The sequence below is a fragment of the Labrus bergylta genome, chromosome 5 (genome assembly GCF_963930695.1).
Source record: "Labrus bergylta chromosome 5, fLabBer1.1, whole genome shotgun sequence".
NCBI lineage: Eukaryota > Metazoa > Chordata > Actinopteri > Labriformes > Labridae > Labrus > Labrus bergylta.
This window is the reverse complement of record NC_089199.1, coordinates 17,250,306-17,362,252: the sequence shown is the minus strand read 5'-3', so window position 1 is coordinate 17,362,252 and position 111,947 is coordinate 17,250,306. Positions and strand designations below refer to the sequence as shown.

General features: G+C 40.4%; 6 protein-coding genes across 17 annotated transcripts in view; 1 reads left to right on the top strand and 5 right to left on the bottom strand.

The window, feature by feature from the left end:
• Positions 1–1,826: 1,826 nt before the first annotated feature.
• LOC109983915 (paxillin) lies at positions 1,827–34,595 on the bottom strand. Of its 3 annotated transcripts, XM_065955035.1 has the most exons (14): positions 34,362–34,595; positions 14,581–14,753; positions 14,372–14,457; positions 13,932–14,071; positions 13,553–13,748; positions 13,320–13,467; positions 10,886–12,247; positions 9,694–9,963; positions 9,083–9,412; positions 7,335–7,493; positions 5,928–6,101; positions 4,552–4,633; positions 4,328–4,476; positions 1,827–4,239 (listed from the first exon to the last, which is right to left on the bottom strand). In XM_065955035.1, exons 1-14 carry the CDS (start codon positions 34,372–34,374, stop codon positions 3,973–3,975), a joined length of 3,549 nt encoding a protein of 1,182 aa, XP_065811107.1. In that variant the 5' UTR covers positions 34,375–34,595; the 3' UTR covers positions 1,827–3,972. The 3 variants fall into 3 exon arrangements, with proteins under 3 accessions (XP_065811107.1, XP_065811106.1, XP_065811108.1); XM_065955034.1 differs by lacking the exon at positions 34,362–34,595 and having other exon boundaries at positions 14,581–14,784; XM_065955036.1 differs by lacking the exons at positions 9,083–9,412; positions 9,694–9,963; positions 10,886–12,247; positions 34,362–34,595 and having other exon boundaries at positions 14,581–14,784.
• A 4,219-nt stretch (positions 34,596–38,814) lies between these two features.
• Positions 38,815–41,417, bottom strand: myl2a (myosin, light chain 2a, regulatory, cardiac, slow). The gene is made up of 7 exons (XM_020633852.3): positions 41,352–41,417; positions 40,740–40,832; positions 40,099–40,174; positions 39,831–39,935; positions 39,668–39,746; positions 39,397–39,445; positions 38,815–39,145 (listed from the first exon to the last, which is right to left on the bottom strand). The coding sequence occupies exons 1-7, from the start codon at positions 41,352–41,354 to the stop codon at positions 39,041–39,043; spliced, it is 510 nt and encodes a 169-aa protein (XP_020489508.1). The 5' UTR covers positions 41,355–41,417; the 3' UTR covers positions 38,815–39,040.
• Positions 41,418–43,874: 2,457 nt separating this feature from the next.
• cita (citron rho-interacting serine/threonine kinase a) lies at positions 43,875–80,134 on the bottom strand. 10 transcript variants are annotated; one of them, XM_065955027.1, is made up of 50 exons: positions 80,018–80,134; positions 79,637–79,759; positions 79,374–79,515; positions 78,468–78,643; positions 77,208–77,309; positions 75,008–75,150; positions 74,522–74,615; positions 74,237–74,443; positions 73,860–74,013; positions 72,340–72,529; positions 68,530–68,635; positions 67,882–68,025; positions 67,569–67,688; positions 66,142–66,312; positions 65,762–65,815; positions 65,624–65,677; positions 65,172–65,312; positions 64,914–65,042; positions 64,280–64,375; positions 63,570–63,686; positions 62,781–62,890; positions 61,445–61,619; positions 59,535–59,732; positions 59,249–59,302; positions 58,561–58,758; positions 58,088–58,281; positions 57,835–57,970; positions 57,608–57,712; positions 57,262–57,402; positions 56,944–57,051; positions 56,644–56,839; positions 55,983–56,144; positions 55,191–55,214; positions 54,586–54,723; positions 53,861–54,041; positions 53,658–53,749; positions 53,434–53,538; positions 53,034–53,203; positions 52,609–52,653; positions 50,959–51,039; positions 50,731–50,866; positions 50,351–50,490; positions 50,094–50,186; positions 49,878–49,986; positions 49,547–49,675; positions 49,373–49,453; positions 49,195–49,273; positions 48,733–48,915; positions 46,284–46,671; positions 43,875–45,911 (listed from the first exon to the last, which is right to left on the bottom strand). In XM_065955027.1, exons 2-50 carry the CDS (start codon positions 79,736–79,738, stop codon positions 45,888–45,890), a joined length of 6,417 nt encoding a protein of 2,138 aa, XP_065811099.1. In that variant the 5' UTR covers positions 79,739–79,759; positions 80,018–80,134; the 3' UTR covers positions 43,875–45,887. The 10 variants fall into 10 exon arrangements, with proteins under 10 accessions (XP_065811099.1, XP_065811100.1, XP_029133158.1 ...); XM_065955028.1 differs by having other exon boundaries at positions 56,644–56,836; XM_029277325.2 differs by having other exon boundaries at positions 64,914–65,039.
• A 1,185-nt stretch (positions 80,135–81,319) lies between these two features.
• Positions 81,320–83,506, bottom strand: LOC109983939 (beta-crystallin B3). Its single transcript, XM_020633891.3, has 6 exons — positions 83,092–83,506; positions 82,654–82,735; positions 82,417–82,532; positions 82,195–82,327; positions 81,972–82,114; positions 81,320–81,800 (listed from the first exon to the last, which is right to left on the bottom strand). The coding sequence occupies exons 1-6, from the start codon at positions 83,370–83,372 to the stop codon at positions 81,494–81,496; spliced, it is 1,062 nt and encodes a 353-aa protein (XP_020489547.2). The 5' UTR covers positions 83,373–83,506; the 3' UTR covers positions 81,320–81,493.
• A 111-nt stretch (positions 83,507–83,617) lies between these two features.
• Positions 83,618–102,924, bottom strand: tnks1bp1 (tankyrase 1 binding protein 1). The gene is made up of 10 exons (XM_065955026.1): positions 102,747–102,924; positions 99,755–100,687; positions 95,391–97,719; positions 87,541–87,653; positions 86,572–86,692; positions 86,309–86,453; positions 86,029–86,159; positions 85,722–85,924; positions 85,541–85,626; positions 83,618–84,525 (listed from the first exon to the last, which is right to left on the bottom strand). Exons 2-9 carry the CDS (start codon positions 100,675–100,677, stop codon positions 85,551–85,553), a joined length of 4,041 nt encoding a protein of 1,346 aa, XP_065811098.1. The 5' UTR covers positions 100,678–100,687; positions 102,747–102,924; the 3' UTR covers positions 83,618–84,525; positions 85,541–85,550.
• Positions 102,925–108,173: 5,249 nt separating this feature from the next.
• The window catches only part of LOC109983902 (protein transport protein Sec61 subunit alpha-like 1), a 7,910-nt gene continuing 4,136 nt past the window's right edge, over positions 108,174–111,947 (top strand). Inside the window, exons 1-9 of the mRNA XM_020633843.3 lie at positions 108,174–108,330; positions 109,107–109,174; positions 109,280–109,345; positions 109,446–109,524; positions 110,315–110,446; positions 110,601–110,710; positions 111,143–111,296; positions 111,396–111,556; positions 111,666–111,863. Coding sequence (XP_020489499.1) covers positions 108,324–108,330; positions 109,107–109,174; positions 109,280–109,345; positions 109,446–109,524; positions 110,315–110,446; positions 110,601–110,710; positions 111,143–111,296; positions 111,396–111,556; positions 111,666–111,863 — 975 coding nt within the window. The 5' untranslated portion in view covers positions 108,174–108,323. The remainder of the gene's footprint in view (positions 108,331–109,106; positions 109,175–109,279; positions 109,346–109,445; positions 109,525–110,314; positions 110,447–110,600; positions 110,711–111,142; positions 111,297–111,395; positions 111,557–111,665; positions 111,864–111,947) is intronic.

Below are 111,947 nucleotides of genomic sequence, written 5' to 3'. Positions count from 1 at the left end.
ATCATTCATTTTCGTGAATGGTTGGATGCGTGACTCGCTTTGAATGTTGCAGCCGAAAGGAATTGTGGGGCGTCATATCTCATCTCCTTTGGTAAAGGATGGTCCAGTGTATCTTATGCTAAAGGAGGTTATAAAGGAATGGCTGGGCAACCTTGACAAGCTGGCAACCATGTCGATGGCCCTCCTGTTGAGGAGTTTGTCTCCTCCATTCCAGCTTCTTTGTCTCACACTGAATATAGTGGGATTCTCATCAGAAGACCTGGCAGCTGTAAAAATGCAAATCTCCTCCACCTTCACATAGAATCTCACTTGCATTGCACAGTTCACAAAATCTTTCTCCAAAGCTCAGAAGTCTTCAACTTTACCTTGACCACCATGAACAAGAGTTTTTTTAAGCCTTCACTTGCTGCAGGACCTGGAATACTTGGAAATTCTGGAAAGTGCAGTTGATGACTTATAACGACAACTTATAAGATGGTTTCTATACTGATTAGAGCTCTCAAGAACTGCCCTCAATGTTGTGCTTTGCCTCTGGTCACTTCCTGTCAGCACCTGTGTGTCCAATCGGACTCAAAGCTGATTGTTTGCTCTTACTGACATTGTTCTCTTTTTTCTAGATCCTTGCTTGTGTTGTACTTACTCTCTGATGTACGTCACTTTGGATAAAAGCATCTGCTAAGTGAATTGTAGAATCGTAGCTACCCCATAATCCCCCTGAACTCTGTGACAGACTGCGAGCACTCTCAAGACTACAGGTCATAACCTCTCCCCACCAGAAAGATGATTTCTTGTAACTGTCTTTGTGGCTTGTATTCAGATTGCTTTCTTTTAGCAGACACATATGAGGGACAACAAATGACTAAAGTATAAATAAATAAATGTTGGGAGAAATGCATACAATAATGTATAAATAAATAAATGCATCAATAAATATATAAATAAATATATAGATATAAATAAATGCAACAATTCATATAAAAATTAATACATAAATAAATATATTCATATATTTATTTATGTATTTCTGTGTCCATGTTGTATATACTTTTCCTCTTACGACCTGGACACAGAAATAAATAGATGTGTAAATGTAAAAATACGGAAATAAATTAATAACCTAATTAATAGCCTTTTTCATTTATTGTTTATTTAAGTGTATTTATTATTTATTCATTGATGTATTGTTTTCAGCATTTATATATGTATTTATACATTTATTGATGAATTCAATTATTTATACATTATTGTATGCATTTCCCCCCAACATTTTATTCATTTATACAAATTTTTTGTCCCTCATAGACACAGAGTTCTTTCTATATATATATATATATATACATACATATATGTGTGTTCGTGCGTGTCTTTAAATACACACAAATTGTAAATTATCAAATGTATGACCTAGCAGCGCACACCAAGCTAAATCTTAGTCTGTTTTGATCTGATTTTGATTTGAGCATTCTTCTGATTAACACATGTAAACATTTGTGTCAGGTTTGTCTTTAATCAGCTTTTTTCTCTACTTGTCTTTGTTGTAAAAATGTCAACATTTGTTTCACACAGTGGTGCAACTTAATGGCTACTTTTGTACTTTTAAAAACATGGACTCTCTTCAGATTTTGTTCTCCTTTCTGAAAAGAGACAGCTAATACCCTAACCATTTTCTATAATTCTATGAATAATAAGTCGCTGATTCCTTCCACCCAGTATTGTGAAATATTTGAGTGCCAAATATCTAACTAAATGGCAAAAAAAAAAAAAAAAAAAAAAAAAAAAAAGGTACTGGAGAAAAGAGAAACAAAATCACTTTTTGGACCAAACAATGCCAGAATTAAAGTTCTCGTTTATTTGCTGCAGATATCAGTCAGAAATCAGGACAGACACAGTCTTACACCCCAACCACACAGGGAGCCCGGTGAAAATTCAGATGGTAAAAGATCTCCATGTGCAGAGCAAAGTTCACAGTTCTAATGTCATGAACAGAAAAGACGTTTATTTATTTTCACGATTTCTCTGACAAAAGTGACATTTATAAGGCGATATTATGTAAGTGGATAAATATATATATGGCAAATTAACCCAGAACGTTTGTTAATTTCCCGCTGCTACTTCCTGTAAATCTGAATCAGCTACAAGTGAACACTATACTGTCTGCTGAATGACTCTGTATAGATGATTTTTTTTTTAATCTTTGCTCTTCTTATTACAGTGTAAACCTTTGGGTGAAACCACAGCAGACAAAGCCTCCCCCAGACTTAAGCACAGAAAGAGTCAAATCACAGGAAAGATTTACAACTCCACAGTGTATAAGACCTTATTGCATTGACACATTTGGCACAAAAGCAAACATCTTCTCAAAGTAAAACAATCTGGATGTGTATTCACTCGTTGCACACTTAGTGATCCAAATGAAAGACAAACACATTGTTAGAATAAGCACATCGTCTCATGTTGAAATAAGGCTGCAAGTAAAATCAAGTTGAAAAGACTGTTTACATAGATTTTAAAAGCTTGGCCCTGGCTCATTGTCTCATTCGGATTCCTGACCAGCTGTCAATCAGATGGGCTGTGTTTCTTTTAAAAGTCTGACACTGGAATCAAAGCTGGTTTTTGTTTAACAACACGGTCAACTAATGTTGGCCTAAATGCCAATAGAGCCAGCTCTCTGCATATCAGTGTGAGCCCAAACAGCTCAAAAATATATATTTATTTTCATAAAAACAGCGACAAAACACAGTTCTGTCACAAAGTTGAGCACACTGCAGCTGTATAAATGCTAGAGTCTGATTGTAACAGCGGCCGGCAGCGAGTGCTGATAAAACTCCACATAAAAGAAAGCATGCTTGAAATCCAAATGCACAACAAATTAAACCCTGAACCAGCCATATTGATAGATTTCATACAGTGATCAATTCACAATAGTAGCAATAATAAAAGAAGGGAAAATGATTGGACTGAAACATTCAAACATTATTCTGACATGATTTTCTTAACTTTAAAGAAATCCAACTATGATTTGGCAGATTTGATTGCACTATAATTCTTATACTAATAACCATTCTGCCTCCTCATATTATCATAGAGCCACTTTTTTGTCATCATGAATTGCACCTATTCAGATAAATGGGTGCGAAAACAAAAAGGTCTTAATGGCTACAAGGATGTTACTGATGTTCGATTTCACTTTCAGTGTTAGATGATGAATTTACAAGAGCACAAATGTGAATGTCATATAGGCTGATCTTTTTCATTGTAAAATAGTAGAAAAATAATAATCTTGTTGACACCTGCAAAATGCACCTTAAGACGGTCTCATCAAGAGATCTGTGGTTGGAGTGTGCAAAGAGTTTGAACCGCAGCTTTAGAGAAATGAAGACGAAAGAGTTCAGTGTATGTGTGTGTGCATGTAGATATGGAGTATTTCAATGGCACCTCAATCATTTCCAAAGCTAGAAAAATACATCTTTTACACAGATTATTCCAACACTCAGTGGCCAAGAAGTAGATATTAAACACTCAAAGGATTTTGAAACTGCCAACGTTGACCCCCTGGTCCATGCATAAAACCTCCACATGGTGCAGGGTCTGGCCCTGTGAGGGGGGAATAAAATCATTTACAAATAAGGTCTTACTTTCGCCTGTGTATGCTAGTGAATGTACACACATACAAGGACAAATACACTTACTTTCTTTGTTGCACAGAAGAATAAAAGTTGAAATAAAAATCTCTTTGGGCTCTGTTAAAAATGTCTTTAGCAAAAGTGTGAAATGCCGAGCCTGAGAGGTCGGACAGACGGGGTGAAAAGTCAGAAACAACATTTATCCCCTTTATGATATAATCCACACCCTCAGACTCTGTAATCACTTCACCCACTCAGACATGCTAGACATGTGACACACACCCACACATGCACTCAGTCATGTCAATAAACGTGTAGACTTGTGCACACACATTGATACACACATGGCCTAGCTGAAGAGTTTAACAAAGCAGCCCTGGCAGTACGGCTTGTCGTTCTGCTCCTTGAAGGTGCCTTTGTTGAGCTGCTTGAGGCAGAAAGCACACACAAAGTGCTCAGGGTGGAACTTCTTGCCCATGGCCGTGATGCAGCGGCCGGTGATTGGCTTCTGGCAGCCGGAGCACAGTGAGCCGCGCCGCTCGTGGTAGTGAGCCTCGCAGTATGGCTGTCCCTCGTGGTCGAAGAAGCTGCCATTTATGAACGGCGTGAAGCACTCCTAGGAAAAAAAAAAAGAAGATATGAAGTTAGAATTTATGACAGCAAGTTGACAGAGAGATTGGTTACAGATATGTCAAATAAGTCACCCTGCAGACGAAGCATTCTGGGTGCCAGAGTGAGTTCAGAGCAGAGATGTAGTTCTCCAGGATAGCACGGACACAGCCGCCACATTTAGGGGCAAACATGTCAAAGTAATCTTTCCTGCAGAACGCCTTTCCATCCTTCTCATGGAAACCTAGAGGGCAGCAATGACACAAAGTTTTTCTACACAGGTCGAGTACTGTGTTATTAAGAAAGGAGCATTAATTACCTTCTGGTCCAAAGAAGGCTCCACACTGGGCACAAAAGAAATGCTCCGGATGCCAAGTCTTGTCCAAAGCAGTCACTACTTTCTGTAAAGCAAAGGAAAACCACAATAACAGGTTTATGAACTTAATACATAATTCTATCAACTGTTATGTTGTGGTTTATGTTATTGAATGTTGCATTTCTTTATGCACCGCTTACCCCAAAGGTCCAACTAGGGACAAGAGTTGGATATCAGCAATAGCTATAAACTTTGTGCAGAACACACGTTTCATGTTTTGTAGTGAAACTATGAAAAATTCCATTGTACCTAGTAAATATTAACCAATCCAATTCAATGAACAGTTATGACATTTCTGCTGATAGGTGTGACACACAGTCAGAGAAATGGTGGCTCCCCATGTTGTTCTAAGCATCATAAAGGTGTTTAAGAGACATAGCAGGAGAAGCTCACACTTCAGAGGCCAGGAGAGGGCACCAAAGTCCACAGAGGCAGACTGGGAGGTGCTGCGATCTCATGACTGTTACCTCATGTTTTCCAAGCATGATATAATTTCTATACAGCTTCAGTGACAAGCACACTTACAGTATATTTAACACAATCATTTAAACATCTTATACTCTCTCTTTCAGCAGCAGGGCAAGATTTTCTTCACTGCAAATTGACATCATCATAAAAAGACAGGTGATACTTAATTTTACCACCAGGGTGTGCAGTGTTCAAAGAGAGAGAGGTTAAATCAGGGGAGGCTATCTTAACAATCATCATCCTAACAGAAAAAAACGCCTCGAACATAAGTGTAAAAAAAAAAAGCTGCATGAAAATGAGCCTAAATAAAATACTACATTAAGTTTAAAAATGGTTAATACAAATGGATAAACAGATTATAAGGGAGACAGAAGAAGAAGGGATTTAGGAAACCTTGACAGTGACTCATGTTGGCTTTCCCCGAGATTAATGTCCACCGTTCACTTCCCTTCCAGTACCTCTGGCAGAGTGTGTGTCAGTGCGTTTGTGTTAATACCAACAACTGAAAATCCCTGATGGGAGTGTGTCGCTGTGCGGATAAGACCGAGTGCTGACAAGTGAGAGAGGAGAGAGGCATGCAGTGAGTGTGACATCTGGCAATCTGCATGCACAATGCAACTGGAAGTAGCTTCACTTCTACTGTCTCTAGGACAAGTGTGTATGTGTGTGTATGTGTGTGTGTGTGTGTGTGCGCGCCTTGGTCTGATCAACCACCAATGTCTGCTTGAGAAATAAAGCTATATCCGACATGTAGTGATTTCCCATTGTGTGTGTGTGTGTGTGTGTGTGTGTGTGTGTGTGTGTGTGTGTGTGTGTGTGTGTGTGTGTGTGTGTGTGTGTCTATTACTTACATCCAGAATGGGTCCGTTGCAGTAGTGGCATCTCGGCGAGAACAGGCTGTGGTAATCTTTCTCACAGTAAGGCTGCCCCTCACGCTCAAAGAAGTTTCTGGATCCAATCTCCTCCTGGCAGTGGGTGCACACAAAGTGCTCAGGGTGCCATGTTCTGCCCATGGCTGTCACCACCTGGTGCAGGGAGACACAGTGCGTTAAATAAAAATGAGGTTCTGAGGGCTAAGACCAGGCTCAGCAGTGGAAATCCCTGCAGTTCTGCATGGCAGAAGAAGAAGAGGCATTGCCAACAGCAGCAGATGCAGGTTTCATAACTGTATGCTAGAAAGAAATGCAGATAAAATTGTGTTTGTGCCAGTTCACAGAGGTATCAGAATTATTGTAAATGTAATTAAACACAGAATTAAATTGTTTTCAGTTTCTCCACTTACTGCATGCCAATTAATAAAAGCTGAATTATTGACTGGCTTGGGCCTTAAGCATCAACAAAGCCTGAGATATGAGGAACATGAGCCAACACTGCACAACCCCTCCAACTTGGGATACAACTTGTGCAGTTGATTCTTAATCCCAACAAAAATGTATCTCAACAAAAGAGCTATGATGATTAAGATTAAGATTAATTCCTGCAAGGGGAAATTTATGTTTTTACACTCTGTAAGTCATGCTGAAATATACACACATGCACAAACAGAATCCTATGGACATGCACTAATGGAGAGATGTCAGAGTGACGGAGCTGCCGACAGCGGGCGCTCCTGAGCTGATGGTGGGGAGGGGGTTTGGTGCCTTGCTCAAGGGCACCTCGGCAGTGCTCAGGAGGTGATCTGGCACCTCTCCAGCTACCAGACCAACTTCCGTATTTGGTCCGCACCGGGACTTGAGCCGGCGACTCTCCGGTTCAAGTCCCTACAGACTGAGCTACTGCCGCCCTCTAAGCTTATCTATGATGATATTTTTGAAGCCATTTTTGGTATTATGGTTTATGTTTCACTTGCAGCTATATGTCCAATGTGTCCTTGGGCAAGACACTTAACCCGAAGTTGCTCCCGCTGCTTCCTCTGTGGCGTGTGTATGTGTACGAATGGGATTAGTTACTTCTGATGGTCACTTTAAATATCAGCCTCTGCTATCAGTGTGTGAATGGGTAGGTTTGACCTGCGGTGTAAAAGCGCTTTGAGTAGTAGAGTAGAACAGCGCTAAACAAGCTTAAGTCTATTTTCCATTTACTGCAGTGTCAAGCCCTGAGGGATCGAACCCTGAACCTTCCAGTTGAGATAACTGACTCTACCAGTGAGCCACAGCCCTCCCCCCACATTCAGTTTTTATTTCAGCATCTGCACCAAATAATGTATGTTGTTTTAGTACTGAAATGTTTATGATTCGGTGTTATTTTGTTATCATCACCTGTCCAACAATGGGTTTCTTGCAGGCTCCACAGACACCTTTAGCCACCGTCTGGACTCCGAGTCGGTTGAGATCAGACTGCAGGCTTCCCAGCATGTTGTCCAGCTTGTTGGCAGGTTTGGGGGGACCCGTGGGAGAAGTCTTTCCTTGTGACTGGATCTGACAGAAATGGGAGACCAAAGTTGACAAATAAGTTGTATGAAGGGCGAGCAGAAAGACCTTTTGATAAATACCACTGTGGTTAACACTTCAGATAAGTTCAGCGCATGGAGTCAGAGGTTCTAAATCAGAAGTGGGGGTTTTGTATCATTGTCTATATGTCTCTCATATACCATGTCCCTCTTAAATACATCAATGTTCATGTGGTTTGAAAATGTTCTTTTTATTTGGATTGTAGTTTTTCTTATTTTACGGAAGCCCTTAGTGGACATCTACTACATCCATACATCTTATGTACTCCATTTTCCCGTGATAAAGAGTAAATTCTAGTTATTTTCTCGAGATCTGATTTTATTTATCTCATTATCTAAGAATAACAACGCTGGTTTTCTCACAATAACGTGCTCATTTTCTGCAATCTAGAAACCAATACAAAACAATATGCTGCACACTGTGATAGGCCAGACCACGACATGTCCACACCAAAGAGGTAAGTTAAGCCTATTTCTGTTTCTTACTATGAAAAAAACAAAAACAAATAGTAAACAGATCTGTGGTTGTATGTCAGCTAAGAGCCTCGGTAGTACTAAACGTATTGTTGTATTACATACATTTGAAATACAACATTTGTAAAGTTGCCTGAACTGCTGGGAGCTAAAAAAAAAATGTCTTGTCTAAATATATATCTATATAAGCCATTTAAAAATATCCAGGACAAAATGTGTTCTATCAACTCTAACCTATATGTGGAAACTTTCATGATAACTTTTAGAATATCAACATTGTGTGTGTAAATGTCTTTGGCTCCTGAAAAGTAAGCAAGCACAGACCCATCTCAGATGGTGTGGTTATTGGAGCTTTATGACTCTTACATTCCTGTGAGAGAGAAAATAGCATCTCTGCTACATGTATTCACTCACTCTCACAACACACAAATAAAAACAGCCACTGGCCATGACCTACAGTAGGTGCAAATTATACTTTAACTAGCATATTAATAAATAACCTCTTGCTCTTTACCAAACCTACTTTAATAAAGACTTCTGATTGACGGGATGTTATTTTACATTCAATCTCAACATTCTGGTATGTAACCCAGTGGGACCAGATGACGGAAGTCCCGTAGGAGATGTTATAACTATGCTGGTAACTGTGCTGTCATGTGGAAGATTAGGTTTCAGTTGCACTGTGAGCATACCATTCCTGCTCATGGCAGGAAAGTTAGTGTAACTGGAAGATGGGGGTTACACTCTTCTTCCTCTAAGCTCTTAAACTCTTACTGGGCACTGAACACACAGCCACTGGTGCCGTCAGAAGTCAGAATTAGAAAAGGGTCTCATTCTTTCTAGCTTGGACGTCAGCATCACTCACAACCTGAACTGACTGGATTTCGAACCAAGCTTTAAAGAAGCTAACTGGTACCATCTACCATGAGTGGAAAACAGAGTATTTTCATGGTAAGAGTTGCAACTGCTGAATGAGTAAAATTCTCAAATAAGGCAGCCAAAAGCAAAAATGATCGTGGTTGATAGACAATAGAGAAAGTGTGAGGCAAGACAAATAGAGATATGCAGAGAGGCGATCCGTGCCTGCATCGGTGGAAAGATGGGGTCGTACTCAGTCTGACAACCCACTGATACATAGACCTTGGGAGGTGGAGGAGGAGTGACGGGCTTGGGAGGGGGGCTAGGCGATGGAGAAGGCTGGACAGGGGGAGGTGTGGGCTCCCTGGGGGGAGGAGTAGGCTCCTTGGGGGGAGGAGGGGTTGGTTCTCGAGGAGGGGGAGGGGTTGGAGGGGGGGGAGGTAGTGGTGGAGGAGTCTGCTTGACTGGGGGTGGCTTTTTGGGGGCTGGAGGAGATTGCGGAGGGGGGAGAACTTTTCTCTGTGGGACAGGTGATTCTGGAGGGATGATGATTTTCTGAGGGAAGGAAGGAAAAGGGAAACAGCAGAGACATAAGAGCAAACAGATAACAGGGATAAACAGGTGCCAGAATGGAAAAGAGGAAAGGATTCAACAGAAAAGATTGGCCCAACAAACTGCAAAAGACAAATAAATTGTCTCTTCTATCAAATATTCACCAATTAATCTATTTCATGTTTAAGCCTTAGCTCAGCAATCCGGGGAACATTTCATTTCCAACTCTTAGTCTAATGTTGTCCAGGGATATTTAAATAGCAAATCCTGCTTAGTGCCTCTACCTTATCCACAGCAGGCTTGGCCCCTTCTTCCCGTGTTCGCAGTGGGTTGGACATTACGATGACTCCCTCTGTCAGCCAATCATCTGAGTGCTGCTTACGCCTGCGCTCTACTCGCCCAATTCCCAGCTTACCCTGCAACTCCTCAATAAGTCTGTCTTGAGAGTTGCTCTTATTCACAATGACTGGTCCCATTTTACGTCGCAACATTCCGTCCTTGTACATTGGATGCACATTGGAGGTCTCTTTGGTGCGGTGGATAACCGACTTGAGCTGGAGAGTACATAGTGCATAAGCATGTGTAATTGCCCAGAAAGTCCACGTTGAGTTGCAAACACACGCAAGCCAGGCGAAGAGTGTCTCATTCAGGTTGGAAATCCACTCAAGCACTGGCTCAAGAAAACTATTTTGTCACCATGCTCCGGAGGTTTTTCAGGCACTTGTCTACCCAATCAAACTTGCCCACAAAAGCTGAGCACCGCCATCCACTGCATCTAAATTCATTCTCTACTTCTACTCAAAACTATGCAGGAAAATCTGACACGGCATGCCGGAAAGTGAAGTCAAACCAACACAGGCCTCTCATAACTTCTTGAATATACTGCAAGTCTGCAAGTGCGAAGCAGGGCCAACAACTTAGAAGCAAAGTTCATGTTGGTTCTTTAAACAACATATGCCGATTTTGCTACGTAAATGACACCATCAGTGGTTAAAAACACATTTTTTGCATCATCCTGGGGTTGCATCAACATTACAGGCCAATCCCTGTGACTAACACAGTGATGTCTACTGAAGCAAGTAGGGGCGTGCAAAAACATCCTTTCAGCAAAGCTTTCAACATCAGCCACAAATAGTCTCGACAGGGAGATTTTGTCCCTCAAGGCATTTTGGAATTGCTATGCAATGACACCACATGCATCACACCACAAAGATGGAGTAAATTCTCTCAACACAGTGTTTTTGTAGGATTTCACAGCTCCTTGAATTAGGAGCTGCTCTCCCAAAACAAGCTTATTAAGGCAACTAGAGCCACACTGCCAGAAAAATCTGACTGAGCGGTTCTGCCCTTATTGTCAGAGATAATTAATGTCTTAGGCCACATGGCCAAATAATAGACAGACCCCATGGGGTAATAAAGCCTCTTTAGCTGTATGCCAGCAGCTTATTTTGGGAGAGTCAAGTTGATGTGTCCTACTTGGCCAGAAGCAGATAGTCGCTCAACAGCAGAGAGCTGCTGCATGGGCAGGTCCAGCGTTGCATCTGGTGTCCCGGGGCAGGAGGAGGGGGTCAAACACTCATCTATCCAGCTGGACTCAGTCATGGGTGTCAGAGTTCCCTCTCGGCTGAGTTCAGGGTAAATTCCGTCTTCTTCCTCCCAGGATCTGTCTTCAACTCCAGGCATAACATTGGCAGATGGCTGGTTGTCACTCAGTTGGGTAGAGTCAGAGGCTAAAAGTTTGTCTAAAGCATCGTCCAATAAAGGCTCCCGGCATGGCCAAGTTAAATCCATTATTTCACCCCTTTGCTTTTCTGTTAGAGGGGGACACAGGCTTCTTGAAGGAACAGCAACTGACAAAGCACTGGGACTGCTTGTAGATGGTACAGTATAATTGTTTCTGATGACTGACGCAGGACTCTTAGGAGCTGCGGTTTCAGTATTTATGACTGGTACTGGACTCGAAAGCCTTGAGAGAATTACTGGGCATGTGCTCTTTGACAATGTTTCAGGACTAGACGTTTTGGGTAAACTACTTGCAGTCTTTGGAACTGGACTTGAAAGTCTTGGAATTGACACAGGACTAGCACTCTTGGGAACTGTTTCAGGACTAGTACTCTTTGGGATGGTTACAGGACTAGAGATAATAGGGACTGTCACAGGACTTGCACTTTGTGGAACTGGACTAGCTGTCTTAGTGGGTGATTCTGGACTATTACTGATACGGATTGGACTAAAGCTTTTAGGGACTGGGCTTGGACTCTTGGGGCATTTCAGATCAGGGGGGCTAGGACTTTTGGCTCTAAGAATGGGACTGGGTTTTGATGACACAGTAACAGGACTAGGGCTGTTTGAAACAACTGATGGACTGGAGCACTGGGTGGTGGTTACTGGACTGGAACGCTTTCCAACATTAACTGGACTTAAGCTCTTTCCAGGTGGACTTGAGAATTTACCATCAGAAACTTCAGAGACTTCAGATGGACTAGGAGGCTTTCTGGTACCAGAGATACTAATGGTCTCCACTGTTGAGATCTTAGAAGTTACACTGACACTATCGTCTGTCTGTTGAATCTGGGAGTACTGAAGGCTCTTGGATGATGACATCACTACAGCGGACCCAGCTGAGGACGTGGGGGCAGAACAACCATCCTCATCTATATGCAGCTCCAGAGGAAGAGGGGTAGAGGAGGGAGTATCGTAACTTAAAGGCAGAGGAGTGTCAACTAAATCAATGTTAGGATATATAGATGGGGTGGTTACTGCTGGGACAACTGGTGAACCAGAAAGACACAAAGGGTCTCCAACTGGTTCTTGATTCACTGACAACTGAGAACCAGACTAAATCAGGTGGATAGAGGTAACGGTTGCAATGTTTAAAGACAGGACACACAGGAGAAAAGAAAAGAGAAAGACAGCAGGAAAAACACATTGAGAATGAAAAGAATGAAAAGAAAGTTGTCTCAAAGAGAAAGTAAAGAATGGGTCGAGTTTACTCAAATTATTCTCATTTCTAAAATACAACAAAAAAACTACAACAAAGTTTCATGTGTATTAGCCCATGCAGGGAATAGCTACACATTTTATATATTGAACCCATTTTCTACAAGGTCTCTACAAAATGTATTTCTTTGTTTGACTGGACTTGAATATATCCAGCTGTATGCCAGCAACCGTAAACCATTAAAGGAGCTATATGTACCTATATGCAGTAAAATACTGCGTTTGTAGTGACACTGCAGGCCGTTAGGCGAACTGCACCAGTAACCTGTTGCTCGCTCTCCCTCGCGTGCTCGTCATATGTGCTCCTACGTACAGAAACGAGCATCATCATTGGCCGTGAAACACTGGATATTTACCCTCATAATGTTTACAGAGGAGGTAAGAGGTCATACACGTGAAAGTCTGTGAAGGAGTCTGTGTTGTGCTAGAGGCCGGTCGTTTATTTGTACTAACAGATTCCATGTTAGATTCATTCTCCATCCTACCAACGACAGTCTCGACAGGCACTGGCTGAGAGCAGGAGTGTGTGATGAGTTTGTACTGTTGATCTCTGTAAGCGGAGTGAGCAGGACGTTGAAAACGCCAATAAAATGTCACTTTCTGGAGCTTTCGCGGAAAATATGACCTGTGGAAACTTTTTATACAGGCAACACAGATAGACAGTGAACATCTACTTTTTCACATCAGTTAACAGTTCGCTTATTAATGGGCGATAAAAAAATGATTTATACATGTAAAAAGTTACATATAGCCCCTTTAAACATCACAAAAGCTAAAATAGGGAAAAGTCAGTGAATAGAATTAGTCCTATTTTATTCATTTTTTCTAACAAACCAGTTTCCAAAACAGAGCCCTTTTCCATTAGGTGTGAAAATGAAAAGAAATCTACCCACTTGTGAAAACTACTCACATTGCTTTGGACCTTGAAGTCAGACAGGGAGGCCATTAGCTCGTCCAGCTCTCGTGTGGCAGAGGAGGCAGACATCCTGGCTTGCTGTTGTGAAGGTGTTTCTTCTTGTCCATCTGTTTGTTCGTCTGACACAACCAATGGTGTGGGACTTCAGACAAAAAGGACATCATTTATGGACATCCACACTTAATAAAACTCACTTGCAATTCACTTTTCTCCAATTTGTCACTTACACAGGTGAGGGAACAGAACTTTCCAGCTCATCTAGAAGACTCTCTACACTCGGTCGTACATCCTCTATTCCTCGAGCTGCTACACCGCGTTTAGGCTTCAGTAACACAGGTGGAGCCACTTTGCCATCATTAGAGATTCCATTCTCCTGGATATGGTGGATGATGCTACATGCAGGCAGTGGTGGTGCTGTTTCTTCTATTAAAGAAAATAATTACACAATTAATTTCCCCTCATATCCATAGTGCATAGTTTTAATAATTGTAAACACCGAAAATAGAGCCAGGTGTCAAAGAAACAGATATGTCAAATATAGACTGTGATATCTGAGTTCATGCAGAAAAATATTAAATTGTAAAATAATCTCCTGGACTGGTATACCTTCTGTGGGGAAGGCAGGGGTGCTCTGCTGGACAGCATTGAGCTCCAACAGCAGGCGGTCAAGCTCAGACAGGTTGCTCCCCAAGGACGAGTTCATGGCAACAGCTGATGAGTCACTATTCTTCTGCTTATTAGGGAAGCTGAACAGAGCAGAGAGAAAAAAAATCATCATCAACAGACCTGGACATAGATAAAAATGCTGCTATATCCTGAGACAGATACTATTTAGATGGGTTTTTTGGCTCTTCGCAAAGACAAGCATTAAAGACTCCTTCCTTAAGGTTATGGTTTCCTATAGTTGGAACAATAAAGTGGTTGTTTTTTCTATTGTTACATGTAAACTAATGTCAATTCCTTAAGAGTTCCTGTGCATTAAGGGGGTGAAAGTTATTGTAAAACTTTTTATAAACTCTTGATACTACAATGTTCCAAAGTCTTGCCTGTAAACGTGGTCCTCTTCACCAGTGGGTTGCGTTGGACTGCTGCTTTCTCTAGACCAGGGACTTCTCTGAGCTGAGCTGAAGGACTGAAGAGAGGAAGTAATGTCACTACATTTTTTAGATGCCATTTCACAAATAAAGCAACTAACTTTGGGCTTTGATAATTCTTTATATCATTCACAACAGCATGAATGTACGTGTTTCTTTACCTCTGTTTCATCTAGTCCGTTTAGCTCAGAGGTTGATGGGACTTGGGGTGGGGAGCAGATGTCTTGCTGGATCTGACCCCCAACAGGGATGGAGTAGGCAGTGTCGTCAGACAGGAAGAGTGGGCGCTTGGAAATGTGGGATGTTGTGGACTCAAGGTCCGCCAACAAAGCATCTATGGAAATAGAAAAAATAAATTTTCTCATCACAGGTTTGAAGCTAATTATATTTACAGATAGCGCTGGGAGGAAGAACTCAATATTTTGCCATATTGTTTTATGTATTTTGTTGTATCAAGCCAATGTGGACAGTAATGCAAATCTGTAAGCAGATATTTAAAGCAATATTAGATAACAAGTATTTAGCCCAAAGGGTTAAAGTACCATAGTTTTTTAATGTTTTAATTCCCCAAATTAGCATAAATCAGACAATCCCATCAAGTTATTTGATCAATATAGGAAGAAAATACCATAAGATAGGATACCATACAATATGCTGTACATTAAACTTGTACTTCTCCTTAAGGTAAATTGTCTTACACTCGATGCTAGTTCTAATAAATTAAAAACACATTAAACATTAAAAGCGGAGTAACACACTTAAATAAATATTTCATATTATACACATTGCACATCATCCACTTAATAAGTAATTAAACGTGATAACATATCAACATGTACTAATGTAAATGTATCACATTGTAATATTAAAATAATACAGGTCCACTGCTTATTACATTTGACTTTACTTTCTGAGTATTAACATTGCAAATGCCAAGCAACTCATGACAAGTTCCATAAACACAAGATGAAACAAATCAGCTTGTTTGGCAATCAAAACTCCATGTGCAGTGACATCAGGTGAGGCGGAGCTGTAAAAGTTGAATCATGCAGGCTGTCACAGCCACTCCTTTGGTTACTCATTGACCCTCGTCTGCCCAGAGTCCTGACATGTCTTAAATCCAAGAGTCACTGTCAAGTCTGTGACCAGGTCTACCTGTTTATATTTACCACCTGACAGCTAACATCCCTGCATGAAGGGGTCATTAAGTATTTTGAGAGGAAGAAAACAACTACTAATTTAGCAGCCATAACCAGTAGGTAGAAGGACACAAGACATTACAGGGGATTTAACTAAGAGCTCAGACTGTATTACTGAATACTTGAGCTTATTTTAGCATGCTCACTCACCACAGCAGTGTTGCATTTCTCTTGCTGAACCTCATGTCATAAAAAAAAAAAAAACCTCATCATATCTTGCAAAAAAAAAAAAAGTAAACCAACTTAAGAACAACATTTACATTCCAACATAATTGCAAATGTTCTATTAAATGTATATACTTGAGGCTGTTAAGGACAAGAGAGATGTCAAAGTTAAAATCACGGAAAGTTTCCAGAAAAATCCAAAGAAACCAACCTTACAAACAGGTTAATAATTTCAACGCTACATTTTTTTCCTCATTGCAGCAGATCCTTAATAAAACAGAAGCGACCAACTGGAAGCGTTTTAATATTGTTGACACACTACAACACCAACCACATTAAAGTGCCACCAAAAACACAAAGTAATAGGTCAAGAAAACATAGCTATAGTAAGACAGAGATGGGACATACCTTAGAAGAAGGCAAGACATTAGACCGATGGAAGTGGAGAGGACATAATACAGAGAAATAAGAGGGAGCTAAGGAAGAAGAGGGCAACCCATACAGATTGCCTACCAGGCAGGAACTGCCTTTCTTAACTCTACCATCAGCATGAGAGAAGAGCAACGAGAAGGAGGAGGGGAAGGGGGATTCGATTGAAAGCAGAGGAGAGAGAGTCAGGATAGAGTGGAAGACGAGAGGTCAAAATTAATGCCAGCTCCAACCTACAGTAGCTGCCTGAAAGCATAAGTGTGAGATACTACTTACACAAAAGTCTCTGCGCTGAGAACAGTCTCTGAGGACAAAGCTGTCCAACTTTGGCCAGCTAAATAACGACACAGCTTTGATGAGCACACACGGTTGTTAAATGAGGGAAGTTGAGAGCAAGCACAGCTCTTATCAACAGAGGCATGCCCTATGAAGGGAGTGGTATCACAAAAGTATATGAAGGTACTATCAGCCCCTCCTTCACAGTGTCGGCACACACTCTGCTTTGGTTTCTCATGACTCGCACTCACTTTTATCACATTTTATAACATTATTGTCTGCCAATACAACTATGATTGAAAGCTTCAACCATAACTGGATTGATTGGTTAGTTGTCAGGTAAAACATTTACTTTACAGAGCCTTTTCTAAGGTAAAAAAGAACAAATTCTCTGATTCCAGCTGTCGGTAGTAAAAACTATCTTTGCTTTGTGGACCAAGCAAGACATTTCAGGATGTCTACTTGGGCTTTTGGAAACACTGGTTGATGTTTAAAATCATTTTCATTATTTTGACCGAAAAACATATTGATCACGAGTAAAAAACTACAAATTGATGTACAGTAAGAATAAGCTAGTTAGTTGTTTCCCTGTAAGGATTTAATCTCTTTTGCAGGTCAATAAACAAAATATTTCACCAGGAAACAACTTACATTAGTCCATCTTAAAGGGATAATGAATGCTTGGTACTGCATACCGTAGTGTCATCAGTGCAGAAGATATTTGGACTGTCATGTTTCCCAGACTGAGAGGAGACACATCCGAACCAGAGCAATATCAATACCAGACCCACTTGGCCTAACTTCACATTAGCAAGAGTAGCATAGCTGACATGCCAGTTGACTGGGTTTCACAGCGGAGACTCCGTTCTGGACTCAGAAGCCCAACACATTCCTCTAAGCTTCATTATGGATACAGCACAGCACACTGTTGACACTACTGCAGCCAGCTCTGTGCTGGGTTGTAGATAAAACAAACCCGTTGGAGTACAGAGGCTATCAGTCTTCAAAGCTCCTTCCAAGTATGGTGTATGATGAAACCTACCATCACAGATGTTTCAGACCATCACACAGACAGGTGCACTCAGAGCTACAGTCTCTAGGCTCCACTTTTGGTCCTCTTTAAGGGGAAGTCTGTGAGTTTGGGAACTTCTTTTTAGAGGTTTACCTATTTAAACCCTGAGGTCAAGACTTCTTCTTTTAAACATTTCCCAAGATGCAGCTGTGTTTTCATCACATCAGAGAAAACAGGGATGTGGTATTTGTTTTGTAGGTTAAAGCCAAACAACATGTCTAACACACATTAAGAAGGACTAAAAAAGATAGTTCAGACAAGTTACAATTCACTTTTATCCAAAGCGACGTACATCAAAGAGTAAACACAACACTGATCCATTCATACACCGCCACAGAAGCAGCGGGAGCAATGCAGGGTTAAGTGTCTTGCCCAAGGACACATCGGACATGTTGCTCGGCTGGGGATTGAACCCTCGACACGTCTAACCATTTTTGTAGGATAAAGTGAAAACAGGCCACCACATAATTGAAATATCAGCAAATATTTTATCAGCCGATACTCCTCTGAAATACTGCATAAATAAATAAATAAATAGCAAGGCTTCAATACACTTCTACTGCTGAGGTCAGAACAAAGTTTTCCTGCAGCTGGTGGAGACCTCAGTCAACAGATGTTAGTCCAGATGGTTTACACAAGAGATGTTAATCAACTTAGTTCTGGAGCTGCACTGGCTTTAACCCTGCTGATAAAGAATCTGCTGCTACTAAACAGAGTTACGCTAAAACACAAACCTCCAGGCTATATGAAATACATACCCTGTTAGGCAACGGCTCTTGTGAGATCTGCCTACCAACTTTAATGTCTAAAAGGTCTAACATCAAAAGATCAACAGCTCATTTATCTGCAACAAAGTGGCTTGATTAGAGTCCCTTAGACGATACGGACTCAACATTAAATATAGAAACTTGCAGCTTAATGGCTGCTTTTGTTCCCTGAATATGGAGTGTTAGACATGCTCTGGCCCATCCACAAGCTGCACAAACACACAGAGGTGTGTCAGCCCTCCTCTGCCAAGGGAACATACCGTGACACTCTGGTGCACGGCACAGACACGTTCCCCAGTGACCAAAAATGGAACTACAGTAAAACGAGGAACTCATGATAGACATGCAAGAGCTCAATCTTCAAAACAAGCCTCCTTAATCTTTCTTATCCTTTTCACAGAGGGGAAAGAACCCCTTGGAGATAACTTTATTTCAGAGCATACTTTAGTATATTTTGGAAAATGCAGGTAAGAGGCTTCCCTGAAAACCACTCTTTGATGTGTTGCAAGAATAAATCCAGGTAAAACCTTAAGAGACCAGATTTCCTTAGAAGTGCAGCATTTGTGACAGGGTAACAGATACACTCCTGTCTATCTAAATCTGTTTACATCCACATGACTAACACAGTCTGCCCTTATTATTTACAGAGAAGAAACACTCGATACACCAGCACTGTTAGATTTAATGTCCACAACACTAAATATGACATAGCAGGGCACAGCTGGGCTCAAACAATGAGGAATGGCGGTGGGAGTGGCGAGAGAGAGATTGCGGCTCAAACTAGGGAAGTGTGTGTGTGTGTGTGTGTGTGTGTGTGTGTGTGTGTGTGTGAGCAGCAGGGCATATCCTCAGAGGCTAGAATGTGGGTTGACGCAGATTAAGGAGACTCCCTTCCTCCCAGATGAATGGTGTGCATTTTAATTACACAAACGTAGCTCGGCACGGGGCTCATTACTGGAAAGAGAGTAGGAAAGATAGAGAGAAGAGAGAGATAAAAAAAAAAAGAGGGACTTAGAAGATTGGGGTGGCCGAGAAAGGGTTGAAGAAGACAGGAAAACAAGACGTGGAGGGAGGGGGATGCAGGAAAATGAGGGGATGGGAAGGAAGCCATTTGAATAGTCATTTGAAGTATGTAAACAGCAAAGGGAAGAACAAATGTTGGATCAGCAGTTAAATTACAACCAATCACAGTCAAAACCAACATTAAAAATGTAAATATGACTGATAGAAAGAATCCTAGAAAACTTAATGGACTCCGTGATATTTGTCAGATTAAAATCCTTCATGTCAACAGCAGCAAGCTGACAGGACATCCTGCCTCGTTGAGCCCCTATCAGTGCTGACCACTGCACAGAGTGAATCAATGCTGTCGACAACTCAACATCTCTTGTTTATTTAGCCGAGCTGGTGGTGGCTCATATCAGGGAAACACAGCCTTTAACAACCTGCAGGGGGGGATGTTAAGTCGCGTGTGAGAGACAAGCACACCCCTGGCTTTTTTTTCTCCCCTTTTTCAAAAGCTGGTATACAGAGCAGGCTTTATCTTTGTGAGGTTTATAAATGTCGAGGTATTTACTGAGATATAAACTGACACCAAAGTGAAGCTAACAGGAGGAATATCTCCTTCCAGATTCTGTGAGTTAGTGCTTCACCTGTGTTTCCTGACCTCCTTTCTGCATCTCTCTACCTCTCATTCCTTTAATTTCTCCCCTCTGTATCTGATGCGTTTCAAGGTGCATGCAGGCTGATATGAATTCCTTACATGCCACAGCTCGTCTCCCAAATATGAGGAGAGAAATGCGATGTGCACACTAGATGGTAAGATAAAGACAGAAAACAAGGTACTACAGGCAAGATAGAACAGATTTTTTGTAAGTCGAAATGTCGGCTGTTAGACAAATCCATTTTGCATATAATCAGTCTGACATAAAAGGACTTCCTGAATGTATAATTTAAAAAGTGAACATGTAAAATCAATCTCCATTGTAAGAAAAAGCTTTTGGTTCCCTGTATGGACGTCGACATCAAGTGGCTTTCATGTTCAGTTGTGGGAGAGATGGTCTTTCAAAGGGAGACGAGCTGACGGACCATCACAGAGATGATGAATCCCTCTCTTTGCTTCAACCAGAAGGAAGAAAAAAAATCAGGACATATCGGGCTCACATGCATTTATACTTTACTCCCCTCCAGGCTCCTGTTACACAGCAGAAGGTATGGTATCTGTGCTCATTTGGTGCGCTTCAGCGGCCACACAGAATTAATAAGACTAGAAACATACACAAACAGTCACACAGGTGTAACAGAAGAACAACAAGAATGCACACAGGTGCCTCTCAGCCTTGCTGCCTACACATACCAGAGACACACTGGGGCATCTAGGTCCACTATAAATACCTTCGCGCTCAACCCCAGCCTGGGGGAGCAGACACATACAGGAGGTGATGGATGACCAAGCCGGTCAAAGCAACATTACAGACCACCCAACCAGCCTATACTGTGTATTACATTACATTTATACAGTATCATATCACACACTTCTCAGCGAGAAACTACACAGAGGCTCTGCTGTAGCGTCCTTATGTTAAGATCAATGAGGTTCCGCTGAAACAAAAGCTTTCAAACTAAATGAACCACAGCTCACACTTGCAATTAAGTCTTGGAACACAGATGCTTACACGGCAGCATGTACTCCACTGTAAACCTTTCAATACAATTACAGCAAGCTTGTGACTCTGCTCACACAAGTGCAATCTAAAAACTTCATACAGGAGAACAGCAGATAGACGGAAACGACATTTTAGAAACTCTTTGATTTGATTTTGTTGGTCACACTTCATAGGGTTATCGCAATATTGAACATTGAATCGCAAATTATACACATTGTATAATCTACTCATATTATGAATGCCTCAGTGTTTCCCCTACCATTATGTTAGGGGGGCGACCCGCCTAGAGATAGCATAGTGGATAGAGTCGGAAATCAGGGAAAGAAGTCATTCAAGGATACCTTTCCGATAGAAAAGGACAGCTGTCATTAAAAGTAACCCATGAACACCAAGATTCCTTCAAGTGTTTGTGTCGGCGTGTGCTAAGCTGTTTCAATAAAGGACTGAAGAAACGTAGAATAACATGGTCTACTCACTGCTTATTTGGATGTCACGCAAGTGTCTATAGATCACGGTCATTCTGTGTCAATTTATATGCAACATGAAGCTATGAGTTAACCAAAGCGAGCTAACATTAGCCTGCTAACACAACGATGCAGGTCACGGGCAATTGCAGCTCGACAGAGGACAATGTTGTCCGCCACGTTCGCGGTTAATGATGGTGCGTTCTAATCAATAACTTCTTTGTGCGAAGGGGAGTGGAGAGGGGTGTCGCTGTGAGGAGAGCAGAGGTTTCAGAATAGGGAAGGTGTCACCAAACAGCAGTTTCTTTTGGTTTAGTGCTGGTGCTCAAGGGCGACATCTACTGGAGCAAAAAGTCGCACATTCTTCCTTTAAGCCTGTCAACAATTACATTAATATTATAAAGGTAACAATTCATTTGATGTTAACCAGTCTGGTGATTGAGTAAACCACAGTACAGAGACCGCCCTGGTCAAAGCGGTTAGCAGTCTCAGAATTAGCTCAGATAACCATGAAGTTTCAATTCTGGTGCTTCTAGACGTTAGAGCAGTCTTTGATACAGTTGACCTCATGCCTCATGAGCACAGTTCTTCAAAGATTTCTTCCTATCTCACTGGTCAATCTTTCTTTGTTTTCATAGACAACTTAAACTCAAATACAGTGGGCGGTCCATATGGAGTTCCACATGGCTCAATTATTGGTCCACTGCTGTTTAATCTGTATATTCTCCATTATTCAGCAACACACCATTTCCAATCACTCCTAGGTGGATGATTTAAGGTATACATATCTGTTTTCACAAACTACCTACAACTTTCTACTGCTAATTGACAAAACAGAAACTCTATTATTGGGTCACAAGGCTCTGAGACACCAGCTTCTCCCTTTATTATCACCCCTGCATGTAAAAAACCCTATACTGGACAATGATCCTAATTTTCAGAAACATATCGCTAATATGTCAAAGTCAGCCTTTTACCATCTCCAAAATATATCATAAGCTAGATGCTTTCTGTCACAGTAAGATTCTGAAAAGCTAGTTAATGCTTATTTCGATTAATCTGGATTATTTTAATGCACTTTTTGTTGGTTCGAATAAGAACATGTTAAACTCCAGCTCATTCAGAATTATGTAGCCAGAATTTAAAAATAAAACCAAAATGTATGAACGCATCATTCCTGTTTTAAACACATTCCATTGGGTCCCTGTTAAACTATGATTTGATTTTAAAATACTTTTAATTTTTCTAAAAGCCCTTAACTGCCTAGGTCCTTCCTATATTTCTGACATGCTCAGGATGTCTACTTGGGCTTTTGGAAACACTGGTTGATGTTTAAAACCATTTTCATTATTTTGACCGAAAAACATATTGATCTCGAAAAAAAAACTACAAATTGATGTACAGTAAGAATAAGCTAGTTAGTTGTTTCCCTGTGAGGATTTAATCTGTTTTGCAGGTCAATAAACAAAAGATTTCACCATGACGGTCACTAAAATGGATTTGAAACAAGTGCAGCCAGCACACATGTGACGGGTGACTTCAAAAATAGTCACAACCTTCACACCTCACTGTCAATACACACCCAGAAAGTAACACCCTCGCCGACGTCTTTAAAGGAAGTTTAAGTTTTGTGTTTGTCTGAGAAAAAAAGTTTAACAAAGCTGGGGCCTACAAGCTGTCAAAGGAAGGTTCATTTTACCTCCTCTGTGGTTGTAGGTCTAATCAAGAAAACCTCATAAGCTCCTCAAACTGAAACTGCCATGTGATTAGACGTGGGAAAATATGAGCAATGTAAAAAGTTTCTCATACAACTTAAGAGCATCATCTCAATGTCTTTTTGGTCAATATAATAGCAACAATATATATATATATACACACACACACACACACACACACACACACACACACACACACACACCAAGATGGCGCTGCGGATGGTGGCCATGGTACTGCGCTCTCTAGTACTTGTTGTGTTTTTGTTTAATTTAATAGTTTTCTGCGCCCCTTCTCTGGTCATATATACCAGAGAAGAATTACTAAGCATCGGACTGTCCTCTGTCAAACTTTTTTCACCGGTTCTCACTAAGGCAGAAAGTTTCACAGAGATTATTGCCGGAGGAGCTGCAGCTCTCAGCTCAGCTCAATGTTTATTGTTGATATCTCCTTGGATCCACAATCTCTCGAGACCTGAAGTGGACCTCCCACATAGACACAATCAGAAAGAAGGCCCAAGGACTGCAGAAAAAAATCATTGGTGTCGACCTGCCCCCCATCCAGGACTTATACCAGTCCCGAGCCAGGAAACGGGCATGTAGTATCACTGCAGACTCCTCACACCCCGGACACAGACTTTTAAAACTCCTCCCCTCTGGCAGGCATTACAGAACACTGTACACAAAAACAACCAGTCATAAGAACAGTTTCTTCCCCCAGGCTGTCACTCTGATGAATGCTAAACAGTCACAGAGTGTCAGACCTGTCGCGGTGAAATGACTCTAAACCAACCGTCACTGTGAATATACATATATGTATATATATATATATATATATAATTTAATTTAAATGATCAATCTACGCACACTTATTTATGTAAATACTGTAATTGACATCTTAATTGACCCATCTGTCACATAACTGCATTTTACTTATTATCATGTTACTTCAGCATCTTTTGCACTATGCACCACTGCACTGTTTCATGTTTAGTCATGTAAATATTAGTCTTTTCTTATTATGTTTATTGTTGATATTTAATGTTGTACCTGTACCTAAGAGAGCACAGTTCACCAAAATTAAATTCCTTGTGTGTGTAAGCATACCTGGACAATAATTCTGATACATTTTTTATTAACATTTAACTTACTTCCTGAACTTGTGCCTCCTGCATCTCTAACAACAGAGCCAAAGACAGTTAAGCACTGATGCATAAAGCTGGATAAAGTCACATTTTGGATTTTCCTAATTATCTTCTTGTTTTTTGTACCCACTCATATGCCCTCACATGATCAAGAAATAATGTCAAGCATGAACAGCCATGCACCATCATTTTTGTTTCCTTGTTTTGCCATTCTTTGCAGCTCTGGAAAAAACCATAATCAAACTGAGACACTCGCATCAGCTTTATTGTCCTGTTGATGCCTGTGGGTCGTACCGTTTTTTTTTTTTTAACAAATTGCCTTGTGGGGCCAATAAAAATTGACCAATCTGCATCATTATATCTGAGTAAAACCATTAATCAAAATATGTTTTTTGTCAGATTCAATATATCAACCTCTACAGGACTCTAAGAACTGGAGAATTGGTATCTAAAATAAAATTCATGTAGTCAAAACACCCTTATCTTGCTGCCTTCCATCCACCTCCCCACAGTGGTCACAGTGGCAGGCTTACAGAGAAACATGAAGGAAGTTTGTGGGCGCTAAAGCTTTCCTCTGGTTTTCTTGGTACCCCTGTGGTTATTTTGAGCATCTGTGTGACTGCTGCAGTGGTGAAGGCACTTAAGTACTGGGGGCACATTTCTGAAAGACAGTTCTGTGAACACCAGCTTCTTTGGAATTTTTGATGAAATGAAAGCATAATGAGAACAGATTTCAATGGACAATAATATGTTAAATCTTGCACAATCTTCTGCAAATACTGTCTCAATTCTCAATTCCCCCCAGTTAACTTAATCATTCATTTTGTACTGTATATACCCCGTTTTTATTTATCTTATCTTCTGTTTAATGTGTATTTGAGCTTCCTCGTCTGTGCTGCTGTAACGCCCGAATTTTCCCTCTGGGGATCAATAAAGTATTATCCTATCCTATCCTATTTTCATCGTTTGCAATCAACTGAAACACTTTTCCATTTTATTTTGTATGAAGTAGATTCTATATTTACATTAAATACAGTCATCAGATGCTTTGTCAATGTTGTTTTTAAATTATGATTATATATACACAGTGTACATATACAGTATAATAGTAATAAGGTAATTTGACCTACCTTTGTCCCTGTTTTTAGTTGTAAGTGCTTGTATATCTTTCAAACCCAGCTACACTCTTCACAAGTTGCTCAGCAAATGAAGTTTCAGCTGACGTTGCTGACAATTGCTGGCTACACCAGAAGTCCCAAACGTTGTGAAAAACATCAATAGTTCGTATCATTCTAAGATGAGCTGATTGTTAGATTTGTGGACACAGAATTGGCATTTTACACAGATGCACCATTGTAATTCTACTGATTCAAGTATTCATTGCCTCTCCTTTTTCTTATGCATGCTTCTTTTTTTTTAATCAAAATGATTATTCAGGAAATACAGTTCCCCATATTTCACTTTCTGATATGTTGTGCTGCATGTTTGGCCCTGTGACAAATGGTTGTATAGTAACATTGTTGTTATTTTGTAAATGCGTTGGTCTTTATAAGTTACCTTAAGGAAAACATGCTCCTTAAAGTGTATACACTTTATAACAATGGTCATCACAGAGTCAATGTGCAGGTCTCTTCTCGGACTTTAAACTAGACATGCTCCATCTGAAGACTTTAGGGGAAAGAGGATCTTGAACTAAGACTTTTCTTTGTCAAACCTGCTGTTATATATTTGAGCTCATTGTTTGGCTTAAAAACATGGCAGGTAAGAAGGAAGGATGGATTGGGTACTTCTTCATTCCCCTTTGAATCAATTCTGTCTGGTTCTGTCTTTTCTGGGTTGAAGTAGGTCACATCACCAGAAACAAACAGCTCTTTGTCCCCCTACAGCAGGACGAGCACAGGAAAGAGGATGGAGAGGAGGGACTGGGAGGTCTGCAGACTAGATGATTCCACTAAACAACAAAATTGGATCGTGGGTGCCACAACCTGCGTGTGTGTGTGTGTGTGTGTGTGTGTGTGTGTGTGTGTGTGTGTGTGTGTGTGTGTGTGTGTGAATATGTGTGGACTCAGGCTAAGCTCACACCCCAATAAACCTGACCTAAGAATCACTGATGCTGTCATTAAACCAAGTGGGGTCTAGATCAACCATCGTATATTATCCTCTTTAAAAAGCCAGATGCTGACTACAACTCTAACTAAATCTCACACACACGCACACACGCACACATGCTCAAACTCACTTGTGCACCACCCCCTCCAACTTCCCAATTCATCAAAGGCCTTCATTGTGGTGGCTTTATAGCCCAAATAGGGCAGTAACAGCAGTGTTTTTAGACTTTTTAGACCTGCACTGAGGCAAGAGGAAACTCGCTGGGCTCATTTCCTGGGCTCATTAGAGGGAAGACTGCAAAACCCGGCAGATTCGTTTGAAAGGCAAACTGACAATTTGATAGCTCCATTTAATATGACAAATAAGCACAACATGGTGGAAAACATTTATATAAATTCAACAACAGTTTCCTTTTGAACCACTGCTTGAATCCTGTTTGTGCCACAAATAACCTTTTGCAACTACTGTGGCATAATTAATTCTAAGCAAAACGGTTACACCAGCTTGTTTTCCTATTGCAGTTTGCAACACAGGATCGCATCAACTGAGCTGTCAGTCACTGTCAGTGTAGGGATGCTTATCTCTTAAAGTCAGCAGGGTTCTCAATTCTTAAGGGCAGGTTGATGACAGCTTTTAGGCATACACACATTTAGTATAAGAAAACATTACAGAATTTGTTAAACCACAACAATTTTTTTATTTTGTTGCTCCATTTTTTCAATGACCGCATGCTACATCAAGCTAATAAGCAGTTTTGGTTGCCTGAAAACAAAGTTGAAAACAGAATATACAACATGAATTACATTCCAGTTTTAAAAAGACCTACAGCCAACTAGTTCCATCTGGTCGCATAACAAGTGTTCAAAAAATAGGACAGGATGAGGCATGTCCACAAGTGATCATGACTAACATGATGTCTGCAACCTACAGAAGGTTATTTCACTGGTGAGAAACAAAAAATTCGGACTTCCTGACTTCTACTTCAGCAGAGTGGTAATTTCCTGTCCTGAAACATGTCTGACTGGAAGAGAAGCTGCTAAATAAAAAAGGCTTGTTGTGCTCTAGAGCAGGGGTTCCCAAACTTTTCAGGTCGTGACCCCCAAAATAAAGGGTGGCAGAAACTGGGGACCCCCCACTATTCTTTAAGGTGGTTAGTTAGGTATAATGTAGCAACAGCCACGCACACACTAATAAACCTATCCAAAAACTAGGAACACAAAATAATACAACAACCTAAAAACAATAAAAAATGTACACATTTATTTCATTTCCATTTCAGTTAATGATACTGTCTTATATGACATTGGACTACTTTTTGTATATTTAAAAAATGGGTAAAAGTAAATACTAATACACTTTAAAATGATTTTTTTATTTTGTATGGAAGGCATCTCGCGACCCCCCTCTTAGTGGCTGGAGACCCCCCTGGGGGTCCCGACCCCCACTTTGGGAACCACTGCTCTAGAGCACTACCTATTAAGTTTGTCAAAGTTTTCAATTCATCAATACTTTTTGATGCTGCGTTTTTAATATGACGACACAATCATTATCTAAAATAACAGGATTTTATCAAGTGTTTGAAAACTGCAATGAAGGGATAAACCAAATGAATGTGTATATCGACATCTATCTATCTCTACAGACTGAAGACAGATCTAACAAAAGGTATCGGCCGATATATCAGATTTTTTTTTTCTCCCTAATGTCGATATCTGACCCAAAAACCCCATATTGGTCGGACCCTAGCTTTTACCTACCTATCTACCTTTATAGGGGACAGTGGAAAGAGAAGCAAACAGGAGCCGTTGTCACATAATCTGGATAATATCTAGATAATTGCAGGAGGACCGCTCCGGAGATTCTCCCGACCTAGCCGTTCACATATGCTCCTCACAGCGGGGGACTTTCCCTGTCAGAGGGGAGGGGGGGCGGGGGATTTCCTGAGGTAAGACGTGACGTAAATAAACAACGCGGAAGTAGCGGCTGAAGCAACAGAGTCCGCTACACGACGTTATAATGAAAATATTTGTCTTTATATCAATGCTATGTGTAATCCAATGGAATGACAACATCCACAAAAGAGAGGAGAACAACATACTGACGAACAGAAAACAGAATGCAGAAGTTTAATTACGTGCACGGAGATCGTAGTGGTCGCGTGCAGACACTTTAGCCGGTCACTGTATATAAACGTTATTCTCTTTTCATTGGCTGAAATTGAAATCACCGGAGTATATTCGGCCGCGTACAGACATCAGCTCACTCAGACTTTCTGGATAAAATACTAGGGGTCTGGCCAGAGAAACTCCAGGTGAAGTCTGCGCGAAAAATGCGTTCACACATAGCCTAAAGAACCTCCGGGTAGCCAAATCTCCGGAGTTTTTCAGGAGATTTCCATATGTGTGAAAAGGGTTAGGGATAAGAGAGTCATGCAGCAAAGTGCCAAGGGTCGGAAATGAACCCAGCACGTCCACTTCAAGGACTATAGCCTCTGTACGCGAGGTTTGCGATATAACAACTAGGGTATACGGCGCCCCCTTCGGTCACATTTTTAACCAAAAGCTGCTGCAAGCCAAAGAAAAGAGAGCACTGTCTACAGTTCACAAATATATGTCATTGTATTTATCCAATTTAGACAGAGAGCAGTAATTTTCCTGCATTTATTGGTGACCAAAAACAAGAAAGTAGATAACACTAGGATGTCTTTTTTGCTGTTGCTGTGGTTTTGAAACAGTTATTGATATCATTTCATTTGTACTAGTATCGTATCCAAGTTTAAAATTCTGGTTTTGTGCCAGCCCTCAAAACTGTAGGGATCCTAGTCTTTCATTTAAACTATACACCGTTCCTAACCAGTCATATTTTGCTTGAGCCCCCAAGAGCCTAAATATGTTTTCAGCTTGAAGGCCTTTTTCCACATAAACACTGCCTCCAAAAACTTACAGTAGCTGTTCTGATATCGACCCTGCAGGCTGCTGTTATGCTGCGCTGGGCCTGTGAGAGATGACATGACGGTTGGCTGAGTGTAGAGCTGTCGCTGCTTAGTCAGCTTCCCCTTCAGAGCTGTCTGTCCACACCAGCAGTCTGCGATCAGAGGCTTGTGCGAGTGCTTGGTGTGTGTGTGTGTATATATGCATGTTTTTGTGTGTGGATGCACCATATGTCTCAAAAGCCTCACAGCATTTTCATCTTAAAGTCAAACAGATGGACAAATGCTGGAGGAGATACAGGGGATTTTCTCAAGCCTTCAGATGCTACATTGATTGTGTGATTTATATGCATGTGTCACACACAAGAGACTTATCATCAAGTGCAGGCTTGCCTTTTGCTGCATTAAGTCGAGGGTTACTGAAGATGTCACTTGCAATGACAAAGTGTCAGGCTTTTCAGCTTAAGTGAAGAGGAAGTTAACTGAAGAAGGGGTGTTGGTGATGGGAACTCCCAAATATGGACAGACTTTACACTCTAAATAGTGTAGCAGTGACTTTTTTAAATAAAATTGGTGGAGTAACAAGAGAGTAAAAACGTAACAAAATGACAAATGATAAATCTCTGACATGGAAAACATGGAAACTGATCTTTTTAAATCAGATTTGGAGTCAATTTCATATGTATATGGAACCAAATTGCGTTCAGGTCTGATCTTTTGCAATGTGACTTCAGTCTGAAGAGCGAGGAATGTGATTTTGATGTCACTCTTTGGCAGCACGAGAGGGGGCTTACATGACAAACCATGTTCATCAGACCCAGGCTTGCAATGATCATGGACAATAATAAGTTCAATAATCCAAAATAAAAACAAAAGCTGTACCAGCGAATTCAGGAAGAACTGAGAAAAAAAAAAGTCTGACGGTGAATGAAACGTATGATATTGTTTACTGCACAATAAATCCGAAAAAAATAATCCCCTTTTCTAGACTTTAAATAATGATTCATCATATCATGTGTATATCACGTTTGAATTTGAAAGATGTTATGTTTTAGCTGCAACTCCGGCGTTAAACAGAGCGGCATATTTCTTGTAAAAATTAATGAGAAGAGCAGAAAACAGCAAGTACGCTTTTAATCCTCGCTTTCTTTAGCCTCTGTTGTAGGATGATAACCATGAAGCCTAAAAGACAGCGTGTTTGTAGGCCTCTCCGTGATCAAGAGATCTGATTGTCAGTAAATACACAAGTTGACATGTTTGGGCTATGAGGGATTTATGTGTTGAACTATTGCTTGGCAGGGAGCAGTAACTTTGAGTCTGCTGCCAGCTGAGGAATATGGCTCCTATAGATCACAAATGTATTTTTTACGGTTTGTTTATTGCTTAAATAAATAATGAGTATTTCTGCTTTTTGTAGTCCTTATGCTAAGCTCGCCAGTTACCAGCTGTAAGTTTAGATTTAGCATACATGAAAGTGGTATCAATCTTCTCAACTATAGGCTGCAAATGAACATGTTTCCGAAGATATTATCAAATGATTGAATTACAGTGTCGCTCTGTGGAAGAGCACAGCAATCATTTGTATCCATGTTAACAAAAGGTCATGAAAGATATTTGAAAGTCTAATGATTTCACTTCAACAAAAATTGGACTTTCTTTAAAGGGTTGTAAAAACAAAATGACTTCATGAATCCTAAACTGTTTTCTTTAACGCTTGAACAAATTTACTATTGAAAGAACTCCAGGGACTGTAGAGTCACTGCAACATTGCTGAATTATTATTAAAATGAAGATGAAAGATTAGAATTGCTGTAAATAACACTGACTGATAAAGCTGTGCAGCTAGCAGACACAATAAGGTTATTATTCAGATAGAATGTGACTCGGATATCGTTTATGCCTTTTCATGTGGAGGAAATGTCAAATGTCCACATGTGAGCTGTCTGACGTCTCTTTTGGTGTATCAACAATGAACAGACCTAAATTTAGACTGGGTGGAATATCTAGGCTACATCAGATCTCATTTGGAGTTGGTGAAGAACTACTTCACCCACGCCTACTTCATGAGTGACATTTCCAACACTACAGCTGCCGTACTGACGCTGCTCTGGGGAATCATTTCACATCAAATGATGCTACTATAGAGCGACAGTAAAACAAATCAGAGACTGGGAAACAGGAGTTATTCCGTTTGCAGACATGATAATGGAAATACTGGAAGATATTGGAAGGTACTGCAACTCAAAGTCACGAAAGAGAAGTTAACTCGGGAGGCTATTTGACATTCATGTCGTGTTGGTGCAGGCCCAGAGCAGTGAGGCAAGGAGCAATGCTTGGCAGAGCTGATAGCTGAGGAGGGGAGGTCAAGGAAAGTTTGCCTCAGAGGAGGCCACAGCATCAAGTCTGCAAGATTGCATAAATAGAAGAAAACAACCATGTCCTGCAGAATAAAGAAGTTTTTCCTGTGTTGTTTCCAGTTCTGACTTTGATTACTGGCTTAATAAGATAAAAAAAAATAAGACTGATGATTGAAGATTAAGCAATTGCGTCCAAGCATCACATCCGAATCTTCCTAATCTGCTCTTCTGCAAATTCAGACAGCTTTAAACTGTCGATAGATTGCAGCCTGCAGCTTCCTATGTGGTTTACCACAGGAATGGTGGGAAGTGCAGAGGGAGAGAGGGAGAGAGAGAGAGAGAGAGAGAGAGAGAGGGTGGGGCAGTGCAGTGTTTAAGGAGGACAAATTTTGGCTGAAGCCCAATCCCCTGCATGTGGGATCTGATCCACCCCAACGCCCTGACTGTGAGCAGCCCCCTCTGCTCCCACGCCTGGTGCTGAAGGAACATGAGGATGAAGAAAAGTGAGTGAAGATCACAGGAGAAGTGGTTTAAGGGGGAAGCTGGCCTACTGCTGCTTTCATGTCACAGCAGTAAGGGCAGTTAAGGAGCGGGAAAGTGTTGGAGATATAGGAAAAGAGATCTCTGCAGGGTTGGTTGAGGGTTTTTGAGGTGCCACTGGCCGCACTCGAGATGAAATACTTGTGCTAAAAATACATCCAGGCTTTGTTGTCCTCTCTGAAATCTGAGGTGGATGACTCGCTGCTCTCTCAACTCTCTCAACTTTTTTTGGAAGGGGCTTCCTTTGATCCACAACTGCATTAAAACCCACTTCCAAAACTTCAGAACATTTATTTTGTGGATTGATCGCATACACTTTTCCCTCTGTGGCTACAATCCAATACGTGGAAAGCATACAGACTTGGAAAACGATGGCATTTGACATTCTCTTAGTTTAAGTGACATGTTTGTACAGGTCTCTGCTAAAACGATGACAGAATTTACAACCCTGAGACATGATAATCACACAGGGTTGTGTAACACTCTTTTTTAAGCAGCTACTTTAAGGAAAGCCCTTAACCTATGTAAGCTGAGAAGGTATCCATAAATATTGACTGGATATAGAATGACCCATATTCTTAGCGCAGTCTCACTTTCACCACCATGATAACAACCAGAGAACTAGGTTTTTGGCAAAATCTACATATATCCAGATGTTTTGCTGCACCAAAGTCTATTTTTTAAGCAACACAAATGTGCAAAAAAAACCCAGCAAGTGTTAACAGCATTACTCAACTCTGAATGGGAACAATATGTTATTACAAAGTTGTATCTCTGGTTGCAAGTCCACCTGCAGCTCACAGAGGGTGGTAATACTTTTCTTGATGGCTTTTGCAGGAGATTTAACGTCTTTCACTTTGCAAATGCAGTTGGGTGTTTTTTTTTAGCAGCCAATGAACCTGACTCCTTCATGGATGTGGAGCTAAACTTAACCTTACAGTTGTCAGGTTAAAATTCTAAGCCTTGTAAACACAAACTGGCCAGTCCATGCTTGTAAAATGATTACAAGAAAATCCTCTGATCCTGATGGCATTGTGTGAGCTCCATTACTCCAGTGGCTTCCCTCTGTTTTTAATTAGGCAGCACACTTCTACAAAGCAGAAGGAGGTCTCGATAGCTGCTACATAAATGATTCTTCCCCATTGAAATAAACTTGTGAAAGATCCCGCAAGGTGTGTGGCGGTCTTATTATATCCACTTCACACAGTGCCAGGCTCAAACAAGAAAAGAGAGTGTGTGGCTCATTGCAAGAATTTAAACAAGAAAATCTGGACAACCAGGATATACTGTGCATGGGGGAACATAATGCTGAACTCTGCACACCCTCCCTGTCACTATAACCTAACCCCAGGCTATACTTTTTCTCCTGCCACCAAATGTGCCATAATTCACTGTGTGAAGCTCATCTTATAGACGGGCCTCCAGGTTTCATCTAGTAACGTATTTGTGAGCAAATTCAGCAACACACAGCTGAAACCACAGCTGAATTCAAGTTTAAACTGGTGTGTTAAATGGGCTACAGAGGTAATGATCATTCAATGGGATCACTCTCTCTATATTGATTATGTTATGCCAAAAAAGCAACCTGGCAATCTGCAGGTAGGACTCAATAGGCCAGTGCTTCATCAAAAGTCAATTAATGTATTAGTGACTGGAGGGTAGTAGAATAAGGAAGTTAAAGGAGCCTTGCAGCTGCCTGGCATGTCTGTTTAAGAGATGTGGAGGAATTGTACTCGCCTGAATACTCTGACAATAAACCAGCCAGAGCTCTCAGTCTCCATGACACGATTTTTACTAAACACACTACAGCTAACACACAGGTCAGTAAGGCTAATTATCACAACACAGCCGATGCCAGTGCTTCTTTAAGCCAGCATGCCGGGCCCTTCTTTGAACGTTACATAGCGCTGTGCTCATCTGAACCTGAATAACTTAGCCTTACCTTGACATTACAAACTCAAATAGACAACTGTTATCGGAAAAACCTGCTTTAAAACATTTCGTTTGGTAAAAAAAAAAAATACAGCTTTAACACTAGCGTTAAGTGTTCACGCTAACACCACAAACACACCCGCGCTGTGTAAATGTTGCGTTCAGGGCGGGTGAACTTACCTAAATCATCCATGTTGGCCGGAAATCGTTCCAATGCTGAGAACCGGGGACCGGGTCCTCCTCCGTCGATCACAGCTGGACTGAAAGCAGCCGAGTCGGCTCCTGAACCGTCAAAATCTCCGGTCAGAAATCTCCCTCGTTGAGTTGAACACAGTGAAGTTTCTGAGTTCCTGCTGCTCGGCGAGCTTTAACCACACTCACAATCACACACATACCCTAGTACTGCCCCCCTGGAGTCTCCTGCAGCCCACATCCAGCCCCCTGCCTGCCCCCAGCACCGACACACAGGGACCCGCGACATCTAGCGGCGGAGAGTGGTACTGCGCCCCTTTTTCCTTTTCTTTTTTTCAAACATTTTAGATGGCTGCTTAATCATTGACTGAAATAGATTTGATTTGGACATCTACCTCATCACAGAAATAATATGCAGGTTAATGGCAGACCTGTGTGTAATCTTTTAAGTTATTAATTTATTACTGTACTTTTTATTGAATTTATTCCTTAGTAGATTTTTAGGTATAGGTATTTATGTAACATGTTTTTCTTGCAGATATATCCTATGAGAAAAATGACAAATAAACGGAATCTTGAATCTTATATTATTTTTCAAACTCTTTTTAACGAAACATATTACGTGAAACAAACAAATAATAATAACATGAAGCATGAAAGCGATGCAATTCATTAAAAATAAGAGCGTTTCACTAAATACATTTTTGTAATTTTAATAAGAAAACTACCGTAAATTAGTTTTTTCTTTTTTTTGCAATGGGCCAGTGATAACTCCAATGTCCAAAACGAGGACAACAGGAAATGAGGTTTGCAGTAAAATTACCAAACTAACTGCATAATTTCGATTTTTTTATTTTCAGAATCAGAAATACTTTATTAATCCCAGAGGGAAATTCGGTCGTTACAGTTGCTCCAAAATATACAATATAGCAGTAGAAATATAGTAATAAAAATATTAATCAAATAGAATAGGAATATAAGTAAGGTTTCAATAATAGGTACAATAAATATTTACATGAATTTATCTCTGATTGTCATTATAACATACTATACCTTGAAGGGGAATACACGTTGCAGTATTTACTTTTTAACTTTAATCATTGCAGTTAATCTCATCAGCCAATGTCATTTTGCTATCCAATTTCAGGGAACTTGCAAGACAGGAATTGATATTTCTTGACATATATGTTCACACAAACATTCATACAATCAAAGGTTTTACAATGTGCAGTTTTCTATTTATTGCGCTATTATCATTTCGTATGATGATATTCAATTGTACTCATTTCTTACCTCGTAGGCTGTCTTTTCTGTTCTGCCTCCTTAGTCCTATCTTGTCATATTGCAGCTATTATTTCTCCAAATAATTTGATGCAGCCTCGAATTAGCCAGGACAGGCTCTTTGCACTTGCATGTAAGGTTACCATGTGCATACTAAAACTGAGAAGCTAATCTGCATGTGGTGAGAAAATGATTCAAAGACAAAGTTACTAGTTAGGAATAAAAACTGAATGAGCACATTGTTAGCTTGTCTTAGACTTGGTGACAGAGTCGTTGTCACCCCTCTTTGTGGATCTTCTGAGTAATAACCTGACTCCCTGCTGGACTAGAGCATGCACTGATATGATCAAGGCATAGTTTCAGAGTCTGCTAATTCTCAAGGTTAGCAGAGAAATGTCATGTAACAATATAGTGTTATTTGTCTCCCTATTACAAAGGATGGATGACTTGATTGGCCACGAAGGCACAAACAGTGTTCCTGAAACTACAAAGGACCCTGTGGAGATGTTCAGGAGAAAAACACTGTTGCAAATTCCTCTGCTAGGCCAACAAGGCCTTCTTCCAGAAAACAAAGGCATCTGTTAATAAATAAATAAAAAATACCTGAGGAAACAGAATTCAATGACCTGATCAGCCAGAAGACACAGGCATCTAGCATCTTGGTTATAACAACAGCCACACAGACTCATTTTAGAAGTACTTGTAGAATTGTAAGTTCTGTCATGCAGGGAGAATACAAGAATCTGAAAAACACAGCAGAGGAGATATGGCTTCCTAAAAAGGCAAGTTACTGGGATTGCCAACAAACTCTTCCTGCAAGGGAAGGAGGCATGGATTAGAGAATAAGAAATTGCTGCAGAAGGGTGAACACCATCCCCCATTAAAGTGAGGAGTGTGAGGTCCAAGATAGAAATAAGGAAATAAGGCCATGCACATCACCAAATCTAGTTAGAGATAAGCACAGGAGCAGTTTAAAGATGAGGTCTTCTGCTTGTACAGGTTACTGGTAACGAGTAGTAGCAGGCTTTGGAAATGGCTTCACTGACAAGTATTCTGGTTAATCTAGTTCTGTTGCAATTTTTCAATAAACCTTCACTGAAAAAAAGAACAGATTAATTTACTGGCCAGAAGAGATACAGACAAAAGACCTCTGCTGGAAGAACAGCCTTTTGATATTATGTGAAGACAAAATTTGGTAAAAAGAAACAGAAAAAAGAATTATCTAAATTTAGTTTCAAGGCTTTTTTAAATCACACTCTCACACACACACACACACACACACACACACACACACACACACACACACACACACACACACACACACACACACACACACACACACACACACACACACACACACACACACACACACACACACACACACACACACACACACACACACACACACACACACACACACACACACACACACACACACACACACACACACACACAGAGCTTATTAGAGCTGTATTAAATCTCAATATCAACCTCTGTGGGAGATTTAATTGCAGCTTCAGCAGACTGTTCAATGCTTCCAGGGATCAATAATTGGTGTAATACTACTTTAATATTCCTGCAGGGATTTGTGTTTTATGTGTTTCACGTGTTATTAGCTGGATTTGGGTATGAGCAATCAATTTAATATTGCTGCATGATTATTTATACGTTTTCTTGCATTGTATTCATTAATTTTTCACATTGAAATTGTATTGATAATTTTTGGTTGCTCATTTGATTTATTTCATCTCATTTTCTCAGTGGCCGCTAGGGGGTGCTCATGTATGAATGTGTACATGTGCTCAGATTCATTATGGGCTACTGTTCATTTGTGTAACAGCTTTTCATGTTCTCGTTGAGCTAAACTGCCAGCCCCTTTTGTAAATGTTTGTTTCACTGTTTACTCACATCTTAGTAATCGTAGAAATACAGATGTGCTTTAAAAAAACAATGGTCTTCTCAGTTATGATCAAAACTCAAATAAAACTACAGATTAATACAAAACGACATCTGTGTAAAAAAAAAACATCCTCCCATACTGACAATAATTTCAAGTCAAACAAAAAAAAACATTAAAAAAAAAAAAAAAAAAAAAAAAAAGGAACAGGCCCAAGAAGCCACACATCCAGTCTAATGAGTGTAAACAAGTATGAAGAGCCATTCATTTACTACAGCATTAATAGTCAAATGATCCCACTTCTTTAAATGTACAAAGCATGGGGCCTTTTTAGGCTAATTTAGCCCACAGTTTGGCACTATCAGAAGATAGTTAAGTTAGTGATTTTTCTGAGATATCTGGAAAAGCCAAATGTTTTATGAAAACATGTTGGTATCAACAATTTGATTTTGGGCTTTTTGTGGGAAGAGGGACTCCATACCAAGCTCAAGTTTATGTTATTAACAGATTTTTAAAGTAGAGTTTGGTGATTATTCTCTGTTGGGTTGTCACTAAAAATGATCTTTCATGGTTTTTTTTCATACACTGTTGACATAGTCGTTGGCTGTGCTTTAGGTACAACTACTGTGAAAGGGATAACGTGTTTCCAATAGCTCACGTTACTTTCCATCTGCAGTGTCTCTCAGAGATGGTTAAAACAGGAAACATAAAAATGAGCTCAAAAGTAACTTAATCCAAGCAGTTATCCCTCACCACTCCCTGCATGTCTCAGAGATTTTCACTCCGACCCCTCCCTCATTACTCCACCAAGGATTGGCAAGTGGTCTCGGTGAGGGTTGAAAGGATCACTCGGTGGCATCCTATTGTGTGACTGACATCCAAACACCTCAGCATAGTATCCCCCTCATCACATCATCAGAGAACTAAAATAACAACAGGGCTTTGTCTGACTGAGGTCCTCTGTTTCAGTAGCCAAACATTTTCACGTGCACACAAATACACAAAGGCACTCTCACAGACAATGCTGCACATGTGCTTTGGATGAATCTCTTGGGGATTTTAAAGACCCTCCAACTGCACATTCACTACCTAACATGGACTCACAGGACTAGCTGGTATAAACATGTGTTCAGGAAGTAATCTGATGATCCACCGCTCTCAGCAACACAACTGAAATTTGCATTGACTCAGACTGTACACTTTGGAAAGCCTTTATAATTCCAGAGTTTTAAAAACTCAGAGATGGAAGGAAACGCAGGTTGGTTTCTGTTTTTGCACACTTTTATTAGACAAACATGCACTGCCATAACAAATGGACTGTTTCTGTAAAAGTAATGGTTTTGAGTGTTGATTGTCTGATTTTTGGGGCTTTCAAATGCAGCCAATATAAAGCATGTGACACACACTCACAGCCCTTCAATGGCACTTTCAAGCCCTGTACAGACAAGTGACAGACTTTCTATCTGATGAACATGTTTTTCAGGAAGGTTTACTCCTGGTCCTTCTCCTCTCCATGGGTAATGATATGAACCAGGTTCTTGTAGTCCAGGTTCCCTGCCACATCTGGGGGGAAGGCAGTGAACATCTGCTCCATCTAACCAACAAAAAACAACTTTTTAAAAAAAAGATTTAGTGCTTAAAAACATATCACATTGTGCACACTAAGATTTAATGATTCACTGAGGATGCTTTTGTTTTTTTGGTGTGAAAATGATTCTGACGTGGATGTAAACAATCGTCATGGAGATTTCCTCTTCTTTTCTTTTTTGGTCTTCGCAATCAACCCAACACAAACAAAGCTGTCACACATCGTTTGGATAATTATTATGAACGATTAAAATGTACCTCTTCAGGCGAGAATCGGTCTGCTTGTGTCGTTAGCATCTGTGTCACGCTGAACAGGAAAAAGACAGAAACATGAGATCTCAAAGCTTGTGTTCACAATGGAAGAAAATTGTGCAATTTATTATGATTCCACTTGTTTTGCCATTGTTCTGGGATGAATGATTGCAGGAAGACTCGGTCATAAAATTGTGAGTTACAGCTTATCACTCAAATGAATTTGCATTTTGAAAAATGTTTTTTTATGATCAGAGTAATGTGTTGAGTCACTTACTAGTCCTTCCTCAGCACTCCTTTCGCCTCAGGGTCGAAGACTTTAAACGCGTTGAGGATTGTCTCCTCTGGATCAGCACCTACACATGTTTGAACGGTTCATACAGTTCTCCAAATAGATATCGTAGTCCTTAAAATGTCATGATTTTAATTTTCATCCTTACCTTTCAGCTTCTCACCGAACATGGTGAGGAAGACTGTGAAGTTGACTGGGCCAGGAGCTTCTTTAAGCATCTCATCAATCTCCTCCTGTTTCACATTCAGACGCCCTATTGGACAATAAATATAAAAAAACATATGGCACAAATTAATCAAACAGGTTGAAGAGAATATAGAAAATCGTTGATTTTGAATCTTGTTGATGGAGGACCTGTTCTTTCATTGACAACACTAAAAGCAAAATAAAAACAAATATGAATGATATCAGCATACCTAGAGCAGCAAAAGTGTCCCTCAGATCATTCTTGTCGATGAAGCCATCTCTGTTCTGGTCCATGATAGTGAAGGCCTGAGGACAGAGTACAGGACAGTATATAACAGTGAGTCTCTCAGCATGAAAAAGATGAAGATGTAGTAGCAAATACAAAAGTAGAACTCAGATCAATCAAGCAGTTTTCTCTTTCTCCTCTTAAATATTTTGTGTTCCATGTTATTGGTGAACACAGTTAAGTATTTATAACCTGTGAGCCCCCAGGGTTTAGCCCGGCATCCAGTGCATGCCCAGCAGTTTATCTGCAGCCTAATCACTGCTGACACAGTCTGGATGTCTGGGCACCACTGACTGTCATACCAGCATACCACTAGCACGATCTGCTGCCAATCCAAGGAAAGGAAAATAGACAGGTGGGCATACTCCAACCATGAACAATGGAAACAGAAAGACAAAGGAACCCGCGGAGGGAAGGGAATAAAAAGACCTCTGTAGGTGTGTATTTTAGAGATGGAAAATTCAAATCAAAACACGACACAAAGTGTGCCGACATCCATATTGATGTGCGATTGTGATGCTCTTATAACGATATTTTTAGCAAATTGTAATAAGTAAAATCAAAATGTATTTAAGTAGCTTTCACCTCTTTGAATTCCTGGATCTGAGCCTGCTCAAACATGGAGAAAACATTGGAGTTGGCTCCCTCTGCTGTCCTCTTCTTGGCTTTCTTGGGGGCCTTTTGGAGAAGAGATGAGACAGCATGCCAGTTTAAATCAAGGTATATGTCAGGAGACAATAATATAAAGGATAGATTGTTTACTAAAGGGAAAATATAAACACAAAACCTCTAACAGATGGATAAATGGAACACAGTGCTCAGACATTAACCTGCAAAAATGAGATGACTGCCAAAGCCATATGATGGCAGTGATTTTTATTTGAAAGCATACAATAAATCAGTCTAGATGGCATAGCAACATGCAGTCGCCTCTAAAAAGACAGGCAAAATTTAAACTTTGCAATATCAAACTACTTCCCATGTATTTAAGGGGGTTTTCAATCTGGTAATTATCTTAATCAGCAGTTACATTTTCTCAGAAAATGTCTAACTTCATTGGAAAAAACTTAATATCTGTAGCTTTAAGTTATATTAATATACATCACACATACACATGCTAAACTATTGTACTGACATCCTTAAAGCCAAAGTAGTCCTGCCATTTCTCTGTCCTTGCATCATCAAACATTGACTTACCATGGCTGAGCAGCTGGGAGGTCCGACCAACAATGCCAGTGAACAATGGGGAGATTGTGGGTATCCTTTTGTAGCCCCAACCCTCAGCTTCACTGGATGATATTTATAAACTATGTCCTCTTTAGGAAGTGACAGGTAAATGATGCTGCATACAGCTGAACAGCATTACATGCTCACAAAAAAACAACATACAACCACCCCCCCTTCCCCTCCCCTCTAAGGTAGCCAGTGGCACCGTGTTGTCACGATCTACGTGGGACAATGAGATTGGAATAACTGGTTTAGTATATCAAGAGCAGACTGAAGGTTAAATCACTTTGTCGCTCTGAACTCCCCTCTGTCTAAAGACACAAGACAAACTCTAGGAACGTTTCAAATGCAATGTGTGCTGCCCAGGTAGAGCAAAATGTCCAACACAGATGAGATGATTCCACAGATTTGTTCTTAGTATGCAGGTTTTCTTTCAGCATGCTCGTTATTGGACACTTGAACTACTGCAGTGAGCATTTCTTAAACAAGCAGAAATCCCGCTTTGACTCATTCTGTCATGTGTTTTATTTTAATCTGATAATCATAACCCTTTTATTGTGTTTGTTATGGATAATGCAGTAAAGTCAATTTTGTTTTTCAAGCATCCAAAGGGCGTGAATACTGATAAGTACAACAAATAACATTTAAACTATGTGTCGTAATAGTGTTGATGTAGGTGAAAATAATTATGTAGAACTGAAACTAAAAATGTGAAAAAAAAAGTTAAAAAAATATTATAGTTTATATATATATAAATATAAAAGTACATACTTTTAATGCAGATGACGGGTCAAAATAAGAAAGATGTCAGCTTGATGAGTAGGGTCTCAAAGTTTGGGATACCCAGCTCTCATTGCCAGAATCCTAAGGAATTTAAAAAAAGGTTTATTAAAGGTTTATTTTTGGGCTTTTTAGAGATAGTGCAGTGGATAGAGTAGGAAATTGGGGAGGGAGGGGGGGGGGGGGGGGGGGGAGAGAGAGAGAGAGAGAGAGAGAGAGAGAGAGAGAGAGAGAGAGAGAGAGAGAGAGTGTCTACATTATATTCAATCTGGATACCAATCATTGTTCCCAAAGTGTTTAAATGAAGCAGTACAATCACAAGCCCATCACCATGGGAAGAAAGTGGGAAAATATAATTTGACCAGCAGTCATCAACTGCATCCAAATTTTCAACCTTTGTTTCCGGTGCGAAGGTAGAGCGTGTTTAAAGTTATTTTTAAATGTCCCACAATGTGTAAATGTGCTATGGGTACATTTGCACACTCAAGTCAAAAAGACAGTTCTGCCTTTTCATGCAAAAAGCAGACATTGAAGTATTTTCTATTCTATTCTCATTGACTCCAGACATTTAGAGATAGCATAGGTTTGGTTTAAACCACTGGCTCATTGAGTTAAATTTATTGATCTGTCAGGACTGCGTTACTACCAGCCTTAGTCGCATTTCTGTCATGCTTCTTAACATGGTTGGTGCCATTGTCCTTTCACCTATAAGATCATAGAACAATGTAGTGTAATGTTGCACAGCATGTGTAATACACACTATTTATGTGACTTCATTTATTCCTCAAAGTAAATCACTTGCTAATGTGTATGCCAATGAATCAAAGGCTCCCTCCTCCTCTTGTCCTCTTCTTTACCTTGGCTCTAATTGTTAATTCTGTCCATTAAACAAACTAACAAAGAAAAAATGTTCAGTCTCTTGATTACCGTATTTAAAAAAACAAAAGAATTAAAACAGGATACAGGTTAAGGTGGGAGTCATTTTAAAAGAAGTCTTTGCACTCTATCCTGGTGTTGAGCTTTTAAGAGCTCGTGAAACTGAGCTCCAAGTTGTTAGCGGCAGTAGGTGTGACATACTGAAGTGGAACTGTGCTGACAGTGAACACGTCCTTACAATGTGCCATGTCTCTGCAACATTAACAGGTCATCCTATATCACTTGTGGCTCTCAGGTCAAGAAAAGTGACAGTCTGTGATAATGAGGCGAATGGGCCGGGGTGAGAAGGTGAGGCGAGGCTGGGTGGTCTATATAAAGAGCAGTGCTGAAAGCCCCTCTGCGCACACTGACAAATAAAATGCTTGTTGATGAACGAACAGCAGATGTCAGCGGTGTCATCTCACAGTGTGTACAAGGAGGTCAGATTTAGAAGAGTTATTGTTAACCAAACAGAGCAGAGGCTATTGTTGAAAACTCTTCTTCTCCATCAGCTCCTCCCAGCTCGCTGCAGCTACCGTGACTGGAATGGCAGGCCATCGTCGCATCGGCTCAGCACAGGGATCAGACGCCTAAAAATAGACTATCCGCCTCGAACACAATGGACATGGACAAATGGTCAGAAATGGCCTCAAGTGTGAGCAGTGAGGAGAAAGCATATTGGGGAGGAAAAGGCTTCACAGAAGACCAGGACTCTGTTGTGGTCTGTCATTTATAAATCACTACATAATGTAAGAGCTGCATCAGAGGGAAAAAAAAAAATCACAACATAAGGAGAAGTGAAAGACAATGGTTATAATATTTAATATTCTGTGACAAAAATCTCTACAGGGAACGCTAATAAAACATTTGTTAGCAGACATCAATATCATATCCAGCGTTACAGCATTATGATTCTGGATCATGTGAACAGAAAAATCAAGTTAAAAAGAATAAAAAAATAAAATTTGAAGATGAGAAATCCTTTTTTTATAGAATCTTATAGAGACCAGTGGGAAACTTGTGCAATCTGTAGCACTGAGTGCTTTCAATAGATTAATTAAACAGCTCCATCTTCTTGGCTTGAATACATTCAGGAAGATATATTTATGTCTTAAATTAACCCTCGATGTCGAAGAAGTCCTTGACCCTCTATTGAGCATACAACTGTTAAGAGACACGCTCAGCATGTGTCATCAGAAAAAACATGACTAAAAACCACCAAAATGTTTTAATTCCGTTGATCAGAAGATGATGTATATACATATCATCCACTATTTCAGTTGTTGGCATGTTGACAGTGAAAGTAAAGATATATTTGGACTGACTTAAGCAACTTTTACGGTTGGACTGGCTGTTGGAACATGCCAAGAATGCCTGGGTAAAAGAAAGAGTGTAACTATACTCATAGGAACTTGCTGTGCAAATTTGTAAGAGTTAAAAGGAAGGAGATGTTATTCACGTGCTTCGCTGTTAGATGGTGGACTAAAAATATAACCCAGATTAGGCTGAAGCGGAAGACAACACTCCATTTCATTTCAGATATACATATCCATGCCGTTTACGAATCAGGAATAAAAACAAAGATTATTTTCATCTTCACCTTGCACAATTTTGGGCTATATACAATATTAGGGGACATTGTACAAAAAGAAATGCTCAATTACTACGTGTAACCTTCAAACATGATTCTTTTTTTTCTCTGGTCATTTAGTTCAGCACTGAGGTTTGGCCTTAGACGGATGGAAGTGCATACACGAGTAGGATCCAGATACAATCACTCACTTGATAAAGAATGTTTGAACATGTTAAAAGAATATTTATCCGACATTCGAGAGGACACGTAATCACTTTTTTTTCTTTAACAAAAATAGACATGGCTTATCCAGCCTTGAAATTCCTTCTCAATATATATAAAATTATGTCTCGTCTATTTACAGTCAGATAACGTTCTGAAGGATTAGAAAGTCCTGCTGAGGATTGTGGGTAGTGCATCTTTTTTTTTTCTTCTTTTTTCTTTTCTTTTTAGTGTCAACCTATCCCAGGGCGGACAATCATCGGGTGTGTGGTTCAACAGGGCAGACAGGGCTCATGTACTTCAATATTATTTAAATGTATTTGTGCTCCAGCCAGGTCAGGTCTCAATAACAAACCTCAGACTGAGATATCAGTGGAGAATGATTGTAATCAGCTGGTAATGATTGTGTGTTGACATGTCGGCGCATGGCTGGAGCCAGAAATGCTTTTAGATGTACAGAACTCTCCTGCCCTGATCTGTAGCTAATGTGTACAGAGCATGAAACAAGGCTGGATGTATTAATACTATTTCGAGTGAACCTCTCTTCGCTTGTGACTCACTTTGTAAATATTTAGGCATCAACTTGTAAGATAAGGTTGCTACGGCTGTGCTTTTCTATCATAGTCACTACTGTCTGGAGTTATCTTAAACCTAGCAAAACCCACTGAGGACAGTCTCAAGTTGAGAACTCCTATCCCATATTTCACTTTGGAAAAAAGTCTTATCTAATCCCATCTACATCCTTAAATACATGGCAAAAAACCCTGCTCAAAGTTTTTAAATATGGCATTTTGTTGACCTTTATTGACTCGGATTGGTTCAATGAGAAAAATAACCTGACTCTAATGACATAAATTTATTTCTCTCTTTGCTGTGACTGCTACATTGTTTTTCCTCCGTGTGGGTTTGTCAGACAAAACTGATGTGTGGCAGTGTTTCATCATGAGTAGGTGACCTTCTCACTGGTTTTTCTGCTCCATCTTTTTCCCTTTCCCAGGATGTGACTCAGCTGACTCTCAAACAGATGATTGATCCCAAACCTGGAGGATCAAGTAAAAAAAAAGGTCAGATTTATTCAAAAGCATGTATCAACTGGCAGCTTGATTGTCAAAATGATGAAATATGTTTAATGAAAATCAGAACTAATACACAGAATAAATAAAGCAGGACTCTGAGTGTGAAGGCATTTTTAAGCACTTGCAAACAGTGACAATGCTAACATGCTAATTTAAGTAGAAATAAACAGGCCAGCTGAGTTTATCCTGTGAGCATGTTTACATTTGCTAATTAGTAAATGCAATCCACCAGTTGTTCAGTCTGGGCCAAAATGTTGGACCATCTGATAAAAAGTTCTTGTGACAATAATTGTAATCTTGTAGAGTAGTTCAGAGTAAACAAAGGCGATGACTGACCTTGTTGACAGGGTTTATGGGCGTGCGACCAGAGCCAGTATGAAGTCTTTGGCGCTCTTCATATCGTCCGGGGGATCTCTCCCTGTGAACCTCCATCATTCGTCCAGGGGAGCGGTCCATGCGAGGGTCTGCCATGGCCCTTCCTGGGGAACGCTCTAACCGGGGGTCAGCCATGGCCCTTCCCGGAGACCCAACTATCCGACTCTCCAGCATCCTGCCTGGAGACTTCTCTCTCTCCAGCGGACGGCTCGGGGACTTGTCCTGTCGAAACTCTGTGCGTGCCTCTCTGTAGCGGTGAGGTGTGCCCGGGTCTCCATGAACCATGGGATTGGCTGCCAGTCTTTTAGAGATGTGCTCATTGTAGGAGGGAGGCCCACGCTTGTTGGGGCTGTAAGGGGGCAACCGAGGCATAAAGACGGGCAGGGAGCAATGGTCAATAAAAAAAGTGATTTTTTAAAAACTGGGTCATGGGCTTTGCTTGGCACTGCCAGGTCAGTCGACAGATGTGTTGAGGATTGAGAACAACCACAATTGTATGCTAATCTAAGGGTATAGTTATCCGTATGTTGAAGATGTCTAACCATCAACTGGACATAGTTTTTCTAAGTGAGAACAGGTTCAGCAGCTGTAGCTACTGAAGAGCAAAGCAGTCATAGGTTTGCAGAGAGTTCTGCTATCAGTGAGCTTCATAAATAAAGACATCATTCTCACAACATAAAAGCAGAAAGTGAGTCTTTATTTAATTATTTATTCTCTACATTTGACAAGACGCTTTTAAAATCTTTAAAAAATTGAATTCTGAAAACATATTTCAGAATTTGCTACAGATAAAAAATGAACTCCTCCTCCTGTAAAGAGCAAAATGAAGGTGTTACTGTCCTGTCTGGATCAAGGCCAAAATGTTCACATTTTCACCTGTGGATGTTGACCTGTGCCCAGCAGTGCCTGCTAATCCCAACGACCCTTCAACAACACCAGTGAACGTGAGAAAGGAGAGAAGAGTGCTGGAAATGCTGCAGCTCTACAGACTTTGCTTTAAAAAACCTCACAAAAAAAACAAACATGCAAAATAGGCAGGATTCTTTAGTGAACTGAGATACGAGGCATAATCTTTCAATCAGTGGCTGTGATCGTTCATGTGGTCCTATTCTGCTTTTCTCCCTTAATAATAATATACACATTTAATGTATAATAACAGCTAAGAAAGCTTATTTCAAGAAACCTAAACCTGAATGCTGTGTTTGACAAACAATCCTTTAATGTTATTTTATTTTATTATCTTTTTATATTTAAAAAACACTGTACTGAGTGAGTTATAGCAGATTGCTTTGTGTTAGGGTCATGGATAATCATATTTGGGTTGATTTGTACATTAACCACCCGACTCCTGTACATGATCACGTAACTATTTGTTCCTTTATGTTCTCCACATACAGTACAACACTATAAAAAATGGGAATCTACGTTGTCACAAATCATGACTGAGAATGGATGTGGGGTTTGTTTGTTTTTCTGTGTACTTTGAAAACCTGAGAGCCTTTAAATGGTAAAATGGCAAATTAACTAAAACTTGTGTAACACATTTCTAGTCTTCTAACTACTATAAGCCGTTTTTACACCGCAGGTCACATTCACACACTGATGCAGTGTTAATCTCGTCAACGAAATTAAATTACGAAAATATTGGTTGAAGAAGGTCTTTTTAAATTAGTCAACTATGACGATGATGAGACGAAACTCCGCTATTTGGCGATTTGATAAATAATATTACTTCATCATCTAATTGATGAAAATGTGATGAAATGAAAACTACATTACAAGTGACGATTATCACTTGATAAAAAAGTGTTAAACCCCCTCAGCTGTTCTAAAATCATTGTAAACCATAGCAGACTTCATCAAAGCTGTGCGTGTGAGGTGAGTGCAACAATGTGCAGCCTGGAGCCTGCAGGTCTGTGAAGCCCCGCCCCCTGGAGCCTGCAGGTCCGTGAAGGCCCGCCGTGAGGATGCTTTGTTAAGTGTCTATCAGTATTAACTAATTAATTTCATACACATTCACTCGTTGCTGACACATCAGCGGGAGCAATTTGTGGTTCAGTGTCTCAACCAAGGACACTTCAACATGTGACTGCAGGAGCTGGGGATCGAACCCCTGACACTCCCATTGAGAGATGAACAACTCTACCACAAAGCCACAGCCTTGCCAATAAAATAAAATGAATATCCTTTGTTTTAGATAGAAGCATCTGAATGCGAGTCCAAATCACAAAAAAAGAATCAATATATAACAAAGATATTAAGAAATGTTGAAAAGTAAAAGATTTGTGTGTCTTATAAGAAAGTGAAAGTGTACAGCTAACAACCAAAACAGACATGTTTGGATAGGAGTTAGGAGTAACTCTGTGAATAAATAATGAAGAGGACAGACAGTCGTTGTGCTTGTTCTCACCTGCGACCGGAGTCGTTCCGCTGCAGGTCTCCTACACCCTCTTGACTCTGGACCAGATTGCCCTTACAGCAAATGACCCTCAGTTTGTTTTGGTAGGAAGAAGCCAGGTAGATGGCCCCGGAGGAGATGGCTGGGCCAAGGTAGCGTGGATTGGGAATATCCAGGTGTGCGTATGAATGGGGTCTGTGTAGATAAACATTAGACAGCAGTGATTAAAGTGGATGATGCTTGTAAGGACTGAATTATGTTTTTGTCATCCGGTATAATATGCCTCGTAGTAAAGCACTTTGGTCAGCTGAGGCTGTTTTTAAATGTGCTAGACACATAAACGTGACTAATATGAAATGTTATAGTAATGTAAAAGGTGTATACAAAATGATGATGTTTACTGAGAAAACAATTTATTATCATAAAACCTAACAGGCGCACTGCTTCTGACAAATGAGCAGAAGGCGACCTTACCCAAGAGCAGCATGTCCCAGAATTTCAATAACGTCCAGAGAGTTGAAATAGGTCACAAATAGGTATGGTTCTCTATAGGCTGAAATGAAAAAAAAAGGTAATGTTATTAACCGTATATTTACCAATTAAAGAGAAAAAATGTTGAAGTGATGAATGAAAACAAAAGATTTACACTTACCAAATGAAAGAGGCAGGCGGCTCCATTTGATGTCATCACTTCTACTCCTGCGGCCATATGCGTCCACAAACACACCAAACTCTGTAAGAAAACGCTATTTATAACTCTATCCACTATTGGAATAAATGCACATTTTCCTTTCTATACATGTGCAGATGAAAAATCTGGGTCTACCATGGAAACAGAGCAGGTATTCGTCTTTCTGTGGAGCCGTGGTGACCTGGATGATGGAGATAGGGAAGCTGTGGGAGGACGCGGCAAAGACAGCTGAAGCTAGCGTCACATCGTTTTTATCAAGGAACTCTGTGGACAGAAATCAAATCAGCATTAGTGAGCTCTTCCAGGTGTGAACATTTGAAGCTCACAGTCACAGAAACTCAAATGGTGCAGACTTTTAAGAACACCATCTGGATGACAGTATTTTTTTACTTTTTAAAAGTTATATCAAAACGGGATTTGTTTGGTGATGCCTACCATCAATACATCACAGTCTTGGTAGACCTACCTTCCAGTACATACTGCTTCATCTCAATCTCATAGAACTTGTTGGTGCCGATAATAATACTGTATCCAGTGAAGTGGATACAGCTGCAGGGCTCGGATGTCTCGATCTCCTGCAAATAAAAAAAAGAAACATTCTATGTCTCCCTGAAGAAAAACAAAGCATGTACTATCTTCATGAAACGGTCTCCTATATATCCATCTTTAAGGCCCCATTTACCTTTCTGATGCAGAACTTGTTCAGGCTTTCATTGTGTCTCAGGATTGTGATCTTGTTCGGCATAGCAGCACAGATACAGATGCCATTATCTATCTGTAAAGAAAGAACAAGACAGCAATCAGGCCAGCAGTAAATACCTGCAATCAGACAGCACACTGCTACGCTATTAGTGTTATACACAGCTCATTAACTGACTAAAAGGAGTCTACTCAGAGGTACTTTTCTCTGTTTAAGGTAAAAAAAAAAAACTAACACACCTTTCCAGAGGAAAAGAGGTGGCATCCCTTGACTGTCTCAAAGATGAAGGGGTTCAGGTCAGGTGGAGCGGGGAGGTGGGACTGAGACAAAGACTGTTTGACCTTCTTGATCTCCACCAGACACAAGGCCCTGTCCTCTCCTGTAGGTCACATCAAACACATGATGAGGAATCAGAAACACAAGAAATCTCTGATTCACTTCAGACAACAAAAAATAATAAATATATATATTTTACAAGGAAGTCTTTAACAAGGCGAGATAACATGCAGGTATTATCTGATTTATTAAGACCATATCTCCCAAATCCTATAGACCAGACAGTAGGGCTGCGCTCCAAAAAATAGATAAGGCAAAATATCAGGTTTAAGTTTTTACTGACCAGTGATCATCAGAAGCTTATCGAGGTCCTTCAAGACCTGGATCTGAAAGACGGAGGTCAGGCCGGGGATGTGGGTCAAAGAGTTCTTTATGACGTTGAGAGCATACAGACCCTCCTCTGAGCCAACCAACACAATCTGAGAAAGTGATCAAGTGAAAAAAAAAAACCATAAACAAACAGGCAACGCATTAATGTCACTGTTCACCGTATATGTTTTTGTCATTGTACCTGGTCAGTAAGAGGCAGAGTGCAGTTGATGTCCAGGCGGTCATCACCCTCCAGCTTCAACAGAGAGTTGCCCAGAAGTTTCTATTGAAAAAAGAGGCAGAAAGAGGGAGAGAGGAGATACAGAGCAGACGGAGGAGGCAGGTCAGGCAGATCTTATACAAATCAACTGATTCTAAATAAATAAGAATACCCAGCAACAGAGGACTGCCAGAGAGAGCTGATACCAACTTAAACGCAGAGACTTCTGAAATCTGAATGACTGAATCCACCACCAATACAATATGTTATATTTATATGTAGCCAAAAAAACAAACACATTTTTCAAATGTAATTCTTACATATCAAACAGTATGTCAACAAGACTACAAATTGACCAGGTACAAGATGCAGGCTGTTTGAGTACTTAACAGTGTCTGATACTAAGGGCTTTAGACTAAATTCCTTCAGTTTATTGAACGCTGTCGAATTGTTTTCTGTTCAGCTATAGAAAAAAACACCAATGAAAATCAACAACAGTTATGTTAGGTAGTTAAATTCATAGAAACTTGTGGATTACCACTGGTAGTGTCTAGTGTTAATTCATTATCAGCACTGAAATAGTTACAGTATGGGTGCTGTTCCTACCAGGCCATACAGTGTGCATGACCCTTTTATACTTGGTGCAGTGTGAAACAGACCAGTTAGGTTAAACGAAGTGAGACTACAATTGTATACAATATAATATATGGGTAAATATTAAACATGAAGTTTTTGGACAATGTTGTGTTTCCAACAGTGCAGATACTGTTCCGAGCTTTAGAGATAACACTTCTTTTATTTTAGCTGCTACTCTCAAGTACGCAACATTGTGGAATCAAGACGCACAAAACTTTTAACGTTTTTATTCTCAAGAGACACAAGGCTTTTCTATACTCTGAAACAGAGAACTGTGTTATTAAAGTTTGTATGTATTAGTTTCAAACTGTAGCATTGTAGAAAAGAGTTGCTCTGAAATGTGTCTTAAGGCCTCTAATGCAGCCAAGACGTCAGGAGGAGAATTAATCCAAGCTGATTCAAATCATTTTGTTTTTAGGATTTCAATTTGTGAACTGACCAGGTCATCACATCTGTATCACATCTGTACAGGGTAATTAAGGTACATACTTTAAGAGGTGCAATTTAGAGACAATCTAATATAATTTTCCAGGGTCATTTATCGCAGAATTTAAGCTCACGGGATCCTGATTGTAAAATGCCAATAAGCACATAAAAACACCAACAGCAGAAGCCTGCAGACTGAAGTTAAGCTCAGATTTCAGTGTTCATGTGTCTGTAATGTTTCAGTGAGTGGGGCTGCAGCAGTGCATGGTGTTTGCAGATTCATGCAGGAGACAGCATATGACACCAGGCCAAAGGTGCACAGCAGTGCCTATTCACATCCATGCACTATGCACATTTACAGTTATTTGCTATAAATGCTGTGCCTGTTTGATCACTCATGTTTTCACAGAGAAGTTAGCGCCATGAAACATTTTCAGTGACTTGTCACTGTGTCGACCTGCACTGATCACTGAGCAGCATCAGTGTCATTAGCTTAGATGTGTACAGCCACTGCATGCTCAGCCGTTCGGTTGACTGAAGCCCAAGCGTTCGTGCAGCTACTTACTGTACCTGAACCAGAGGGGAAAGGTTCTTCTGCCTTTTAGAAACACCTGCCTATAATATGATCCACACGACCGAGTTGAATGGAGATACAAAACGCACACAGTATAGTCACATCAACAAAGATGATGACAACACACAGAGAGGAGACATGTATGATGAGAACATGCAGAGAGAGAAGGAAGAGGGAGGGAGAGAAAAAGAAGTGAAGGCACTGGCTGATGTTTAATGGAAGCATTCAATTTATTTATGCCTATTTACACACCAAACAATACAGCCACCCTTGGATAAAGCTACTATTTGAAATGTGCATAACAAGTGTGTTTGTCTTGAAGAAGACACTGGGCTATCTTTTATACCCATCTGAAAGGAAATCTTATATTTGTTTACCTAATCAAGCAAAAATTAATAATTTATGCACAAATGGTACTTACAGCATCAGCATCAACTTTGTCTCTGGATCCCCGGCTGCCGGCCACCACAGACTCCAGGACAGCCACCCAGCGCTGCTTGTCAGGGAAGCTAGGAGCCATGAAAAAGAGCGACTGGCCTGGCCAGCAGGTGGTGTGGGGATGTGACTCCAGTTTCAACACATACGGGATGTCTGTACATGCACACACGCGCACACACACATCAAGAAAGAAGGATTTGTTGGCTGTATTGCTCACAGCTTAATTTCACAGCTGAGCAGAGGTGTCAACATTTTGTTGTATTTTGAGATCTGAAGTGTCGATGGGATACGAGGAACCAATTTAAAACTGGGGGAGAGGATAATACACTTGAAATCTGACAGTAGGCCGAGTGTAGCGTGATTAGGTTGCATTGATCCGGTACCTGACTTAGCGGTGTTGATGAGCTCAGAGGCTCCGACAGCTCCGTGAACGGTCACCTCTCCATCAGGCAGGCAAAGCTCAAACTCATCCTCAGCTTTAATACAATCTAGAAGAAAGGCAAAGCCAGCTTTTTAAATTGGATACTGCTGCACTGATCTCATAGTCATTTAAAGATCTGTCTTATAAAGAAATTAAGCAGAAATACAAAAATAAAGAAGTACTGACCTTCTCTGGGCTCAGTGTCATAGATGGATACTCTGGTTCCATCGAGCACCACATATTTCCTCTCCCAGCCCTGCTGACCTCGTTTTCCATTCCTATGCGAGTAAACAAACAAATTCACACTACTGTCTGAGATGTAAAAACAAACAAAACAAAAAAAACAGTGTATGATCAATGAGGTCATGGGGGCCCAGGTCAAAGGTTACCTAGGTTGCTTCATCCATCCCTCCAGGCGGACATGCCCACTGGCCTCTTTGACCTGCAGTGCTGGAGAGTTTGCCTTTTCTCTGCACAGAGCCTCTGAGAAATGAGTAGCATACTCGGCTGGCAGTCCACAGGTTGCCGGCAGACATGGTGAGCATTTAGGGTGACACAAGGTGTGACACTCTATAATACAAGAAAGAAAAAAAATGTTGACACATGTGCATTTAAAAGCTCTATATGTGCATTGTAAGGTAAGATAATTAGAACAGAAAAACTATGCCATTTATGCCACTATGCCAAGTATTCTAGACTCACAACAGTAGGAATTATAATGACAGCCAAAACCAGGCAGATCATATTCCATCATAAGAGGGAGAGAGTTAGGCTGCAGGCAAAAGTGACCTGAATCCGATTGTTTTTGCTCCTATGTCACTCATATCTGACTTTTATAAGGCATTGTAAACAACACAGATCACGTGGAATCTGATTGATTTGGCCACTTTCATATGTGGATTCCCACAGGAGTCTGATACAGGCCACATTTAAAAAGCAGTGTGAACAGCCAAACAAGAAAGCATTGCGCATTAGGCTTGCAGTGTGAATGCAGCCTAATATGCTGGCTTCACGACAAGAACTATTTTTAGTTTTTTTGTTAAGGCTGATCACAAATGTGTCCTTTTAAATATCTTCACATTCAGCGCTGCCAGCCAGAGTGCAGCCTACAAACCTAGACAAGTGGCAGCCTGTCGTCCAAAATGCACAGTGTCCAGGCAGACGGCACATTTGGCAGCCCTCATGTTCAGGCCCACAGTGAAGCGATGAGGGATGTTATGGTGCATTCTCTCCTTTACACGACGACCAAACTCTGCGGTGAAAAAAAGAAAGAAGTGGACAGAGGTGCAAGTTAATGAAGAAAAATAAGAGATCCTCAAAATATTTTGTTCTAAGCAGAAATATCCCCAGAAGTCAGCAACAAGGCCACGAGATTCAGAGGGGCAATTTGAATAATGAATGAATAACTAGATATGTAATAACATTATCAAAGTTCTGGTCTACTAATAAAGTCAATCAGAATCATTCAGATTATGAATGCCAATGAACATGGGATGCATTTAAATGTTTCAGGGTGAAAAACAACCACTTAAACCGTATTCAATCTAAACCATGATTCCAGGAACGTCAGAGCCTGACTTTCAAGAGTAAAGTCAACGTTTCAGTTTAACAGGACAAGACAGATGCACAGTATAACATGAGCATGATGTCTACAGTAAAACATGCATGTGGATGACATCATGCATGTTCTTAGACACTCTGTGATGACTGCTAACTTACTTTCAAAGGTGACCCTCCTCTTTTCTGTGAGGAGCAAGGGAAAAGAGACAGAAAGGAGACAGCAGTCTAACAACAGCTACATGAAACCAAAGAGCACAGACAGCGAGCAGCCTGCATCACAAAGGAAGTAGCCACAAACATGTGTCTCTGATAAATCATACATCTACGTGCCCGCTATGGTTAATACACTTTTTGGTTTTGTAAAATATATATTTTTTGCAATTTAAAGGATTCATCTTGAATAGTTATTCCATTTATTAAAACAATTTATTAAAAGAAATGGGATGTTTGCACATTTGATTCAATTCACTGAACCAGCTAAATGTTCAGTTGCCATAGTGATCAACCTTGCAGAAAAAAAGCACTATAGCTTTGTGATACAGGAAAGCCTGGATTAAGACCGATGTAACCTGGCTAATCCACTATTCTTACTTTGTGATTCAAGCCCAAGCAGGATTACAATGTAAAATGGATAAATGCACAGTGAATGTAACCCAAAACTTAAGTCAATTCCCTTTTTTGGAGCGAATTTCAGGTTTAACATGTGCATAGCTAAATTATCCAACTCTTTTAAACCTCATAATCCTGCTGTATGAGACAGGCCATAGATAGAATACACACATGACACATCACACAGACACAATCAGTGAACAGAGAGTCTGTTTGTGTTGACATTGACTGTATAAATGGATCACTGCTGTGAGAGAAACCTTACACCAGGAAATCATTGGTTCAATTCAGGCTGTGGGAAGCATTAAGTTCTGTTTTTTATTTTGTCCGTGTGTGACTCACCCTCAGGGGTGGAGGTCTCCTTGCAGCGGGTGGAGGGGTTGAGAAGGCTGCTGGGGTTGGGTTGATGTTCTGGAGATTTGACAATAGCTGACATTAGGATTTGATGTCGAGCCTGAGCCGGCGTGGAAGGAGCCATATGTTCCTGGGCTTTGAAATGAGCCGCTGTATCACCATAAACAAATAAAACGACCTAATATTAGATTTGTGCAGCCATTAAGATGGAAGTATCTGGCTCCAATAGCAAAAAAAATAATAGATTCTGAAATGAATCTCATAGGACCTGGCGGGTGTAGGTAATGAGCAAGAGGCTGCCATGGCAACAATGTTAAAAGATGTCTGGGAAAAGATAAGGGAGGAGGCACAACACAGGTTTTCCTCAACTGGCTTAGGTTGTTATTTCTCATCTCAGAGGGCAGATCTAGTTTTATTGTGTCATGAGTTTTCATGGAAAAATGATTACTAGGGTTAAATCACCTCTGACTTTGTGTCATTAACAGTTAAAAGCCAAGTTTTATAGTAAGTGACTGATTACACAAGAGATATTCCCCTCTCTGTGGAAGAATGATAATCCAGGCTAAGCTGCAGAGTATATTCTAGGGCCAGCAAGAAATTGAGATGATAGAGCCTGTCCCTTATCTGCCGCAGTAACACTAAGACTGACCTTCTTCTCTGAGGGATCGTAACTCTATCCTCATCTTCTGCAGGGCCTCTTCCAGCTCTGCACACCTTGAGCGCTCCTTCTCAAGAGCCAGTTTCATGTCACCGTACTGCATGGGAACAGCTGGCTGAGCCTGTGGAGCCAGCGAGCCGTTAGTCGTGGTGCCCACATCCTCTCGACGCCTACCGAATATACCCTGCTGAAAGTGAGGAAAAAGTGAACGATAAGCAAAAGAAAATTCCACAAGTTATTCTTTGATTCAAGCTTTTTTTTCTAAAATATATCATAATGTTTCCCCCAGACCTTCTTCTTCTTTGTGGGCTGGTCCATTTTGGCCTGAAGGAAGTCAATGAGTTTGGTCTGCTGAGAGATTGTCCCCTCCATCTTCACCTTCTCATGGGAATATACAGCCTGCAGCAAGGGGGGGAAAAAAAGCACGTGAGAGAAGAAAATACCTCTGAAGGAAAGTTTGAAAGAATTCTGCGCAAGAACAGAGAATGTCCCCATGAGACACCTTGCTACTTGCCAAAATCAGAGGCACTTTTGTAATATCTAACTAGGACTCTCTTTCCTTAAATGCGGCTGCATATCATCTAGTTGCAAAAGAATTACATTGAGCACCTGTATGTTCTCCAGCTGGTACTCCAGATCGGTACGCTCAGTCTTGAGCATGTCAGTCTGGTCCAGGGCGTCCTGCAGGCCTTGGGTAAGACGGAATATGTGGCTTTTCTGGAGGTCCATCTGCTGCTGCAGCTTTCCTTGCTGTTGAAAGAACAGCAAACACTTGTTCAAATGAGGTCTTTTAAATGATTAAAACAGAAAACTTTTAGTTAATGTATAAAGATGACCTGGAAGAGCAACTCAAACAGTCCAAACAGGAAAGCATTTTTAGCTGAAAAGCACTTTAAAAACCTCAACAAGTTTCCTATAGAGTTGTATGTTTATGCAGTTTCGTTTCACTCTCTACCTCTTCCATCAGCCTCTGTTTCAACTCTCTCTCTGTCTCCAGTTTCTGCTGTAAGCTCCGGGCGTTCATTTCCAGCATGGCGTGCTTCTTCTCTAGATCATTGAGCTGTGGGAATATGTAAAAGCTTGTACATTATTGATTTTCTCACTTTTAGAATGTAAACAAATATTATGTGCTTCACTTGAAGAGATAAATGTTAGATTTACACATAAACACTTGGAACTCACAGTATCAGACAGACTCTCAGCCTTCAGTCTCTGCTCCTTTAAGGCCTGCTGTAAGGCTAGTATCTCAGCATTGTGCTCTTTAACCGCCAGTTCCACCGCCTGGCGAGATTCAGTGCTGCGCTGGTCTGCACGCAGCCTGTAAATGGAACAATAACATGTTTCACAAAAGCTACACAATTATGTGTACTGAAGGGTATATTCCAGGCATTCTCAAGTCAAATATCTGAAAGTATGTTGTATGCGTCTACGATACCTGTTCTGCTTCTCATTGTCCAATATTCTCTGCAGGTCTCTGGTTCGTCTCTCGGCTTGGCTTTTTTCATCCTCCAGTGCGCCTCTCCAAGCCTCCCACTGCCTCTCCTTCTCCAGAAGCTCGTCGTTTAGGGACTCCAGCTCCACCACCTGCTCCTCCAGCATGCTGCATGTGGTCTTCAGGGTTTCAATGTTCTGGGAGAAAAAAAAACGAAAGAGCAAGACTGATGGGAACATTCTTCACAGCTTTTGGGTTAAACCTCAAGATTGTTGTCTTTATACATTTTCAGAAAGAGAACACAGTTACAGTTTCATCATAATGATGCTCAAACATTACATAATACAATCCTTAAACCTGAGGATAAATAAGGTAAAAAAGAAAACAATATCTAACAATAAAAAGGGCCTATAGGTATCAGGTCATATATGTTCCAGAGACTTCAAGCATATTTGTGTGTACAGTATGTGTGTTACCTGTTTCTGGTTGTTGAGGTGCATTTCTCGGTCAGCCACCTCCCTTCTCATCCTGTCCACCTCCTGGCTGAGCTGCAGCTGGTCCTCCCTTTCATCCGACGCTTCATCAAGCTGTTTCGACAGGTAAAAGTTCTGGCGGTTCAGCTCAGCATTTTCCTGACTCAGCTGTGTGAGCTGCTCTTCCAGGTCGGTGATCACCTGAGGCAACACCAACAGGTGGAGAGAGGTGTTAGTCGTCTGTATGGACGATATTTATTTAAGTTTTTCACAGCTTTAAAATTACTCTAATTCATGTGTACACTAAAGGTGAACGTTCAAAATGTCATCAGTTAGTGACTTTCAAGAAGGAATATGGTCAATCATATTAATGTTTAAAAAAACATAAAAGACCATTTTATATTTTATTGGAAAAGTAAAGGGACGGATTTGTGGAGTGTATTGCATTAATCTAAACAATCTATATGTAGATGCATAAACACACCCCTCTACAAGTGCAGCACTGATAAACATGAAACAACATATTGTGTGACTTTCAGTGTGTGTGTTGCTGCTATTCTTGGCCAGGTCTCAAAGAGGACAAACCTGGCTAAATGAAGGTTATATAAATACAATTATTTTTTCAAGGGTTTCGCTAAACCTTTTGAAAGTTTATTTTGCAGCAGAGACTAAATGTTTTGGCAGAACTTACTGAGCAGCTGTCTCTTAAGGCATCAAACTTGCGCTGAATTTCATCTCTGTGATTCTGTGAAGACAAGAGCAAATGAAAAGCAAATTTACAACTACATCTGCAACTACTACATTCAACGATGAAGAGTGGTGTATTGCCTGCAGCGTTATTGAAATAAGAGTGAAACATATGAACTTTCCTTTCTATTGCATGGATAGTACAGATTACGTCTATCTAAATCTACTTTTCTATATGTAAACATGCACCTGTGTTTCTATGAGTCACTGCTACCATCTGTTTTTCTTACCCTGAGGGCAGTGATTTCCTCCTCAGCCTCAGCGGTGGTCTCCTCCAGCTCAGTCTTTGCTTGTTGCAGCTGGCTCTCCAGGGCGAGACGTGCAGCCTGCAGGCTGCTAATCTGAGACTCGCGCTCCTGCAGGGAGAGGGTCAACTCTGACACCTGTCTCTTGATCTCCAGCTTCTCCTCTTCATGTTCTAGGCCCATCTAAATAGGATAAGGGTTAATACTGTGCGTTTATCACGGAGTCAATAAGACCTGAAACAGATTGTGTTTGCATTTAATATTCAGCTTTTCTTTAACCTCTCCATAGTGCCAGATGGTAGGCGTTTTAGGACATCAGGGTGATTCAGAATTTTGGAGAGAATGGAAATACTGATTTAAATAAACATGGAGGACTGCTTGAAACAATTTGACCTACATCTCTGTTTTGAAAACATTTGATTAATTATTAATTCATTTAGTTAATAACAGTTATGTTTGCAAACTGTATAACTACATATAGGCGTTCTTTTGCTTTCAAAAAGATACAGCCAATATATATACACTTTTCTTTTTAATGCTGTGTATTTAGGACCAATTAAAAGAGCAAAGTCTGAAATAGTATCCAATTAAACTGAGGAACTATGAGCTGAATGGGCAGGAAGAGGGGAATAATTAGAGAATGTCAGGGGACACAAGTCGAACCAGCAGATACAGATAGTAGATAATAAGAGCAAAAATGAGACAGACCAGAGAGAGCAATAAGTGCATTCTGAAAAAGAAGACCTCTGCTAATTTGATTTAAAAGATAACACATTTTAAGACCCAAATTATAAAATGATAGTTATAATTATAGTCAAACCCTGATTAAGCTTCTTTAAAAGGAAGTCAAATCAATTCTTATTACGAGTCTTAAAACAAAGAAATAATTACAATCAAATGATCCATTTTTATTTGAGGGTGCCTTTCAGGACACTCAAGTACAGAAACAAAACAATAACAACAGCAGTATCAGGACCGAAGGAAACAAAATGCCATAAAAGGCTACTTTAAAATGGGAGATAAGGGCATGGCCACGATGAATAAGCATTTCAAATCAAAGTACAGTTAAGGTACACAGGGATACATGTACCATCTCTTTAGGTGTCTGACTTCCACAAAGATGGAACATCTCATCTCAGAGGACACATTTATTTGTGGGGGAGGAAAGTGTGTGTTTATAAGTGAGGCCAGCAATTAGTGCCAATCTGTGAATCACATCTCAGTGGGGAAGCATGTGTGGAGGTAGAGATGTGACATCCAGCAAGCAGGTTGTCTACCGGGGAACATCGGCACATCAGCACACCTCTGAGTCTTATAGGATAGATTCACTTTGGATGCAACTAATGGATTTTGTGATGTTTTATAGGAGGATAAAGAAACTGTATGTACTTTAAAAAACTTTAGTTGAACGCAGTATCAAATATTTACAAGTGAGTGTTCCGCTAATAGGCAAAAAATAAGCACTTTTCCTCTTTGCTTTTAATTAATGTATGAGCGTTAGGCTTCATTAAATCACATGGAGGTCAGACTGCAGACACAACTATATGAGGTGTATGCTGGAGGACATTTCTGCAGGTCGATTAGGACTTGCTGTATTTGGTTATAGTTAAACATTCTCTCACCTGTTACTAGCAAATGAAAACACTTTTTTCCAGAGATAACGTATGAAAGCTGTCCACGCTGTGCTTGCTTGTGTAAGGGTCCAGTGGCAATTTTGTAGAGAATCCATTAAAGATCTACATGATTTAATTAGCTGTTAATCTGATAGGGATCTGGGCGAGCTGATCCAATGCTTTAATCCCTTTTGTGGATAGTAATAATGTCAGGATACACTGTGTGATAGTTAAAGTGAATTGCTTAATCTTGAACAGTGGATCTGCTTCCTATTGCCTTACCTCCCGCAGCCTGCTCTCCAGCTCCAGCAGCCGGGTCCTCTTGGTCTGCTCCTGCTGACTCATCTTCTCCAGGTGCTCCTCCAGCTTGGCATTTTGGGCCTCCAGCTTTCCTGCCTGAGACTCCAAATAGAACTTTTGTTGCCGAAGCTCTGATATCATCTCCTCCTGGGCTTTCCTGACAAAAAAAAAGACACATGTAGTAGGATTTTAAATTGCCTGCTCTGTAACAGAACACTTTCTCTGGAAAATGCAGCAAAACACAGCAAGACAGTTAGTTAAGAAAGTCAATGATGTCCTGTAGCCAAAGCCAAAAGTAACAAATGATATTTGTTTATGCTACATAATCAGCCACTTGGAGTTGTGAACAAAATATTGACCTTTTTTTAACATTTTAAGTCTATAACATGAACTTATTTGCAAAAAGTTGCTCTTTTACAAATTAAGCACCTACAGTACAACATAGGCATTCATTCAGAGACATGTTTGGGGACAGTTGATACATTTAAGTCATAATTCTAGAGTTGTTGTTTTTTTGGTAAGTGCTAAGGCTAGCTCTTTAACTCAGTAGAATGCCAAATAGAGCAACAAGAAATTCCACCAGTCTCACAGATGACTGGAGTAGACCCTGAAGTATGTACTTATTCAAAAATAGACTTTGAATCTATGGATTAATTAATTCAGAATCGTATTGAATCTAAAATACTGAATCGTGATCCCAAGAATCTAAATTGAGTGGTGAGACACCCAAGACTCCCAGCCCTATTTAAGTCTAATATTCACTCTTCAGTACGGTTATCGCTCTTGTACAAATTTACGAGGGAAAAGTGTAGCTCTTGTCTACTAAATGATCCGCCACATTTAGCAGCTAGTTGTGTAGTTTGTTGAAATACTGTTTGAGTTTAGCTGATGGGGCATATTGAGTATTAGAGGCTTTCTGCTGTAAATGGTGGATGTATACATCTCTATGAGAGTGGTGCTAATGAAGCAACGTGACAACATCACAGAAAGAACATTAAGAACTTATTACAGTATAAAGCTCGGTAGATGTGGGGGGAGCAGCAGGTTCAAGTGATCATTCTATTAAAGTTCATTACTACAAGTCCCCGGCTGCACTGTCACACTGTTTTTAAATTTCCATTGGATTGGGTTATTATGAAAATGAAAGTATTTGTTTACAGCCAGTAAAACCAAGGGATGACACAGAGTGTACACACAGGGGAGACTGATCAGCTATGGTGCAGGAGATGTGAGTTCACACTAATGAAGCTATCGAGACAGTGTGGGTGGGGGACCTCATGAAAAAAAGCGGTGTGGGCAGAAGGTCTAGTTAACTCACATATTCTTCTGGGTGTAGATGCTGCTGTTGGCGGCCAGCTTGTTAGCCTCTGACAGCTCAGCAATGCGCTGCTCGAGGTTCTTCATCTTGGAATCCATAGCATTAATGGTCTGTAGGGAGAAGGAGACACAATGAGGTGGTGGGAATTGCATCAATGGCTCCAATTCAAGGATACATTTACCTTTGATTGATAGCCAAATCCTGCTAAAAGTCATGGTGTACAGAGAATTCCTCAGCACAATTTCTTATGAAAAACAGAATTTTATACTGCAGTGAAATCCTATTAGAGTCCATTAAGGTGTTGGCTGAATCTTCTCCTGTCAATGTCAGCTGACTGCCTCTAAAAGCTCCTTAACTGCCTCAATTCTACAACATTAACCAGATTAGGACTTGAGCCCAGGCTTTATAGTGCAACATGAAGTATACTGCAATTTAATCCAACAGTAGATTCCAATACATTTTATCTATGAAAACAAACGTAAAGACAGACAGTCAAATTGATTGAGTCTTGCAGTCATTTTTCTTTGAACAAATTCAGGAGGATGAAAAATGTACCAAAAGTTGTCAAACAACTTCAACAAACTAAGACTTATACATCAACTAGCACTCTGACTGTGGCTTCTTCTATTGCATGATTGTATAAAATAATCTGCTGCTTAAACAGAGACAATATTCAACACTTTCTTAGTTGGTTTTAATCAAGTTTTCTGTCCACCTCTGCAGAACTTTATCAGCAAATACCTGACATGAGATAAAGAATAACATTAAAAGCCTGTTGTGTATTCTTACTGCTTTCTGTTCACTGATGAGTTTGCAGTTCTCTCTTGACTCCTCTTCCTGCTGGGCTCTTCTGACCTCCAGGCTCTCCTTGTCAGCCAGGTCAGTCTTCATCTGAGCCTCCAGAACCTACATCACACAGAAACAGCAAATATTACACTCACCAATGTTGATATGATACAATTACACTGACGTTTAATTCTGCAAATATCTATGTGATAAAGCATATTTCAAAAAGAAAAAGAAATGTGAAAACAGTCATTCATGCGGTGTCAAAGCTTGCTGGGAAAAGTGTGATAGCTCTGACTTCACAGAAACAACAACACTGATTTAAAATGACATGGGGTGCAGGGAGTTATGACACTTATATAACCTTTAACTCAACTGTAACCTGTAAACAACTAGCTTAAACTGGTAATTTAAATATACTGTGCATTGTCCCTGATAAATATACTACCAAAAAAATAAAATAAAGAGGTGGCGGCTATCCTAGCGGTTTTGTTGCACCCCCCACGTACAGAGGCTATAGTCCTAGAACTGGGCTGCCTGGGTTACACTCGTCACTTGTGTCATTCTCTATTCTCTACTCTCTCACCCATTTCCGACTCAATCCACAGTCCTTCTTAACAATGAAGGTATAAAAGCTCCATAAATAATATTAAAACATCAATGTTAAGAATTGACCTTCACAGATATATACAGTTCACAGAAAACTGGCACACCTTGATCTTATCTTCAAAAAGCCGCTCCTTCTGAGTCAGCTGAGTTTCCATCCTCTGGGCGGTCGACTGTGCATCCCTCAGGTTCTCCTCTAGTTCCTGCAGGGAGTAACATAAACAAATATATCACATCTAATTATGAATCAAAGTCACACTACAACATTCTTACATTTATGTTTAAAATGTGTCATTGTTTTTTTGTCTCTAAAAGCTAAAACTGTCACTGCATAGAAAGGTCAATCAAAAGCCCTTCATTTTCAAAATACATGAAGGCACAATATACTGAAAAAAAAGTTCAAGCTATTCTAATATTCTTACTCAAATAACAAATAAATTGAAAATCAAAAGATAGGAGGAAACTTGCACTGAAAAGGCTGAAATCCAGAAGTCGACTAAAGCGTTCCCTGTTCATGTTGACACTGGTACAGTTATTTATATGTTGTTTGTAAAGACACAGGTTAACAAGAAGCCATGTGTGATTGCTCAGCTAGCTAGAGCTCTCTAAGTAGAAGTGTGTGCGTTCTAAGATAACTGGTCATTTTGACTGGGAGAGGACTGGATGAAGAGGAGGGGTGGCTGCAGGAGGGGGGGGTGAATTAAGGGTTGAGTATTAAAGTCTTATCTGCAGCTCTCTCACCAGGATCTTTTCAGCCATCTGCTGGATCTGCTGAGATTTGGTCTGAATGTCATCTTTCAGCTTATTTTCCCGCCGCTCGACCATCTCCAGCCTCTTTACCTGGTTCTCGAGGGTCTTCCTGCCCTCCTGCTTACACAACAAAGAAACATAACGTAAGGCTAACCACACGGAAAGGGCCGACTCGTGTTAGAAAATTGTATTTTAAATAAAGCAGTCAACACATTTTTATATTCTATGACTGTGAGTTTACTCAGGTACCTCTGTCTCCCTCAGGCGACGTTTTAAAGTGTCACTGGAGTCGGTTTTGCCTCGCAGGCGCTCCAGGTCTCGTTCCAGTCGCTCTTTTGCCTGTCGAACATTTTGCAGCAGCTCAGTGGCTTCTGTGCTCGCTTTCACTGCCTGCGGGAGTTCAGGAGGTCATAAGCTGTTAGTGGATCCCAAGACAACCTTATTGATATGCTTGGGCAATCCCTATCCACAGAGACGATGAAAAACAAAAAAGAAAGCTACTCTTGGGTATAAATGGCTGGATGAGAAGAATTTTTTAATTCTGTTAAACATATGCTATCATATTTATCAAAGACACAACTAAGATGGATCCTCTTTGTAGATTTAAACAATTAATCCTGATGAGAATAAGATGCCTGATAACATTTGGATAAATAATTCTCACTACATAATAAAATTAACCAAGACAAGCATTAATTCACCTTGGACAGTTTGTCTTGCAGCTCCTGGATTTTCACCTGCTGCTCAGAATTGGTCTGGAAAAAAAAATCTCTCATAAGAGACTAAATTTCACATCAATGGTAAGCCTGTAGATCGATCTGAGAAATCAGATTTCTTACCTTCTCTAGCTTGGAGAGAAGTTCTTCCACGTCAGCTTTTCCCTGCTCTTTAGCCTGAAAAATTGTTGGCATATATGTAAAGAATGATCAGAGACTGATGCAGTACAATACACCCACTTCCTGTTTGCAGTAGCTAAAGAGCAACACAATAGCCGAGGCAGCACTTTCCCCCAAAAAATCCTGAAGTTCCTGCAGAAGCATCCCCAAGAGCTCTCAGTCTGAGGATTTTTTTCTGTAAAAAGTGACTCTTAAGGACACCATTTGTCAATCCATATATGCTTAGTGTTAAAGCACTTTGTAAACTCTTGATTTTTAAAGGTGCTATAGAATTAAAGTTATTCTATAACATAACCAATAAAGCATATCCGGTGCAATCATACCTTTTGGATTCTCTGCTGGTATTCAACAGCTTTCCTTTTGAGTTCCTCACTTGTTTGCCTGGAGTCTCGAAGTTCAGATTCGTAAAGATCACTGCGGCGACGAGCGGCTGACAGGTCCTCCTCCAGCTGCCTGATGGTCACCTGCATCTCCTCCAGCTGGGCATGGTACTCCTGTGACCATTCAAAAACAGTAGACATCAATGTGGGGGAAACAATTGGTGAGCATATGAGGTGACGTATACTTACAGTATACCCCTCCTGCAGCACTTTGTATTCCTGATACAACCAAATGTTGTCTATTGAACATTTTATGTTTTTAAACATGCCGAGGGACTTCAGGCTGTGATCCCACTAATTCTGTACAAACTGGGGACAAATCACTGTTGTCTTCTTTGTGAGAGGATATGTTTTTTTCTCTCTTCTTGATTTTTTTTTTTTTTATATAAGGAGAGGAATACGACTTAGTCTGAAAACATCCAGCGGGGTTTTATGTGTTTGCTTTGACAAGAAACAACAGCAGCAGGGGTTTTGTTTGGCACAGCCTGAACAGTGGAACAGGGCTTTTAACGCAAGCAACAACTGCTGCCAACGCTATACAGACAGAGACATACTTCACAGATCTGCTGAATCTGTTTCATTGTGCAGTGATCTATAGGCCCTGCAGTGCCCTGCTGCAATGAACATTCATCCCTTAAAGTGTCAAAATCCAACATGAGAACTTGAGGATTACAAAGTTACAGCTGTAGCTACAACTTTGCTCTACTGAGATGTCAAGTGAAAGACAAATAACCGCTTTAGTCAATGGAAAACTCTTAAGACTGATGTTAGGGAGCCAGTCACCAACAACAATGAGCAGTGGGTAAATAAGACTACATGACTGGGTTTGAATCATCAGGGAAGAAAGCTCTCATTTGTTACAGTAAAGAATGTTTTTCTGTATAAATATTTACCTAATTAAAGAATAGTCCATGACAGAAATCTTAGTGTTAGAAACTGTAAATGCATCATTCCCCGGGGAAGATAGTGAACAAATCTCTTGAGTAAAGATCAAAGTCCTCTCCAGATTGTACCTTGCAGGAAAGCCATCTGCAGAGATGACCTTAATGTGAGCTGAGGACAGGGGAGTCCTCTGAGGGGAAGCCCTGCCTGTGTAACAGAGATGCACTGAGTAAAGTGTAATCTACCTGCTGTTTCAGTTCCTTCTTTATCAGCTATGATAGCCTGAATAGGAACCTGCAGAAAGTCTCTCCTCAAATAAGATGATGGCTTTGAGAATGTATCGTACAGTATATATATTTTTTGCTTTCACCACATTTTTCAGCATGAAGACCTTTAAATGTATCTAGATTCATCTCTGCATGCACCATATCATAATCAGGATGAGCAGGAGGCGACAGTGTGTCTTTGGAATGAGAATATTTACTTACTTGCTCTTTAATTTCCTGCAGCTTGTTGCTCTGTTCACGGATGTCGTGCAGCAGCTGCAAGGCCTTGTCATCCTCTCTGGAGACCTCCACACGTGCCTCCTCCAAGCTGCGCTTGAGGCTCTACAAACAAACGTGCACACAAAATCAAGGCGGCTGTTTGTTCAAAACAATACTTTTTTTTTTTATAAACATTTAGAAGGCAACAAGATGCAGGTAGACCAATGCAGCAAAGACCCAAAGTTTTTAAAGTTTAGCGTTTCATTATATTGTTAAACCCTACACACACAGACGGCCAGTTGTTATTATGACTCACACTGCACTCGGTAATGTAGGTGGCTAGGTCTTGCTCCAGAATGCCCCTCTGAGTCTCAGACGCCTTCAACTCCACATCCTTCTGGTGGAGAACTGACTCCAGGTCAGTCATTTTACGCTGGAACCTGGAGATCTCTTGCTCCATCTGAATCCACCGGAGAAAATTGATCAATTACCACAATCACTGACACTTTACTGAAGGTGAACAATTTACCAGGTTTGTAGATGTTAATTGGTTGATAGAACTGACGCCTTAAAGCAAACCGAAACGACCTTACATTCTAATGATATACCCAACCTTTAAACCAACTCAGAATGTTTTAAACGGTAGTAGTAATGTTGAACACACAACGAGCCTAACTTGGCGTCATACAGCAACAACAGAAGCCTACTTGATCCATGTTCAGCCAGTCAGCCAGAATAAACACAAGACGTCTAGTAACAAATCCCAAGGAGGATTTTTTTTTTTTTTTTAAACAAAGTGCAACAACATAGAACTACAAAAATACAATTCTACAGCTTCCATTCAGCCAATATTACACTTATTTCTTCCATCTCTGGCTTGACTGAGTTAGTTGCTTTTACATTTTAAAAAGCCTGCTTTGTTGATCATAAAGGCTTGTAAGTGAACTGTACAGTATAACCTCACCTTGTGACATTTGTCTTGAGTGTCTTGTAGTTCTCTGCTTTTAATGTGTAATTTCTTTTCCATGGAGTTGGTCTTCGCAGGAGAGTTGAGGGCTGCCGACACTGCCCTGAGGAGAGCAACATGTTTAATATTCTTTATTACTCTTTAAGTCAGAATCTTAAGTATTGCACATCACACTGTCTTAAGAGGTCAGTAACACAAGTTCAACAAACTAAGATCATATTGGTCTTTAAAAAAAAAAAAAAAAAAATATATATATATATATATATATATATATATCCCTGTTTTTTAAGAGAATAAATTCAAAATATCAGAAAATCCCTAAACACATCCGCTGACAAGATATTCAACAATCGCATATCATGGCATAGAGCTGTCAAACACAACAGCGAGCCTCGCTAGTGTAAGAGCTATAATTAATTTGGCTGAAATGCAGACACAACACCCACACATCAAAAATGAGCAACAGACAGAGAAAGGGAGTGTTCAAATATGCATCGACTCCAGTTTCCTTTAAATGGAAAGTACTGTGAGGAGTATGTGTTCATAACAATACATCTAGACAATATTCAATAGAGCGCTTTGAAGTGAGAAAGAGGAGAAGTGAAAAAACAGACTACATGAGCAAAAAAGCAGCTCAGACCTTTAATAATTGCTGTTTGCCTGACAAAATAATATGACAGGAGAATTTTGGTGATGCTTTTGCTTTGGGTTAGTCTGCCCAGAGTGCTTGAGTGAGCACTGACGCACCCGTTTCTCTGGTTTATGTAAGGGGATATGTGATTGTGCTCTCATCGTTTGGTCAAGAGAAGGGTGAAAATTGACTGTGTGATCTTAATTATATCCAGAGTAGAGACAACTCTGAAATATAAGTGTTGTAAATAAATGAATGGGTCTGAATGGTTATGAATGAGTTCCAGAGTACCGCAGAGGGATCTTTAATAAACTTGACTCAGCCTGAGTCACAGTGTTAAAAATAATCATGAAAGCAAGCAGCACTGCTCTCTTTCGCCTCTGCATCGAGAAATAGCCCCCTGAAACACAAACACACAGACACACACAGACACACACAAACATATATATATATATATATATATATATAGAGAGAGAGAGAACACACACACACAAACACAGTACATATATACGAGAAAGAGAGAGAGAGAGAGAGAGAACAAACACACAAACACAGTAAATATATACGAGAGAGAGAGAGAGAGAGAGAGAGAGAGAGAGAGCACACACACAAACACAGTAAATATATACGAGAGAGAGAGAGAGAGAGAGTACACACAAGCACATTTTTCTCATATTTCAACAAAAACAGCAACACCATATATGCAGTCTTTTTCACAGGATTTAAGATTAAACCACCAGGCGTTCCAGAGAGCTGAATCTGTGCCAATTAAAAATTGATGTTAGACAGCAAAATGTATTAAAGTTCATCAGAGCCCAGCTGAGCAGCTTTGGGAGAGATTACTGTACTGTCTGATAATATGACAATTAAAATATCCTTAACTGGGGTTTTTCTGCATTAAGTCGGCATTTTTTCCCTTATTTTTTGTGAAAGAAGTGCTGAATTTAAACTCTGAGTGGGCATTGAGGATGGATGGATTTTTTCCCTCTCCTTCAGCCATGCACGCTGCATGACTGAAGGAGAGGCAGACACACAGAAAGTCTGTAGCACTGATCAGGTAAACAATGGAACACATTCATTCATCCATGAATAGACTAAAGAAAATGCATACAGAAACAAATAATTAAGACACAGAGCATAAAATGACACCTCAATAGATTTTTTTTTATGTTAATCTTGTGTTTAAGCATAAAAATATAAAAACACAGAATCAGCCTTAGAGAAACCAATACTAGCCTTATAAACAACCCTTCTCATTAAAAGAACTTTTTTAAATTATATAGTTTCAAAATTGTACATTTTCATCTTAATCGATTAAAGAGTTAAAACACAAACTGACAACTTCAGAAAAAACCCTTTTAACGCACCCCTACAAGAAAAACATATGGCCAATGGAACCGTTTACAGGTTGTATCATTAATGTCCATTGGGTGGTGCTAGATTAGGGACTCATGGTTGCTATATGTCGTAGGAGGCTTACCTGCTGTGGAAAGGTAGCAATATTCACAATGTCTTTGTCATATATACTTTTTTTTCCTTGTTTCTTAATTTTTGACTGATGGAGGAAAGGCCAGAGAGGATGATTAAAACAAAGACTCCACAGAGACCTTAAATGTTCCCTGCAAATTTGTATAACTGGTCAAATATTATTAGGAATCAATCTCTGGTGACTATGAACATCCAAAACCATGGCTATTTGGCAGGAGAAATAATATGGTCAGCAGATACCAAGATACCCTACTCTTGAGAAAAATGTTAAAGGACTGACCATCTGACACAAACAACAACGATATGTTTTAAATCTGTTAACGACCACATATTCCAAAACACATTGAAATTCTACTGTCTCGTCTCTAAGCCTTTAAATGTTGATTTTTATAGGAATTTTAAAGAAACAGATGTTAAAGCCAACTTCATAGAATAATTTTCTGACATTAAACAACGGATAGCAAGCTGTTCAGAGATTTTGTTGTTGTGTTTTTTTAATGAGGACTCAGACAGACAAATTCACAGAATGAAAAAAAAAAAAAAAAAGCAGCAGGATCCCCCAAAACAAATGATTAGCAATTCATTTCTGCTGTGTTTAGGTTCATTCAGTTCTTTTTCCTTCTTTGTATTTTAATGAAGAATGTGGAAGCACACATGCATGCACAGTGCACACACACACACACACACCTCACACATTCTATGAGCTCTTCTCGATCAAATGCAGCAAAGGCAACGACTGGCTTCAGTTAAAAACCATGAGCAGATGACTGATGGTGTAACAGCAAGGGACAGAGACATTAGAAAAAAAAAAGAGAAAAAGGAGAGGAGGAGAGGAGACTGGTAAAGATGGGGGTGGGGACTAGGGAAAAAAAACATCACGGTTGTAACCATAGAAATAGATTTTCTCCCCCAATCTGAGCTCTCATCCTTTTCCCTGTCTAATCTGCAAGCGTTTTTTCTTCCCTTCTCTTACTGCTGCTGTCATGATCCGCATTCTCCAGGACCATTAACCTGCTAGTGCACTGCCACAGGGCTACACAAATGAAACCCGGTCTCATGCATTATAATCAGAGGTTAAAAAGCCAAACACCATTAGGGATAATTACCATCCCAAACGCACGCTGTAAAAGTCAGGAGCCCCATTATGCAGCACTGTGACAGAAAAAGCACAATAACAGCAGCGAGGTGGGAGTGTGTCTATGTCTGGGGTTCCACCTCTCAGCAAACCTCATTTACACACTCAGCCGCATACCAATCAGCGCCAATGGCAAGATAAAGACAGCTCACATACTCCCGTCCATTCACTTAATCTATCTATGCATCGGATCAACTTAGTGCCATCCTGAAGCAGAAAATAAGGAATCAAAGGAAGAGAGCGCCAGAGAACAGGGAGATCCCTTCCCTCCCTCGCTCCTTGTCTGACACAGCATATGGCCAAACCCATTTTGGCCCTTACAGGCACAACACTAATGACAGGGACTCACACGTACTGCCCAGGGCACAACACTAGGTCATCAAAAAAATAGCTCTTGTTATCATAATAAGGAGTAAATTAACATAACAGTGGTAAATCGACAAAGGTGTGTTGGAGAGATGTATGCAGCAGGTCTCTGCATTGCTTACAGGGAAAAAAGGGGTTGTATTTGAAAGAAAAGCCAAACAATACAGAGTAAACAGGTAGCACTTACTCAGTTTTGGCCAATGTCGTCAACGCTCTACTGAAGAACCAGCCTAAAAAAGGCAGATCCTTGCCCTGGAAGCCCGCTGGAAGAGCTCCTCGCTGGGCTGCTGAGGCTGGCCGGGGGGCTGCCTGCTCCGGCTCCTCAAAATTAGAGGTGTCATCTTCAGCATGCAATGCAGGAACAAAAGGCGGGAGAACTGCAGGAGAAGGGTTGAGAGGACGAAGTAAGAGAGGGTGAGGAGGGGAAAAAAAGAAGCAGCAACCAATAAACTAGTAAGAAAATATTGGAAAAGAAAAAAAAAACACAACAAGGAGAAGGGGGAGAGAAAGGAAGGGAGGAGGAACGGCGCACAGTGGTGGGAGCCTAGAGTGCGGTAAGTCGCGCGTTGATGCACATGCTGCCTCTCTGTCCCTCCTTCTCCCCTCCTTGCTTGCTCTCTCCCATACACATTCTCACTCACTCTCCCTCACTGCAGCAGAGCAAGCTAATCAGCTGGAGCAACGCTGAAGTAGAAAGCTCTATTAGTGTGTAATAATCAATTCACCAAATCTGCATTTTGAAATAAATCATTCATCTTAATGATTCTGAATTGTATTTCATATCTATTAATGAAAGAAAATGAATCTAAATAATTAACATTCAGGAAAAAATAAATCAATAAATCTCCTCTTCAGCAAACACAAGCACAAAAAGCTCCTACATTTCAATCACTGTATCACAGTCTGGGCATAATCAGGAGGATTTTAAACAAACAATTAGATTAATTAATATTCAGCACTGATAGGAGCATTATATCAGAAAACAGCTCAGAGGTAGTGGCCGGCATAACAATGTTTGATAATTGCTCCGGAATCACAAAAAAGGAGGTTTATTCATCTGATGCCATAAGGTATTCAGCACAGCAAAAATAAACACTCATCAGCCCTGCAGCTATACTGTTTGAGTCACAGAACCACTCGAAGGCTGCGGTTCTTTTAATGTGCTTCACTGAAAACACCCATAAATGTGAATGTTATGCTATGTTATGTTATGAATGCATGTTTTTCCACAGCTGCTCAGGTGAAAATGTCAAACTCCTTGTCATTCAGAGCAGTGTCTCACATTTGATGGCAACAATTACGTGCAACAAAAGCACGTGTATTTCCGTCGCGGTGAGTGTGGGTGGTGTGTGTCGCTGGCGTTAAAGATTTGTGCTGTATCCGATGAAAGGCAGATGAGTTGCAGATCTTTACTCTGTCTGCATCGCTTCTCGTATCTGCCTCCCTCCCGTTCTCCTCCTCAGTAAAGAGCTGGCCTACCGCCAACAGCACACAGGATCTCATTATTTTACTACGTAGGGACAACACTACACAACTGCTGTTTGGTGGTTTTGTGCAAGCACACACACACACAGAACAATAATGTAAATCATAAACAATATATATATTTACATTATCTGTCCAGCAATGCAGATACAGCTACTCTGTGTGAGTATGAGCCAAATTAAGCAAAGAAAAATGGATCTCAAAGGAGAAGAATCTCCTCACCTTGTCTTAAATTGTTCCAGTCTACACCAGAGAAGAAAGAGTGACAGCGGAGTCCCTGGAAACCCAGGCGCTCTTTAGCTCCACAGAGCAATCGCTGCAGCAGGTCTACAAACTGCTTACTGGCTCGAGGCTCCTCTGGAAACTTAAGGAACCGCTGGTGGCAAAAACATTGAAGATATAGATTCAATACCTTATGCACAGACTGAGCAGATACTTCTTCACCTTATTCAGACATTTTTAATTATTGAACTGGGGACGGGGAATAGACTGTTTATCTAATTGAACTTATAGGATATAAGGATATACTTATAGACCATCATAGATCACATTTAACGAGTGACAAATGTCAGTGAAGGGCTAGATGACAGTTGATGTACCTGAAAGTTGAGAATGTTGTGGATTGTCTTTGCAGAAGTGCCACCAGAAAAGGGTGACCTTGCATAAATCATCTCATAGGCTATGACTCCAAGAGACCACCAGTCACATTCAACACCATAGGAGTTGTTGGAGCCCCCATTCATAGCTCCCAGAACCTCGGGCGACAAAAAGTCCTGAGTCCCAACAGGCATAGTGGAAACAGCAACCTGGATACACATTAATAAAACACAATGATGTCACTGTGAATCACATTGAAGTAACAGCAAACTCTGTAATCTACTTACTGTTTTGTTAGCAGTCAGCCTGGCAGCTGATCCGAAGTCTGCCAGCTTAATGTGACCCGTCCGATCGATGAGAACGTTCTCTGGTTTGACATCTCTGCAAGTGGATAGTTTAGAAGAGATTTGATAGTGCTTTTACAGAGCTGTTTGTAGCCTGAGTACTGTTATATGTCTGCCACTCTGATGATAATGGAATACATTTGTAAACTCCAGCAATGTTTTTGTGTTACATAAGTCACACTCAGTGCTTCAGGTTAAATTACAATGCTTCATTTCTCATGTCCAGTTAATGTTTTTCTGATTTATGAGCATTTGGCCCTCAAGGGAAAACAAAAGGCAAACAAAGAATTATATTTAGGGAGGATTTAAGAGCACAAAAACCAAATTAGGATGTCTTGCTCCACTTCCATACTTCTGCTTTATTCCTCAAAGCCTTAAAACGTCAACCCTTCATCATTTAGAGGTTGAATTTAGTAGCTGGTGTTGTACCTGTGGACGTATCCAAGCAGGTGAACAGCATGAATGGCCTCCACCAGCTCAGCCAAATAAAACTGGGCCATAGACTCATCAAACTGATCCTCGTATCGGTTCAGCAGGGACATCAGGTCGCCGCCTGGCAAGTACTCCATCGCCTGCAAACACATAAATATGCAGTGATAATTATAGAACTACGGCTAACACTTGAAAATGGAATAATCATGTGATTTGTTTTTATAATTAAGTTATCACGTGCTATTGAAACATTTATGAATGCCTATAGATGAGTTTATATTTAGGAGTAAACACAAAGCAACAAGTGAAGAAGCACGTGTGTTTCTGAGGCAACATCAAAGCGCTATATTCAGCTTAAGCTCGTAGGGTAGAGTTTCTCATTATGGATTCAGTTATGCAACACAGGCTACTATTGCAGATTTTTCAGTGATACTGCAGTCAAAGGATGGGTCTTCAGTGGCTAAAAACACACCTACAATGACTGCAATTGCATCTGTATCTTTGATCATGAGTTAAATCAAGATGTTAACAGTAAGAGAAACATGCCAAAACAACAACAAGAAAAAACTCCGAGACGTCATCAAGGATGTGCAAAGTTTTTTAAATCAACCTTGGGCACGTTTAACGACAGCTTCTTTTTTCGGCTTTTTGCATTCTGAGCTGAAAGTCATTGGTCAGGCTGATTTGAGCTATATGGTTGCAGCCATACAGCCATAACAGGCGAGTGCCCCTGGTGCATGAATGGTTGGCGAGTCTGAATGAAGGGGAGCATTCTCCAGTGTTACCTAGCAACAGGGAGACTGGGTGCCTCTCTGACACACAGATAAAGATGGATGCTTTGTATTTTCCTCCATGCTCAGTTAGGGAGAAGGGTGAGACAGAGGGGGAGTGAAAAGAGAGGAGGAGGAAGAATTAGTGAAATATATGCGGGGGGGGGGGCAAGAAGGGAGGCATAAGAGGGGGTGAGGGAATGAAAAACAAAGCGCAGGATACAGTTAAAGGCTTGGCTGTGCAGAAAATGTGTGTTGTCTACAGGCCATCAGAGAAATTATAGATTCTTTGTGAGCTGAATAGTCTTCAGGATAAAAACACTGGATGCTCTCTGTGGGGAGGAAATTGACACTGGGTTTTATGGCTGACAATTAGGCTATTGTATGGACATTAACAGTTTGGTAAATCTGCCTGATTAGCTCCTTCACCAGAGTCAAATAAGCAGAATATTCATTCTGAATCTCCACAGTAACTACAGAGACCCATTGGCTGTTTTTATGTACGTGTGATATACAGGAAACATTAGCTCAGCTCTTGAAAGTTGTATTTTTCTGACTTCTTCAAAAGTCGTAGATTCTAGGTTTTGACACTGTGATTATGTTTGCAGTAAGCTAGGTTCGAGATCTGTGCAGTGGAGTGCAAGCAATGAAAGTGGTCAGGAATTTGAAAAAACCCTTGTGGCGCTTATCTGCCATAGTGCCAGCTAATACGAATTTAACAAAACTCCGAAGTTGCTCGAAGGTCTTTTGAAAGAAGCTTGCTAAAGCAGATTTCGAAACACTTTTCCTTCATACAAATTGTTCCTTTTCCTTGCTCACTTCATATCCCTTCCTGCAGCAGCTCATGTACTATTCTGACTGATCCAACTGTTCAATCAGTCTCATTATGGAAACCACAGCTGTGACAGAAAGGACAAAATACACCTTCCGACACAGCTGTCTTGTACACTTTTTTGTAAAATAAAATATTTAGTATTTAGGTGCAAAAATACATACAGGAATAGAAAAACAGGGAAATGTGAATGTAAAAACGGACAACCTGAGCTTTTCTTTAAAAGCCATAGCAGGACCCTTTGACACCAGCTTTGGAGTTTTGAAAGGTGGATAAATATGGTTTAAGATGTGGAATATAACAGTAACTCTTTTAAAATACAGCCTTTGTAATACTTTATTCTTGGTTTAGATATTGACACCTAGAATATTACATCGTTGACATAAATGTATAGTTTGATCAAATATTTTGTAGAAGATAAATTAATAACACCCACGAAGTACGTCACAGTGTATGCCATTAGCTCAGCATGATTATCTACACCTTACTTCTGCCTACAGGAATTTATAAAAAGCCCCTAAAACATTTTGCGAGTGTAAATCAAATGTAATGTAAGTCGCTCCACGAGGTCAGAAAAAAGACTCTACGGTCTCACCAGGTAGACATTATCTTTATCCTGGAAGGCATAGAGAAGCTCAGGGATCCATGGACTGCTGTTCAGAGCTAGAATCCTCCGCTCCTCTTCATGGAAAACCACCTGAGAAAGATTAACAAGGTCTGCAATCAACATACCAACATTAAATAGGTACAACACATCTTTACTGTGCAGCAACTGTTTTGGGGGCTTCAGAAGGATGAACATGAAATCTAAAATGTACTTAATTTTTCTTTTTAACTGCATGGTAACTAAATTCACATTTATAACATTTTAACAACAAGGATTCATGCACTCTTTTCCGAGCTTCAGTTCATGTTTTTAGTTTTAGTGGAAACTTGAAAATCAGTGACAGGTGGCAGGAGCAAAACATTTCTTGTTCATACGAGTTGATTATTGTATTGCTTTCTCCAGATTCTTCCCTGTCGCAGCTCATGTACTATTCTGACTCAGATTTGTTCTATTAGTCACATGCCAGAGTGCACAGCTGTGAAATAATGTACCCAGATTTCTATTTCAATGATACAGCACCCTCCAGTGGGCCTTTTGAAGACTGCAACACAGGATATCAAGTTAAGCAGCTTATGAAGAAAAGTGAAAAAGAACACCTTACATATGTGTGTAAAACTTTTTGAGTCTCAGATATACCATTTTGTACATGCTTTTCTTTAATTTATCATATTCGTGTTATTCATCTTGATCAAGTAATGACAGTCTTGTAGTTTATATTTGGCAGTGTTGATGTTTTTTATTTATTCATCTCTAGTTCATTTGAATGAATTGATCAAGGTTTTCAGAAATCTGTCTAAGTTTTTGATGATATTTTGCATTTATCTATTATGTATTTTTCAGCAATCAAGCTTTTCTTTTAGCCCTTGATGCTGGTTGAGAGAAACGCTAAAACAGGGTATGCCTTCTTGCCCAAAAGTATTTCAAATGATCCCTGCAAGAAAAGCAGAAGTGGTACTAACAACATCAACAATGGCTTCTTGTCTCAGTAAGACATGACAGTGTGACAGTGAGACAGCATGCACAATACCAGGCCACTGTAACAGAACTATTAAACTGAACACAGTCTTCTCCATTAGTTTTACATTCGGTTTTCCTGTGTAAAAATGATGTGCTACAAAGGCCAACTATTATGTAGATAAATCAAATCATAAATGTAAAAAATGGGGGAAAACACTTTCTAAATTTTCTGTCTAGTTCAACATTCAAACATCATTTCATTAAATTACTAAAAAAAAATATGAATCTTACATTTTCTTGAGTGCGTAAGAGTGTCTTGTCCATAATTTTCAGAGCACAAACATCCCCAGTAGCCTTCTCCCGGACTACTTTGACTTCAGCAAAGTACCCACGACCAACCACACCGCACACTTCAAAGTCATGAAGCAAAGGCTGCAGGGATTGCAGCTCAGAGACCACCTCAGAAACTGTTTTGAAAGACAGACACAAACACTGAGGATGAACTCTGTGAAATACATGCTAGGATTGTAAAATTGTGAACATAGTAGGAACATTTAGATACACCATTTGAATGGTGTTGGAAATACAATAGTAATATTGTTAAAAGTTGATTTAAGATTAAGATTTACTTAACTGATACCGCGAGGGGAAATTTCAGTTTTTACACTCTGTAAGTCATGCTGAAATATACACACATGCACAAACAGAATCCTATGGACATGCACTAATGGAGAGATGTCAGAGTGACGGAGCTGCCCACAGCGGGCGCTCCAGAGCTGATGGTGGGGAGGGGGTTTGGTGCCTTGCTCAAGGGCACCTCGGCAGTGCTCAGGAGGTGATCTGGCACCTCTCCAGCTACCAGACCAACTTCCGTATTTGGTCCGCACCGGGACTTGAGCCGGCGAGCCAAGTCCCTACAGACTGAGCTACTGCCGCCAAATTTGATTTGCTTATTATATAATCTGTATTTTATTTTTGAATTATCTTTATGGAGCTGTCAAGGTGTGCAATTCACATGAGAACTAGACACAGTAACAAAAAAAAAACGCTAAAAATCATCACACAGTACATTTGAAAAGCTGAAATAAATACATCAACTATTGCAATGCAGCCTGTTATCAGCTCATTTGACTGGCAAAATACTAACAGGCCGAACAAATAAACAAGACTTCTTTGTGTATGAAAATGTTTGCTCACACTTCTTGACAAAATTTGCCACATGGTGTATCTTCATCAACTCTGGTGAGCTGCACTCTTGGTACAGCAGCAGGAGAGCCTCCAGAAACTCTTCCCGACCTAAAGTGCATCCTCCCTGCTGCCCACTCAGGCCCACTCGGCCCTGAGGACAACACATAAACAAGGAAGTCAGATACTTGGTGGTGGTGCTATAAACTGTGCAAATAGTTTGAGAGAGGCTCCGGGGCTTCAGGACAGCCACGCCACACACTACTTCACTTTACCTGAAACACCTGATTGAGTCGTGAGCAGCGGATGGTGATGGGGTCCGAGGAGGAAGACATCGTTTTCAGGCTTCCCTGACTCACATATTTAAACTTCAACATCGTTTCTTAACAACAGGTAACCTAAGGGATTACAAACAGTAGGTCTAAGTGAAAGAAAGAATAGACTTAATGTGTAAAAATGACGACACCTCAGAATGTACAATTAGGTTTGAAGAAGGACCAATTGAGGATGTTAACAAATGTCAACAAGGGGTCCATTTAGCATGCTACGTTAGCTAGCGTTTGCTAACTTTACTAACAAACAAAATGTTAACGCAACCTTCATGATTGCCGTTCGGTTATGTTTACAGACACAAAACAGAACCATATAATACTCACCTAAGTGCCATGCAGGTAGCTAAAAACTGTATTTTATATTCTCGGAAACATTGACATGCTAAGCTTTCTTCCCTATCAACGTTGTTTCCGGTCAACTTTCAAATTTTTGCGCGTCTGGGGTCTGTCGCCACCCTCTCGAGCCTGCTGAATGAAGGTGGAGCCTGATTGGATGACTGGAATTGTATGGGCGGGTCTACTTGTTATTTTAACCAATGACTCATGTTTTGGCACTCCCTCACTCGTTTCCCTCAAAAAGGAAAGCCTGGAAGATTCGTGCAACGTAAAATATTTTATTTATAGAGAAAACTGTCAACAATAAGGGATGATCAATTTAATATGTAACAGTGATAACACAATTTGAGTGCCAAAAAAGGATACGATTTTATTTTATTTCGTAAAAGGATTATCTGTTAGTTTACTGTCACTAGTTTGACAGTAAAGTTCCGGTCATTAAGTTCAAAGAACCCAGAGAGTCGGGGGACCCACAAAAGATGAAAGATTTAAGAGGATGACATAGCTTTTCTTTTGCACCTTAGTAATTAAAAGCTCTAATAACCATTAACTCGCTGTGAGGCAGCAGTAGCTCTTTTTTAGCCTCTCCTTGGTAATAACCTCTGTCTTTCAAATAATGTACCCTAGATTGTAATGCATGCGTTTTGTTCTCAATTATCTCAGACTTAAAGACCTTCTTCTGAACCACAGATGATGTAATGCATGCATGCTGACAGCAGGGTGGGGTTTTTTGGAAGTGAAGAGTTTTTCTTTTCTCTTTATTCAATTTTAGTTCAGCCTTCCCTTTAAAAATACAATTAGGGAATTCTAAAGTCTAAAAGCTGACTGTCCGTGTGCAATGGCTTTATTTTTGTGGTGACAATTAGCCTCAATCTAATATCTAATATCTGTTGAAAAATGATAAAAACATTCAGTATTTAATATTTTCCACTGATTACATTTAGTTTCTTCAGTATTTTTCACAATTTATTGGGGTAATTTGAAGAAGAGTCTTCTGATATCAAATAGCTTTCAGCATTATGTTGTCATGTTTAGATCATTATTTCAGTATGCTTTTCAATAGATTTCTTTTGGTCTTCTTGGTCCTCTGTTTGTGCTGAGTTGAATTTGTGCATGACTGAGATATGCAATAAAATACACTTATATAGCTTAATTATCATTTGTAAAAATAGATTTAACATAAATATGGCTCCTAACTGCCTCAACCATTACAATACAAATAATTCAATAAAACCCATTTCTTGATGCATAAATAAGAGAACACATGCAATTATTTTCAGACAACTAAAATCAGGGCCAAAACCTTTATTCCCAACAGATTTAAATGTTCAATTACTGTCAATTCAGTTCCAGTAGTCAGAAAGAGCATGTCAGATATTCTATAGCCTAAGAGGTTGTGCAGGAGAGAGACTGGGGACTTTGAGTCCTGTCCCAGTTGGTGTAGGAGGTGCTGGAGTTCTGGTGCTAAGGTTGGGGTTGAGTTTGGGATTTGGGGTCGGGAGTGGGGTTAGGATTGGGTTTGGGTTTTGGGTTGGGGTTGGGGTTTGGAGTGGGATTGGGATTGGGATTGGGATTGGGATTAGGATTGGGAGGTGTAGGGGAAGGGGAAGGGGCAATATAGCACCCTCTCTTGTGCCACTGCATGTCCCGCACACGTCGGACGGACTGGATCTGAGGTGCAGTGGCTCCCCAATCATTCCAGTGCTTGAAATCTCCATGTTCAAACACATACTGGCGCCCTCTGTAGCCTGGATAGGAGTATCCAACCCACCTTCAGAGGGATGAGGACAGAGTCAAGGATTACATTTCTGGGACAGTGAAAGGGCCACATAATGTGCTGCATTTAGTTTTATGCTTAGAAAATACACATTTTAAATTCTCTTTTAAAAAAATGTGTGTATTGAAATATCTTCAGTAAATAGTATTTAAGGTTCCATCTTACGTTCCATTGATAGCCTTAGCACTGGCCACACGATCCTGGAAACCATAAGCCCACAGACTGGGGACATCATCGTCAACAATCTCCATCTTTCTACCTTCAAAGCCTGCATTCTCAAACAGGTGCAGCTTGTGCTCTGCACTATCCTGAAGAAGAAGAAAACAAACACGTTTCAGCATGTTTGACAGAAAGTTTCATGAGCTCATATTGCACTGATAATACTGACCACTTTGAGAGGCCTGAAGCAGCTCAGCATGAAGCTGCTCTGCCTGTTGGTCCAGGTGCTCCAGCGAGGGTACTCTCCTTTCTCCAGCACAAACTGCTCTCCTGCGTATCCTGGACGCTCATACCCAACCCATCTGACAATATGAAGGAAAAAAATTACATATACGGGAAAAAGCACATGTTAATCCTAATAATGGTAATGCAAGTAAATAGGAGGACTCACGGTCCTGACTCCACAATGATTGAGCCAATTTTCTGTGCCTTCTCCCATGCATCCTTACATTCACCAGACAACTCCACCTTCTTTCCAAGGAAGTTCTCGTACTCAAAAAATGTCAACTGCAAGAAAGAAAAAGAGTTAAATGGTATTTAAGCCCAACTCATGGACTTGTTTTAATGTCAACACAAATATTAATTTGTGTTCATAACTCGCTAAGTCACCAGAAAGGTTGTTGTTCACCTTATATGTGGCTCCAGCTCCTCCTTGGCTCTTCTCTGCAGGCAGCTGGTCTGGAGATCCCTGTTGTTCTGTCATTTTCCCTCTACAAAGCACAACAATTGCATTGTTGTAGTGATATTATTGGACACATTTGATATATTTTCACTCCTAGGTTGGAGAAAAACTGAAGTGTTTCAAAAACACTTTTGTTTTAGGAAAAAGTTGTCCATTTATTAGCAGAACAATTCAGTTTGAATGTTGTTCTCAGATCCAAAGCATATGGAAGAGAATTTGCACATTCATTACTTGTTTATTCAAGCTGTCCTAATGAGAAGAACATGAATAGAACACATACCAATTACTATTTAATAAGCTAGCCTCTGGGTTTAGATAGAAGAATGGATAGAAAGTCGAAGACAAAGGCCTGTTGAAGGGAAGGAGGATCTACATTTCTTTTACCTGGATGGCTTGTGCTTCACTGCACCAGGTACAAGCCACGCTCTCCTTCTTTTCTCTCTCTTTTCTGTCCGTCTCAGTGTGAGGGTGTGTGTGGGTGTGGAGGCCTGGCGAGCGATCGGTGGAGGCCAGTAGGGGTATTTATGGTTTATTTCTGGCCACAGCAGCAAAAAGCCTGTTGATGCAGCAAGTCTGTCGCACCCATTGTGTCCATCACACTGCTTCTCAATAGGCATGCCCCTCTGTCCCTGGCACACTGGCAAACGCTGCCCGGCTCTGCCCATGCTGCCATCCTGACCATGATCCTATAGTGGGCACATGCACTGACTGGCTGCCAAGAGAATGAACAGTGATCAGTCTCACTCAGCACTATTGGCCCCACCCAGCTAACTTACCCTCCAGTTTCCTGTCTTCTACCTGTTTCTGTACCTTTTGTCTTCATCCAGCGTCCAAAAACCTGCATCCGACATGGTCGCACACGACTTGTACACTATAGAAGTTAAGTTTCCCACCAAAAATACACACTCGATGGCATTTCATAGAATTATTTTTAATAAAATTCCCTCAGTTTCCTCTTATCATACAGTTTGTTAATCAAAGATGATTACAGCAGTGATAGCGCGTCATTTTCTAAACATTAAAAAGGCACATAAAATAGTTGAGAGCATATTAAAACATTTCGCTCAGTTAAACATTTTACAAAACATATTTTCTCATAGCATGCCAAAAAAAATCCTCCCAGCTCAGTGTTGCTGCCCAAACAAGCAATTGAGTTTTTGAATTAGAAAAAACAGGAAGTTTTTATTAAAAAGATAAAGATACATTCCCTTGACCCTGCTTCTACAGTTAGGCACTTAATTCTGTTGTTACGAGGTATTGCATGGACGGTCATTTGTAAAAACAAAAACCCCCCAAAAAAGAAAAGAAAAAAATCTTAAAGTGCTTCCATGATTAGTTGGGATGATCTGTGATTAGAAAGATAATTTTGAAGACATTTTGTACATTTACAGTAAGTACGCAAAAGGTGCAATGCATTATTTATATTCAGTATATTCTGTACAAGTGTTTTTATCGTGGATGTTGGACTTGCTGGATGCCTAGTGTCATCAGTCCCAGTCTGTAAATGATGGATTTGCACATTCATACAATAATGCTGTAAACTACGCTGTGGTTCTACCCCTTCACTAAGCCTCTGTACAACAGAAGATCAAATGTGTACTTGGCATTGAACACATCACAGTCTTGGCACAGAGCAATTGGCAACATATCTTATCAACAAGATGAACAAAGTTCTTGATGGCCTCTTGGATCAGGAAAGCCTGATCTTCCCTCCAGCGTTTCTCGGTAGAGGTCCAAATTAAGGCACTCAAAGTGTAAACACGAGCCATCACAGCAAGGTGTCTCACAGCAGAAGCAGCAGTAAGATCTCAGTGTGACCTAAAGGGAACAACAAATAGGATCATTCAGGAGGAAGTTTTGAAAACAGACAGGGGTCATCAAATGTATTAAATACTTCAACATCTCTCACTTAGGTTGTTAGATCTGTTTAGGGTAGGGTAGTCCAAATGGCACTGTAATCCATAACCCTGGTACATAGACACGTCCCTTTCACTTTGCTTTACATGCATAAATATAAGAACGCTTTTTTTTTTTTTATGGGCATTTTTTATCATGACAAGAGAAGAATTTTTAGAGATGTTTTTGTCTTTGCTGTCAGTTTAGTCACAGTTTGCATGAAATGTATTCCTGATAGCACTGCCCGAAGGTTTAAACCATTCGCTTTCTATCACCTCAAATGTATCCAGCTTTTGTACACTATGACTCACGAGCAAACTACTCCTGTAAGATACTCCCATCTCTCCGACAGAAGTTATTCTGGGCATAAGACAAATGTCAAAGCTTGTGTGCTCAATGCTCCTCTATGTCCGATCATCTCATGTCCAACAATCGTCCTTATTTCATGAGTAGTTTGAGGGTTTTACATCTCTGAAGTGCTTCTTATGAATTTTGTTATATAATATGTTAATACAAGAAAGAGTTTAAATAATACCATTGGATATATACACATTGACCCCTGTTAATTCATGTTTTGCACAAAAACAGAGCTTTCCTCTTGTGTAGAAATAAAACTTTTAAGGCAAGTTGTTACGTTACAATTCACTTAGCAGACACTTTTATCCAAAGCAACGTACATCAGAATGTAAGTACAACACTAATCTATTCATACACCGCCACCGAAGCAGCGGGAGCAATGCGGGGTTAAGAGTCTTGCCCAAGTACACATCAGACATGTCGCTAAGCTGGGGATCGAACCCTCGACCTTCCAGTTGAGAGGCGACGACTCTACAAACTGAGCCACAGCCACCCGGAGTTGTTATGATTTTACGTTTGCAGAATAAATGTCTTTAGGTAGTCAAGAATCTCTGTATTACATATTTCATTATCAACCTACCTGATGCTTGCTACGCCTCCCCGTCATACTGACTCAGACGTTTCTTGGACTTGAGTTCTTTCAGCCAGGCAGGAGAGGCGACGGCACTGAATGTTACACCACAAATTCAGAGAAGTGTCATAATAAAAAGTACATATCCAATTTTGAATAATGGTTTGATGCAGTCAAACTCTTTTCTTACCCTTTGTCTGCACCACCTATGGGTGGCAGCACTCGTGCAGCCCCCGCTAGATGAGCGGGAGAGCGAGGAGAACGTGACAGCAGAGAGGGAGATGGTGCGGTGTCTTCCTCTTTTTGGCTTTCCTTCTCTTCCCTTCCCTTGTCTTCCTCTGTTTGCTCTCCTCCTCCGGTCCGTCCTCCACCTGTTCTCCTTTTAAGCTTAGCCTTTGGAGCAAGTTAAATACACTTAGCTTAGTTCAAATACTTCTCATTTGTAGCATGAGATATGATATATTACATCTGATGTTCTTCTCAAACTCAGAACTTACAATTAGGGATGAAGGACTCAAGCCAGGGAAGACGGGGACTCTCTTAGAGGAGGGAGGAGTAGTACTGACTTTCTTCAGTTGAGGCTGCTCCTCCTCAGAGTCTGAATCCTTTTGATTTGCCTCCTTTTCATCTAAAAACATTGAAATAAAGCAGATCAGTCAAAAGACTCAGTGAGACTGCTGTTTGCCTGGAGCAGAAGTGTTTGCTGACATTTTGAAATGAAAGATCCCATGAGCTCTATCCTTCAGTGAAGACAAGATAAGATGATGCTGTAATAACCTGTGGAGTCATGACACCTCCAGTCAGGGCTCTCCTTCGCCGACAAGCCTGAACGAAACACCTTGGACGGACGTGACCGAATTCGCCTCTTACCGAGGTCGGCCTTCGATCTCTGCACGCTGGTGTCAAGGAGAGGATTGGAGCTCTGTGCACAGACAAACACAGAATGATCAAAACATACTGAATGCATGCAGTTAATGATACAGAAATGAATTGCCACTGCTCACAAAGGCGGGAGGATTAGAAAGAAAAGAATAACCCACCTCGGGGAATGGAGCTGGCTCTTCCACGGTGTGAAAATCTGTCATATCAGCATCTTCAGGGGAGCGCTCAGGGGAGCCCTCAGGGGCTTCTTCAGGGGCTTCTTCAGGCACGGGCTCTGGACTGAAAAGAAAGAAAATGTCATTGAAATTATTTTTGAACCAAGATTAAAATGAGCATTATAATTGTGCTTTATTTTGGATTATTTTAGTTGAAGTTAAATTAACTTAAACTGCTCTAAGCTCCACTCTTCTGTGTTGTGTTCTATGAACCACAAGAGGGCACAATGATCTCAACTCTCCAATATACTTGTAAGCGCTTACTATCAGTATAAAGTATGCAGCTACTCTTGATTATGCTGTCACAAGATTTATGAGAAAAAAAACCCATTACAAAACAGAAAGTTGTTAAACCATTATTGTTTTCATTTATTTTATTATTACAAGTACATTTGCATATATCTAAATAAAGTCTTTTTTTCTGATTTAATTTCTGTTTTAAAACCCTCAAACAGAATGTATTTATATTTGTGAGTAATTCAAACACATATATAGTTTTTAAGACGGTAGACTACGTGTCTCGTTATACTGAATGTTTACGTTTTGACCTCACAAAGTTCAGTTCACACGTATATTGGTTTAGGTTGCACTAAAGGCCACGCTGATCATTTTGAGAAACAAGGGCTAAACTTACACCTTTGGGTGATGCACTTTCACTCTTTAATGTAGCACAGCTATACTGTCAGGCTTTGGTTTGCAGGGTATGCTCATTCTAAATCAAATCCCCTCTATGTGAAGCCATGCTGTCAGTAGAAAGACAAAAAAAGGATGACACTGTAAACCTGTCTGATCCTGCCTGTTGGTCTGTTTTTGGAAAAAAAAAAAAAAGGAATCCACTTGAACAGACATCTGGGAGGTCGGCTGTTCACAGAGTGTGGAGTTTGTTTGGTGTTAAAAGTGCAACTTTCCAACCTGTCAATTTCAGACGGCTCCTCACGGGCCTCACGCTGCTGGTCTGGCTCATTGTCGATCAAGGCATCAGTGTCTTTGTCCTCTTCTGTTCTGCCATAACTGTTAACCTGTGCCTGAGAGACAGAAAACAGACAATTCAATAACAAACTGGAAACAGGCAGAAAAACAGCTTTCTCAACACAACCAGTTAGGACATTAAGCAAGTTATGCTTATTTGTTGGATAAACTGCATCGAAAGGTTTTTTTTTTTTTTTTTTTACAAAACTTGGCTTGCTACTCTTCCTCTCTCTCTTTTGGTTGACTTACATAGCGTATATACTCAAATAGTGTAAATGCTCTTTTGATCTGAAAATCTTGCACATTAGGAGTTCACATGGTGGAGCTCAGGCCGGGAGAAAGTGGACCGTGTGCGGAGCCAAGATGACTAACTACAGAGGGCGAGAGGACTGAGGACCAGCCGAGCATGCATCTTTTAATGAGCAGGTCACAGAGGCTGGGCTGTCCTCAATAAACACCACGAGCGTGATTATGCACGCACACACAGGAACACACTGGCATATACACCTATATGCACAAGCAGACACACCAAACACACTCATACTCTCACGCCCACATGGTGGAATGCATCAGTACACACACACACACGCACACGCACACACACACACACACACACACACACACACACACACACACACATACATACACAACGCACGTTCCAAACAAAACCAACCACAGCTCACATCCTCATACACACATTCCTTTTAGCTCACTTCAAGTTTCGTCAAGGGGCACATCCCTGTGTTACCTGGATACAAAACAATCCTCAAATAAACAGCCCTTTCTCGGTATGATTTCACACACATCTCCTTCATAAGTACATTTATCTGTCACAGCTCACAGAGCAGCTTCATCTGCAGGCTTGTTCTCTGGCTACACCACAGCACCACTGAATAGACTTCTAGAGACAACCACGGGCGGTGTTTGTCTGCTAAAAGCAAAACAAAGTCTACAGGTGGTGCAATTCCACAAACATGTATTCAGCCTTAATCTGCCTCACCTTTCTGACTGAAGTAGCTACTACATTTAATTAGGTTTAACTTACATGATTTTTAGTGAAACATTCGCCTCTAAAATCTTCAGGTGATTTCAAAAGAAAAAAACTCTTCCTTCTTGGAGTACTTCCTGTCATCGGTATAATGAGGCAACAGACAAGTGCATCTCTTTTTCACAGATATTCAATGAAAAAGGAAACCAAACTTTTCTCAAGTTTTAGAAATGTAAACATTTTCTCTTTGCAACACCACTTTGAACATCCTGAAATCAACCTGGAGTCAGAGGAAATAGATTTAAAAAAAATCCATATTATCACTATTTTAAGTTAGAAATTGAACACGTAGGCAAACTGTTTCCTTTATGCACACATACTCTATACAGAGCAACTTGAGTGTTCTTTTGGAGTTGTGATTCTGGCCATCTAAAAAACTATAATTCTATAAATGACTCTGCTCAGAGCTGTGTTTTGACTTATCACTATCGCCTGTAAGAAAATATGTGGCTTTTCTTTCTCTCAGCTACATGCTACATTATTACCAGCAGCTATATCAGAAGCTGCCTGTCAGACAATATGCGCTGACTGAGAGTGTAATGCTAGCTATGGCTTGAACCCATGTTGATGAGAGTCTTAGTGAAGTCCAGTTAAGTTTTTTTTTTAACCAAACATTGAACTGAAAGAGGAACGTTTGCTGGGGGAACACAGATAATTTACTCTGCGTTTGTTGGTAAAACGATTGGTACTTTTTTCCATCAAAAAGGGAGTTAAGCTGGTGGAAAAAAGTATCTAAGTGCAGCTTTGACTTAGAGCTATACACATAAACAATCGATTGAGGCATGCTTATAGTTTCCTTAAGGAATGTAGAAATTAACAACTCAACAACCCCCAGCAATGCAGACACAAGAAACATCAATGTGTGTGGGTGTGTGTGTGTGTGTGTGTGTGTGTGTGTGTGTGTATGTGTGACTGTGCAGGTACAGCAGGCTGTGCAAGTCAAGACAGAGGCAGCTTTATTATAGTGTACGTGCAACACATATTTTTCATGGTCAATGGAATGTATAAGAGGGGATGTTGTTGATGTGCGGGGGAGTCGGAGAGGATAACAACCCCGAAGATGCCGCAGGAACAAACACACACAAAAAAAAAATCTTAAACTGAAGATGAGGACTAATCAACAAAACATCACCTCCAATAACAGGAAGCAATGGATCATGTACATGAAAGGGGAAACTGGCCTTCAAGTTACTTTCATATGGTTGTTAACTCACATATGCATTGACACAGACACACACACACATTTTCACACACACTCACATTCAAGCAGCAGCTGGTAAACTGTTCAAATAGTGAGAAAGATTTCAGCATGTGAACGTCTCTAAACCTGCCTCCTCTCTGAACCACACAACAATAAGATACCCGCTTGTTTTGCTCTCGTGCCATGCCTTTCTTGGTAGCATACCTCCTCTTCAACAAATAGGCAGTCACAGATGCAGAGGGCAGAAACACACAGCCGTGGCTTATCTAACAAAGCCACACTTTGTTACAGTCCTTTGTTTTATCGCTGTCACACCACAACATGCATTAGCTCTGATAAAACACTAAATATGGGAAACTTTTATCACGGCCCTGCATCCTTCCTGAAACAAACCGCCTGCTGCTCTCCCCTTGTCACAATCGCAGTCATCTATTAACATGGATCCTTTATGTAAACTGTATAGAGCAGCTGAACTCTTGGGTTCCATTATTATAAACCTGCACATTGAAAATCAGCTGGATAACTGTGTCAGCTCTTACTGAGCAGCTTTCAGTGGATGTCCTCTGCAGAGTCTGGCGACTTCTGACAGAGAAGCGGCGCAGGGACCTCCTGCTGCGTCTGGCAAAACTCCGGAGCGGTGCCACGGCTCTCTGAAACCGTCCTCCACTATCTCCACCTCCTTCTTCTTCTACTTCTTCTTCTTTATCCTCCTCTTCCTCCTCCTGCTTCTCTTCTGCAGTGCCCCACACCAGATCCAGAGCCCCTTGCAAGGAGCGTCGCATGCTGCCCACCAAGCCCGCCATTTGCAGCTGGGCAGCCGACAGTTTCCCTCCAAAGTACTGCATATTGAAAAAAAAAAAAAAAACTCAAACTGATGGTTGTACAGCCACTAAGGACACCATTGGAATCCGGGTCATCACAGACGCTGAGGTGTGGTTGATGTTTGGGTGAGTCAGGAAGCTGTGTCTATGATCTTGCTCTCATTCATCATTTTGAGAGAGCCGACAGGAAAGGAAGCACAAAGTTTCTAAAGTTTGTGATGTCATCCAAAACGGCGGACAGTCCATAATTTCATTGAACTAGATTCCTCCTCTATCTCCATATTTTTATAGTCCACAAAAAAACTTCCTGCAACAGTCCATTATTTGCTTTCAGTAAAGAGGTAAACAGTCTGAGAGGGCATGTGTTTACACTGTGACAACATTATTCCACTGCAGCATTCACAATGATGGATGTGACATCCTGAGCAGAAGCAGTCCATAAAAAGACTCTCCAATCATCACATATTAGTCTATTTAAAGACACTGACAGAGGTCTCTGCGTCAAAAGAAAAAAAAAAAGAAAAAAGTTTAGTCCTGCACAAAAAGTATCTCAACAGTTCCCTCTTTCATGTCTGTCTTTTGTTGAGACTTGTTTCTGCCTCAGTCAAGCCTCGTTGCTTGTTCAACTACATCCCTGCTCACATCACATCTCCATTTGTCATTCAGGAAAAACAGAAAGAACAAGCAGCGTGAGAAATATCGGCTACTCCAAACATCCAAAGCAAGGTAAAGTAAAGTAGATCAGCCCTTTATCTCCTTTAGACCTGAGTGATGTCAGAGCACGTCAAAACAAAGCCGAGCACTGTGCTCCGATGTGGAAAATCCCAAAAGAAGGAAGGTGTGGTCGGCCGGAAAGAGCTGCTCTCTGCAACAGCCTTTCGGTGCTCCCCCGTAGGTACATGCAGGTAACTGGATGAAGCAGCTCTTTGTCAGAGGAAACGGCAGAGGGAGCAGCAGAAAACAGGAAGACTTTTTGGAGAGTTGAAATAAAAGTTTGATCAACAGCGACCACTAGATTACGGGCAAGAATGGACAGTGGATGAAAACTATCTTGTCTGTGGTTTAGCCCATCCTCTTTTGTCTGTAAGTGTGGCAGATAGTATGTGGGGGGGGGGGGGGGGGGGGGGGTATGTTGATGGGCTCTCCTAGAACGGGGTGGAGAGATAAAGGAGAGAGAAAGAGACTGGGAAAGAGGGGCACCATGTATGGACATTTTGACACGCTGCCCTGTTGACCAGATCCAAATGAGGACATGATGACCACATAGCATCTCAGCTCTTCACACTATAAGATCCATCCATCCATCTGTCTGTCTGTCTGTCTTTGAGTCAGTAGCCTGAATGAGCATGCATGGTTGGCTGCAGAGCTCATGTTTACCAAGAAAACACTTTCCTTATTCTGCTGTGACAAAGACAAAAATAAAAGCTTTCCTCAAAGGTTTCCATGGAGCACAGAAATGATTTCATTTTTAATGTTAACTCACTCTGATGAGTGTTTTAATAACAGTGTAAGGTGCTCTATGGGAGCTAAAGGTGTTGTTGTCTGTAGAGTAGAACAAGGAAGTGATTTTTTTTAAGAGCAGCAGCAGCACCACCATGTGGTGAAAACAGGGTTGTACTAACACAAACATACTCCGATACCACTGGTTTTGAACAATGGCCCTTTTACAGAAGCTCACTGATTTTGTGGGTCGGTTTATTTCCTGAAGCATGCAAACAGAGACATGTTATCACAAAGATGATAACACAAACACTCACACACTTCGGGGGTTACAGAGTTTTCATTAACTTTGCAAAAATGTTGCATGTCCAAAAAGGTGGTGAACTGGTCCGTCCTGACTGGTGCACTGATGTCAGCTGTTCATTTACTATTAAGTAAAGACTAATAGGTGCTATCTGCAGCTCTGTTTGCCTTGAGCTGTTTGGGTCTGATGCTATCTCTCTTCTAAAGTAAAGTGCAGTCAATTCTCCATACCACGGTCAGACTCAGATTTTCAATAATCATGTTTTTTAAGTGTAATCTTAATTCATATAGTCAATCATGTTGGTGTCTTTTTACTTGTTTGTAGGTCTTTTTAGGCGCTTCATTTTGACCTTTGTTTTGTTGATTTACAGGTAGGCTAACACCGCTCAGGAGAAAAAAAGAATCTCCCTTCAACATGCGTAAATCTTTAGAACCCTAAAGTGATTAGAAATGCTTCAGTCAGACTGAACAGTGATGACGTTCTTTTATAGCTACGCCCAGAAGTTAGCCCGGACATGGTTTGTTTGACTGCTGCTGTACCATGGATACAATGGGCTTTTAAATGTGCATCAACTGAAACATTAAATAAACTCAGTGTTAGAAGAAGCCAACATGTTTTATCATGCATACATAAGTGATTATAGATCGTGATTGCCTACTTTGAAAGTTGTCAAAGACTTCAACACTCATACTTTAGATCTACGTTATACATTTAGTCACTGAAAATGAAACTAATGGGGATCAACCTATAAGTCGTAAAGGTCACTTTTCAGAAGTAGAAAACATTCATGTGTAGGCTTCTCTTACTTTAACAGCTAAAAAGGACTGTGCACTATTTGTTTCCTTTTATTTCTATGTAGACAAAAATCACTCTTTATTTGTTTACACCAGGGGTGCCCAACCTTTTTTGAACCAAGATCTACTTTTAAAGTTACCAGTCTGCCGAGATCTACCAGTCCACATAGTGAGCCATAGCCTTTACCAACAGCCTACAAACGCATTTAATACTCACACAACAAACAGAAAATAATAAATGAGAGTTCTGTAAAAAAGAATGCAATATCGACATACTTTTTTTTAAACTCTTATTTTAGGGTAGGCTACAATTTAATATCAAGTTTGTATTTATATCACATATGTTTTCCCCTTAATTTAGTTTACAACAAACAACTTTAATCTGTGTGGAGATGTTCACAGACTACAGCAGGCTGCTGTGAGATGATTTTGCTTTTGTTAAATTAGCTGCAGACACGGTGAGAGTGAACGGAGTAAAGTCCAACCGACTGTTTGACCGGGTCACGTGTGTTCCCACCTCGGTCCGTACGGATCACGAATCAACTGTGTGCTGTAGCACTAAAAGTAAAAAGTAAAAAGGTTCGCGTGGTGGCTGCACGCTCCAGTGGTTGCGTGTGCGCGTGTGTGTGCGTTTGCGCTGTTTGTTGGTGTGTCTCGTCCCCCGCGATGCTCACAGTCATGACAGCAGAGAGGAGCAGAGAAAAGTAGCTGCAGCTTCATCAAATGCGCTTAATACTCGTAGCATAGTTTCTATATATGACTTTTTGGTAAAACATTTACCCCCCCCCCGGTTTTACCTGCACGTCATTGCGCATGCCTGCACTCTCTCTCTTGCGCGCTCTCTCTCTCTCTCTCTATCTCCGCCGCTCGCTCTCTCATGCACGCAGCAATTTCATGAATAAATGAAAAATTAAATACACACAGGTCGGAAGTATACTTGGGCTCCCCACACAGGTATCGTGTGTGGGAAAACTGCAATGAGATGAAAATGAAATCACTTTTCTATTTTACAATTGTATTTTATATTGACAAAACATCTCGCGATCGACTGAGAATCAGTCAGCGATCTACCTGTCGATCGCGATCGACTGTTTGGGCACCCCTGGTTTACACCATTATGAAACTACCACCATCAAATGGATAGTCAAGCTGAGAATAAAGCAAGAAAACAGAAAAAAAAAACTAAAGGAAGTAGTAGTTAGATAAATAGAAATGCAGATAAGAGATAAGAGATTAGATTAAATTGTTGTTCCAATGGAAATGTTGCTTTTGGCACTAGTGCAAAAAAAAACAAAAAACAGATGCAACTCGGAGTTCATAAACAAACTATATAGAATCTCAAATAATAAATGTTCTTTTTCTAAATCTCTGTGATACCGATACTTCAATTATATTAGGTGCCATTGATTATGATGAGAGAGGCTAGCGACCTGTCTTAAAAGACAAGAAATAAATGCAAAGCAGGATCCTCCCTGAGATTGCTGTACTTTGTTTCAAAACGATGATCACTTATTACGAAACCGTTCTTGAAAGACTCACCCATAACTGCTGGAGATAACCAATCCCAGGTGTCCATGTGAAATAATATATCACACTTTCATAAAGCCATGCCATAATGGTCTATTTAAAGCGTTTTGTACTTTGAAAGTTAAATGTTTTTGCGTCAGGCACAAAAAAAAGCAAAAGTGAAAGTAGCTACAAGTAAACTGGTTTGCACTTCACTTCCTGTTATGATGTCTTCCTGTTACATACACACATCACATGAGACATGAAGGGTTTATACAGTGTGATCAAACAATTATGAGTGAAGTGACACAAATTAAAATCCATGCAAAATGAGCAACAATGTGTTTTTTACTGTCACGCCTCCTAACTCTTCATTCGGCAACACTGAGGTTTTCAAATGTGAGAAGATAGCTCTAGCTGTGAATAAAACAAGAGAATACCACTGACAATTGGCATGTAGCAGTGCATTTCAGGTCATGCTTAATTGATTACTCAGTGTCACACCTAGACGTACACACAAACACACACTCAAGCTCTTAACCTGTGACTGATCCGGCTGAAGCAAGTAAAACAAGATGCTATTCACTGGAATTGCGATGTGTTAGTGCAGGTGAGGTGTGTGTGGCTGATGTGATTCATTGGTAGAAAAAAAATAAACAAGAGACCAAGAAGTGTTTACCTCCTGCTTGTCTTCTTCATCTTCCTTTGTCGTCTCCTCCTCCAACGCCTCCTTCGTTTCCTTCTCCTCGCGCTCCTTCTCCCTCTCCCTCTCCATCACCATTTCCTCTTCTACAAACTTTATGGAGATGAGCTGTACCACCTCCTCTTCCACAGGACTTTTCTGGGTTAATGTGGGCAGTGGGCTGTCCGGTTCTTTATTTCCCCCCTGGCTGACCTCCATTGGCACCAGCGCTTCCACTTCTTGTTTCTCAGCAGGATCCTCTTCCCATCTTCGGGTGGCCGGACTAGCTTCCGCTTTGGCCTGTGATCCCCATCTCTTGGGTTTGACGGAAAAGTCATCGAAATCCACATCCATCAGAGGCTGCTTGACAGAGAAGTCATCATAAACTACTTCAATTTGACTCTCTGATTTTTTTGCTGAGGGGGGAAGAGATGATTCTGCCTTCTTTTCTCTTTTTTGCCTCTCTTCTTCTAACCTTAGCTTTTCCATTTCTATTTCCCTCATTCTCTCCATCTCTTCTTTTTGTTGCTGCTCTTTTAGCCTTTTCTGCTCATTCTTCTCTGCCTCTTCTCTTACCCTTTCTTTCTCCATCTCCTCTTGTCTTTGTCTCTCCTCTTTCTGTCTCTGCCACATCAACTCTGTCTCTCTTCCCCTCTCCTCTTCTCCTTTTTCTCCTCCCAACTCTTCCGTCTTTTTCAACCACTCTTTCTCCCACTCCTCTTCTCTTTGCTTCTCTAAGTTCATTTCCTCCTCTGTCAGTTTTCTCTCAATTCTTTTTTCCTCTTGTTCACGAATGAATCTCTTTTCCTCTTCTCTTAGCCTCTCTCTTTCTCGTTCCTCCCTCAGTCTCTCCATCTCCTCTTCTCTTAGCCTCTGTCTTTCTTGTTCCTCCCTCAGTCTCTCCATCTCCTCTTCTCTTAGCCTCTGTCTTTCTTGTTCCTCCCTCAGTCTCTCCATCTCTTCTTCTCTTAGCCTCTGTCTTTCTCTTTCCTCCCTCAGTCTCTCCATCTCCTCTTCTCTTAGCCTCTGTCTTTCTCTTTCCTCCCTCAGTCTCTCCATCTCCTCTTCTCTTAGCCTCTGTCTTTCTCTTTCCTCCCTCAGTCTCTCCATCTCTTCTTCTCTTAGCCTCTGTCTTTCTTGTTCCTCCCTCACTCTCTCCATCTCTTCTTCTCTTAGCCTCTGTCTTTCCCTTTCCTCCCTCAGTCTCTCCTCCTCCATCAGTCTCCTTTTTACCCTTTCTTCCTGTTCTTGTTTGCTCCTTTCCTCTTCTTGTTTTGCCCTCTCTCTTTCCTCTTCCCTTTTTCTCTGCAACATCAACTCCCTCTCTCTCTCCCTCTCTTCTTCTCTGAGCTTTTGCCTCTCTCTTTCCTCCCTCAGTCGCTCCTCCTCCTCCAGTCTCTCTTTTTCCTTCTCCTCCTGTTCCTTTTTGAGTCTCTCCTCTTCTTGTCTTGCCTTTTCTTTTTCCTCCTCTCTCTGTCTCTTCAGCATCAACTCCATCTGCCTCTCCCTCTCCATATCTTCTTCTCGCTGCCTTTCCCTCGCTCTCTCTTCTTCTTTAAACCTCTCTGCTTCCCACTCCTCCTTCCTCTTTCTCTCCATTTCCTCCTCCCTCAGCCTCACTCTTTCCCTTTCTTCCTCCTCCCTCTGCCTTGCCTTTTCTTTCTCCCTCTCTTCTTCCTCTTTTCGTTTACGCTCCTGCTCGATCTCTAGATTCGCCTGTTCATGCTCCTCTGCCCTCCGTCTCTTTTCAAATTCCACGTGTTTCAGTCGTTCCTCTTCTTCCCTTTGCGCCTCATCGTTCTTCTTCTGAAGTGAACCCACTCTTCTGTAGACCGGTATTGATTCCGGGGTTTCCTCCTCAGTGTCATCCTTTGGTGCCTCTTCTTCCTCTCCTTCGCTGGAATCAGGGTCTGAGCCCAGGGGCACGGGGGGCCCTCCATCATCTCTCTCCACCACGCCAAAGTGAACAGAGCGCCGTTTGACTCCGCCCCTCTTCAGAGAACACTGCAGACTTTGACTGGCAGCTGAGTCTCCCTCATCAGTGGCGGTCTGGCTTAAAGATCGGCTGCGGTTCCGTAATTGGACTTCCCCCTCGTTGGATTTGTTCTGTGTGCGCTCTTCTGATGGGTCTCCCAAGATTTCCGATGACTTATTTTCTGTACTAGCCCCTTCGGATGTTTCCGTCGGGGTGTCTGTAGGTTGTTCAGCAGGCGACGCTCTTGAAGAATGATCCACCTCCTCGCTGGACGATGTCTTGCTCGCAGGGGGCTCAACATTTGGTTTTTCAGGTGTCTCCTCTTCTGTTAGAGAAGTTCCTGGCTCAAAGCTGTGAGAGAGAAAAAACAAATGTAATTCTTGAGTTTATTTCTGAAGTATTTAAGTATGACGCTTAAATTGACTTAGTCTTAATAGTTAAGCTGGGCATGAAGACAAAAAAGTAGGAAAACATCTGAAATGGCTCAGTCCAGAAATCAAGAAATGTACCTATACGGGCTAACTTCTGACTGTTGAATCATATTTTTATCATCATTGTGATATGAACAAAGACAATAAAAACATCAGATAGATCCATGCTTTCAATCTAAATTTGACTTATCAGAATTATCACTGGATACACAAAGGGTCACGTCATGTTCCCTCATAAGATAAAGCACCAGCTAGCTTTCAGCTACCAGCTAATACACTCAGGTAGAGAAAAAAACATACTGCCAAAGAGAAGGAAATGAACTCTTAAGCTATTAAAGAGGTCATATTATCCCTTCTCCACCTTTTCAAACATTCCCCTGTGGTCTAAATGAAACATCTGTGCTGTGCTGTGCTTTGTTCAAAATATAACATGAATCAAGCACCAGAGGAAGTTTGTGACCCTGTATAAACCAGCTCTCTCAGAATGCTCCGTTTTGGTGTGTGTGTCTCTTTAAATGTAATGAACCCCCCCCCCCCCCCCCCCCCCCCCCGAGTTTTCCCGGTAGACATCACTCCTCTGTAGGGAGAATAAAAATGGAGGACCTGCGCATATTTTTTCCTCTAGGCTGGGGTTGGAGTCCATGGGTGGAGATATCAGGGCAGGGTATTTTTCTTTTTTTACCAATATCCCACTGTGACGTCACAAGGACAACAAATTGGAGACAGAGCATTTTTCTCTGTGTTGTAAGACTTATTTCACATTTTGTGGGTCAGTAGACAATCAGGTTACCCAAATATATGTTCAAAAAAACACTGTAATAGTGGATTATTCATAATATGTCCCCTTGAAGCACATTTTAATATTAGTTTAATCATGGCAAGTCATATTGACACTGCAATATTGAAACATATTACAATAAAATGTTATATAAATCATTGCCCATCATAGATGTATCCCATATTGCTCAGACCTACTACTAGTCTGGCTCATCAGTCCTTTTTTAATCAAATACATACTCATTTAAAAGCTAAGATGTTGATGGGTCATTGTGGCTCCGTATTAGTCTACATGTTGAAGTATCTTTAGGATAGACGCCAAACCCCTAGTCGCCCTCAAAGTCATATTGTCGTGTGAATGTGTGTAAATGTGATTAGTACAGATCCAGATGGTCTGTAAGCCACTTAGCGTAGCAGCTATCACACTGTGTGAATGTGACATGTGTAAAAGCACAGAAAACATTCAAAGTGTTTTATAAGCACCATCCATTTACAGAGAGTGACAAGCTGACAGTATATGTTGACCAGGCGCTCTGGCTTTCTAGAGTCTTGTCATCACGGTGAGGTTGTTGCCAGGCAACCAGCAGTGATTGCAGAGTCCAGGTGTTAATTATGAGTTTTAGACACTTTGAACTGAGTCAGACAAACAAATTATATCCTGGTTTGCACTCGAGACAAAACTTATTTGAAGTAAATAAGTCTGACCAATCATGATACTGCAAGAACAGCGATACATTCACCACCAACTCCAGGCCCATAGAAATGACAGCAAGAAAGAAGATACAGAGAAAATGAGGACAGTGTTGCTCATCGTTCCTGCCTGAACAGTTCTAGACCTGCACATTTCATTACTTTTTCACAGAAACAGGGAGACCTTTCTCTCTCGGTGGAAAGGGAAGGAAAAAAAGTTCCTTTCCACACTGCAGTGAGATTTTATCTGCATCACCGAAGCACCAAGTTCAAACAAAGAAAAGCTTTCAATCATCAGTTGCGATTGTCTGATAACAGAAGCTAAATCAGGAGTGAAAATGGCCAATATCCAAACAGTACAACTCATACATGACATTTAAATAAATATATTGCGTGATTGCACTTGCAAGAGAATGTGTTTTCCTTTTATTCATGTCTCAACGCATCACGAAGTATGAAACATCAGAGTTAAAGGGAGGAGAGCTCACCTCTTAGAGCGACCTCTGTGCACAACTTGAGGCTTCTTCTCAGTCTCAGAGTTAGTCTCTGTGACCCAGTTTTTAATTCTCGCTTTCACTCCTCCTGTACCATTCACAATTTCTGGCTCGTCTCTCTTTGCCATGACCTCTGGCCTCGATGAAGAGTCAAACAGGAGACTGATTCTGCGTTTTATACTGCCTCCTCCACCATAGTCCTCCTTCAGTCCTCCTTCTTCATTCTCTGTGTTTGATGGTTCTGATGCTCTCGGGCTCTGATCCGGATCTGAAGATTCTGGCTTGTTCGCAATGTTTTTGATTGTTGGGATGTTTTTACTCGGCTGGGGGGGCAAACACGGACCACCTGACTCAAACTTTGAGGTGAGCTCCGTGGGCAGGCGCTTCCTGATGCTACCCAAGTGACATTTGGGATCAAATGCAGATGAAACATCGCCATCGGATTTTTCGAGCTTCTTGATGTCTGATTTTTCTTCTTCTTTCTTTTTTCCATCTATCTGTTCAGATTCAGGCTCAATAACTGTGGATGCTTTGGCTTTTATTTGGATGACATCGTCCTTCTCGATTAGCTCAGACTCGGGTGTTTCTTTGGGTGGAGCAGTTTGTGAGGAAGGATCAGATTTTCCTACACCAGAATCGATAGTATCTGTTGTTGTTTTTTGTTGATTTTTGGTGTTCAGCACACTTACAGGGCTCGGTTTGGAATCAGAGGCGGGGGTTTGCTGAGCAGGGGAGGGTATAGTCTTCTGCAATGTTTTTTTAGTGGTTGAGCTGACCGTCTTTGGAGCATTGATGGAGCGAATGTTCGAGTTCTTCTGCAGAGAGAAGGGCTTCGGAGCAAGCCGAGGTTTGGGGGTCAGAGCTGGCTTTGTTTGAGAGATGCCAGCACTCGGGGAAGCCTCAATGGAGCTCTCCATGACTGAGCCGCTAGAAGAGAAGAGGAGAAGAAGTGTTTACATACGGCAAATCACACATTTAAATTGAAAAACATTAGTACTCTCATTGGGGACATATCAGTTGGTTTTTGTTGTTATAAAAGATGACTGGACATGTCTGGTTGGTCTAGATTTGTTAAGCCTGTTGCTTCTGCGGGAGCAAAGACAAACTAATCAATCAAAGTGAACAAACACCAGAAACTGAAAACATCAGGAAGTCTTCATGCTGTTGAGAAAGATCTATATATTTCTCTGTTTCTTCTTCTTAGTTAAATATAATCAAAAGTGATGGTCACACTTGCACATTAGAAACCATTAAAAAATGTCCCCCTCTTTCCTCAAACAATAAAGAACAAAGTATAATCTAACAAAAAATCAATACTTGACTTTTCCCATCAGGTTGATACTTTCAGGGTCATTTTTGGTTTAGACTGATCCAACTAAATGAATCAACATAAATCATACATACATATAGCGATATAGCTGTGGGAAACTGATAAAATGTTGAAGTTTTTATATTGTCTAAATCGTCATAATTGTGAAAGTTAAACTCTTTCTTTGTGTTCTAAGAAACATGAACTAACCTCTATTCTATTGTTTCTATTCAACACATCAGCACTAGGTCTTTGAAAAGCTGTATCCATAAACAGTCTGCTGTGGCAGCCTCTGCTGTGGTAAGCAGCCTTAGAGTATTTGTATTTTTTTTTTTAATCAAAGCTACTAAAAAAAAAGGAATCAAAGCAGGCAGGCAGGCAGGCAGGCAAGAAGGAAACATGTTGTCAGAGAATAAAGAAGCCCTGATGAGTCATCAGCATCAACATTATGGTCTGCAGTAACACAATACAACCAGATCTTCAATTGAAACAAAACCACTGAAAGCTGTTATTTAAGTACTGTCACGTGATCATTTTGGTGAAAGCTAAAAACCTTGACCGATGAAAGTCCACATTTGAACAGCGTGTGAAAAAGATAACAGTAGCATTCCCAAATTTGTTACACTAGATACCAAAGGTATTGTATGCAGCATGTCATCTGGTTTGACCAGTACGACTTTAGTACAAACCGGTAACTCCACACCCTATACACTTTTATATTGTGCAGTTCAGTGTGTCAGCAAAATGTTCACTGTGTCACTCTTAACACTTTTAAACTACAGCTACTGTGAATGAATATATTCAGACAGTGTGTGCACTTTGGCACTTTATGCATGTGATATGTTTTGTGATAATCTTTGTTGCATTGCTCTAGTCTAACATAACACCTCTGGGTGTGCATGATGTTGTGTAATGGGATCAAAAAAAAACTGTGTGCACCGCCCACTAAGGATAGATAATCTGTTTAACTTTTCCTAACCATGTCTCACAGAGAGACCTGCAGATGAAAGATGATTTGTGTTGCTTGTTTAATTAAGGCAACATTCAACAAGCGTAATACATTAGTGAAAAATCACTTAGCTTGTGGGATATTTATGTCTTTTTTCCTTGTTTACCTTTCCGTGAATGTCAGCCACCCAAGCCTAACGTGAATTTATACTGGGTACTTTTCGTTTTGATGTCCAGGGGATTAATAATGTAGCCTTACTTCTTAGTGATGCTGTGAGAAGCTTGTGTGGATCACACTAGTCCTAAAAGATTCAATTATCGGGACATCATAACGCAGAACATAATAAAGGTGAGAAGTTACATCTGGAGGAGTATAAATGTTAAGTTACGGATTGTTAATAAGTTACTTATCAACACGTCAACACTGAACTCCCAGTCAATGAACCAGTAGTGTGACCAGTGCAGCTGAACAATGGAAAGTGAGATAAATTAGTTTAACTTTACATTTAATTCAAGCTTATGAGCCCATAAGCCTTGTGTTTGATATTATTAGTAAGGACCTACATGTATGACAAATACTCTCATTTAGGATAAAATTACATTGAACAGACTACTTAGGTTAAAAGAAGTCATAAAGATGGTGCACCTGCTACATTAGCTTTATGAACTTTCACAACGGTGGGAATATTTGAATGTCATTAGCAGTAACGTTAAAAAGTTGTCTTTTACCTTTTGTCTTCACGAAGTCATACAGGTGGAGGGAGAAAGGAAGGAAGCGGGAAGAAGTTACAAAAGAAAATTGTCTCTCAGTTTCCGCGACTGTCTCGCCTGCTGAGCTGTTGTCAGTGTTTTCTCCCCCCCCCCTAACTCATTCACACTAACAAGACGTCAGGCTGCTGCTGCTGCTGCTACACCCAGCAGACACTCCCTCTCCTCCCTCTGCCAGCCCGCCTCAGGTCGAGCCACGCTGCTACGCCATCAAGCTACGTACGGAACGAACCGATTATAAACGAAGTGACGAATGGGTACTTCAAAATAAAAGCTCAAGGATATTGCAACGCACAGTTCATTAAAAAAAATGAGACGGTCGTGTCCCCATTGTTTATCTCAGAGTCAGTGCCAGTATAATTTCAGTCTTGAATTGCAATCAGCAGTCTGAATCACAAGACTTTTAAACTAGCCTGCTATATGCCAATAAAAAACACAGGGTCTAATGACAGCTGGGTTTTTTTTATTTCAGTTTGCCACTGAGTTAGTAGTTATTCTGATAAACATCTTTCTTTAATATGAATCTTTCTTTGACTATTCATAACCTGACTGAGAACTATCCATAGACTGGAAATATTAGGAACTATCACACACACAGCGGCCCTCTTTTAAGTAAAGGTTTCCACACTTGTCAAGTCATCCTTCTTTAATAAATCATCCGAACAAAGTACTTTTAATAGCACATAACACATAACACATCATCAACATACACCTTACAATTTCAACACCCCTGTCTTACCCAAATACCAATCCCCCTTCTAATATATTTATTTATTTATCTTTTTAATTATTATTGTTTATTCATTTATTAATATTATTATTATGTTATCTTTCCCCCCTCTTTTCCAAACACTTTCCCTCAGTCGCTCTATAATGCTTCCTGGTCTCTACTGGTGACCTGGTACAAAAGTGTCATTAAGTAGCCCAAAGCCTAAGTTTTTGTTCAGAAAAGTAAACAATTTTTTTGAGAGTAAAAGACAATATAGTCTGCATCCCAAAAGGTTTTGAAATATGTTTTGAAATGTGCTTTGTTAGTCACAAACTAGGCTAAATAAATAACCAACAAAAATATATTTGTATTACATTTTTTTTCCAAACACCTCTACGTTCCTATTTTCACTTTTATTGTGTCGCAGATTTGCTGCTGTTAATAAACTTTGTAAAAAAAACTTTTTAAAAAAGAAAAAGAAAAAGCGAGGCTTAATTGTCGTTTTATTGTAAAATTTTGAAACGGAAAGGTTATGTAACTTTTCGAGCTTGACGGAAGCACTCGATTCATGAGACTGGATAAACTGGTTCTTACCCCGCAATGCCATTTAACCCATCGTGAAAGGAATCAGATCCACGCAGCTCTCACTCTTTTATGGGGAGTGCGGAGGCTACTTGGGGCTTCTTAATGGCAGGAAATGCCAATCACCTTTCACACAGTAAACCGACATTTGCATAACACCTGGGTCTTTCCAGGGTTAATTTGCGTGGAAGGAAACATCACACACAAGCCAGCAACTAAGCCAAGACCTGTTGCAAATCTAAGGAAAAAGACTTCTTCAATCACAACTTTCCTACAGTAGTCCCTAAAGCCACTGAATAGATATGCCTGCTTTCCTACAGTGGAGGACCTTAAGACCACACAGTATACCCTACTTCAATACAGTGTATAAGTGTGGAGTCTATAGTTACTGTACAGGTAACTATAGACATCTTTTTTTCTTCAAAGTTCATAGTTATGCCCCCTTTTTTAGGAAGAAATATTAAAAATAAAAATCATTACAATTATTTTATTAAACTTAAGTTTGGGCTATTGGCCTAGGCTGCTTTCCACAACATTTTCTTGTATTCAGAATATCGTGTGTAAGTAGTCTACTCTTTTTACTTAAATAAACTCTCGTCTATAGGCCGAATATTATAATCAGAAAGAAAGAAAGGTTAAACAAGATGCGTATGGGGCGCCGATTGTAAAGTTGCGCACACTACAAATAACAACAACATTTCTCCACATTTAGCCCTAAAACATCACTTTTTATTCACATTTAGAGAAATATTTGTAAACTTTATCATATTTAGTTTTGTGAATAAAAATGTGAGCTAATTTCATTGGCAAATATAAATGTTAAATATTATATCTAAATGTTGAATGTTTTATCTAAATGTTAAATGTTATATATAAATGTTAAAAATACATGTCCTGATTCTAAATACTTAGCTACGTTTCTAAACATTTAGTTTACATTCTATATATTTAGCTAAGATTGTAAATATTTATAATCAAAGCTAAATATATAGAATGTAAACTAAACATTTAGCAACGACTTCTAAATATAAAAAAAACAAAAAAAACAACATTATTATACCAAAAAAATAAACGATGTGATTGTGTCTGAACTGGATCAGTCCAAAAGGCAGATGAGCAGATACCTGGCATTACTTCACAAACACTGGAAGCTTGCTGATAACAGCGCGTAGGGATCCTAAGTTCAATCCACTCAGTTTATCTAAACTTCTGTTATTGCAGGGAATGGACTGACGGAACCGAGCTGTGGAGGCAGCAAGTGTCCAGAGCACCTTCTACTAGAAGAGATGTTATTCACCTGGAGGAGCTGCTGGACACAAAGCTGCAACAAAGGCAGGCCAGCCAGACAGGAATCTGCCCTGTCCGCAGTGAGCTCCATTCTCAGTGCTTTGGTGAGAAGGAGGCTCTGATATTTGTGATCACTGAGGCTATTGTGTTGACAAGGATTGAGGATGAAAGAACAAGAATTTGTACCAGTTTTTTGTGGACACATGGCTTAAATTTCATTGCCATACAGCTTTCTTCTGAAGCATTTTGTATACCACTGAAAGCACATTTTTCTCCTCAAATATGTTACTGTTGCATTTACTCATTTTCTGTTTCTTTAAGATGAGCTCATCAGACAGGCGACCATCAACTGTGCTGAGAGTGGCCGGCTGCTCTCGCGGGTCAGAGATGAGAGTCGAATGACTAATGAAAGCCGTGTGGACTATGTTTTGAAGAAAGCCCTTCAGGAAAAGGTTGACATGGAGAAAAAAGTAAGGACATTCACTTTTTTGTTGTGTTCAGCAACAATAGATAGCATACAAATGTGGAATGTTTTCTAATATTGGCATCCATCGATAGTATAGAGAATATACAGTATTTGCCACAGAAGCTGAAGGAATAACTATCGAATGCTATTTGGTTTAGTATCCAGCAGAGGGCAGCATTCCTCTAAAATAATGTTTGGTCTTAACATCACTGATCCTGCATTTTAATAAACTTCAAACACCTAGATTACTGATCTTGAAGCTGAGAAACTGGAGCTGAAGAAGGAACTGAAGAAACTCAAGTCTCAACGCAATCAAAACCGAGAAACTCAAAGGTGACAGATTGAAGAAAAGATGTGCATGGAAGCTCAAAGGTGATGTTTGAAAGCTTCATACCACAGAAATATATCTTCCCCCTGCACTTGTTCCTGTAGTGGATGTGGTTATGATGTTAATATTCTTATTTTGTTTTCCTCTTTAGACCCAACTGCAAATGAGCCTCACAACACACACAGAGTAGCCATTTGACTTTAAATAAAAGAATCATTGCATGTTGCCTTGACTGTCATATTTGTCAATAGTGTAATGAAAAATGCGCTCCAGGTACCATTTTTAAGTAGATTTACTGTTCTTGAATACTTTGTTTGTCTCCTCCAATTTGACAGGGTTCTCCCAAGTTAAGGAATTACATCTAGGGGCATTTAAAAAGACTCTTATAAAACCCGATAATAAGTGTTGATAGTACTTCACAGAAAGTGAAATCAAAGCTGAATCCTCTTCTTTTTTTTTATTATTGGTGTCCTGATAAGTTGTTGAATTTTTCATGCAATAATATCAGTCAGTCTCTCAAAGTGTGGGAATTCAGATCTTCTGGTAAAATGAATAATACTGCAAATAAAATAATTCAGAGGTTTTTGGACCATTGTTTAGATATGTTTCATTGTATTTGAATTTTAACAAGCAGAAAATAAAATATATAAACCTCAGTAGATTAATTAACCAAAAAAAAAATCATTGATAATAAACCTATACCCTTAGATCAAGTTCAACAGTTAACAGTTAAATGACAAAGGGTTATCAAAATTATATTAAAGTATATAAATGAAAGGCTTTTTTAAAAAAACAAGCAATACTTTTATTTTACTGGTAATATGAAGTACTCTTACTGAGTTGACATTTGTAATGGGCTCTTATCTGTACTTAACTTAAAGGATCTCAAATCTCATCCAACAGGGATGCTAGTGAGCTTGTTTTTACAAATGCCCTCTGTAAACACTTTGATTTAAACTGATACTTCCACAAACTTTTGAAACACTTTGGCTCCTATTTGTAAGATTGTTTTTCTTACATTATGTAAATGTCTGTCCGAGCTGTTCAAGATGCTTGAATGGTTTAAGATGGCAGAGAAGTTGACAGGGACTTTCCCCACTCCAGGAATATTCCCTAATGAGTTGTCATTATCTTAAAAACACCCTGGGGGAAACATAGCTGCATTATTTCTGCACAAGATAGCAGCAGTGATGCAACCACATAAACTGAGGAGGGTGGTGTCCGTCCCACTTCTGGATGAGGACAAAAATATTGCAGACACCAGGAAGCAGAAGAGAGAGTAAGGAGAGGACAGTTGCAGGTGCTGTGGTCCAGTCAAGATGGAGAGACACTTGAAAGCTGGCTTGTCACACAATGACTTATTCTTCAACCAAAACACACACACACACACACACACACACACACACACGCACACAGCACTCCACACCAGTGAGCACTGTACAACCAGCATGTCTTTAGTCAGCATGTGAACTAAATTAAACAGTTAACTCCCAACACTTCATTGCTTAACAAACAACTTGTTATAATCCATGACAAGTAGAAAAAAAAAACATTAATAGATGTACCATGTTTGAGTACATTATAGTTTCACTGTCAATCATTGCAATGACTTAAGTCATTTTTGAAACAGTGGCAGTGTTAATAGATTAAGTCATTTGCATGAGACCTGTTTCTGGACATTTTTTTTTCTCTTGATGGATATCAATGTTGATGAATATAATGAGCTACATTAATCTTTTGTATAGCTATTTTTGCCTTCACATCAGCTCAGTGCTGGATGTGTTCACGACAGAGAACATGCTTTGTAGTTGATTATCAGAGCTGCTGATGAGTGTAGAGTAGAGCGCCCTCTGGAGGATGGGAGCGTTCTGCGTTACAGGATGTAAAATTGCAAATGTTGAAATTTAAATCCTGTTTTTTTTTCTTAGTGTAAAGGGATTGACAAAAGGTGTATATAAAGAGTTTTTATGATTGGACTATACACAGCGTGCAGTGTAGTGATGGTCTGTGCACGTCTCAGAGAAGTGACGTGGGTCAGCAGCTCGTCTGGTGACGTGTCTCTACTGCTCTCTCTTTCCTGACGGAGCGGCTGGATGGAGACACACAGACTCCACTAACCACTCAAACTGGTACCAGTAACACGGCAGGAGTCGGCCTAAGGACACCATGGGAAGTATGTGACACTCTTCTCGTCTTACCATGTATTGAGAGTGATTTGAAATGCCTGCTGGGGTTTTAATTTCAGACAATAGTCCACGTAAAGTGGTCGTCTGCATGCTAATTGGCTAATCTTAGGTTGCAAGCCTTTGCTAGCTTATAACGGGAACTAATTTTCAGGAGTTTCTGTTATTTCTAAACACATGCTGTTTTGCTGAACTGACATGACAGGAGGTTGTTTCTGAGATAGGAACCTATCCAAACCAGCTACCTTTGCATTGGAGTAGGCTTCCTCTGTCAGAGTGATTGCTCACTCGTTTTGTGATTTTAGGCTTGTTAGCATCATGCTAACGGTAGTTAACGCTAGCTGTATGAGGTGTTTTTCTGGTGTAGTTCCGCTTCTTCTTCTTCTTATTTCAAACTCGTTGATTCTTTATGTTTATTTGGGTTTATCGATGCATTTGCAATGCCATATTGGCTGCCAGCTAATTGTTTCATTGGCAAACGTGTAATCGCCTGCTGTCAGAGTCAATTTCAGTGATTGACACAGCCGATCAACACAAAGCTGTTTACCAGTAACAACAAACCACTAAATAATTAGTTAAACTTGATTTCCATATCCAGATGTTGTAAGGAATCTACTTTCAGTGCTTCATTGACCAATTGACCTCTGGCAGCTGTTTGGCTTGTGGATAGTGATGACGTAACATCCAGGCTCTTGAGATGAATGATGATCACATCATGTTTGATGTACAGTAATGAAATGTCTTTTAACCAAACAATCTTCTTCAGTTAAATTTTTGGAGGTCATCAAGCCGTTCTGTGCGGTCTTGCCAGAAATTCAGAAACCAGAAAGAAAGGTAAACTAAAGTCTTTTGGCATACCTCATAAAGTTGCATAGTATCTGAACTCCATATTTGTAAATAGACACATGAGTGACATCTAATCCATTTTAATCCTCACAGATTCAATTTAGAGAAAAAGTACTATGGACCGCCATCACGCTATTCATCTTCCTGGTGTGCTGTCAGGTTGGTATCTTTTGATGAAGAAACCTTTGTTCGGAACATAAACCTCCTCCATTTTTACTGTGTGGTTTTGACAACTTTTGTATCTTTGTCTTAAATCCAGATTCCTCTGTTTGGCATCATGTCCTCAGACTCGGCAGATCCCTTCTACTGGATGAGAGTAATCCTGGCTTCCAACAGAGGTGCCTGACTTATACAAACAAAAAATGACTTAATCACTGAAATTCTTTTGTCAAGGTTGTTTTCAAGTCTGATATGATCTCATTATCACTTGTGATCGATCAAAGGTCAACAGAGGAGGGCCCTTCAGTACTGATTCAGTTATACTAACCATTGTTATACTAAAACCCTTTTCACACATACGGAAATCTCCTGAAAAACTGGATATAGGCTATGTGTGAACGCAAGCAGCTGCATTTTTCGAGCAGCGTTTCTCTGGCCAGACCCCTAGTAAAAAATCAGAGTGAGCTGATGTCTGAACACGGCAGCATAGACTCCGGAGATTTCAATTTCAGCCAATGGAAAGAGAATGACGTTTATATACAGTGACTGCCTAAAGTGTCTGCCCGCGACCACAACGATCTCTGTGAACATAACTTCTGCATTCTGTTTTCTGTTCGTCAGTATGTTGTTCTCCTCTCTTTTGTGGATGTTGTCATTCCATTGGATTACACATAGCATTGATATAAAGACAAATATTTTCATTATAACGTCGTGTAGCGGACTCTGTTGCTACGGCCGCTACTTCTGTGTTGTTTTTTTACGTCACGTCTTACGTCGGGAAATCCCCTGAGCCCCCTCCCCTCTGACAGGGAAAGTCCCCCGCTGTGAGGAGCATATGTGAACGGCTAGGTCGGGAGAATCTCCGGAGAAGTCCTCCTGTAAATAGCTAGATATTATCCGGAGTGCATATGTGAAAACGGCTTAACTGAGGCATACAGTGACATTTATTCTCATTATTTTGTCCTCCAGGTACTCTGATGGAGCTTGGTATCTCACCCATCGTCACCTCAGGTCTCATCATGCAGCTGCTGGCTGGTGCCAAGATCATTGAGGTTGGAGACACTCCCAAAGACAGAGCACTCTTTAATGGAGCTCAGAAATGTAGGTCTACTCCTCTTTGCATTTGCTATTTTTAGAACTAATATATCTTTGATATTTTCTATCCGCTTTGATGATTGCCGTACTGGTAACAACAGAAATATCTGTCTTCAACAAGATTGCAAACCGTATATAATTTTCTTCTCTCTTTTTGCAGTGTTCGGGATGATCATCACCATAGGACAAGCCATTGTATATGTTATGACTGGCATGTATGGAGACCCCTCAGAGATGGGTGCTGGCATATGCTTGCTTATCATCATCCAGGTTAATAATAACTCATACTGCTGCTCTCTTGTCCGACCTTTGGAATGTTGTATTTGAAAACCCTCTATTGATTTTTACTGCATTAATTACATAAGTCTACCAAAATATGTACTCGTCACAAATTCTCTGTAGGAGTTTGTCATCTAGCGTGGTTTTCAGAATGAATCTAGAGACATGTATTGTGTGAAGCACCAAGAGGTCAAATATAAATGGCTCCTGACATTTTTTTTTCTTTTTATTTACATGGCTGTCTTTCAAACAACACATTATTTAAGTTATCTTCTCCCTTCTTGCAATAGGTAGATGTTAGAAAATTCATTATAAATGTAAAAATGCTTTATTTTAAATAGGTGTTTTTTTAAATGGCTTTTACTTTTTTTACTATTCCTTGTTCTTAATCAGCTAATTTAAACATCCTATCTATTTCTTTAGCTCTTCGTTGCAGGTCTGATTGTCTTGCTGCTGGACGAGCTGCTTCAGAAGGGTTATGGTCTGGGCTCCGGTATCTCGCTCTTTATTGCAACCAACATTTGCGAGACAATTGTATGGAAGGCCTTTAGCCCCACCACTGTCAACACAGGCAGAGGTACGATTTTTCTGAGAATAGACATATTTTAAAGCTAATTCTGATGAGTTTTAATCCTATTATAAATACTATCCCTGCAACTCCCTTTTTTTAATCCAGGTACTGAGTTTGAGGGAGCCATCATTGCTCTCTTTCATCTTCTGGCCACCCGCACAGACAAGGTGCGCGCCCTGAGAGAGGCCTTCTACAGACAAAACCTGCCTAACCTCATGAACTTGATCGCAACTGTTTTCGTGTTTGCAGTGGTCATATACTTCCAGGTGAGCTGGCATTATAAACTAACTTCCGGCTATTTTACTTGCTTAAATTACTTTCCAGTTCTTAAACAAAAATGTACTTACTGATTGTCACATGTAATAAACTCTTCAGGGCTTCAGAGTGGACCTGCCCATCAAGTCTGCACGCTACCGTGGCCAGTACAACACCTACCCCATCAAACTGTTCTACACCTCCAACATCCCCATCATCCTGCAGTCTGCCCTGGTCTCCAATCTCTATGTGATTTCTCAGATGCTCTCAACACGGTTCAGTGGCAACTTCCTGGTCAACCTGCTGGGAACGTGGTCTGTAAGTATCTTAGTGATGCGTTGACTGTGACATACCCTGTCACAGTTATGAAGTTTCCAGTTTAAAGACCAGGGGTCTCATTTA

Excerpts from the sequence above, each read along its gene's own strand:
- LOC109983915 (XM_065955034.1), bottom strand. The coding sequence starts at position 14,784 with ATGAGAAAATTTATTTTTTCTATTTCCATAGATGCTTTGTTGGCGGAC. Across the intron at positions 9,413-9,693 it reads CCAAGCCTGCTGTGGATAAG|AAAATCATCATCCCTCCAGA; the intron begins GTAGAGGCACTA and ends TCCTTCCCTCAG. Across the intron at positions 4,634-5,927 it reads GCAACGGACCCATTCTGGAT|AAAGTAGTGACTGCTTTGGA; the intron begins GTAAGTAATAGA and ends TTTGCTTTACAG.
- myl2a (XM_020633852.3), bottom strand. Across the intron at positions 39,747-39,830 it reads GTTCGGTGAGAAGCTGAAAG|GTGCTGATCCAGAGGAGACA; the intron begins GTAAGGATGAAA and ends AAACATGTGTAG. Across the intron at positions 39,146-39,396 it reads ACCGATTCTCGCCTGAAGAG|ATGGAGCAGATGTTCACTGC; the intron begins GTACATTTTAAT and ends TTTGTTGGTTAG.
- cita (XM_065955027.1), bottom strand. The coding sequence starts at position 79,738 with ATGTTGAAGTTTAAATATGTGAGTCAGGGAAGCCTGAAAACGATGTCT. Across the intron at positions 65,313-65,623 it reads TGCAAGACAAACTGTCCAAG|GCAGTGAAAGCGAGCACAGA; the intron begins GTGAATTAATGC and ends GAACTCCCGCAG. Across the intron at positions 57,052-57,261 it reads ACCAGCTGGAGAACATACAG|GCTGTATATTCCCATGAGAA; the intron begins GTGCTCAATGTA and ends CCCTTGCTGCAG.
- LOC109983939 (XM_020633891.3), bottom strand. The coding sequence starts at position 83,372 with ATGGGCAGAGCCGGGCAGCGTTTGCCAGTGTGCCAGGGACAGAGGGGC. Across the intron at positions 82,533-82,653 it reads GAGCTGGAGCCACATATAAG|TTGACATTTTTTGAGTACGA; the intron begins GTGAACAACAAC and ends TCTTTCTTGCAG. Across the intron at positions 81,801-81,971 it reads GCTAAGGCTATCAATGGAAC|GTGGGTTGGATACTCCTATC; the intron begins GTAAGATGGAAC and ends ATCCCTCTGAAG.
- tnks1bp1 (XM_065955026.1), bottom strand. The coding sequence starts at position 100,677 with ATGGAGAGCTCCATTGAGGCTTCCCCGAGTGCTGGCATCTCTCAAACA. Across the intron at positions 97,720-99,754 it reads CACAGAGGTCGCTCTAAGAG|CTTTGAGCCAGGAACTTCTC; the intron begins GTGAGCTCTCCT and ends TCTCTCTCACAG. Across the intron at positions 87,654-95,390 it reads ATGAAGAAGACAAGCAGGAG|GCACAGGTTAACAGTTATGG; the intron begins GTAAACACTTCT and ends TCTGTCTCTCAG.